The 144,179-nt window shown below is 44.2% G+C and overlaps 1 protein-coding gene across 2 annotated transcripts; it reads right to left on the bottom strand.

The window, feature by feature from the left end:
• Positions 1 to 74,625: 74,625 nt before the first annotated feature.
• On the bottom strand, positions 74,626 to 143,923 carry FNDC1 (fibronectin type III domain containing 1). 2 transcript variants are annotated; one of them, XM_065632029.1, is made up of 20 exons: positions 143,723 to 143,923; positions 117,579 to 117,788; positions 115,729 to 115,827; positions 113,793 to 113,907; positions 112,407 to 112,594; positions 111,648 to 111,755; positions 108,151 to 108,339; positions 105,074 to 107,443; positions 103,164 to 103,285; positions 101,259 to 101,370; positions 99,940 to 100,320; positions 95,192 to 95,260; positions 93,126 to 93,287; positions 90,882 to 91,112; positions 89,352 to 89,460; positions 83,534 to 83,613; positions 81,580 to 81,609; positions 78,755 to 78,916; positions 77,805 to 77,927; positions 74,626 to 76,338 (listed from the first exon to the last, which is right to left on the bottom strand). In XM_065632029.1, exons 1-20 carry the CDS (start codon positions 143,808 to 143,810, stop codon positions 76,223 to 76,225), a joined length of 5,064 nt encoding a protein of 1,687 aa, XP_065488101.1. In that variant the 5' UTR covers positions 143,811 to 143,923; the 3' UTR covers positions 74,626 to 76,222. The 2 variants fall into 2 exon arrangements, with proteins under 2 accessions (XP_065488101.1, XP_065488102.1); XM_065632030.1 differs by having other exon boundaries at positions 95,192 to 95,257.
• Positions 143,924 to 144,179: the final 256 nt, after the last annotated feature.

The following is a 144,179-nucleotide window of genomic DNA, read 5'->3' as shown; positions in this document are numbered from 1 at the left end:
GAGCACAGCCACTCGGGGCCTGGAGCCTTCACTAAGAGCGTGTGAAATAGTCTTCAGCTGGATCAAATGGAAAGGTGGAGCTGACCCCAGGCTTGGCATGATGCATGTACAGAGATAAGCTTTTCCCCTCTTTGCCGGGAACCAATTTATAGCAGTGAAGTGCTCTGATTATCTGGCAAGTCGATCCCGTTGTAAAAACACATCAGGCATTGCTTTCAGCACCAGCAGAAGATGCTTGACAGCGTTGTTTCTGCACACAGATAGAGTCAGAGGCAACTTCTCTAAGAGAGTTTCTCTGTTCAGCCCATTTTGAAAGCCAGGAAAACAAGTGGTAAAGGAATAAGATCCCACGCACAATCTCCATCTGCCCAAGGACAAAAATGAGGTGAAGGAGCTGTGTGTCACTCCCCAGCATGCTCATGTGCCACTGCAGGGCTGTCATATGCAGGGCAGGAGACAGACTTGGTCGAGAAGACTGCTTCCTCCCCTGAGGTCATGGGGAATGGGGAAATCTGCACCTCACCGAGGTGTCTACATTCACGTGTGCGATGAAGCTGTAGCCTCCAGACTTCCTGTAATTTGGGGAATCTCAAACCTCTGTCACAGAAATAAACACGAGCATTTCTTAGCTCTATTGCCAACTTGAAAGGTCATTTTTTCAGTCTGTTCTAGGACCAGTGAATTTCAGGAGAATCACAGCAGCTACCTCATGTTAAACAGCATATGATCTGTAGGCAGACCTGAATTCTGGGATTTATGCTTTCTCTACTGGAGTGAAAGATGTCTCCCTAGTCCTGCTTCAAAGATCCAGAGAGCAGAACGTACTTTTCATGAGCTTTATTATGATAAAAATCTGTTCACCATGAAAAGAAAGGTCCCACACATTATCTGTGCTTTGCAGCACACGTTGCGATTCCAAGTAGCAGGAGCTTTCATCTGGAATGAAATTAGGCAACTGTGTAATTCTTTTCATGCACCACATGTGCTGTCTTTCATTTTGAGGATTTCATTGTGCCTTGCAAATGTCAGTTGCTTAAGGCACACAGCTCAAGTAGGTAAAATTTATCGTTTTTCATTATATTTATTACCGAGATCATTTGAGTGGAATCCAGGTGTTCTGGGATAGAAACCCGTCCTCCTCGTCAGGCAGCACTCCCTGGCCCTCGGGGAGAGAAAATTCTCTTCAAAGTGATTCCCAGGAATTCATTTCCTCAGCCTCTGATCAGGTTTTCTAGCCCTTCTTGATTCTGAGTTGCAGTCCTTTACATTTATGCAACTAGGCATACACCTGAGTTCTGGGCGCATGGATGCCCAAATTGACAATCCTGACAAGACCTCCTCTGAAACTGCCGTGAGACCCATTTCTTATGAGGGGGCACTGCCTGTTTACAGAGAGGTCCTAGATTTAGCAAGGAATGGAGATCTGCAGCAGTCACAGGAGTCTTCCTGGCCAGCATCACTCTCTTTGGGGGACAGTGCCCCAGCGCTCCTGGATTTGCCTCCTAGGTGCATGGTCTGTGGCTGGGCAGTGCCCCTCTCCTCCATGGAGAGCATTCATGGGCAATGTCAGCAATTTTCCAATCACAGCTGCCCTGCCAGGGTGAAGTCCTAAGCTGGCCAGAGTACAGCCAGGTTAAAAATGAACCTGTGCCCTTACGAACTCCTTGTAGGGTATGCATGGTCTGGTAGGTTCCTGTAAGTGACAAGTAAGCATGGTTGTTCTACTGCACATGCCGCTTATGAGGCAGCCTGCCTATCTGTAGAGGTACTACACGAGTTTTTACTTGCTCGCAGACTCCACACTAACTGGAACATTTTTCAGTCCCTCTTTTAGACCATGGTGAATGTGAACTGATAAAGGACAATTTGAATGCTTGAGAGTGAATACTGCATAGGTATTTGACTTTTCAAAATTTTTAGGCTACTTTGATTTTATTCTCCTATTTTAATCTCTTATTTTTTCCCACTCATGTGGGTGAGAGTTGATAAAAAACTCCCAAGCCTTTAAAAGTGACCGTATTGCGTTGATTTTACTCTGGTAGATTTTATAATTCTTTTACAGAGTAACCAACTTCTTTAAAACCAAAAGTTTCCACATAACTAGTTGTAGTGACCCTTTAAGAGAATATTGAGTAATCCTGATAAGAAACCTGTGCAGCCCATGTTCCAAGAAGTGCCATTGCAGTGTCACAGTTTATGAATCTGTTAGTATTACTGACAGCAACATGCATCCTATAACACTTGCCACGCTAAATATGAAGCATCAGAGGCCATGCTATATGTATGGTCATGCTTTACTATCTGGTTAAGTTTCCGTGTAGTATCTGGAAAAATACAGTTTTCTATTATTTGACCTCTGTTATGTTGAATAGAGACGGGATAGCATCAGTGTTTTGAGCAGTGTCTTAGCAAGAGACCAAGGATTTGGGAACAATTAAAAGAAAATCTATATTGAATGGATGTATCTAAATATATTTTCCTGAGTTTTAGGTTTTTAACTGATTTCCAGGTCTTCTGTCTTTAATAAATGCCCTAATTTTGTTGCAATTCCCCCTATGAGATCATCTACATTTGAACCAAAATACTGAAATGTCTTTTAAGCAAGATGACTATTTTGAGATAGATTTACAGAGCACATTGACAGAGGCATGTTCTTAACTTGGGTTTTGGCACTATAGCATGTTCATGGAGAGGATAGAGTATTTTCCAGTATTGGCAAAAGTTTCTGTGGAGTAGCAAAGAGCCAGGACCAGAGCATATCCTCCCAAGGGGCAGCTTCAGACAGAGCTTTTGGGCTTGCCTGGCTCCACATTTTTGTGCTGCGGGGTGACTTGGGGTCCCTGCTTCCCAAAATAAGGTGTCTGTAAGTGGAATATTTTGGCTGTGGAGCGGTAAAGAAAGATTCTGCCTGATGACAGCCCCCCAGAGAAAAAAAAGAGAGATAAGCAACTTGTCCAAGACAGGCTTAGGAAATCTCCAAGTGGTTCACAACTAGCTGACGTTTATGAAATAAAAAGAGAGAGGGAGTAGCTGCAGTGTAAGACTTGAGCTTGTACAGTCAGTGTGGCTGAAGGCATAAAGATAAGAATGGGGCTACCACTGTAGTATCTGCATCAGTATAAATTGTACCTCTTATATTCAGTAGATAGGACTAAATACACCCTTATGAGGGGTTTTACCTCTTTAGTTTACTATTATGCTTAAAAATATGCTGCTTTTTTTCTGTAGGAAAGGATTCTGCCTCAGTTGATAGAGAAGTGACATGAGTAGCCTCATGGACTCGCAGCTTTGCTTGGGCATGCTGATCCTATCCACTCTCTTCTGGACCTGGCCACCTTCCCTGTGCAGCCCAGCTCCAGCCTGCTGGGACGTCAAATGCCTCACCTTCCTGGTGTGAAGTTAGATGCACCACAGGCTGCTCCAGCTTGTGGATAGCCATGTGGAAATAATCAACTGCTACAAGCAGCCTTCGGTGCAGCAAGAGCTGCTGTTCAACACACACGTTAAAGCAAACCAGCTTTCCTTGTGAGAAAAGCTGGAGGCTCAACCCTTATCAGGATAGGCTTAAGATGAGTGCTGCAAAGGACAGAATTATTCAGAGGTGATGGGAAATAGTGCTGTGACACCTTTTTATCTCTGGCACAGTCGGCGAGAGACTAAAGCAGCTGCTAGGGCTAATCAGGGGAGCTGGCAGATCTCTGCTCACACATTTCCCATCTCCCTCATCAGTAGGCATGCTTGGAGCTGCAGCTGCTGGAGCACACCTGGTTATGCCAACCAGTGATGAGCAATCTGCAGCCATCCCTTAGCACAGATTTTCTGTTTTCAATCCAGCACAGAGCCCTTGGTCTACTGTAGTGCCAGGATCTCACAAAGACTTTACCTGGCCTGCATCTCTCTTAACAGAGGGTAAACTGATTGCTGGACAGCCAGCCACTGGTTGAGCTAAAACACCAATGGGAGCTGGTGCACCATACAAGAGGGATGAGCCCCACACTCTGTGTTTGGAAAGGACAGAAGCAAATCTTAAAAACTGCTTTAAAAAGGTATTTCACTGATAGGTGCTGAATTCCTGACTCATTCCCACAGTGCCTTAAATCAGTAATGAATTCCTATGGGCAGAATGTGTTATACACAGGTCATCGCAGCTTCACTGAGTTTCAAAGCCCTGTGTTAGCCCATATATGGGCTGAAAAGAAAGATTTTTTGTGTGTTGCTTTCTGTTGACCTGGAAAAGTGAAATTTAGGGCACTGTGTACCAACATATGTTTGCCGATATTTGTCACTCAGAAAGCAACAGATTTCAGTCAGTTTTTGTCCATCACTTAGATACCTCTCACCCCTCAGTTATACTAGGAACAGTATAACCCATGTGGCAGTACAGGATGGAGAAAGGAGAGGGAGAAGGTGTCCTTAGGCACTACAGTGTTGGAGGCATGAACTGGTCAGTGAGTGGGAAGCCACAAGCAGGACTTCAAGGTCCTGAAGAGACACAGGCAGGGAAGAGGCACAATAGTGAACCTGCCTCCGTCCCCTCTGGAAGGAGACGAGCTTGGATAAAGATTGCCATGCGCAGAGAGGGATTTAAGCAACCTGGGGAGCAGAGTTCCCCATCTGTTGCACCACAGAGCACGAGGCGGGAGGCAGTAAAAAAGTGGAGGAAGTAGAAGAGGCGCCTGTGGAGGCAGCTGTCTTACCCCAAAACGGCTGGAGCTGGCACGTCAGCAGGCATATTCAAGCTCCCCATCTCCCTAAGGGTGAGCTTTGTTCTTGTGCTGTTAAGGGCCTAGTATCGTTTAGCAAGTGAAAAACAGGCCAGGACTGTACAGCTTTATTAACTCTTGTGAAAACATTTACACAGGCCAGTTTTCATTCTTACTTCTTGGAAATGTCTTGGACCAGGCTTCTTAAATTTAGACAGCTTCTCCATTCCCAAAGCATCCTCTGACCTGGAGTATCATCTCTCTTGGTCTCGTGAGATTGCAGGTTAGCTGTGTTTTGCTGCTTAAAGAAAGACAAGTCCTATAGCTCGTTTTTTCCTTTCAGCTCTGTACAGACAGAGCAGCTACAGATGGGTTCAGTCTCATCAGTCCCAGCTGTTGTGCATGATAAAAAGAAGAAGGAAGGGACCAGCAATCAGCCTGCCAGGGAGGAGTTCTACGTAAGTAAATGCTGGTGCTAGAGCCACTGGGAATTGTGGCTTTACCCACTACAATAAGAAAACAGGGTGGTTATCTTTTTTTGTGCAAGAGCAGGAAGGAGAGTGAAGAACATATTTTGTCACATACCTCAAAGATGAGCTTTAAATTGTGATCTTTACAGTATTCCATACATGTACAATCCTGTTGATGTGACAAAGCACAGGATTACTGCAACAACCATAGGGAATGGATGACTGCAACCATCCCTGGGGTTGCATGCTGGGTATTGCAGTATTGTCTTTGTGGAGTAAGATATATTTAAGTGATTACGTGCAAACCTGAGGCATCGAACGTGCTTCTATGATATGACAACATTTTAAGAAGAGCAGAAATTAATTCTAACAGTTTGTTAAAGGCAAGAGCTTTCTAACCCCTTCTTGGGAAAAAAATTGAGAAAAGGAAGCTTGTGTCTCAGAAGTCTGATACAATAGAGTCCAATACATTAAAACAAAGGGGGATGGGTACAGCTGTAATTGGATAAATAGAAGTTTTTGTGAATGAAGAGTTTTCACTGCTATTGCACATTAAAGGGACGTTAACTGTGGCTGGATAACATATTTTAATCAGAAAGGGTCAAATAGGCAACGCAACACTACATTAATTGCAGACAGAGCTGCTGGCACTCTTAGAGATTCAGCTTGTGCATAGAATATGTTTTCAAAGCTTTTAACTTTCATCTGTTTAATCAAGTATCTACTTGCTCCTTTGAAAACCTCTAAAAATGTAGCCAGACATTCCTCACTGTTAGAATAAATTTGACTCATCTGCCCCGGAAAGTTTACTTTGGGGATTCTTGAAATGATTCAAATGAAATTGGGTCTATTTCTTGACTGATCTGTTCAGTACTTAACTAGGAAAAGACATTAGGAAGAACTTTGCAGCATTATGGACAGTGAAGCTTTCGAACAGATTTCCCATGGAGCCCATACAGTTTCCACCACTGCAGGTCTCTAGGAAGAGATTAGGCAAGCACCAGCCAGCAATTACTTAGTTCTCCCTACCCAAGGGTAGGGGAATGGAGTGGACAGCCATTCTGTTCTATTTCTGTGAGAGGAACACATGTTCGGCCAGAAACAAATAGGACAGAGATTTCATGTGTTGTTCTCATCAATGATCTCATTGCTGCAAAGGTCCTGAATAAGCAAGAGGATTATTTAAATGACTGTAAAACATAACTTTAATGTAGCTGAGCTAAGTCAGTAAGTATTCATTAAAAGTTGCTAGAATGTACTTTGTGTGATGGGTTCCTCAGGGATATCTTGCTTGCATGCTTGATCAAGCATCCTAGGTGCTAAATAGGATTTTGAGTGGGTTGAGTTGAAAATCATGATGTATGGTAAGGTTAGAGGAGTATTTGGGCCACATTTTATTAAATGGGCCATATTTTATTGAGTGAGCCTTAAGTTTACATAAGTGGGCAGCTAATCTGAGGGAGCAATTCATGAGGTTTTTCCTTTGCCTCTCTCCTATGTCCTTATGCAAGGGAAAAAAGCTAATGTGATCCAGATGGATTGAGCATGCTAGTCAGATTGTCCCCCTGGATGCTCTTCATCTGCTTGTACTGTTCTGTCAAAAAAAATCAACTGGCATGCCCTATCACATGCAGAAAATAAAGCAAATATATGTAGGCCAGCTATATTTGAGTCTTTTTTTCTGAACCAAAAATATGCATGGTAGGTGACACTTGTAGGTAAATATAATGTTTGAATATTGGCAGTGACATCTAAAAAAAGGAAGTTTTGTGATTCTCTCTGATTTTTAAGAACCTGAAATATTAAACAATGGCACTTTAAAAATTTGTTTACGTGTAGCTCATTTCACCCTTTCTCTCATCATCCCTCCAATCAAAATTGTGCATAAGTCTGAGAAGGCAGCTGCCTAAAGAAATGTTTTTGTGCAAATTTCATATGGCCCCAGACCCCAGATTTTATCTTGTTCTTATTGGAAGCTAAGTACTTTTTCTTATTTCATCACTGGGATATGCTGATCAACGAGAAAGACAGACATTTCTTTTTTTATTAGTATTTATACTCAGAAAAAAAGTATGTCTTTATCTTCAGGCAAGAAACCAGCTTTTGACTTTTCATACTGAAGCCAACCCTATCTTAGCTACTGAACTTTAGTTTAAAGTGTCAATAGAAAAATGTTGTGATCTGTACTGAATGAGCCATTATCTTTTTCACAAGGGCTGGCTTAGATCACTGGACCTTCAAATGATGTAAAACCAGGTACCTCTATAGCTTAGATAGGAGCTATAGCATTTTACATCGGCAAAGGAGGTAGTGCAGTTTATACTATATAAAAAAAGAAAACTTAAACAATTCGTGCTTGTATTTGAACATCTGTCTCACAATGGATGAAACCCTGAGAACTTGAAATTCTCTAACATTATCTGAATGGGTGCGTTTCTCCTCACTCGACACAAAATTGTATTGCTGGGTCTAAGCAGAGAAGCTCCTCTCTCTCCCCAAAGGAGAGGAAGGCTGCCTGTATGGCTCTGATGCGACAAAGACCAGTTTGACCCATACAACCTTTATTTGGAGAAAAGTGTTGTGGAAATGCTGGAGGTTGACTTGAGATTGCATATGTCTGTTTTGCCATTTCTGGCTTGTCATCCATTGAGGACACTGTTAAGAGCAGTTGCTTCAGACTTGTTAGGACCGTCAGTAGACATGCTGAATTGTTGTATGTTTCTATGGGATAGCAGAAGTCTAATCAAAAGCAACAGCAGCTATTATTGATTATAATAGCTTTTTTCTTTTGTGTGGTTAGGCAAAACACCTGCCTATAGAAGATGATTAAGAGGTTAATTTCTCCTTCGTCACTTCGTGACTTAAAGACAAAAAAGCTGAAGGAGACTTTCTGTTCCAGTGAGCCTGCATGTTTTGCTTTTCATTAAAACCAAAGAGGATGTGCCAGAAAAAAGGCTGAGTTGACTTATGGGCAATGTTCTATGATAAGGATTTGCTAGGAGATTGTGACCCCTGGGAGATGGATCACAACAGGTTGTAGGAAAAATAAATTCATGGAGTGCTCCAGGTTGAACACTGGCAGAGGTTGGTCACTGAATATCCTGTCTGAGGGCTGTGGAGACAAAAGAATGCTGCAAAGCAGAGGTGTTTACTCCAGAGAAGTGGCCTGGACAGTACAGCTGAGCACCATCAGTTTGCAGAGCACTGAAGTCTTCAGAGAACTCAGAGTCCCGAGCAGCATCCAGGGCCTCATATGGGTAAGAAGGGGCTGTCAGGTCTTAAACACATGCTAAATTTGAAGCATGTGAACAATCCCATTGACTATGTGGTTAGTGTATGTGGAGGCGCTAACTACGTGGAAACCCACATAGTTGGACTCCCACTCCAGCCCAGCTTGCGGTGTGCTGCCTGCTGAGCAAGCAGATAGGAAGGCAACGGTGCATCACCACCACTGCTACTTGCTGGTTAGTGCCAGATCTGATTATGGCTTGACTGGCATTGATATTGTGCACCAGCTGTGCCTCCCTGTTTGCACACACTGCAGTTTGCAAGAGTGCGCTGCAACAACAAATCGATGCAGTGATTTTGTTTAAAGCAAGCCTGCTGGCAATATGAAGAAGTAGTCTCCCCTCTCCGTCCCATTTGTCTTTCAGATGGAGGGAACCATGCCAGTCAGTATGTTGTAGATTATTCAGATCCTGGCAGGAAAATTCAAAATCAAAAGGCAAGTGAATGGGGGTGGAAGGGAGGGACTTTGAATCATACATACTCTTGATTCTTTTTATTGGGTGCCAAGTGCTCTCGTGATCTGAGTGGAAGCTGTTAGCGCTTGAAAACCTCTCCGCTGGGTCCCCCAGACCTCTCTCTGCACCTGGGAATAGGAAGGGTAGAAGTCCTATCACCTCACTTGAGTATCTAAAATTAGTTTTCTAAGCCCAGATCAGTCAACCTGAGTCTCCTGGGGAGAAAAACCTCCTTCAGGTGCAATTCTTCTTGCCTTAAGACATTTTGCTGGGTTTAGAAGGAGGGTTTGGTGTTCAGAGGCTTGAGTGTTTAGTGTCTCAGATCACTGTACTTTTAAGTGTCTGGGAGAATTCCCTTACTAAATTGTGATAGAAAAATCTAAGTAGATGTACTGGATCAGACCTGAAGTCCACCTACACAGGTGGACTATTATGTGCCCATGTCCAATGGCAGATGGCTGGGAATCACAGAATCACAGAATGTTAGGAATTGGAAGGGACCTCCAAAGATCATCTAGTCCAATCCCCCCGCTGGAGCACAAACACCTAGATGAGGTTACACAGGAAGGCGTCCAGGCGGGTTTTGAATGTCTTCAGAGAAGGAGACTCCACAACCTCCCTGGGCAGCCTGTTCCAGTGTTCCGTCACCCTCACTGAGAAGAAGTTTCTTCTCAAATTTAAGTGGAACCTCTTGTGTTCCAGTTTGAACCCATTACCCCTTGTCCTATCACTGGTTGTCACTGAGAAGAGCCTGGCTCCATCCTCGTGACACTCACTCTTTATATATTTATAAACATTAATGAGGTCACCTCTCAGTCTCCTCTTTTCCAAGCTAAAGAGACCCAGCTCCCTCAGCCTTTCCTCATAAGGGAGATGCTCCACTCCCTTAATCATCTTTGTGGCTCTGCGCTGGACTCTCTCCAGCAGTTCCCTGTCCTTCTTGAACTGAGGGGGCCAGAACTGGACACAATATTCCAGATGTGGTCTCACCAGGGCAGAGTAGAGGGGAAGGAGAACCTCTCTCGACCTTCTAACCACCCCTCTTCTAATACACCCCAGGAGAAGGACACAGAAGCAGGGAGAGTACAGAATACTTTCATCCCATGCTAATTCCTTGCTCAGGAACTTCATCCCACCAAGATCTTCAATTTAATCTTTCTTTGAGAAGTTAAAAATAAGCAGCTGCCAGCCCACATTAGAAACTGCTTGATCTCAACTCTGCTTTCAAGTACCTGTATGTAATATTAATTTAGAGGTTTGTGTGTAGCTTTGCGCACAACCTGAATGCGACTTGCTGGAAACACATGAGTCCGTGGATGTCTGAAAACTGCCTAATTTCATGGAAACACACTGTGTACAGAGATTTTATTGCCTAGGCACGGATATAAACTAGTCAATGAAGATCTAGGATTGTCTAAACTTGTGCCATTTTATGTGCCCTTATATACCCCTTCTGGCCCCCATGTGCCCCTCCAGCAAGGTGTGGGTCTCCTGTAGGTTCTGCACTGTATCTAGCTATATTAAAAAAGGCTTCAATCAGTAATGTTGAATTTACCAGGCTGCTTACAAGGGTCAGCTCCAGCTCTCAGTGCACAGATGCATCCCTGCTCTATAAGGCTAATTTAAAGAAGACTCGAATTTTATCCTACGTGATTCCTGCCTTTTCTTTCCAGTTCAGTTTTCCACTGCCTGTATACCATGAACATTTACCAGCTGTGCACTGCCATCTTCACACTGTGTGACTCCACATGGCTGCTCAAACCATTGTGATTTCTGGTGTAAGCGGATTTTAACTCCTTCTCCTAAACTTTGTGTTAACACTTCCAGTGGAGAGAAGCAGTATCTCTGCTGCTCTCCATTGCTGTGTGAGTCAAGAGCTGGAGTCAGCAGACAAAGGAGACAGCCAGCATGTCACTGCTGTTGATCTCATTCTTCTCTTCCTGGTTGGGCTCAGGAAGATGGACCCACACACAACATTTGCTCAACAGCAGCTCAACAAGGACTGTTTCAACCAGTGTGTAAACTCCCACTAAGAGCCATTGTGAGGGCCTAACTGGACAAACCAGAAATCTTGTGGAGGGGTTACCAGAAGTACTTACAGGTACTTTGAAAGGGGTCACACCAGGGCAATTCCCCAGCTATCCCTGACCTCCTGCACCGTGCCTTGGACCAGGAAAGGAAGTTCAGGTCCTTATTAAAATTTAGAAACTGCACTCTTGTTTCTTATATCTATCTAAAGGACAACTTAGCTGCAAGTTCTGCTGTGACCCATCAGCATCCAAAGGGTTCAGATAAAAGGATGAACATTATCTTCTTGTTATCTCCAAGAGTCAACACAGGACAGTTTAAGGGTTTAGCTTGCCAGACCTCCTCAAGTTTCAATACAGAGCTGGATGTGGTCTTTATTTTTGCCTCATTTTAAAAATATTATTGGAGTTTATCTCTTAATCTGTAACATTTTTTCTTATCTTTTGTCTCCTTTTCTTTCTCATTAAGGTTCTAAAATCTGTTTTATATGTCCAGGTCTAGAATCCATATTTCTTGTTGGATGATGTTTCTTCAGGCTAAGTGAAGAAATGGTGTTAGATTCAAAAGGATTTTTTAAAGGTAGTTTATTCAGTATAGCAGAGCTTGCTTTCTGATGCAGAAGGTGATGTGTCAGGTTTGCGCACAGAACTGCTGGAGCAATGCAAGCTTCCCGTTTGTAAGCTAAGGGTGTTTATGTGCATCATAAATATAGGTGCATTACAAACATACAGACATCTGCTGGGAAAAGCACAACTGCATTGAAAAAGATCACAATATGTTCAGGATTCCCAGTTTTCATATCATCCAAGAAAACTGGAGTCCTCAAAACAAGGAACTCTGTAAAAATCAGTGTCCAAACTTGAGTGTCTGGAAAACAGAAGTTGGTCCATCATGAACAGATCATTCCAACATACTACTTCACTAGCCTCTGTTGAACAAAAACCAACAATCCTTTAATTTCACACAGGCTTATTCGTCTGGAGTTCTTCTTGTTTAAGTCTTTTTGCCAAGAGTTATAGGGAAAAGACAGAAACTGTAACAGAGTCCAAAAAGTTTATCCCAAAACAAAAACAATATTTTCTTTCCCACATTCCACACCACCCCAGAAAATCCAGCTAGCCAACCAACAATGTTTGTAACATTGTTGTTTGAAAATTAAATAAACCATCCTAGTTTTCTATTCTTGGTCTTGCACAAACAAGATCGGGGTGAGAGTTATAGGGAGGGTAGGGTATGGGGTATTTACATGCAAATGGAGAGGGGGGAAAGAAATTTAGGCCGTGTGTCTGGAGACAGTTTTTCACTCTTCCAGTGAGAGATGTGGCCAAGAGCAAAAGCAGCAGGGTGTTCCCATCTGTGAAGGATCTTCTCCAGTGCAATGCTAGAGCAGAGCAGGGTTCTCCATGTGTGGTCTGGACTGCCTTCCCACATCCACCTCTCCTGGCAGGACGTACAGCTGGGGGTTCCCAGGGTCTCTGATGGGGCAGGGGATGGCAGCTGTAAGGGCAGTGTGGCACTTAGCACAGGCTCTACAAGCCTGCCTGGATGCCACCTTCCTGAGGGACCTCTCAGGCTCTGCCCCCCAGCTCACTGACAGCTCTTCAGTGAGCTGGACTAAAGCTATCTATCTGGGAAACCTGCACACTTAGACAGCTGTATTTCGCAGCTGTGCTGGAGCTTCACTTCTGGCACCTACAGACAACTCTCAGTGTCAATGGTGAGGCTAGCCCACTCGCAAATATGCTCGGAGGGAGCTGCGAACCCAGGGAAGCCAGCAGAATGCTGGTATCTTCAGAAAAATTCATATGACAAACCTTGGAGCTCCCCCAAACTGGTAGGTGTGCAAGACAAATCTACAGCTATGGTGCCAACAGAGCCCTACAACACATTTGAACACCAGGGAGAGGCCCCATGGGAGTGTGAAGAAGGGAAGATGAAGGCAGTTCCCAGTGACCAAAGTCAGTCCAAGCAATCTTGGTACTTTTGAAGATGAGGTCTTCAGTGCATTACAAAGTCATGGTAGGAGTCGCCTCACCTAATAGATGAACTTGTAGGTCAGACTGCCTTTACACAGGGAGAAATGGGCACAATTTATCACCTCCCAAAACAGAGATTATTTGCTCTGTGCAAATGTACTGTGGACATCTAAGGCTAGAGGAGACAAAACCTGCTGTAGGAGTCCAGCTTTTCACATCTGTTCCCTGAAACTGTAGCTGGCATTTGCACACATTGATCTTTGTCACACTTGATTCAGTCTGTACATTTTCAATCAGCACAGGCTCCAAGTGGAGGAAATGTGTTACAAAATCCCAGTCCAATGTGCTTTGTTCTTATTCTCAACCACTTCAGATTTTATATGCTATCATTTAAAATTCTAAACATGGAGGAACAGGAAACTGGGTGTCACTTCAAGTACACAACATCACAAGAGCAACAGCAGAAACTTCTTGAAACCTTACGATTGTTTACAACTAGATGCATGTTTCTCTGACATGAAGAGGTTTGTTTATAAACAAGGCATCTCTCTTTACATGCTATCTCTAAAAAACAGATTAGAAAGCTATTTACCAGAGATTTAATTGACTCTATATGGCTAGGAGCTCTCTGTCCCTCTCAGTTAGAAGCATCTCTGAGTTCTTCTCTTTGAGCTGCTCACGAACGAATCTCAAAGAATTGAGTCCCCTTCACAATGCATCTGCCTTTGCTGCATGTCCATTAACCATATGAACATGAATAGTTAGCTACTGGAGTAACCAAGAAATGCAGTTGATGATTAATTAATTATTTTAAAACATATTGTGAAAATAAACAGTAAATATTTGTGGAAGAAGTTTACATTCTTTTTTTTTTTTTTTAGGTATAAATAAATTAATTGTGTTGAAAGAGGCTATTACATCAGCAACTGGCAAGCTGCTCACTTAATCCATCACGTTTCCATAACCACAGAGCTCACAGAGCAAGGATGGACATGGGGCACTCACAGCCTTTCCTCTCTCAGTTGGGACCTCATGTGCAAACATATGCCTGTGGACATAACACTTATGTAAAGAACATTTTGTTAACAGCTCTCTTCTGTCCTGCTTAGCAAAGCCAAGGTCTGTACTGGGGCATAATATGCACGTTCTGCATCACATTCCTTTTCTCCATGGACTTGCATCGGATACTTGAACAAAGGCCAGATCCCACCAATGTCAGTGAAAAAACATCTACTGACCTGAGCTGGGGTCAGAGCTATACATTCTGCAAGGCGTGGCGGTACATAACTTGACTTTTCCCATTCAGTAGACATCTGTGGTGATTGCAGTGACCATAACAACTTTCCAGCTCTTTGCTGTCCTCCCAGCATCACTAAATTTGGTGGTCCAACCATTTTAAGCTGAGTTCCCAAAACAAGAATGATTTCGATTAAGTGCAGCAGAAAAGCCATCTCTTTGAATACCTGGCACACCATGCTGCAACACTATCCACTTTCAGTTCCAGACAGGCTGCTGGTGAGGAAATCAATACGCTAGGCTGGTATAGCAATGATTATAGTACATATATAGGCACTAGGTTCTAGTGTATTTGCATTTGGCATGAAGGTAAGGTCAGATTGAAAAGGGCTTGAAGCCTCAACTTCTCACTTCGTGCTGTGAGAGGGCAGAGGACTGAGTCTAACTCCCCAGGTCTAAAGCCACCTTGACTGTCTGGGTGTCAGCCTGGATCCTGTCACCATGTGACAGCTCAGAGCTGCAAGCTGTCACACCATCATTTCTCTGCTAGGTGGTCCTTACATCTGCCAGAGGAAGTCTCTTTACAGCAGCTGACACCTGGTAATTCCAGTCTTTAACCTTATCTTTGCACATTAATGGCACACGTAGACCAGAATTTGAAATATCCAAACCCTTCGCCAAGGCAGGCACCTCCAGGGCCTCGTTTGCTCGCACTAGTTTATTTAGATCTGTTGTTTCTGGAGCAACAGAGTGCCTTGTTTTTGCCAGACTCACCTGAGATCAATCACACTGCACACCTATCAAAGCATGAGGGCATGCAAATAGCCATGCAGACACAGACAACAGATGCACCCATCCCACTAGCCTGGCCAAAAGCAGAGATTTTTGGAAATTCGGCATAGAAAGCAGCTGGCTGATTTCCTCATTGCAAATCACAAAACAAATAATAGAAGTCTGTACAGAAGTGTACTTAATCTGAGGTACCTTTCCCAACCTTTTGCTAGGGACCTTCAGTGTCCTTAGGATCTTCTTGTCCAGCAAACAAGCCAAGTCAGTGGCACTCCAAAATGTTGCCCTTCGTTCATCTCTCTTTTTCATCAGACATTTCCCTATTTATACCCGGAGTTTTTGTGGCTGCTATTTTATTGAAATGAAACCTCAAAGCATCTCTGAAGACCTCTCTCACTTTTTCTTCCTACTGTCTAGTTTAGCATTAATAGTTTACAGTCAGTCTTCTACATTGCAGCCTTGATTAGCCACTTGTACCTCTGAGAATCACAGAAGCACAGAATAGTTTGGGTTGGAAGGGACCTTCGAAGGTCATCTAGTCCAACACCCCTGCAATGAGCAGGGACATCTTCAACCAGATCAGGTTGCATAGAGGCTCATCCAGCCTGGCCTTGAATGTTTCCAGGAACAGGGTGCAAATAAGCACCCTCCAGCTTGCCTGCATTGAGTTACTTTTACTGTGAAAATAATTCTTTGGAATGTGATTTCATTTTCTTCCTTAGCTTCCTGTCTAGGAAGTTGTTTCAAATAATTTTTTCTCGGCTTTTACTTGTCGCACTTCTTATTGTCTTTATAACATCCTACAAAAGTCATGTATCCAAACATGTTTGTGGCATCACTGTTTTTATAGGCACTGCCTATAACATGTTAACACAGTAGATGACCAAACCAGCATTTGGAGGACTTGGTCAAAAACGTCTTTTCCCTGTTTTGCTTGTGTTACAGCTTCACAGGTCCATTGCAGATTTTAACCCAGGAAGGGCTTGCTCCACTAGTTTTGGTTTGGAAAATTTGGAACAACCATTCCAGTGAGACTTCAAGCCAAAACAGCAGAAATACTGCTCCTGGTTTTCATTCTTCAGAGCTTTCATGTTCACACCCAAAGGCAGTTGCAAGATCAACTGTCTTTGAAGTTGACAACCTTCTTCAGCTTTGGTCTTAAAAATTACATCTCATTGCACAGTTCAAGTACAAAAAATCTATTTCGAGATCAGATCTATGGTACTGGTGGATTCAAATACCACCACTAGTCACTACTTTCTCTGGAAAAAGGAAGCAATACCTCACTTAGGCTCACTTGAAAACTACGAATAGGGATTTTTGTATGCATTGCGCATGGGTTTTTTTTCTCTGGGCAGTTTCCAGCATCCTCAGGCAGACAAAGTACAGCAGTGTAAAAACTGGCAGGAAGGAAACAAATATTTTGCCAAATTAAAAGGGTAATATGTGCATGTAACAACAGAAAAAAGGTTTTGCAGTTTAGTCCCTACCAAATCAACACCATGCTTCATATTTTTCAGCTAAGAAAGTATATACCATTAGGCTTTTGTCTTCCTTCACTGCGTATAATGATCTCGTAGATCATATATGTCTATCTTGTTTCCTACTGAGATTTACACCATCTCATGGATGAACAAAAATGACCTCTCTGAAGTGCTGTTCAGTCCTCACATCTGTTAGCAAAAACTTCCTATGGAATGCATGTTCAAGTGGCATTTGGTTTGGAAGTGCCTGCACAGAAATACTTTCTCCTCACAAAGGACTGAGGGTTGCTGCATTATTAGACCTCTGTATTTGCACAAAAAGTTCATACTTGTTGACTGGTATTTATTTTCTTATCTTTCTAGGTTCTCACCAACAAAGATAAAGGCAATGGATTTACTTAGATTGTGTGTCACTTGTTTTTTAGATAATGGAGTAAAGAGAAACCACATACACACCTACAAGGCACTCTAAAATTGCCTCCTGTTTTGGTTCAGAGTGGTGAGCGCTGTGAAGAAGCGCTCAAGCCATGTTATGAGATCTGGGCCATTGTACATACATTACAGGCTGTAAGGACCTGGTGCTGCAGGGTGTTGTGCACCTTCCACCTACCACTGTTGTCACAGGGTTAAAAACTCCCAGAATTCATCTGGAATATTGTGTCCAGTTCTGGGCCCCTCAGTTCAAGAAGGACAGGGAACTGCTGGAGAGAGTCCAGCGCAGGGCCACAAAGATGATTAAGGGAGTGGAGCATCTCCCTTATGAGGAAAGGCTGAGGGAGCTGGGTCTCTTTAGCTTGGAAAAGAGGAGACTGAGGGGTGACCTCAGCAATGTTTATAAATATATAAAGGGTGAGTGTCACGAGGATGGAGCCAGGCTCTTCTCAGTGACAACCAACAGTAAGACAAGGGGTAATGGGTTCAAGCTGGAACACAAGAGGTTCCACTTAAATTTGAGAAGAAACTTCTTCTCAGTGAGGGTGACGGAACGCTGGAACAGGCTGCCCAGGGAGGTTGTGGATTCTCCTTCTCTGGAGACATTCAAAACCCGCCTGGACACCTTCCTGTGTAACCTCATCTAGGTGTTCCTGCTCTGGCAGGGGGATTGGACTTGGACTAGATGATCTTTCGAGGTCCCTTCCAATCCCTAACATTCTGTGACACTGTGATTCTGTGAATTACTCAGAAATATCAGAAACCTATACACACTGCAAGGGAAGCTTGCCTTCTCGTCAGATGAGCAATGGTGGCAGATCTATCCAGAAATGAGGACTCTGTTCTGAAGGGAGGCACAGGCAGAAGGACTTATTCAAGGCTGCTACCTCCCATGGTGGCTCACCACCATTCTCCACACCTTCTCGCATGCCCTTCCACCAGCCAGGCCACCTGGACTCCCTCTGGCCTTGTGTCACTGCTAGTCCCACACACCACGGCCCCTGCTGTCATGGCTGTCCTCTGCCAGCATGCAGCCATAGCCATGGCCACCAGCTCACAAATGCAGAAAATGACACGAAACTCATGCTCTCCATCTGTCTAGTCACCAGCACCTATGGCTGTGGCACAACAGGAGCCAGAGAACGCAAAGACAGCCTTGCAGCGCCGAAGAGGAGAGGAGACAGGCAAGGTGCAACAACCTCGCACCACTTACGCCGTTATCCCCAATACCCTATTCACATTTGCCAGCAGATGGCACTCATTATGTGTTTGACTCGTCCACAACCCAGGTGCACACTTTCAGAAGCGCAGTGAACGAAGATGGGACATACTCTGTCCCTACAGGTTTCATGGGACATTGCCCTTCACTCGTTTATGTCATGGTAAGGGCTATGATTTCAGCAGCGTCCATATTCCAAGAGAAACCAGAAGGGTGAGGAGATGATGGGCAGAAATGTCCCTTGGTGGCAGGAAGGACATGATGTGGGCTGCAGGGAGGCTGGAACAGCCACTTGCCACCTATGCCACCCCACCTCTGTGCCCTCGGCACCCACCCCAAAACTGAAGTAGTCCTGGGGAAAGGTCCACGGGGTGAGACATGGCCAATGCAGCAGGCCAATGTAGCAGTGAAGGAAGACGCCTCCTCCCAAGCAGGGGTTGTGCCAGCCCAGTGACACTGCTGGCTGCTGGGGTCCCCATGCCCTACCTCCTGCTAAATACCACCCCCAGCTATGCTGCTTCTTAGCTTTTGCAGAAGGAAATTCCATAGTAAAAATTTCCTTCACGAATACCCCACGTGGGATCAACTGACCTCCCAAAACAGGCACTTTAACTCCAATCGTCAGCTTAAAAAGGAGCTGAAGAATGAGGTGGCCAGGAAAGTAGCAGGGTAACCTTGTAGCCTTCGAGGCCCCAAGGAAGGGGAATGTACAAAATGCCAGCATTATAAAACCTAAGTGCAGCCGTCTGGCTTGACCCATCTGCCCACACAGACAGACATGCATCAAAGCATGTCTTTTAGAAAGATATTCAATCTCTCTTTCAAGAAGTAATGAATCTGCACTATAGTTCTCTCCCTGGTTGGAAAAGTAGGGACATAGTTCAATTATGAATTTTTCTGCTTCCCACTTCCAGCCATTGGACCTTGTTGTGTCCCATCAGAAAGGCTAATATACTGTTTTCCCACCACAAGGACCACTGTCCAGCCCCCCCGCAGATTTCTCTGGCTCTCTGCACTATTTCTGCCCCCTCCTCCCAGGGACGCTTTGGACACAAGTCTCATGGCAGGAAGCTGCATCTCAGGTGGTGGCACAACAGTGGAGGGATGCTGTGGGGGTAGCTGTGGCCACATGCAGAGCCCAGGGAGCTGCATCACCATGGATCACCTGGTGTCTATGCCACCACACAGACATGGCAGCGTGCTGTGGCAAGGGCACTTTAATGCCCTTGTCCCAACTGACCCTCCAACGTTGCTGTATGGGAGGGGACTGCCCAGCTCACTTTTGATTGTCTGAGATAGGAAACTTCTCATTCTGTTTTCACGAGAAACATGAGTGGAGGAACACTGATAAGAACATCTGACCCCAAGAAAAAGAAAAATGTAAAACACAAACCGGAAAGTTTCCTGGATCTTCTAAGGGAAATAAGGGAAACTGCACGCACATGAATGTCTTGTGCTTATTCCTCATTTTAATAACTCCATGTAACATGGATGCTCACAACAACATGCACATAGTCTGGCCCAGCACCCCTTGAAAAGCTGCTCTGGGCTGCTTGGCCAGCAGGGAAGGAAGAGGAACATAACTGTGCTTATTCTCTCCTATTTGCAGAGACCCATAAGATACAATCACTCCTTACTGTCTTGCCCTCTCAGCCCCTGACTCTTCTTTCACAAATTAGCAGTTTCCTTTTGACGTCCCTCGGGAGTCCTGGCATGCTGCTCTTACAAAACAAAGTACCAAAGACCTAAACCACCTCAACTTCTTTCCTACAGCAATTGCTTAAGCAGAGGGTACTTTTTGATATATGCAGCAGTTGGTTGGAGAAGTCAAGCATCCATGACAGCAAGCCCTGTATGATGTATGCTAATCCTTGACAATGTTTTTAAGAGCTACAGGAACCCTGGCATTTAGAAAAGTGCTGATTAATTGTAGCTAAATCTGAAGTTTACCTGCTGGTAAACTTAATTGGTGTCGCATGGTAGGTTTATTTTAAAAATCCCTCTAGCTCCTCAGTGCCAACTCAAATCTTTGTTGGTCCCATCTGCTGACTTGACTGTGGTGTCACTGACCCTCATCATGAACAAAAGCACTTTCTCAACCATGACAGTTTTCTTGAGGGTGAGACAGTGAATGCAATAAGACATTCAAAAGCTGATTTGAGCCATGTTACACTCGCACAAAAGTGCTATTTTGTTAAGGTGCTGGAAATTTTTTTCAAGCTTAATGCTATTAAATCCTAAGTGACCACACACATCATAGCCTGACAACTAAAACTCATTTATCAGTAGACTTTCAAGGATCTCTACAATTCCCTGTCTTACTGACAAAACTATTGCTTGCATTGCAGATTGATACATATGTTCAAAGCAGACTATTAAACTTGCATAGTAATGAAAATGCTCTTTGTCCTCATTCCCTCGATATTCAGTAAAAGTCACTGAGAATTTGCTCTCTTCTGGGCCCAAGACTGTCATTTTTTCCCCCAAATGACAACTTTAGAAAGTTAAGGTCATCAAAGAAAAATCTCTCTAGAATGCAAAAGCTTAGACAACCTTAGACAGGATAAACCATCCAGGCAAGTGCTGAGAGATCTACCAGCACTGCAAGGGACGGTCATGTCCTGCTCCCTGCTGTCCTCTGCAGGTCCAAGCCTCCGCCATCCCACACACCGTGGCTCCCTCCAGGCCAACCAGCCCAGGTTTCCTCCAGACACCCTGGGGCCAGGCTGGGCACCAGGGCTGGGGCACCCCCAGACTCTTGGTGGACACCGAGCCGGGAGGTGGGCAGGGTGTTCCCGCTGGCCCAGAGCAGTGGGATGCACCACCACCCACAAGCCTCTGAGTTCTGCCAGAGCTGCCCCTAATCCCACCTTCCCAGGCTTGTAGGATCTTTGCCTTTTCACCGCTACAGTCTTCAGTTTCACAAGTTTCACAATCCTGAGCCAGCAGCTATCTCACACCGTATCTACCGCACTTCAGCTTGGATAGTTGATTTTGCCACTGTTTTGGGTCATAGTTTTATTGGCCCCTGAAGAACATAAAACAAAGCCAAAAAGCCATTTCTGTAAAACCATGTATCCATCCCCTTTGCTCAGGGCAAGATCAACTCCATGTACTCTGGCTTTTCATCAGGGTGGAGATTTCACAGCCCTCCTAGGGAATCTGTTTCAGTGGCTGCTGGCCTTGCTTTGAGAAAACATTTCCTGATATCTAACTAACCTCAAACCTCTTGTCCTTCAGTTTCATCCAGTACTCCCTATCTTACTTAGAGGGGGTACAGAAAAGAGCTCATTATGTTCCTCTGTGCAGTTTTACATATCTGAATACTGCTAGAGTACCTCCTTTTAGTCTTCTGGCAAGGCTCCCGCCTTTCTTCCAACCTTGCCTAATTTTGCATGCCTTGCAACTGTTCGGCCTACACATACCAGTAAAATATCTCATTTTTTCTGCAGCAGTCTGACACTGTTGATTCAGGCAGCCTGATATCATGTGTAATCCCCAAGTCATCTTCTCCATGCCTATGATCTTGCCAGCTTACCCAATCTTGTATTGAACCAGACTGTTTGCATCTATCCAAGCATGGCATTTTACATTGCGCTTTCCAAATCGTTCCCCATTTCCATTAGTTCAGACCTCTGCTCCCACTTGTCAAGATCATTTTGAATTCTCACCCTGTCTTTCAGCATTTTAGAAACTTGGCAGCAGATCCGAATTTAATACGCATGATTTTTCCTTCATCTTTCCAATCATTGAAGAAAACAGTGGGTACTGCTGTGCCCAGGACAGGCCTATTCAGTACTGACTTCCAATGCAATGCTGCACCAGTGACAGCTACTCTTTGTACATCACTTTCCAATCAGTTTTGTACCAGCATGGTTCCTGTTTCCCAAGCTGTCTTGTAAGGGTATCTTGCAAAACAGTGAGAGAAAGCCTTATAAAGTCAGGATGTATTGCATCTCTGCTTCACCTCATTCTCAAGACCTGTTAATCTGTCCTTGAAGGGATGAGGAGTCGTTTGAAACAACTCGTCATTGAGATATCTGTGATAATTTCTCTTCATCTCTTTTTTTACTTTCCAGGAGCCCAAAAATAAACTGTTTGATGACTTCTTTGATATTTTTCTGGTTAACTAAAATTATGTTGGTTAGTTTGTCATTCCCTGTCTCTCTTACCTCTTCCTCTAAAGCAAGGGCATTGTGTTTGCTCTTGATCTCCAGGAATATAGTCTGTCTCTCTCTCTCAGGCTCTGTTAGTTTGTTATGTGTCTGTCTTTTTTCCTGGGTTGCTCCAGGTCGAGTCTGTGGCCTTGGGCACAATATGGCCATTGTCATTGGGATTCTTCTTGCAATTTGGAAGCCTGTCTATGGGGCTAGATTTATTCTCTTTCACCCGGGAGGCTGGAATCCTACTCCCATATATGATCCTGCTTTAATACCTCAAAATATGCACAGAGATGATAGCCAAAGTATAATGATGATTTCTTGATGTCTCTCTGTTTCTTGCTTTCACGTTTTAAAAAAATTATATTAGATATTGCATTTCTGAATTCTATTTCAAGTCACAATACTCCAGTGCTCCTGTCTGCTCTCTCAAGGTGTTTCAAGTATTTCTGTGAGCACCAACGCTACATTGACTTCCCTGCCTCACTCACCCCATATAGGAGATAGAAAACTGCTTTTCTTTTATTTTCTTTACCAGGCCCTCCAAAGTAAGTCCAACAAATAGACCCAAATCTTGCTTTCATTGTGTTCATCCTTCAGAATTTTTTTATCTGAAAAAACAGCTTCCTTGGTGGTCTGAGCATCTGCTGCTGTCTATTCCCATCTGCCACTTTGTTTGCCTATTAATCACACCCACTTCCTTGCTGTGGGGCTCACCAGGCTAACGGCTACCAGCATGTTCCATATAATGTGTGCTGGCAGATAGCAAGAGGGAATGACCATCTTGCAACAGCTAAACTGGCTTTTTACTGAGAGGAAAGATTTCTGGAGATGCTAAGATCAAGCTAAGACTCCAAGCAAGTACATGCAAGCTGACTTCTTTGTTTCCCATTAAACTAATCCCATCTTGTCCCACCCTTGAAGATTTCACGCAAGCTGTTATGCTCAAGAATGGAGGAGCCCAGAAACCCTGGTTTGAGTACCTTCCAGTCCAGGGCGGCCTCGTGTTGATGTCCCTTTATTTGAATCAGTTCCTCTGGTATTTGATTCCATTTTGCACCATCTGTCCATGGAGATGGTTGAGAGAGTTGGTGAATAGGAACTGAAGACAGTCCTAATAAATCATGTTATTTCCATAGAAATACTCAGTGGCTTCAGAGTTGTACAAACAGCTATGAAGGAAGCTTGTGGGTCTGATGCCTAAATAAATAGCCCTCTTAAATACTTCACTCACTCAGTACTTTGGGATGGCTCAGGTTCAGCAATGAGCAGTTTTACAGCCACTTCATAAGGGAGGAGGGAGGGAAATGGTAATTAAACTATCTCCTTCTGGCAGCACAGCCTCTGTCGCTCAAACTAATGAGGAAGTTTGGTGCTAGACGGGAAAGCGCACTGGGAGCACAGGGTTTGCAGCGCTCCTGTGGCATGCACAGGCTGCAGATACATTCAAGAGACAAGCTGTACCTGAGCTGAGTTCAGCCCTGCTTCTCCTCTCCTGCCAAGCCCAAGGAAGAAACAGGTGTTGGGGCTGTGAAGGGGATGAAAGTCTCTAACATACATGCACACACACTTCCAATTGTCTGGGAAAGAGCTCTGTGTAGCTACAGTTTGGGCCTGGCTCTCCAGTCTCACAATTATTTTATATCATTGAGATATTGAGCCTCAGAAATTCATGTTTCTCTCAGAGAGCCACTGACGAGCTGAGACATGTCCATCAGGTTTCCTTGAGCCGATGTTTCACTCATGCTCTTCTAGCCTCTGAGAGCCTGCTTCCAAATCAGCCAGACCACTGGCCAGTTCTGGGTTACAGCAGTGTTTTGGTGGCTAAACAAACTGGTAGATATGGAGATGTTTGATTGGGACACCAATGGAGCCAACCCCCTGCAAGCACAGCCGCTGGAGGTCTCTAGGGGCACAGGGCAATGCAACGCAAACAGCATCTGTCATAGCAATGCTGACCGCACTCCCACGGGAATTTTCCCTTGGACTTCCCTTCATTTGCTAGTTCTGCCTGGAAAGCTTTTGTCTTTTTTCTTCACCCAGAAGTGCTCACTGAGCTCAGGACTGCTCTTCCCACTGACACAAGTCAACAACATTTACCAGCAAAGGCTCATGATATTATTTGCTTTCTGTTTGCGTTACCAGCCAAGCCAGCACTGCTGCAACTCCAGCGAGGGAACTGAACCGCTTTCTGCCACCCATTCCTCTCCTTTTCTCCCACTGCTGTGGCTTGTCCGAGCCTGCTGTGCAGCCAAGTCCCAGTGCCCAGACATTGTAAGTCAGGTTTGCTTAGGAAATCATGGCATTGCAAAAACAATATGCTTAGTGGCCTGGGTTTTTTTTCTTGTCTCCAGTTTTTTTTAGCCTTGAAGACTGTATTTTACTAGCCTGCCTTGTTCTGGATCATTTTCTAATGAAGAGCAAGGCCAGTATTCCCTCATTGTCATGGAACAGTGTCTTGAAGAAATGACATTGAATATTGCACTGAAATAGCGACTGTTCTTTCTGCTTCCTCCACTCTTTTATCCACGGTGGAGTTGAGGCAGACGTATGTGGAAAGTTAGTCACATTCTTCTAGTCATCTGAGACCTTCGATATTTGTCATCATTAGCATACTAGAAAACCTGAACAAAGTTGGCAAGAAGGAAAATCTTTATTCTGAGATCTGCACCCAACAAACCTACCTAATGTACTGCATCTGGCTTTCCTACGAAAAACAAAAGACAAAGACATTTCCAGCATTTCAGTAACAAGTTTATCCAAAAAGCACCAACTAGTTTTTTCTTTATGAGACATCATCAGCTTGTCTGTGACTATTCCAGCATACCCTGTCATTCCAACAGTTTGTACAGCCCAGTCAACACCCCTGTTTCCCAAATGACTCTTGTTTTAATCCTCATAGAGTGGGAATACTGACTTTATTTCTTGGCTCCAGTCACAGGCTCTGTGGTTTTAGAGATATTTGAGTACCAATATTGGCTTTTTCTTTAGCTGTTGATGCTTTCCAAAGACTGTATATACACTTGAACTGCCATTAAATACAATATTTTTCAAATCTGTCTTGCTCATTACACTGTAAGATACAAGCTGAAACTATATTCTCTATGAGAAGGCTGTGTGTCTTCTGGTATTGGGTAATGGAGCATGCTGAAGATATTTCCACATTGCCAAAAACAACTATAAAACTAAGAGACAGTGTGTCGCATTTCCCTTATAGACAGATCCAGCTGTTCTCAAATGCCTGGAAAATCACAAGGGTAAGCAGCCACAATAGTTCGTCAACACTCTCATTTGGCTGCCAGAACCAGCCTATATGAACCTTTGGTAGCTCAGTTTTACAGACAGGGAACTGAGGAGCAGTGGCCTAAACTTTCTTGAGAGTGCATGCTTTACCTCCCACCTCTTGTGTGAAAACAAGGGCAAGGAGGAATGGACACCCATTCATTTTGCTCCAGTCTGGCATTGACTATGGACAGCCCCACCTGGGAAGTGCTTTTGGACTTCCTTGGTGAAGAACGCTCTGTGATGGGCTGAGATTTTGGGTGACCTCTGAGATCCAGAGAGACCTGCAGCGTGTGCTGATGTGATCCTAGGTTCACATTCCAGGGGAAGGACCAGCAGAGTTTACACCACACGCTGTCTTCAAGGCATATCCCAGACTGCAACAGCAGTGATTGGTGTTCTTACCTCTAACCTGCATTTGAGGTTTAACCCATATTACAAATCCCTTTTCTTTTTTAGGGGCAGACCTTTCAAAGGGCTTCTAATTTCACAGATCACCATGAATTTTGGCAGAGTACATGAACTACAGAGCCCTTCTGCCCTCCTGCCCTAAGGCTTTTGTTGTCAGCAATGTGTTTTGGCTTACAGTGGTTTCGCAGCCAACCAGCATCCTGATGTCTTCAGTGGATTATTTCTGTTACATAACTTCAGTGGGACATGAAGCAGCAAGAGAGATTGGAGAAATGTGCCAGGGAAAGCAGGGTCTCCCTGGCTGGGTGATAGCTACTGCCAGCAGAGCAAGCGGTGCAGCCTGCCGAGGAGCCCCAGCCAGGCTCCTGCTAGAGCAAAGCTTCCGTGGAAAGGCATAAAGGTGAAGATGCTCCTTCTTAAACTGAGCACCCACTTTGCAACTGGCTGTGAGTTGCCACGGTTTTTCAGACCTATGTAATATCATTAACATTATTTGGACATACTACAAATTCACACTCTCACTAATTTCCTTCTTTCTTAAATTTTAAGAGAGACCACACCAAGAAGCTACCAACCAGCACAGAAGGTCTAGAAAAGCAGCATGCTTACCACACCCTTGAGAAAAGATGAAGCTGAATAAACTCATGCATAGTTACCAATGCATTAAGAAGAGGCATATGTGTTGGAGCTTTTTAAAAGAAAAACACTACAACTCAGATTAGCTAGTTCTTCATTTAGTTTCAATTAGAGTTGGAAATCAATTCAGACTAAACATTTTAATTGATGAATATAGTCACCTCATGCCAGAAATTGACTACGAACAGACCACGACTTCTCCGAAATACTTACTATTAGCTGCATGTTTTCCACAAATAAACAGCTGTCTGTGGCTGGCTCATGAGTTGTTCACCACAACTATTTGTTCACGTATCTGAGATCCAATATTTGGGCTACACCATTAGTTAGGCAAGGTCATATGGTATTGTGTGTCTTTTCAGTCACATCTTAATGCCTACAGGAGCATCTTCAGCACAATGTTTGTTAAAAAATACTGTATTCCATGATTATTCACCACTGCCTCACAGAAAGTGCTGTCTAAAACAGAAGCTCCCCCTCCACAATCAGTGACTTTAATATTTGCAAACATAATAAAATCACCACAGATTTAGGATTGACCCAAACCTTTGAAGAATTCTTCACACAACTGTGGCTTCAGCCTAATTTGCCATACCTTTAACCCATGTTCATGAAGAATGGAGGTTTCTGTAATCATAGTGTATAGATGTATACCTTTTCATATGTATCCCTAATAATCTTCTAGCCAGTTTTCCTCAGATTTGACAGAGGAGAGATACAGATGATAAGTTCCTATGACACTTCGCATTTCAGGGAAAGAGATGGTTGTACACAAGCTACAGAGCTTATTAGTGCCACCAATGAAGGAAAGACTTCAGCGTAGCCTTTCTCTTATGAGATGACAGAGACCAGAAACTCCAAGGTTCAGCCTCAGCAATTTAAAGCAGATCAGGTCTCTTGGTGCTATTACCCATCAACTCATGAATTATCTTGATTTGCGGCATATAAACTAAGTGGAAACTTCATGGACTTCATTTAGAAGAGGGAAAAATGTTCTATTTCACTTTTTTTTGTTCTTTTTGAGTACACCCCAGTTTTTACATAGTTTTTTCTAGTAAATTTCCTTTTTCAGCCTCATATGTTCCCTCTCATTTACAGACTTTCAGCAATGCGCCTTGAACAACCTTTAACAAAAGTCTATGAAGAACGGAGACTTGTCCTTCTGGTCCTTTCAAGTCCGGCAAGCAGAAGTTGATGGAGCACAGGTATGAACCCGCTGTGTTCTTGCAGTATGGGTGAGACCAAGCTGTATTTCAGAAATCATGCTAAAGGTTTGGAGTAAATAGTTGAGTAATTATCATCTGTTTGACGTCTTTTGTGTGTGTGTGTGTGTGGTGGGAGGTGCAAGTCAGCCTTTATTGTCAGCCTAAATAGACTTGTTTTCAATCATCATGATTGAAATATGTAATTTCATAGTCTGAAGGTAAGAAAGTGTATTATTTTCCTAAATGGGAGAACTGAAACTGAATGCTGGAGAAAAGATGAAGGGGTTTTCAAAAGCCTTGTCTGGCTCTGATTCGTCTTGCATCAAGAGGGAATGCAATTCAGGAAGGAACTCTGTTAGACTCAGTCCAAGTATTTTTGAGAACCTCACCCAGATTTTTACAGTGTTACTTTATATCACTCCAGTTTACCCACAAACATGAAACAACTTTTTGGTAATTACACAAGTCTCAGGACCTCATGACCTGCAAAACAAACTGTTGAACATTCTTCATTGTTAAATATTGCCTTTAAAGATTTTAAAGTTTCATGTTGAAATCTGCTTTCCCAGATTCCCAGTCTTCTTTAAATATTAACATGCTCATGGTGCTAATAAGGCATCTACATATTCAGATAGGACTTCTGGGCAGTTTTCCTGAACTTCCTAGAACTGCCAGTACTACAGGCTTGGATTTCTCTGTGTTTGCAAATCTGTGTTCTGAAAACAAGTGTTTCATTTGGTTTACATGGGACAAAATTATGCCATTCTAACCCATTAAATCTAACAGGACAGTAAATGATATAAATAAGAGAAAAACTCTGCCTAGAATCCACTTATTCAGCAAACTGCTTCAGGAAGAAGGTAGTTTATATGTTTAAAATATTGTTATCAGAGCTGTATAGAGGCAGCACCTTCTAGGAATATTCTATTGCATTTATGCAGGAAAATGTGTATTCCAATGTCAGCATTTGAGGGAAAAGGTATTGGAACACTTCCAGGGCAATTGCTTTAAAAATCTCTGAGTATAAATTTGACCTCCAGCTTCTTCAAGACTAAGCAGTTTTGAATGATCATTAGTAAAATTGTTGTTTAAACCATTAGCAATTTTATTTCGGAAATTCTCATTTTAGCGTTCCTCTCAGAAAGACACTGGGTCAGTTCTGTTTACATTAGAGGATGCGTAAATCCAGAGCAACTCTTGGAGAACCCTGCAGAGACATGTCCCCAGAAGCCTGCAGTAGCACAACTTGACACTTCACCTAGAGACATCTTTTTTGTTTTGTTTAGTTTTTTTTTCCAGGTCCCCTTCCCATTCTCTCCACACCCATGAGGGCAGTTGTCTCTGAGTCATTTTGAGAAGTCTGGATTTCAGTTATTAAAAATGTCTGTTCTTTGTCCTCTGAGAGCTTTGCCAAGGTGCTGGCACCCTGAAAGCCAGACATTTAACTCCACACTGCTGTTCAGGTTCAGCAAACTGCAAGTGTCAGAGAGTATTTTCCACCTCTAAGCCTATGGGAGTCCAAACCACTCATGGCAGGGAGCCCACTGAGTTTAAGAAGAGCAAAAAAGCAGGGAAATTGTGAGAACCAAGACAGCTTTTTGTCGCATGGCATGAAAAAGGGGTTACAGATTGCTCATAGCTTTTGTTGACTTGAGTGGGAGAGCAGTCCCCTCCCTTCTGGGATGTCCCCAAGGCATCTTGCCAAGGAACATCTGCAAACCTGGTAGTTACTGTTTCTGCTCTCCTTGGTCCAAGAGAAGCGGGCAGGCAGGACCTGGGCAGCAACACACGCTCTCACAGCCCTTTCCATGTATTCAGTAGCTCCTGCCCTGCCAGCTCCTCCAGGCACCCTGGTGGGATGAGAAGGAAAGTCCTGGAGGGACAGCCAGCCTGCCTGGGCTGAGCAGGGGCCACGAGTGTGTCGAGTCTTCCCTACAGATCAGGACGTACAGTGCAATGGCTTTTGTGGTGAGTCAGGTAAGTGTGCTGTACGTGGGTGAGCACACGTCTTCTGTGGCACCAGAAATTGTGTTTACTGAGAGACACTGCCCAAACCAGCATCCTTCTGGACACAAGTCCCTGGTTTGGAAGGACACTTGCAGCAAGCCTGGGATGTCACACAAGAATGTGTTATGATGATCTCTGATCTCTGCGTCAGCTGTGGCTTTCTGTTGAAGTGATGAAACTGTCAGGCTTCGGGTTTTATTATTTTCTGGTGCTGGATACCACCACATGCATCTTTCCATTCCCTCCTGCTCTTTTGGCAGGTGCTTTGCTAACATCTGTTGTCTTAGCCCCAGAGGGCCCAGACCCCTTCATCAAAAGAGAGCAGCGGGAAGCAGACAGTCATATGCTCTTTTAATGGCTCAGACATCAGCATGATGTCCATGGCACCATGGTTGTTAACAAAACAATTAATAAGGATTGAAAGAGAATGAGGGGATAAAAAACATCAGCATGGTCTTAACAAGAACTGACTGCCTCAGACCAATCTAGTTTCTTCCTCTGAAGGGATAATTCACCTGGAGAATAATGGGAAAGAAGGCAAGATGATCTTGACTTGAGGTTTTTTACCCTTTCCATCCTGATTTTTATTTGTGAAACAAATCTTTGTGGAACCATTGTGCACAACCAGTTGTATCAACATGTGCAAGGAGCAGTTGGCTGTATGTCATGCTGTCCAGCCCAGCAGATATGTCCAGCAAAGAAATCCAGCAATCTGCTCCATAACTTTTTCTATTAACAATTTGGACCTAGGCACAGACAGAACTCCTGTAAAATTTATTGGAAAGACAGGTAAGAGCAGGCATTAAATCTAAAATTATTTAAATAAAACTGGGAGATGATACCAAAATTGCATTATTGGTGTTTTATTTTTTTTGTGCATGGTTATTTGACCTTTCTCTGTAACATTCCTGTCTGACTGACTGTTTTCGTCTTTATAGCTGTGCCTTTCACTTCTGCCTTATAGCACTTTTCATTTCTCTTTTTACCAGTTTCCCTATATAGCTTCAAGTGGAGGACAAGAAGAAATCTGTCAAATTTGTGGCAAAGAATGTTTTGGATCAATACGAGGGAAGATTGTGACTGTTGGGATGAGTGACGGAGAGGTTGTGGGCCCTTGTCTACTGGAAGCTCTGAAAAGCAGATGTGATGAACATCTGTCAGGTCTGGTCTCCCAGCACCGAACCAGCCCCACGTTCCTACAGTTAACTTCAAGAGAACAGCTGTGGATCCCGCAGCTGCACTGAGGACATGTGTCTCTTGAAGACCCAGAGCTATCGACTATTTTATAAAACATACAGCTGTGTTTTATCAACAAGGACATTTCCCATCTCTCCCTGCTCAGAGGCAAACAAGTCATGTTGCCTCTGTGCTTTGGTCAAAAGAAAAACTTCTGCCACTCAAGACTGATTGTATTCACTTAGAAACTCCTCAAAGGCCTGTCCATACGTGTACCTTTGCTCTAGGTACCTCTGGTTGCCATTTCAAGGGCAATGAAGAAAAGTGCACATTTTTCATACCCCATTGATCTTCTCACACAGGACAGCTATAGAGCTGGAGCTAATCAGCTCAACCAGCATTTTCCCTGGCTGAACTCGTCATGCCAAAGCTTGTGCTGGGCTTCCAAGCAGTGGAAGAAAACTGAAAGTGGCTGCCCCAAGAAGGAGGGGCAGGTCTGGAGCCACAAGGTCTTATCATGCCTGTCACAGGAGAGAAAAAAAAGCACAGAGAAAGCAAGGAAAGTGACAATACCCACAGCTGTCACCTTCCCATACGTCCTGTCCCATCCCTACAGAGGTGGCAGATCCAGCACAGAAAAAAATGCATGGTGAGTCCTTGGCCATTTTGCTGAAATCAGATATCTGTTTCCCTCCATAACTGAGCCTAGAGCAAGCCCAGAGTTGTACTTGTCCTACTTTGCTGTGCTGGTGAATTATTTCAATTACACCTTGACAAAATCCTCCTGGCACATTTGCATGAGCAGAGCCCAACTGCAGGTCACAGCATCAAGTGGATGCCCAGCCCACACCAACTGTGGGAGCTGGGAACTAAATCACCAAAACCAGGTGCTGCAAATAGCACGATTCCCTCTTCATGTGATGTGGTGCCCAGCTGAGTAGCTTTCAAATGCTGTGGGATGCTCTGGAGGAACAGTATTTCTGCACTGGGCTGTCAGCCTGTGTCCCACTGCAGGGTGAGGTAGTCTCAAATGGGAAACCCTGGGAACAGCATATTTTTGTAAACCTGTGTCCAGGGGGGAGGGGGTGGCAAGAGCTCTGCCATGCAGGAGAGACATCATGGCTTTATCCTCACTGTAAAAATGAAGAATTCCTTTGCTTCCTGACATGGTTCCTACTCTGCCTGTCCAAGTGCCTGTGATGGCTATTTCAGAAGACATCAGTACAGATCATTCCCATTTTACCATTCTTAATGGCAAACCATTCCCATGCTGCTGGGAGCCACAGGGTACAAAACCCCATAGAACTGAGTCATTACAGCAACACAGATAAGGCTGTGAAGATCATGTTCAAGTATCTAGTTAGGTTTATAGTGCAAGGAAACAGTCTTTAGAAGTATAAATCCCTGTATTCCTACAATTAACAAAAGCTTCGTTTATGTCCTAGACTTTTATTGGTCTGGCACTCCTGTAGTATTAATCCTTCCCTGGTTTTCTACATGAGCAAAATTCTCAAGAGGCTTTTTAAAAATGAGAGCAAACTGACTGAAGGAAAGCACATGAGGCCAATCTCACTTGTTAAAAATAAGTTTCCTCTAGAACATGGAGAGTCTCAAATACTCCTATGCAATCCATTTTAGTATCTGAAGATGCTTGTTCGTTCATTTGGATGTAAGCTTTTCAATTTAATAAAAACCTTGGCAGCACCCTAAAATGATCTAATTCATTGGCATTTCTTTCCTGGTCTGCCAGCATGAAATTTAATGAGGCCGTGCCTGCGGGTAACTGGATGTCTAAAGGGACTTGTCAGCAGGTGACAAAAGATCATCATATCTGGATCTCAGCTCATCACTGAAGTTAGAGTTACGGGAGGACCATTCAGTAGCTGTCACTGGCTGGAGGAGCACCAAAGACGTTGAAGGGATGGTTTGCGGGAGATTGCATGGGATTTGGCCATCCGCCGTTCACTGTAAGCTAAGCTACCAGGGGAGATGCTAATTACTGTTTACGCAGCCTCTTGGCAAAGTTGGCAGCGCCTGATGGAGGCAGGGTGAGGCTGGTCTCAGTCGGTCACTGAGCTGCATGCGTCCCCTCCCTTTGAGACCACAGTGGTGCCTCTGCTCCTGCCTGGCCAAGAGCCACCAATGGAGATGGTGGTTGATGTGCTCTGCTTGCCACCCACTGCTTTAGGCTTTGGAGCCCCACAGGCTTGTCTCCCTCAGTCTCTGAGATTTTTGCAAGCTGAGACCAACAGGGACACTTGGAGGGAAAGCTGTACTCTGTATGCCCTTAGACAGGGGAGGGAATTCCACAGCTTTCTTCTGAAACAACTGTCATTAGCCCCTTCCTTTCACTCTATGGTCCTTGACATATGGGCTCCAGGGGCATATTACGAAAGGGAAGGCATTTCCCAAATCCAGCACATCTTTACACTCCACCCCAGCTGCATGCTTCCCCTCCATTATTCTTCTGGTATCAGCAAATGGAAAGGTTTAGAGATGACTGTGGCTGAACCTGACACATGAGGCAGCTTATTTTAGCGGGCCGCTATAATTCTGTGGTTCAACACTGGCAGCCAGACAGGGAGACAAAAAATGCAGGGTATTACTTCCAAATGAATTCCCCAAAGTGCATTCAATTAGAGAGGTTGTTTTTTGACCTTTTGCAGGCTTCATTATAGCCCCTATCACTTTTCCAGAAAAAACAATTTTGAAAACAGATGGGAGTAAATGAAAAATTTATGCCTGCAATGCCACGCAGCCCAAAATGAGCAGTCTTGAATGATCACTGCTGAGTACCCGTGTGCAATTAAAAGGATGCTTATGAAGCCTTCATACTGTGAAGCACAAATACTTGCTTATAACCTACAGGGAACTGCCTCATAAGAGAAAAAACAATGCACTCTATGAACTCGGCTGGTATGGAGCTTTGCATGTAGACTATAAAGTGACTTAGGAAGGGGAGTTTATGGAGGCTGGTATTAAACACTATGTGATGATGCAAAGCAGGAAAAATATAGGAAAGAATTATTCCTTAGAAACAGCTTTATAAAATACATAGGAAATCTCTAAGAAAAAGTAGACCACAGGTTTTAGAAAGACCCAAAAATTTATTTCAGGGACCTAAAATCTGAGAAGTGCTGGACGAATAAAACAGTGGCCAGGTCAGTAGTGCAGGCTGGTACTCAGAAGAGGTGCCATTACTTACAAAAAACATAAATGCTCCTTAATAGGCATGTGACCTTGTGTTATTTTTTAGCCCATGTCTGACTACGCCTAAATCCCTTTTGGATTTAGCCTCGAGGCCCTTCTGACATCCGGAAGAGCTGTTTTCCAGCTCGTAGAGCTGGAATGTCTTCTTGGAAGCACCCTGCATCCCACCTGCGTGGTGCTGTGGGCTGGGCCTGTTACACACTCATGGCTGAGCAATGCTCTCCTGAGTGTATGTCACGACAAGCTGCTGTCAATGGAAGTGAGCTGCAGCCCATCTCTACTTCCTCACTTTGAGATGAACCTAAACCCAGCAGTTTAGACAGGGAATAAATTCAGGTCAGGTTCCTTTAACCCATTTTATCTCTATTCCTATCATGGACATCTCTATTGTTATCATACAGTCTACTTAATATATTGTTTGTCTAATAAGCTGTGGCAGAAAGAATTAAAGTGATTTGAACCAGCTCTGCTGACAAAACTTTCTCTAAGCTACTTGAAATGTGAGAGAGTGAAAACAGTCACAGTCTGTTGCATTTCAGGTAACTACAGAAGAGCTTTTGGATGTCAGAGCAGGACCAAAATGCTGTTTTACTCCTTGTGGGAATCAGGGTAATCATACTGATACAAAACCAAGTGAATACTGTGCATTGAGGTCTTACTGAGCAAGCTCAGAAGTTCAGCTCTCCATCGCATAGATCATTTTTGTGCTAGTACTTGATTGTCCACCTATCCTTACACAAAATAATTTGACCTTTGCCCAGAAAGGGAGCATGCATCCATGTAGCAGCTTTGTGTACAGAGAGGAGATGCTGCTGATGCTTTTGTCATTAAGGCCACTTGCTGTAGTCCCTCTGCTATTTTGTGTTAGCACACAGACAAGAGGGACCTGAGTCTTCAGCATTCCAGCATACTCCTGATACATGGGTGTTTTCTTTTCAAACCACGATCTCTGAAGTTATTCTTGTTCCTCTCTCTTTCTGAAATACTTGCAAATGGTCATATCCCCACCCCACATAGGAGAGTGACCACCTCTTGTCCACAACACGAGTGGTGACTCTGCTTCACTGCGGGCGACAGGGGTCTGTACGGCAGTGCCACAGGCTGGGAGCACCCTGGCAGGGATCATCCTGCCTGGACGCCCTGCCTGTTACATGTCAAGTTACCATCTGAGCCAGCCCTGCCAGGAACCTCACTCAGAACAATTAATTTGTGGCTGACTACTGCACTGGGAGTATCTAACAGAGGCTCGAGAATAAACTCTGCATTTTGCTTGTACAGTCTCTGAGTTTGTGAAGAGTGCACATGTTTAACTGCCTGGAGAACATATGAATTGATTTCCTTGTATCCAGATGCTTGCTTTAGTTCTCTGCAAATATTCTTTTGGAGTCGTTAGTGACCATATGATGGAAGACTCAGCTAGCAATGTGACTAAACTGAGCTTCATCTGGAATGAGATTAAAAGTGGTTATTTTATTATGCCAGTTGCAGTCTATTTCAGCTGGATGAGATGTGTTTACTGGTTCTTCTGATGGCCAACATTAGATCACACAGTCCCATAATTCTTGACATTTTCAGCTGTGTGTATTTCCAAATGTCTATTCTAAATATAAATAAATAAATAAGCCCAACACCATGCCTTCCTATGGAAAAAGGCACTTCTTAACACTTGGATTTTTAAAGATCTTCACTTTATTTAATGTGTGAGCATTTGAAAATCATTCCCTGACCTACGACTTTCTCTGTGTAGTTTTACAAATAGTTCTTAAGCAAATTCTAACTGTAACATTTTTAGGAAGGATAATAGAATAGGGTTTAGAGTTGATCCTAGTACCTTCTTCTACTGCTCATATGTGGTCAGTCACACTGAATGGATACGCATTCAGCTGTGCATAAAAACAATCACTTCTTCCAGAAGGGCAATGACAGGGAAAAGGGAAGGAGGAATATTTGCACGTGCTTGTGTCATGCTGACACTTGCAAAAGGATGCTTCTTAAGCTTACGATAATTTCCTACTGCTTCTTAATATCACCCTGTAGTCTATCTTTTAAAAGGGAACAAACAACAATAACAAACATAAAGTTCTAATTGACAACATCAGTGAAATCCGTTCCTCTGGAGATGCCGCAGGTATGTGCTCCCTTTCCCAGCTCAGAGTGCTCGGAGACTTTCTGCCTCGCTTATCTGTCTGTGTGTTGCTGACAAGAGACTGCTCAGGTGCCCAGTATGCTCCTGTCAGTCCCATGCTGCTGGTTCGCAGAAGAATTGATCAAGAGAGAGTCTGCTGAAGTCAGCGAGGTCCTCCCTTGCCAGGGGGAGAGGTACAGCCATGACGTGCTCTGTGTTGTACCCCAAACTAAATCCCTGAGACCTTCCTCAACAAATGTGTCTCTGGTCCCATGGGTTTACCCCAAGGAGAAAAATCTGAAGGTAGGTAGAGCAGCCCTAGGAGGGGACCCTTGGTATCCTCAATGGATCCATCTCGAGGCTTGGCACTGCTCTTCAAATTTTTTTCCAGCATATTCCTCATTAGGCCTCTGTGTGTCAGAAACCATCCAGCAGACTGGAAATTTTAAGAGAGGCATTAAAAGATGTACACAAGACTTTGGAGGGTACCAGGCCAGTATTAAAATTTGCACTACTAAGTGATTTCCCATGCTATCCCCATCACTCTTCAGAGTTGCAGTTTAAGAACGGTCACCAGCCACTGCAGAGCAAGAAAAGGAAGCTGCTTGTTGTCAGCTGAAATTAACAATGGAAAGTGGGAGATGATGGATGGAGTTTCCAGAAGAAATGTGAATTGCCTCTGGTGAGACCCAATCCTCCTTGGCTGCAGGGGGGGTCCCACCAAGGTAGGCGATGTACCCTGATCCGCAGCTGAAGCTAATTGCAGCGGTGTTTACTTCTGCAGGTTTTAGAAACTCCAGCCCAGTCTCTTCTCTTTGAGGAAAGCACGTGTGGCCAGCAGAGATCCAAGGTTATTTAAAGAAACTCTACATAATGAGGAGGAAAACATTTATTCTGTGCATCTAGCCATCCATCTTCTTCTGTTTACATTAGCCAAGACTTTGGGGAAATACCTAAAAATGGAGATTTGTAACTGCATTAAGTCCAACAGTGTATCAGTGAGCTGCATAAAGTTATTAACACTTCATACCAGTGTTTGTCCTCCTTTGCATGCTTCTTTCACATGACCCAGAAGTTTGGGACAATTGCTGCAATTCAGTTTTTCAAAGAGCTGAGAGCTTACATGGCAATGATGCTATACTTTTTATTAAATCTCTGAAACTGGCGCATTGCTTGCTGTTGATTCGTTTAGTAACTCTTGTCTTGAACTGAAACAGACGGAATTAGCACAAATATGGTGTTGTTAAGGTTCAGCACTTGGCGAATAAAGGTACTTTGTTGCTAGGAGAGCAATTTCTAACAGCAGACTTTTAAAACAGAAATTACTGTTTCACTCTTCGCATGTTGTGATCCAATGTCATGTGTTTCTAGAAATCCACTTCTCTCCTCAGAGAAAAAATTCCACTCCTGGAGTCCAAACTTTCCTGTCTGCTTGGGAGCTACGAAAATACAGCATACTGAAAAAAGTGATGCTCATCCAGAAACCAGCCATTCCTCAATCTTAAGAGCTGGATTTTGACAGACTCCACGCTGAAACACCTCTGCAAAAACAAGCATCCTTTGTTAGTGAGGAAGCCAAGCCCTGTGTCTCTGATCTATGGGTGTCTTGCTGGGATAACTGTTGGACCATGACTGAATGTGGCCAACAAAATGTACTTGTGAGAAGAACTGGAAGAAGTCATATTACTCCACTCTGGGGTATTTGGAAAATGACCATGAAAAATGCACAGATCAAATCTGATGATGCTCTCCAGAGCTGAGCACAATGAAGTTGCTGACAGGGCAAGATGGAGGCAGGGAAGTGCTTGCTATGCACCAGCTCTGTTGAGAAGAAATCAGGTTAAACAGACATACCCAAACACGAGATTTATCTTGGAAACAGAGGATCTGACTCCCACAAAACCCACGTGGTAATGCCCAAGGAGCAGAGCAAGCCTGGGGAGCCGAGGTGTTTGCTGGCTGTGGCAGGTGGAGGCGCAGAGCATCAGGCTGCACTGGGTTTCAGCATCAGCTCACTGGGGCTGGCTTTGGTCCCTTGAGCACCCCTGCCCAGGAGCACCTCAGCAGCTGGCAAATGGAAACGGGAGTCAACCTTCTGCTGCCTCTCAAAGTACGTCTCCCACCTCTGTTTTCTGGCAGTGTTAACAAGGTAGCTAACAAGTTAACAAATGAAAACGCTTGCAGGGGCTGACAAAACCAGGGCCCAGGGGTTTGCTCCAGCCCTGCCTAGTATGGGGCGGCTCCAGCCTGACTGCCTTGTACCGCCCGTCTTCTGAATGATGCTGCCTGTAACATGCCTTGCCAAGGGAGAAAGCTCATAAACCTCTTCCCACCCCCCTCTTTCTCCTCAACTCCCAGTTCATCTCCATTCTTTGAAGTCCCAGGAACTTGAACAGCATTAGCTCTGCACCTGGGAGCTCAGCTGGCTCCTTTTATCTCAAAGCCCCCACGGATACACTTGTTCAGAAAGTGCGTGAGCTGTAATGCAAAGAGCTTGCTGGGGGCTTGGAATCCACAGGGATGTTTCCATTACACTGTTACAATCCAAAAGGCACAGAATGAAAAAGCAAAATTAGCACCCTGCACCCGCCCGGTAGATGCAGTGGAGGTCTCTGCACGCCTGTGGTGAGCAGTAACCTTTCAAGGCATTTGCAATCCTTATTTAAGAGTTCAGTATGCCTGAGCAAACCAGCCAGCAACAGGTCTCAGTACTGAGATGGTCAGGACCTGATTTAACAAAGAAACCTGCAGCGTCCCTTAAAATGTCGTAATGCCCAGAAAAATGTAACACCAATCCCATGGGAAAGGAGCAGAAACCAGCACCTCCCAGACTAAAACAAGCAAGAAGACCAGTAGCCCACCGGCACACCGTGAAAGCTGCAGGTGTTTGCAGCCTCTGGTGGCAGAGCAGACCCCCCTGCTCAGCTCTGCCCACCACCCCATGCCTCGGCACTACCCCATCTGCTTCCCTGATGGCTTTTGATGCAAAGCAGCCACAAACTTGGGACAGATCTGTTTTGTTTTGCCACCCCAGAGCAGTGTAAAGCACAGCTTGAAGGTTGGCCCTGCATGCAAAATTACCTTTTCTGCTCTGATAAGCTGCTTCAAACAGAATCAAACTTTGTGTTTCTTGTGAGGAGTTCTCATTTATCAAATTCATCTCAAGGCAAGCAAACTCCAAGAGGGAATGTGCTTGACATATGAACACATCGATATGCACAGGCAGTCATATATGCTCTGATACGTCATAGCTTCTCTCTGAGACTGTAATAAATTTCGACTCTAATTAACTTAAACAATTAAAGTTTTATTGCCAAATAGAAGCAGGCTGCAATAAGCAAAGACAGTGCTGGGCCGCCCTTCCTTAACAGTGGCGCGCAACGCGTGGCGGGTTCTTTCAGTTTTTATATCCTTGGGTCGTCCCTCCTGCGCATGTGTCTTCTGTTGCTAGGTGGTCGTGGTTGTGACTTTGCAATAACCTTGACACGCCTCTCCAGCCGAACAACCCACCACCCTTGGTTTTAAAAACCCGCTTTTCATACTGCTCATTAAGTACAAACAAATAACAAAACATTTCAACAGAGGGACTTTAATGAACAAATTCCTTGTATTTTATCACAAGACTGTATCCAAAATGTTGCAAGGTTTGTAAAAGAAATTTGGCTCCATTTTGTTGAGACATCTTTCTTTGCTGTCATGAAGCTGCACAGTTTAAGACTCTGAGGCAGCAGAATACTGAATCACCTCCCTAACTCAAAGTACCTGTGTAGTACTATACTAAGCCTCGGTAGGTGGCTTCACCGAGCTGGAACTGTTTTCTGCACCCAGAAAGGCTCCTGGCATTCCTTGGGCTGCTGCTTGCTTAGCAGAATGAGTCTTCTCTGATATGGAGCTGTGCCTGTGTAATTCAGTCAGATTTCAAAATGAAGGCAGTTTGAAAATGCACTCAGGCTGACATCTCCCATTTGACTGGCCCAGCCCTGCGGGCAGAGCCACAGGCCATGGTATGACCAGCGCCCTGCCACCACTGCACGCCCTGGGCTGGGACTGTGCTGGGAGGAGAGGGGACCAAGCAGGGAAGGAGATGGCATCTGGCACCACCTGGGAAAGGGATTAGGGGAGAGCATTACGGGGAGGCAGGGGAAGGGAGAGCCATGAGGATCTCTACGGGAGGATAAGGAGGTGCCTGGAGCCAGAAAGAAGTAGACGAGAGTTGCAGCTGAGATGTTGTGGGAGAAGAGAGGATGTCTGAGAAAGGGAAGTCAATTTGGCAGGCAATATAAAGACCCTTTCTTTTTCTATCCAATTACTGTCTGCTTTTACAGTCCAAAATTAAATCCTGTAGTCCAAGGCAATTACAGCCTTCATCAAAGCCATGGGAGAATGACCTGTCAGTCTGAGGAGCTGTCAAGCCCTTTCATCTAAGAAAAGAGCGGGAGGCTCAGGCTGCTGCAAGCCCCACTGCAGGCAGCCTCAGCAAACAGACAAGGATTTTCTCTGGCGACAGGCTGGAGATGTGTATTGGCAAGGCAAAGCCAGGAGGATTTGTGCCCAACGCGGGTGGCAGCTTGAGCCTGACAAGCTGCCATGCTGGTAGGTTTGGGAACTGCTGCTGCCCCTGGCTTCTTGGGAGAGGGGTTTGCCGTACTTCCCTAGGGTTGCACGGCGAGTTCATGTCAGATAGCCTCCACCTGAATAACTGGTTCTCACCCTCATGGAAACTGTCCTCCAAGTGACTTCCTCCAGTCACACCAGGTGGACAGTGTTGCTGTCTGGGCAATGCAGAGCAATACCTTTTAGATGCATTTCAGCCTACAAGAAGAGCTTTATGTACCTTGGGGTGAGGTGGGGGGGGGGGGGCGGAGAGGGGAAGGCAGGACTGATCACATACCCTATGCCAAGAATAACTGAGATGTGCAAATAGATGGCTCTACACATGGGCACAAACACTTTCTGGTTCAGCCAGTCTCACATCAGCCAGAAGTCAGTCCTATGGCCGCACCTGCCAGACAAGATGTTCAACAGCATGTAGTCAACACAATATCTCTAATCACCCGGGGTGCAAAGAACTTGCAACCAAACTGCAAGTCACCAGTTTTATCTCCTCTTCCCAGCATTTGGCCTGTGTATTCTTCTTCTCTGGAACACAGAATGGGATTTGAAGACTATTTAATGCTTAAAAAATCTGTGCAGCTACGTTCTACTTAACAGAGAAGTTTTACATGGAAAATGTGTTGTTTTTTCCATTTTGTCAACTTCTCACAGCTCTGCCTGCCAGTTGTAGCTCCTTGCTTTCAAGCTACTGATGAGCCTCAGCATCTGTTCTTCTGGGCATCCAGGCCATTTGCAGATTCTTTAAAAGTAAAAGCCATGAAAACCTGCTTTTGTAAAATGACTGGTTGTCTTCCAGGTTGAGTCAATCTGTGGAATGGACCCTCGATGTGTTGCTGACATGATGTTGCAAGAAGACTAGGTTGAGGGCTTGTCCATCCTCTCTAAGGCTACCACAGTCTCTTCTATGCTAACCCAAGCAGCAGAGTTCCCCCAGATGCTGAGAAGGGAGTGGAGAAGTCAGTCCTTCTAGTGAATGGCAAGTTGGAAAAATAGTTTTTAATACTGCTGACAGCCTAGCTGCTCTTTAAACCTGCATTACAACAAAGTCTCCTGACATGGAAAACAAATCAAACATTTAACAAGGCAAAACTGCAAGTGAAATCTCTGGATAAAACCCCGATAGCATGTTCCAGCTAGTAATGCTAGAACCTTACATTTTATGTCTGGAAAAAAAAGTATTCAACAGATGTCAGGGAACTAAGCCAAAGTTTTGTGACAAAGATTGTCACTCTTTCGTTATCCAGCCAAGTTTTGCCCATGGACCATTTAAATGGTATTGCTTTCAGTCCTTCATGACTCTCACACAGGAAAGAGCACACCTTACCCATCACTATTCATGCCCAGGTAGGCAGGAGAGCCAACACTAGAGAGATTATCTATTGCTAAGCTTCTCCAAATGAAGGCTCAGCATTTCTTCTGGACAGAGGGAGGAGCTGAAGGTTTTCCCAAGCAATACACAGAGCTCTACACTTTCATGACTACTGATGTGTTGTGAGGCATGCCATTTTTTCATCCTAATGACGAGTAGGGGAAAGGCACAATATGATGCCTAAATGTGACTGTGAAGAAATTTTCAGTGACTTCAAAGCAGTTTTCATTTCATTGTTTGCTGTGGAATGTTGCCTGTTCGTCCTGGGCCACGGTCACTTCAGAGACACAAGGAACTGGAAACTAATATGTCAGCAATGGGGACATAACCCTAAGGTGTATTGCCCCCCCGCTTCCCATTCCTGCAGAGATCCCCCTTGAGAAAGCCAAGGGAGGAGAGATGGCAGAACACCTGTCTGTGTAACCACCACCTTGTCACTGCTGGCACAGCAACAGTGAGCACATGGCACAAACCAGTCAAGTCCTTCCTCAATTAAGTGAATGTGCATCAAAATGGGAAGTGAATAGGGATGAATCAAAGCACTTCTCAGTGTATCTATCCCTTGGCCTGGATATAAGTCCATTAATCAAGCCCTTTTTTATTATTCTTTTTTCCCCTTTTCATCAAGTTATTCTTCCTCAGACATTTTGTGTCTCTCCATTTTTCCCCTTTAAATCACACTAGTTACAACAGCACTAAGATAAAGGTGTTTACAGACTAGAACTGGGCTGCTATCTCAAATTCTTCTCCACTGCAGACAATTGCATGACTTCACCCACTGGCCATACAGCAGAAGGCGAAAGGGCTTCCAGCCAGTGATGTCAGGCAGTGTGCAGCCAGCAGCAGCTCCCGCTTCACTTTTGGCACCCAGAGAGCTCAAATGCAGCAAGGGACACAGACAGAGCATGCCTCTGGCAAGAAGAAAACCGTGGGGATCAAGCTTGGGATGTGCTTGTGCATGTCTCCACACTCCGGTTCATCCAGCTGGGGCCACTCTGGGCAGGTTCAGGTGCATGCGGCAAATTTTCACTATACATGGGTAGCCACAGCCTGTCATGTGTGCATACACATAATGGGTGTCATACCTTGTCCCAGAGCACTTTAATGTGGAGCAAAGTCTTGCTCCTGGACACTGCAGGGCAGTTCTGCCAACTATTTTTCACCTCTGAAGTGAATAAAAGGAAACAAGACCCCTTCTAAACAGACTGATGTGGCCAGCAGCTCAGTGAGCATCAGTGACACAGATATCTTTCCCCCAGGTTTCAAAGTTAGACATGGCAGACAGGCAGCTCCAGTTGCTTTACAGACAGTTTCCTTATGACTCGGGAGAGGGATAATTCCCAGGTCTGTTTTAAATGTTCTGCCGTTGCACAGACTAAGAACACTGACAGTAGCTTTCATCTTGCCTTCTGCTTTCCTGAGGCACGTGGACACAGCAGGATGCTGTGTTTGATGGCACGCAGCGTGTGGGGTCTGCCAGCCCTCCCAGCACAAGAGTCTCAGCTTGTAGAGGGACAGAACGGAACACAATTAAATGAGGCATTATGAAAGAGATTTTTCCTGCTCTGTTGTTTCCCCACAGGAAAGCCATTGTAAACGGGGAATAAAGAAAAACTGAAACTTAACACAAAGAGGTGAAGAAACACATCTAAGGGAAACAGGTGCCTGGAGTCAAAGAGCCTTTCACAGAACTGTGTGACTTTTCGTAGATCTTCCACCCACCAATGTGCAGAATCATCAGCTCCACCCACGGGGGCAGCTAAAAGTGTTTACAAGCCATTTTGGTATTATGGAACACAGAGGTCTCATGCAGAAGAGGTCAGATCCCAGCATGAAAATCCTTGATAGCACACTGTGATCAAAGTGAGTATCTATATGAAAATGTGCATAATTCCAAATTGTTGTACGTCAACAAATTTTAGGGACCCTGCTGATAATGTCTTTCCAGTTCTTCTGTAACAAAATGTAATTTGTAATTCGAAAGAGCACTGTAATTTCCAACCCGATCTCTTCCAGGTTTTCTTTTCATATCCGAAGCATAAAGTGAGAAGGATTTAAATCTCTTTTGTTTTGTGTACTTAACTTTCTCATTTTTTCTTTAGAGACCCAAACTACTTTAGAGCTCTTAACTGCTTTGCAGAGCTTCTTGCATCATTATAACAAGTGGGATCCATAACTTGGTGAACTAAATGATGCTGCTTCTAATGTGAATGCCACAATGAGAGTTGATGACCGTTATTCAAAAGTGCTTCAGTAAGTGACCTAGTGATATCAGCTTCATAGGAAGAAACTTGAAGTTGCTGCTGACAGATGTTTCTCATGGCAGAAAGCATTTTTGATGGGTATGACCATAGTGTAAGTTTGAGTGAGACCTTTCCTTGCTCTTGCATTTAAAAGTAAAGGACAGATACAAGAAATATACTGCACAAACCCAGCAGCTTGTGCCTAATATTCTAGGAGTAGCTGCTTGACTTGTCAGTGGCCTTGATTGCTAACCAGACTGGGAAGAGTTTAAGCCACAGAAGTTTGGAGAAAAGAACCAAAACATTCCAATCTGTACCATAGGCCTGATCCACACTCTTAAGGTGCTCCATTTAGACTAAATCGGGCCAAGACTGTAGATCCCTTATCAGTTTTTAACGTTGTTTTAAACCTGGCTTGTGTCAGTTTGATTCCAGTAAAATTCCTAGCAGACATGTAAGAAAATATCCATGCAAAACACTGTGCGGATTTAAGTAAACTTGACTAATATCATTGGCCTGTCTTAGAACAGGATTTTTGTAGTCAATTGACAGCTCTTCCAGCCAAACATCTATTATAAAGTATGGACATGAACCTAGTGAGAAGGCACCATACTTTATCAAAGGTGACTCTTCTCCCAAGATTCATCAAAATTTAACAAAATCCCAGCTTGCCATTTTTTGCTCTATTTTCTGTATTACTTCCATGGCACTGGCATGTATTTTACAGCTATGTAAGAACCTGCTTTGCATCCTGTAATTACAGCACATCCCAGGAACTGCAGACTTCAATGTAAGGTCCCCAAGGACCTTTGCACAGAAAGGACTGATGTCTGCACATTGGCCTGTGCTGTGGGGAAAAGGCCAATGGGACTCAAGTGAATTATGTTTGCCCCACAGCCTATGGGGAAGGGAGGGATATCTCAGCTGGCTTTACCGCAGCTGAGCCAGGCATCTGCAAAGCAATCGATGGGGAACTTGGTGCTGCAATGGCTATACTCTTTCTGGTATTCAGGTCATCTTGTTCAAAGCAAGATTATGTATCTCTGCACCACACTATGGTCCTTGTAGATGTTCCCCTGGAAATCTAATCTCCTGATTTAGGAGAACAAAACTGGAAGCCAGGTTCCAAGTTTTTTTTAGATTTACATCCTGGCTATATTTAGTTCTGCATTAGCTTTGCAATAACTCAGCTGAATATTTAATTATAACCCACTATCCCCCCAAGGAAAAGAAACCAAACCAGAACCTGAAACTATCTTTCGAAATTTCTATCCCATTTAAGGGTTTGGCAGGGCTAGGTCTTGCTTCTGAAATGTAACAGTCTCCCAGTGGGGGATAGCTCACTTGTTACTACCTTCTCCTCTACGACTGTGGAAGGTATATAAGGATCCGGAAAGTCCAATCAATATCAATAACTTCTTGTTGCTTTTTCCAGCATTAATTTCCTGTTCTCCTTTCATGCGAAAAGCTACCTGGACAAAGCACAATGCATGATTGGCCTGGTGTGCCTTTCCACATTATTGTAAAATATAATCAGACCAGAAGCTATTCAGGGAGGATTAATATCAACTGAAAAGAAAGGTTTACCATGGAGACCATCCAACAGAAATTTCCTTTTTCTTACCACAATTTTATATGGGATTAAAATCACATTCATCAGCACTTTTGTAAATGTGTTTCACTGACATTGCAACTCATGTTTTCTCTTACTATTTTAAATAGCTTGATCAATTACCAAGCACAATAAGTTCGCATAATTCCATCTGTGTTACAAGAAGGAAGGTGTTTTACCGTGGTTTGGAAATTTCTGTTTACCACAGTCATCTGTTTGACACAGCTCTCCCAAATTTTGGAGCCACAGTGGTTCATTTTCTTCTTCCCTGGCAGACCCCCAGACCACCATAACTGAGGTTCCTTTGCTCATTGCCCCATTGGTGCATGTGAGGACTAACACTGCTTGTACAGATTTGTGAAAAATCAAGGTTTGGAAAGGAACAACAGAAGGGTCTAAGGCTGCAGCACAGTTTGTGCCCTGCGCAGCCCTCCTGCACCAGGTAGCTGGCACACAAGGAGGCTTCCCTGCCTGATTCCTCCCAGGCAGTGCTGTTCTCTGCAGACTATCCCTTCAGCACGGGCACTAGTGTGTTGCTCATGGTGAAAAAGAATGACAGAACCGATCCTGTAATGGGTGCAAAGCTCAACACATATCTGCCTTGCGAGGTCTGGAGCACAGCAGCTAACTTTGAATTCTGACTGGTGGTCGAATGCTATAAAATGGAGTGAACAACAAATGGATTCCCACTGTGTAACACTAATCCTCTTGCACCTTGACTCTGTCTCTCACACATCTGTCCAGCACCCCTGAGCTCTCCTGGGCAGGGGCAGTTGCACTTGCACCCTGGTCTCTAATACCCTGTACATGGTCTAGCCAGTCTAGCCTGCCAGTTTTTTACACTGGCTCCCAAATTCATGTACAGCTGGTCACCACAGAGCTGCTCCATACTTGACAGAAAACAACTCTTAAAAAAGAGGTTTTACTTTATCCAAGTCACAAGCCACACAGAGCTCAGCATGCTCTGCCTTCTCCCAGGTAAAAAGTGGTGCCAAAGGGTGAATTGTACTACTGGAGTTCAGGATCTCCTTCACTTACTCTGATCCTTTGTTGCATGGACAATTACCATACCAGAGACATTGCTTTAAGGATATGTTGTGTGAGGACAGATGATCATATTAAGTGAGGCATCAGAGTAGTCTTGATTGTCTTCTGGAAACTCTGCAAGAGACTCTTGTTTTATTTCTGGGTAGGCTGCCCAAAGTTGGATGGTATGAACACCCTCCACTGGTCCCTTGCCCAAGAAACACTCAGTTCCCCTCCTGCGATATTCCTGTGTAATTCCTCTCCCAGGTACTGTTGGCTGCAGCTAAGGCCTGGCTCAAATCTGTCTTTAAGCTGTGACTTTAAGTCCTGACCCAGCATTCATGGCCTTACTATATACAGTCCCAGCGTGTTCTTTCTAGGCATTAAGTTCCCATAAGAGCTAAATCCTGGCATGAAAAGACTTTGCAATGTGGAAAAGAGAGCATGGGCTGACCTAGTAAAATAAAGCACCTGTCCTAATGAATAACAGCTTAAACTGCCTTCCAGAGTAACTTTGAGAGCTTATTCTCCATGTACTGGACTGAATGTGCAGAAATCCACATCAGCTGCCTCTACACCAACTCCCACTGCCACATCCACTGCAATTCCTGTTCCTAGTTTTGTGCCAACAGGTAATGCAGTTGCTGTATCCTCTCTTCCAGACCTCAGGAAACGCTTGTCCTTGAGGTTTGGGTAAAATAGCAAGGAAAAGAAAATGTAATGGTAACTGGGATGTGACCACCCAATCTATATGTGATTTATTGTTTTCTGGTTTTATATATTCAAATATGACCTCAAGCTGTTGACCCGTAGTTGTAAACCAGAAGAATGGGAAAATGCTCAGGGATGTTACAAAAGCTGTCCAAAAGTACTGAAGAAGGTTGTCATGATTAGGTGTGGTCATAAACAGCCCAGAACTGAGCAGAACCCCTCTCTACTAACTATAATCACCTTCTCAAGGAGAAGCAGATTTGGCTTTCACTTCTTTTCAGCTACTTCTGGACATACTTTTCCCCTCTCTGGCCTCACAGCCCTTTGTTACTTTGGTCAGTTTTCCAAACATTTCTTGTATGAAAATAAGTCTTATTTTTGATCTATAGATATGAATCTTGAGAGGCATGGAGCAAACAAACAGCCTGATAATAGACCAGAAACAAAGACATGTATGAGTTCAGACAGCATGAGAGCAGCCAAAGAGAGATGCAAACCAGGCCCGGCTCCTGGTCCGGCCTAGGGAACCACGCTGGGTGCAGTACTTGGCATCCAAAGTGCTGTGTAGCTTCAAACCAGGATACTGGACAGCAGGCTGCAAGCTGAGGTCAGGCAAGCTGATTTGAAACCACCATGTGTTGTTATGGCCCTGTGCCCCCTGCGGACATCCTGCTATCCAGCAAAAACAGGTTCTCCATAAAATCAAATGGGAAAGAGTTAAAAGGAGATGTATGATCCTTTGTGTTCTTCCCATTCCCGTTGCTGGCCTGGCTTAATCTAAATCTGGTCAAAATAAGGCAGCCTTCAGACCACTCTCATCTACCTGTGTTTGCCAGCAACCCTTCAGGCTATTCTGCAAGCTTGTGTCGAGGCACAGGGACACCATAGGTTTGTGCTGTCTGCCCCTCACCATGCCTCACAGCACTTACAAGTTTGTAGCTGTAGCTTTGGATCTGGAGTGATGCAGGAATAAGCCCTGTGTGGCTTTAGAACAGCTACTGTTCCTCTGTTCTCCTGCACCTCTGAAAGTCGGAGGCAAACCCCGACTTTCCTCCTCAGGTCCTCATGTTTTGTGTCCCCTTTCTGCCCTGTAAAGGTGGGGAACAAGGTAGAGAGCAGCACAGAATGATGTCCTGGCTGTAAATGGGACTGGAGATGACTATCTGATTCCCAGCACAGCAGGGGCAGGATTTATCTTCCCCCTTTGGAGGCAGGCCCAGATCAGAGGGATTGTCCCTTCCACCGGGGCAGCCAACAAGGCTTTGTATGAGTGATGGAGGCACCTTACTGGTACAGGTTCATCTCTGTCCCAGTCACCAGATCCTCACCCTCAGGATATCTCCTTGAGGTGACACAGTAGAGGTGGCCATGGGACACATAGACCTTTAGGCCTTGTCACTGCTGGGGAGCAGAAAATGGGGGTGATAGTGCTTAGATAAACTAACCATGGGCGTGTTTAAGTCTCCATGTCCCAGTCTATCTGTCCCTTGTCCTTCCCTGAGTCTGCTGCATACTGTCCAGTTGTTTGGAGGGACGCAGGGGAAGCTGGATGCACTCTGAACAGGCAAAATTCTTCACCTAAAGGTTTCATATTCATTGATTCCCTGTTTCGCAGAGTGCAGGAGCAGGAACACCACAAGGACCTGAATCTCCTACTGCTAACAGGGAGACCCAGCCATGTGTCTTGTGGCCACCAAAGCCCTGGCGTCTCTGGGTTACAAGGCACATTCAATTTCTCTGTGCCTGGCATGTGCAGCCAAAATTACCCAAAATGCGGGTTTGCCATGCCCTGGCTGAGGAAAGCTCCTGCTGCACTCCTGTGGGCTCACCAGTCTTCCCCAGGGGCTGCTCAGAGCCAGGAGCAGTCCAAGTGTCCTCCCAGCCTGGGCAGGACTGGGCTCCCCCGTGCTGTGGGTAGGCAGCTCCATGCTGGGGTCTCACTGAGGTCCATGGGGTAGGCTGAGGAAGTTGTGGCAGGGGTCTCACCAAGGTCCATGGGGCAGGCTGGGCAGGATGTGCATCCCCTGCACCACCAGGAATGTGTTAGTGCAGCCATCACTGGGGCCAGGCTGCTTCGTGCTTGGCATCTGACTGAAATCCCAAAGCTCCGTGCTTCAGATATGCTCAGGATTTGGTTTTCTGATTCCTTTCTTTTTAATCCAAATACCACAGGGTTAGTGAAGTATTGACTTACTGAGCACACTGCTGTAAAAACAACCTGACATTGCCGAGTCTCTGCAGGGCTGTTGTCAAAATGTTTGACATGATGCTGTGAAACATCCCTGCCAGCCCAGCCCAGGGGTCTGCTCACGTCCAGCTGGGCTCTTCCCCGAGCCTTGCCACATGCTGTGCCCCACTTGGCAGCCTGACGAGGACCCTGGGAGGGCACAATCCTGCCTGCTGCCCTCCCCAGCCACAGGCAGAACCTCAGGCTTTGCCTCTGCCCTGCCTCTCGCCAGCAGCCACCATGCAGGGCCTCTGTTGCCCCCTCCTTTTGGGACCTGCAGGGCAAGGGTGTCACATCCACATTCAGGACTTAAAAGGAGCCTATGAGAAAGATGAGGACAGACTTTTTAGAAGGGCATGGTACGACAGGACAAGGGGTAGTGGTTTTAAATTAGGAGAGGGAAGATTCAGACAAGATATAAGGAAGACATTTTTTTGCAATGAGGGTGGTGAAACATGGGAACAGGTTGCCCAGAGAGATGGTAGATGCCCCATCCCTGGAAACATTCAAGGCCAGGATGGACGGGGCTTGAAGCAACCTGGTCTAGTTGAAGATGTCCCTGCTCATTGCAGGGAGATTGGACTAGATGACCTTTGAAGGTCCCTTCCGACACAAACTTTTCTATGATTCTATGACATCCTCCACTCTAGCCTCACACAGCCCATGCTCATTCCTCATCCAGCTCAAAATCTGATGATGTTTCTGTTATTACGTGGTGCACATCATTATGTTGCCTATTAGCAGCTTACTGTCTCTGCAATCACAGTTAAGGTGTGGCTGCCCGGTGCTGCAGCAGGTGCTCTGCACAGCCTGCCTGCCTCCTTCCCATGCAGGAACAGATCCAAAAGCCTCTGTAGAGTCAACATGGATGTCAGGGATTTTTTTTTTAAATTTTCTTTGACTCTTCCTGGTGTATCTTTTGCATTTTTTACTGACTATATGTTGTGTTCCCCTCCAGCCACACCGCATTCCCCTGCCTCACCATTAACAGGCAACTCTGCTGTCTCTCTCTTGATGTTTATGCTCGATGTTACACATCTCTGATAGACTACCAGTCTCTACAGTTCTGTGACAAACAAAAGGCAGGAGCACCAGGGGCAATGTTTCCTAGAGAGAATGAAGATGTTTGCTCTGTAGAATAGGTAATAGTGAAAAATAATTCAGTTATCAACCAACTTGCAGACAAAATGAAGGATGTAAGTTCATATGGCTGAAACCACCTTCAGCACAGTTCGGTCGATTTACCACAGGTGAAGAAAATCAGTCCCCATAACTAACCGACTTGTGCCCCCAAGGTGGATCTGGATTTCAGACTCCCCATACATACAGTGCACAGAACATAGAGGTTTGAGTACCCCAGGAATGGATCCCAAACTGCCAGTAAGTCAAGCAAGGCATTCTCCAAGGGCAGTATTTTCAATGTTCACTTTCCAGGTGTAGACAGCTGCCTGCTACTGAGCACTGTAATAAGTATTGGAGTTTTTCTATGTGTAGGTTCTCCTGCTTTGAAAGACTGAAGTGGCACTGAAAGACATACTAAGTAAGATTAAAAGCAAGAAGAGACAAACTACTGAGTAAACAAAGAGTATAAAGGTCTAGAGGAATACACAGAGGAAATAGGAACTCAGGGCCAGTCACAAGATCAGAGAAAAAAACCCCAGATACTTGTGCAAAGAAAGATAAGCATAATAAAGTGTCAGATCAAAAAGTAAAAGAGAAAGAATATTTTGAAGAGCTATAAAACACACAGAATATCCCTTGATATATCTTAAGTCTATACATTTAACAACAATAAGTGATTATTAGGAGCAGTGTATCCATGGTAGGGAAAGAGAGAAAGCACAGCAATTCTTTCCATGCAAAAATGTGCTGGCCTTTTCCCTGTAGAGCTGCTTTCTAAGCATCTGAAGTAGTCTATTTGGGAGAGTTGCTTCTGAGTGGCCACGTCAAGAGAATATTAAAGGGCACGATATTATTTTCATTTACCAGCAGCAGCAGCAAGCATATGCCTGGCTTCACTTCTGCTGCTCAGATAGAGGGATGGGAGCCAGGTTTACCCTCCATCTCTGTGCATCAGACTATATGGCTAGGGCAGACCAGGTGCACTGGGCATCTGAAGGAGCAAGGTGGCCAGCTCTCCTCCCTTTCTTCCAGTGAGATGATACTCAAGCTGAGTCAAGCTTCAGGACAACTTCAGTGTGAGATAAATTTATGAGAGCAGGCTTTGAATGTATGCTGTGCTTCTGGCTTCCCATCACATTCTCCTAGATGTTGAAATATTTATGAGGAAAACAGCCTTATGAGATAATGAGCTACAAAACTGCTGATTACCATGAGGACTCATCCCCCTTTGGCTGACTTGAGTTTCTCCTATTAACTTGCAGAGATAGGCTTAGTCCTTCTGGCATGGAAATGTCTGCAGTCCAAGATTTCACTTGTTTGATGAAATAGGAACAAACACCTATGAGCCAGCAGCTCTTGATGAGACTCATTATGTCATTGCTTTCTGTTTTGGTTCAGAAGTGTGGGGTATTGCGGTAGAGACAAGGTGGCCACTCCTTAAATGTTTAGGCTCACTTTCCAAGTCACAAAACTTTCCACACTTAACGTGCCATGCTCTGATTTTTTTCTTTTGGTGGCAGGAAAATATTCCTTTGATTGATAGCAGAACTCAGGCTCCATCAAAGATCAAGCCATAAATTCCCTGTGGCAGCCAAAACCACTGAGTAAGGCAGCCGGACTTGGAAGGATTTAGCAGGCGAGGTTCTGGGAATTCAGATTTGGGATGCCTGGAAGGTGCTGAGAATGTGATGCAACTCAGCTGAGGGCTTTCAGGCTGTCATGAATTGTCCTCCAGAGGAGGCAAGTTGGAGAGTCATTGTTTCTGATAGACAGGTGGGTAAAACTTATGAAATTGTTTGTTTTAAAGATCAGTTTGAGATGCAGTCCTACAGCTAAGGAATCCTGCCATAGGATCAGTTCAGGAAGTCTTTAATATCACTAAAATCCATTAGGTGGCTATTTTTCCCCAAGAATCAAGGACCTTTCTAAGCAGCTCCACATGGTCCTGCAGGTTGCCAGACCATCCCTCTCCAATTTTCTTTCAAATTAGACAGAGGCAGAGAGCAAAGAAGCCCCCGTCTCAGCACTGAGTGAATATCTGAATCATTCCCGAAAGGGACAGGAGGCAACACACGTCTTTTAAGAAGGGTCGATGTGGTCAGAAGCAAACTGGAATGAAACAGGACTGTTGAGGACCATAAGAATCTCCAGCTGTCTCTGCTGACACACAGCTGCTGGAAGGAAGACGAGTACATATGGCTTTAGGTCAAAATCTCACTCACACATACCTTCTGCATGGAGTGGGAAATTGCTTGGGTAGCGACTGTGGGTCCTTTTGGGACTGGCCTCTGCCCAAGCAGCCAGCACCAGCCTGGCCACCAGAGCCATGCCATGGGCAAAGCCCCCACTGCTCCATGCTTCTGTCCATCCCCACGCCTCACCGAGGAGCTGCTGCTGCACAAAGCTCTCACACCCATGCAGTGTCCTGGTGCAAAAAGTTTGGGAATAGTTGGAATATTTGTATGCTCCAGTATCCCAAGTATTCGCTTTCTAACATTTCAAATGGCATTTCCTTTTGAAAGGTTTGGTAAGTTATTTAAGAAGAAAAAACATTTGGAAACATTTTTTAAAGGTCAAAATCAAAATAAACATTTGGAAAATAGAGAATCTGTTCACCGAGTCTGAAATGTTCATTTCCTTTGGATTAGCTGTGCATAATTATTTTTTTCCAGGGCTTCAACATCTCTTCTGGTCAGAAAAGAATGTCAGATTCTGACAGTCCTTGTGGGGCTGGAGGAGCCTCTCCCACTCGGCCCTTCTGTGCATGCATCATTCATATGAGAAATGGGCCCTTGGACCGTAAACCAACTGAGCAATTTGCTTCCAAAAGGAAACCACCACCAGAGTAGAAAAAGATGTTGAGAACAAAAGTTATTGTTTAATGTGATAAAGAAAATCAGTGTTGAAAACAGCTTCCACTGTATCCCATTTCCTGCGGCTTTGTCATTTGAAAACAAAGATCCCACTCTCTCTCCTCCACAGGCTTGACCTAAAGCTTATCTTTCTCCCAGTTATGTGTCACTTGGATTCTACGAATTTTACACTCCCTGCAGTTTCTCTGACTTTGCTTGTCAGGTCCACAGGCTGGGGATACATTGGTTACACACTTTCCAAAGCACAGTGGGCTACTGCTCCCTGATGCAGGCACTATACCAGTACAGATAATAAATAAAGAGGAATGTGCCAAGCCATACAAGAATTCTAACTTTGAAGTTTTCTCCTTCTGTTTTTCTCATTGCAGTTCTAATGTAGTTATTTAGAAGTCAATATATTTCACTGTTGCTGCTTACTAAATATTATTAGATCAGTGGAGATGTAGAGCTGCTGAACATGCTTAAAGCAAGGAGGAGAAATTGTTTGCCAAACAGATGTAGAACATTATTACTAATTTCTTGTTTTTCATCATTCCTCTCCCAGTCAAGAAAAATTCAAATAACTGAAGTCTGAAACTGGTAACAAACCTTACAGCAGCTGGATTCTGAAATAAAAGAGAAACCCTGTGTCTGCAGTCATCCTGCAATTTGTCCTTTGGCCTTAATGTGTTTGTTGTCCTTGGCATTATTTTTAAAACATCTCTATCTCAAAAGTTATCCTCTGACAAGTGGGGATTTCTAAGGTATTGGCGCTGCCCTCTCTCTGACCCTATGAAGGCAACAGCCTGAGAAGTCTGGGACATCTCTGGGTTTCACTCACAGGGCTGTCAGTGAGGACAGGCTGACTTACCCTGCATTTGTTCTCACCGTGCACCTGATATCCTCAATGCAATGAAGCCATGACAAATGCTTTGCTAACACTATAGTGCAGCTTTCTTGTCACTGCTCCGTGTGCACTAGTGCTGCCGCCAGGCAGAACTTTGGCTTCTCAGACCCCTTGTTCTTCTACTAATATTACGAGACTTTCTGAGACTGTGCCATGTAGTAGGGTATCAGTGCTGCACCAAATGCCCGGCCTCCCACCCCAGAGGCAGGTATCCTGTGTCCTCCACTCAGGCAGTTCAAAGGGCCCTACAGGCTATTAGCTTTGCTCAGAATGCATCAACTCTTCTAAAATAATAAACATGAGAGTCTTTCTGCATGGTCAGCCTCTGGCATCCCAAGATGTTCACTTTGAATCTCCAGGATCTGATCCCCAAGCATGAGAGCTACAACCGTACTTGATTCTAAGATGATGCTAAGATTAAAAACGGTCAGAAGGGAAGCCAGCTGTGAGCTGTGCAGTGATGTTGCAGCAGCTGCTAAGAGGACCCATGCCCAGGTTAGCTTGCAATTCCTGAGGCTTCAACCTGGGCCTTTCCCCAGCTCTGGAAAGGGGCTGAGGGCAAGGTGTCCTAGAAGACCTGCATTCTCCGTGTAGTCTGCAATGCTCCGGGCCTGGATCATAACCAGACATAGAAAGAGTTTGACCCTGGGTCTCCTCAAAAGGCACTCATCTCATCCAGTCTGAGCAGTCTGCTACACTGCTGCCTAAAAGTATTTTGCACAACATAACCTCTCTGCATAGGGCAATAGAAAGCAACAGAAAACCTCAGAATAAGAGTCATCTGACCAGTTTAAACACCTGCACAGGGATTTATCTTTAGATATGGGTACCTAAATGTGTGTCCCCCCATGTAAGTGCCTGTGGTAACATTTAAAGCCTTGAATAAAGAGCTGCCCCACAGAGCCAGCAGATCCTACAGAGCTGTGCAGTTCACCTTCATTCCCTTGCCTAAACATAGGTGCCTAATGGTAGGCACCCTGTGGGGCTGGCAGGTACAATACAAGACCTATGGATGACCCACAGCCTTCCAGGGTCATGTCTAAGGACCACACAAGATTGCACCTCAGGAAGAGTCCCATGTTTAGGCAACTGAGTCCTATCTGTAGAGAGTATGTAGGCATCAACACTCAGGTGTTTGCCTAGAGCTAGATCACTCCTCCGCTTCAGGGTGAGCTGAGTCTTTCCATAAAAGTGCCTGTTTCTCTTCTTTGTAAGGGAAATCTGCCCAACTGGGCAGGTGTCAGCAGCTATGCTGAAGACGGTGGAGGCCTCCCCATCTAAGGGCTGTGCCATGACCACCACCACACCAAGCAAATATTGAGGGGCTTTTCACGTTTGCATTAAAAAATGCTTTGGAAGTATCAAATTCTTTTCAATGAAAGAGGGAGAAAGCGGGGGTGGGGAGAAAGGAGCAAAATAGTTTTATTTGTTTTAAAATAAATATCAGGTTGATGGATTTCTTCAACACCGACTGGCATACATTTCTTGCCCATTTCAGTATTGCAGGCAACTGAAAGCTTTGTGGTAGCACACTGATCCCTTGCAGTGTTGCTAAAGGCAAGCAGCACTCTGGGATGAATTCTTGTCTAGCCAAAGATGACGGAAGATCTCCTGTGAACTTTGGTATGGGCAAGATTTTACCTCTAATTCTTCATAGAATCAGAGAGTCATAGAATATTTTGGGTTGGAAGTGACCTTCAAAGGTCATCTAGTCCAACCCCCCTGCAATGAGCAGGGACATCTTCAACTGAATCAGGTTGCTCAGATCCCCATCCAGCCCAGCCTTGAATGTCTCCAGGAATGGGGCATCTAGCACCTCTCTGGGTAACCTGTGCCAGTGTTTCACCACCCCCATTGTAAAAAATTTCTTCCTTATATCTTGTCTGAATCTCCTCTCTTTTAGTTTAAAACCATTACCCCTTATCTCAACAGGCTGTACTAAAAAGTCTGCCCTCATCTTTTTTATAGGCCCCTTTAAGTACAGAAATGATGCAATAAGGTCTTCCCAGAGCTTTCTCTTCTCCGGGCTGAACAACCCCAGCTTTCTCAGCCTGTTGTTATAGGAGAGGTGTTCCATACTTCTGATCATTTTTGTGGCTTCCTCTGGACCCTGTCCCCCAGGTGCATATCTTTCCTGTACTGAGGGCTCCAGAGCTGGATGGAGGGTGGGGTCTCACCAGAGCAGAATAGAGGGGCAGAATCACCTCCTTTTTATGGTCGAAGTATTTCCACGGGCTTTATTCTTCCCCAGCATAGGATCCGCAGCTGGAATAGATCAGGCCACCACAGGGAAAATTCAGAGAAGTAGCTCTGAGATCTCAAAGTGTGGCAAAAATATTATCCAATGTCGCACACTTGCACAGGGATTCTACAAGGGAGTTTGAAAGCAGTAGAGCAATGAAGAGCCAAAGGAGTCCGTCAGGAGTGGAAGTGGTTTGGGAGGAGGTTAGAAGAAGGCAAGGTGAAGACTTTTCTTCAAACTGCGTGAAAGTACAGCTTGAAACTGGGTGAAAGTTCGGGGTTGTGCTGCCTTTATCCAAACCAGATTTCCTAGCTTCGATCTCTATGTGCAAGATTATTTTTTAGTTCTTAATTCCTAGCTTTCCTGTTGCTGTATGCAATCACTCGGAGGAATGTTTTGCTGTTTTCAAAACTCTATGCTTCATAACCAAGGTGGATTTTGGGGGAGGCCACAGCTTCATCTGCACCAACGAGTAATGCAGCACAGTTGGAGCAGATCCTTGGAGTGGGTCAGTACTTGGGACCCACCTCACCTCCTTGGGGTTTTCTTCAGCCCAGGTCCATCCCGTAGTGGGTGCCCATAAGGAGGTGGCACACACTACAAGCACTCCCAGGGACCACTCTCACACTGGTTTTGCCTTGCAGGAGCCCAGTGTGAGTCGCCCAGGACCACTTTGCCATAGAAATCCTTGCAGCTTGTGCATGGGGAAAGCAGATACTCACTCCAAAAGCCAATGTGGCACCAGGTGTGAAATGAGCCTGCAAGGCCAGAGGTGGCTGCTATCAAGACATTAACTACAGGCAGCTCCAACTATTTTTCCCATAAGCCACAGCAAACCATATTGATCTAACCCATCCAGGGCACCTGGGGGATACAGAAATTATTGTTTAGGAAGCAGTTAATGAGGAATTAAACACTAAGCTGGCATTATTAAGAAAGAGAGAGGGAGAAGGCTCCTTTCCAGTCACCTCTCCCTAACTGGTGCTAACAAGCTGGGCTAAAAAGCATCAGCTCAGCTTGTGCTCAGGTGCTGACAGCTACTTGTTGGGATGTAACACTTTCCAGGCTGCTTGCAGTTCATCCAGTCTGTAAAAACATAAATCACTTAGTCTCTGGACTGCTCTTGAAGAGAGTCACTAGTTTAGTCTCATTTTAATTGTCATTTATATGACTATTCCTGCATGAAGAATCATAGAATCATAGAATCATTTCAGTTGGAAGAGACACTCAGGATCATCGAGTCCAACCATAACCTAACTCTAGCACTAAACCATGTCCCTAACAGCCTCGTCTAAATGCCATTTAAACACCTCTAGGGATGGTGACTCCACCAGTTCCCTGGGCAGCCTGTTCCAATGCCTGACACCAAAGAGGGGAAGCACTGAAACCCTCTCCTTTCCATGACTGTTGGCCCACCTCTAGCCCTACAAGGGTGACAGATGCAGTTGGCACGATGCAACACTGAGCTGCTCTGCAAGAGCACAGTGCTGCCCAGATGCAGCAAGGTCAGCTCTAAAGGGCAAATTTGTCCTCCTTGAGGGCAATTCTTGCAGTGCTTGGTGTTCTTCTTGCCCTGTGACTTCTGAAATCAAGGTAGCAGAAGTGCACTAGAGGTATTCTACTTCTTGAGCCTAGCTTTTGCGATCTCAGAGGAAACATTGTGAAAGCAAAATGCAGAGAACTCTAAATTTGCTGTTTAAAAAATGTTTAATTGATACGACTGTCTTTGGGGCGAGAAGTACAGTGTTACATTTGGTGATTTTGTGTGGCTTGTCACAATTAAACAGCACAGTCTAAGGCTAAGGGCTAGCTAAACTCTCTTTCCAACCTTTCTTCTAAATTGTCAGTGTCTCCCATGTGCTTGTTGCCTCCTTATTCAGGAATGGATTCTCATCCCTGACAAAAGCTCAAAATATTCATCTTGAATGACCCAAAGCATTTTCCTGGATCCATGAAGACATAACTCCTGGACTTAAGTGGGAAATTTCTTGAATGCGAACCAGATATTTCATGATCTGATCCTGCAAATGCCCATGAGTCAATAAATCTATGGAAGTTGCTCATGGACATGAGTGTTTGCAGAACTGGGTCCCCAAAAAGGATCTTTTTAGCAATGATCAGCAAAATCCTTGATGATTAGGGGTCCACTGCAAAGACTTGGATACTTATTATATTTATGTAAACCTTCTGGATTGGCCACACTTGGCTGCAAATTCAAGGAGTAAGACAGTGGAAAGAATTGTAGCACTTCTACTATTAGTCAGACCCCAAGAGCAGATGAGCATCATGGAGAAGAAGAAAACACTGGAAATGAAATTAACTGCTGAAATGGCAATAAAAGCTTGTTGCAGATGGAAATAATACGATACATTAACAGAAAGGGGTTGCCTTTCCAGCTCCACTCCATACAACCCTTCAGCGGATTTGTAACTCGAATCTTGTTTTCTGAAATGCAACACGTCACCACTCCAGGCCCCTGATCACAGTAATGCTGCTGTCACTGTCCTGCTGGCTGTTGGCGTCTGTCCTTCCAGGCCTACAGGATGCTGTGGGCATCCGATCTCCAGGGGTTGCAGGTGTTTCACAGGCAGCACCGTGACTGTAAGTGCAAAGTATGTAAAGAAGGAATCGCAGATCTAAACAGGCAACTCAGCTTGATGAAGGAATACAAACATCTTTCTTTGGCTCTCACTGGCTTCATAAAGCCAGCATCTCACCGTATCCCTGAATTTCCATGTGTTTCGCATTTTGCAATAGCAGATACAGCTCCAGTACAACCAGGGACTCTGTACAGTCCTGCATCTGGGAGCCCAACAAGGCAGTGCTTTCAACGAAATCTAGAGGGGTGGTAGAGGTCCCTTAAGCCCCAGCAACCTCGTGGCTGGTGTTGTATGTATTTGTCATATGGGTGTAGGAAAATGGATGAGCAGTTAAAAATTTAGGCTGAGAGCATTTTGGACTTTGGGCTGGTACTAGGTGGGAAGAGATGCCTTCCCAGCAAGGTCTTAGTGTATGGCTTGGAGTTGGATTTAGCTGCGTGGATCAGATAAATAGCAGTTTCCTCTGCCTTCATCCCCTGAGGTTTTAGTAGTTAGTTAATTGGTTTTTGTGGGGCAGTGTGTTTTAGTTATTTTTTAAATTGGTTTCTGCATCCTTCTGTTGCTCTTCTCAGCTCATGAGGGGAGACAAAACTCAAGTACTGAGGCTGAAAGCTACTTAGTCTGGTCCAAATTATGTGCTCAGGTCCACCAGCGTAAAATTAGTGACTAATTTAAGTGTGAGCAAGATCTGGACTGTTCTCTCTGCCCTTTGTGTCCAAAGGCAGCAGAGAAGGCCAGCAGCTCCCTGGGCTGCGTGAGCAGCAGCACAGCCAGCAAATAGAGGAAAGTGACAGCTCCTTCTACTCAGCACTTGATAAACCACATCCGGAATTCTGTGTCCATTTTTAGATGCTCCAATATTAGGAAGACATCAATAAACTGGAGAAATTTCAGTGGAAGGCCACGAGTATGGTCAGGGCTGAAGCATTTGCCTTGTGAGGAGGGGCTGAGGGAGATGGACCTTCTCAGCCTGGAGAAGAGAAGGTTTCAGTGAGACCTGACAGCAGCCTCTGGTACACACAGGGAGGGCATCCTCCATGGAGGATGGAGGCAGGTTCTTCATAGTGGTGCACAGCAGAAAGATGAGAGAAAAGTTGAAATAAAAGAGGTTCAGTTTGGATATAAGGAGAAGTTTTTTTCACTCTGAGTGTGGTCTGGGAGGTGAAAAGATTTCCCATAGATGCTGTGCAGACCAAAGCAGCTTGAGGACAGAGTGCATTCTGTCAATGGAATGACAGACAGACAGGCAAATTGCCAAAGGCTTGGACACAGGTGGAGTCCTTCACTACACAGTGAAGTACAGTGCCAGTACACTGAGGTGATGCCGATCTCAGGTACAGCAGCTAAACCTTTATTAACACTGCCTTTGTTATTGCTATTTTTGTGGGGACCCATTCTGAATTAGTCTGGATAATTAATTAATTATTATGAAAAGCCAGCTGCTTCCACTGTTCCTCTGATGAGCTTGGTGAATAAGCAAACACTGTCCAGCTCTGTGTCTACAACAGTTTCATGTCTATGCAAGTTCACTTAAGCTTCAGCGGAAGGGGAAAGGAAAGTACCATGAGCCATTTTCATCTGATCATGTGCCTATACTTGACATACGGCACATACATACATCAGTGGTTTTGTTGCTCCTTTTGTAGATATTTCTTATGTGGTGCATGCATGATACATGCCTTCTCTCCCTATGTGGACAAAGTCTTCTGACATAGACCTGAGTGCAGAATAACACAAGCTTTTGGCCAGCAAATAGTTACAGAATAAACAAGATGTTGCTTTCTGTGAACAAAAGGTGTTTTTTCCCTATGAAGCTAATATAATTACATATCAGAAAATGCTTTATAGACTAAGCTTGTAAGATCAACTTGGTCCAGATGATGTTGGGAAGCAGGGATAATATCGGTCACTGAGGGGAACAATGACAGCAGAGTCTTCTGGTTTGATGCAACTGGGAAGGAGGGCACAGGTGACCAGTTGGCTGGGGAACAACTACCACCTATGATGTTATTTTTATGGTCCCCAGCCATCTAACTTCCCTCCATACTCGTGTTATTACATTATTGGATACCATTAAGGGACCTGACCTGCCAAAGTGCTTGAGTCTCTTTGGCTCTCACGAAAGAAGGTGTTTGTCACTCCTGCTCTGAAGGAAACATCACATTTCAAATGTATATCTGTGTTCTGATAGCTCAGAACTTCCCTGTCAGAAGATGATGCCCTCAGATAATGCCTTTTGTAACCAGTGGGTTCCACATGAGACTTAACAGAGGTGGGGGAGCTGGAGCTCTGCTAGTGGTCGCTGCACTCCACGAAGCTCTAAAGTGCTTGTTGTAGTACCTCAAAGTGCCAAAAGGGGTATTTAGTGTGGGTCTGTGTTTCAGGAACTACTTACTTCAGAAACCTTACCTATGGCATCCAGGAGTTGAGGAAGACCTGAATGTGAAACAGGATGTCTCAATCGCAATATGAAGTGATTTGGCTTGAAAAGCATGGGGTCAGAGCTGCCCTGTACCAGTCTATACTGTACTGGCAGTACAGAGGAGTCGCAAATTCATCCTGGCCAACCACGGTCTGGATGTAACATGTAGGTAGGTACCTGCCTCAGAAATGTTCTGGCTCTGTTAGGTCTTCAAGCTTTCCACTCTTGGCCTTTTCTTCTACTTCATATGTTGGAGAAGGCTCTTTAGGACGTGGGTGAGGGAGCAGTGCTCTGGCAGTGGCGTTAGCAGGAGCTGTATATTTTGGAATGCCTTCTCAGCACAGACCAAACAGTGAAACCACTGAAACCCCAAATCAAGCTGATGACTTTTCATTTCTTGAGGGATTTCTGTCCCTGTCCCCAGCCTCTTGGAAATCGCCAGGCTTAGGAATACAACATTTTTTTCAGTTTAAGATTTCCAGGGACTTTTGCAGTGTTCTTTAGAAAAAAATTGTTCTGACACTTCAGTGCTTTGAAAGCTTGATTGGAGGGGGGTGGGGGAAAGAGCAAATATTGGCATATGAATAATGTGTGGATTACAATAAGGGTAAATATAAACTGGGTTAAGTATTTTTTCTTATCTCCAGCTCATTGTCCTCTTTCCAGCTTAGCAGAACTTTTAGCCAGCTCGGATGTTTCCTTTGAGACCCATAAAAGCTCTACAGCCCAGAGCAAGCCCCATAAAGTAAGTAATACCTCCCAGTGTGAGGTTCTGCCTTCCTCCCACTCAGCAATTAACTCTTCTCCCTCCCACTTACATGCAAGTCAGCTTCCCACACGCTGAATGCCAAGTTTTCTGTTACTCTTCTTTCACACCAACCTCAAGAGAAAGAGAAGAGACTTTTAACCATCCTGTCCTTGGGCTCTGCTGGGTCATTCTCATCTCCAGGTCTCTCCTGGGACAGCTCCAGTCTGCTGTGAACCTGTCTCAATTTTCTTGGCCATGAAAGGACACTCAAATCTGCTTACTTTCAACCATTTCTCACATGGGAATGTGTCTTAACCATACTTATATGCCCGTGTCTCTCTTACTGCCATCTATGCTACCGACTTGGAAAGAAACCAACACTTTGGCTCCTGAAAGCAAAGCTCTGTCGAAGGTCTTGGCATTTGGCAGTTCTTTTACCTTGCTGCAGGAGCACAGAGAGGTTGCAGTAAAACAGAGCCCCATGGTCTCAGGTAACTCCCACGTTCCCCTGTGACACAGCCCCAGCACCCTCTTTCTCTGTTAATAGCAGACCTGAAAAAGGTCACTTTGAACACCCATATTCGCCTTCTTAATTTGTTTTGTGCCCCTTTTATTTTCTGGAGGATGAGAAATCACTTCTACTCTCCATTTCTTTCTCCTGCAACTCTAGATTAAAATTACTTACTGTCTGAGATAGTTTGCTCAGAAACTCTGGAAGTACAGTGTGGTTTGTTTTAAAGACCATTTGCAAGAGCAAAATATCAAATGTTGGTAACTGTGCCAACATTTATTATATGGAGTTCCCCCTGTAGCTAGTTTATAGACAGCATTCATCATATGACATTGTAAAAAGCATGTGACTTATTGACTGACTGTTCTCAGAAACAGCAAAGTCTGTTCTATAGCTGGCTTCCAGCCTCTCTGCAGCTGTCTAGCTCCTGCTAGTTTCACGGGGACAAGCTGGATAAGCAAATACACGTGTCTGAATGTGGCCTATTTAGGATCTATATAAAAAGCTGAAAGATCTGGAAGACAAGTCGAAGCAAACAAGACACATTCAGATGTGGATACACCATTCTTTGAGATGCTTTCTGGAGTTCAGTAGCATGTTAAGCTGTCCATGTCAACACAGCTAACAACTGGAACATCCGCACAGCAAGGGAGACAAATGTAAATCTGGCATGGCTCTGTTGGCTTCTCTGTGGTTATTCCAGATATTAAAATCCCCATTTCCTACCTAAGTGGAAGAATTTCAATTCATCTGGAGTGTGACTGTCTCTGTCAAACCATGTCTGCATGTTCTGGCATGTTTTATTTCCCACTAGATCTACTCAGATCTTGGAGGACAACCACTTCCCAGTTCAACATCATAAAACACAAACCAACACAGCAGTAGCTAAATAAACATTTCTCATAAAATAGGGAAACACAGTGATGATATTCATGTAAAGAAAGCCTCATTTGCTGTGCGACTAGAACACAGACTCCTCGAATCAGTCAGGAATGGGGGAAATGGCAAACAGGCCCTTACATGGCACTGTTCACTCTTTCTAAAATACTAAGTTTTCTATAGTTACTTCTGACTCTAAAAGTAATGAGCCTCATAGGTGAGGCACAACAGAGACATCTTTACTGACACACCACACGGGTATATTGTCACAGCTGTTCTGCCCTCCTGACAGCACACGGAGGCAGGAACTGAAATGTGAGTCCAAACACAAGCGTTTCGTTCATTGCATCTGTAAACAGTTAGTTGTCCAATTCTATATACCACTTAAAATTCAAGATCACTAAATGTTCTTCTCCTGAGGCTGACAACTGATGTGAAACCATAACTTGTCCCCAACCCAGCAGTGAGGCAACCAACTACTGCTAATTAATGCCATTTTAAAAATAGGAAACCTCAGGTTTCAGAAGGCAGATTTTGCATTTTCAAGAAGTAAAAGGTTTTCTACTGCAATCTGGGGAAGTAGGTGGGGATTAATCAGCTGGTCTGGAGCCTCCAGCTCCAGCCTGTTTCCTTGCAGCTGTTAGCAGCTGGCTAACCCACATCCTGGGTATCCAAATGACAGAGGAACCTGCAATTCTGGATGTTAGTTGAGGTCCTGCAAGAAAAGTGTGTATCCTGTACCATAGTGGCTTTTCACGAAGTTTTTCAGGCTTAGTGACAATGACAGAAAAAAAAGGTGATGGAAAAGACACAAGATTGAAAACAAGGCCCCATATTGAGGAACTTTGCCTGTAACTGGGGTTCCTAAACAATGCACAAGTCTCCCAGGAGCAGCGGAACTTGGAGAAACCTGTGGTCAAATTTTGAATCACACTGAGAGATCCCCAAGATATCCAAGTCCAGCCCTGTGAAGCATTAGGCATCAGTGGGGATTCTAAAAGGTCTTTTTTATGCTTCTGCAAATGCATAAAGCAACATTAAGACAAGGATAATATTTATCAGGAGATTCTCTTATACAGGAAAACCCTCAGACATGGCTCCTTTGACACTCTTGCAATCTCCTTTCTTATTGTTCCTTGGCCAGGTGAGATCCAGGAGAACCAAAGCAGCTTTCATTTGGTGTACTGCTATTGAGTGAAATTCCAGATGTTAAACGTAAGAAGACCTCAAGTTTAGTTGCATGCTGAAGACATATATTATCATCATAAAGGGATGAAAAGAGGAGACCTGGCAAGGTCGGCAAAATCCATAGGACAACTGGCTATCATGCTGATTCTTACCTCTTTTTTTGTTTGGAAAACAAATGTGTTGTGTTCGATGTGGCTGACGGCAACTGATAGCTATAGAAAAATTAATGCATACTGTGCAGAATCACACTCTTCTTCACAATAATGGAGTCAGCAAATAAAGCCTTGAATGGGGAAAGGCAAATTAGGCAATATCTTTCTTGTTTTACACAACAGCTATAAAAATCCCAATATTTTATATGCTGCAGAGATTAACCCAAATTACAACACTTTTAGCCCCCAAATTATACGTTACATCATTATTTCAATAAAATGTTTTTCATGAGAGGAAGCCCTCCTTTGGAGCTGCAGCCCAAACACAGAATGTTTGTACAAATGAAAATTTGGATGACAATAATGGAAAACTGCAATTATGCACCAGGATGATAGAAACATCCCTCAGTGTGGAGAAATTAGACACCTGTCTTCAGCAGCTTGCTTTTGCAAGATCAAAGATCCCTTGTCATGGTTTAACCTCATTGTGCAACAGAGCACCATGCAGCTGCTCACTCCCTCCCAGCAGGACGGGGGTGAGGATTGGAAGGGTAGAAGTGAGAAAACTCGTGCGTTGAGATAAAGACAGTTTAATAGGTAAAACAAAAGCTGTGCATGCAAGCAAAGCAAAACAAGGGATTCATTCACTACTTCCCATGGTCAGACAGGTGTTCAGCCATCTCCAGGACAGCTGGGCTCCGTTGGGTGTAACAGGGACTTAGGAAGACAAACGCCATCAGTCCAAACGTCCCCACCCCCTTCCTCCTTCTTCCCCCAGCTTTATATGCTGAGCATGATGTCATACAGTGTGGAATATCCCTTTGGTCCCAGCTTCCTGTGCATCCCCAGCCTACTCGCTGCTGGGGTGGCGTGAGGAGCAGAAAAGGCCTTGACACTGTGTAAGTGCTGCTCAGCAATAATGAAAACATCCTTGTATTATCAATACTGTTTCAGCACAAATCCAAAACATAGCCTCATAATAGCTACTATGGAGAAAATTAACTCTATCCCAGCCCAAACCAGCACATCCCTGAAGGGAACAGGCTTGCATTGGCAAACCATGGTTCCGCCCTCCCTTTTTGCAAAGGAAGCCGAAGTCTGCCAATCTCAGAAGTCTGAAGGATCACAAGAAGTGCATTACATTTTGATCACTCAGTTGAACTAATTCCAAGCTGTTCGAGGTCACTGGTAGTAGCAAGGGACATTGTGTAACCTCTTGATAGTGCCACAGCAGGTGGGCTAGTGAAAGATTTCCAAATGTTTTCAGAATTTTCCAAGTTCTTGCAACTTGCACACAGGTTTCACATGCACTAAGTCACTGTCCCACTGTTGGCACTTGGCAAATCTTTCCCTTGTATGAGGAGGATTTTTTTCCTGCCATTGCTGAGAGTCTTGCACAGTCTGCAGAAGTGTATTGTGGTGAGTCTGCAGCATGACAGCGACCCCGCACCCTCACTCTGTCCAGTGATGCAAACTCAGTCTTGGGCAAAATGCATAAGCATCATAACCCTTCTAATATGTCCATAATCTACTTGTTAGAAACATTAGCATATCACTAAGAGTCACTAAGAATTTGCTATACAGTACCACATGTTGAGTAGCCACTATATACTTCAGTGCCATACATTTTTCTCCTCAGATGCAATTCAAACCATCCTTATAAACCTTTTTGTCTCTATATCTTATATGATGGTTCTTTGAAGTAATCCTGTTTTTGGCACAGGTTAATCAAATGTGATGTGATATATCTATTGATGCATACAATACTATAATATACTCCAGATAAACACAAGAATTCAATAGCTGTATGAATAAATGGTATTTCAGTTACTCTGACCAACATGTTTTTTCCTGTTTCTGAACTTGGACTGTTAAAGAAAAACAGTTCAAACAGATTTCTCAGCATACATGATTCGAGAAGAATTTTTTAAAAGAAAATTTCAAAAGGAAGAAACCAAAGCAGTTTTTTGTTTGGAACAAAAAAAAATCTTAAAGCATATTTCTAGCAGGAGAGTTGAAAATCCAGAAAAATAGTATAACCTTAAAATGTAAAACGAGAGCTGCGACAGCAGTAAAGGCAACTGGGAAATGGCTGGTCAGTTACAAGAAGCTCCAACCTTACCTAAACCATTTCTGTGCAAAAAGCAAGTGGGAAAGCTAAGAATCAGCAGCTTTCCCAGCAGAGGAAGATTCACCTTCACCTTGAAAGCCATGCCATGTTTGTCAGAAAGATCAGTTTTGAGCCTTTGCAGACAGGGCTAGCAGATTGCCTGGCAGGAGACCTGGTGGGCTGCAGCATGGCCGTGGATGCTCTGTGTAGGAGCCCAGGCCAATGCAGGACTGCAGACAAGCTTGTCAGTGTACAGTTTTGGAAGGTAAACATTCAGAGCAGGAAAGTACCAAAAAAAGAACTGCAGAGATAATAATAATAGCCCATAGTGTTACTTGAAATTAATGACAAGTCCTCATTCTGGTTAGTTACTTCTCTGTTTTGTTTAGCTTACGCTGCCTAAAGCCACTGTTGACAATATTCATTTTGTAGGGTCTTGTTTTTTCTCACATCAGGGAGAGGAAATGGTGACATATGCATAGCTTGGAAACATTTTCTCTTGTTTGTTCACTGATGATTAGCAGCATAAGCTAACTGATCTCAGCTGACTTGTATTTACATACTCTGTTGCTTGGGTAGAGAACACAACAACACATAGTGTACCTGCTCTTTGCAGCCCGAGGACTTCTCCCATCTGGATGCTGGTGCCTTTAGGCAGCTCTGCCTGTAGGGGTGACCACGTCACATGGGTTTCAGCTCTCACCCTGTGCTTTCCTGGGGGCTGGGACTCCCAGCATCTGCCCAAGGAGGTCTGGTGGGATGAGGAGTGCAGCTCTGCAGATGGCCTCTGCCTTTCTCAGGGCTGTCCCAACCAAAGAGCAGGGCAGCCAAGACTGTCTGAGAACGCATCTGGAGCAGCCCCTTCCCTTTTCTCCACAGCTCATCTATGAATACCAGGCTGCCAAGGCTGTACAAAGTGATCCTCACCACTCGGTGTGATGGCGTGTGTAGCCTGGGGGAAGGAGGTGACTCAGTAGTGCCCGAGTCCAGCCCATGAGCTTGCCACAAGCAAGAGACATGATGCCAGCACTCCTGCTCAGTATGGACACCCATGGGGAGCATAAGAAGGGCTCATGCATGAGAAGTTTGGCAGCCTGGAACAGGCAGGACTGGGGCCAGCATGAAGACAGAGATGCCAGGTGAGGTGGAGGAGTGGAGAAATTGATCTCAAGTCCTCTCCTGTTTTTATTGCCTACATTTTACTCCCTCACAATGCTGCTGACCATAGAGAAGGGAGAAATGCTGCTACTGGGTGTTTTTGGAGAGTTGTGGCATTAATGTGCAGGAGCAAAATATGTGGGCAAGGCAGGTTAAACATCTGCTACAAGACACTGAGTGGGACAAGACGGATCATGCTGACAGATGCCAGGAGTGAAGACCAACCTCTGTGTGCTCCATTGTGCAACATTTTTGGACATACCTTAGACTATACTTACAGGACACAGTCAGTGCTTCACTCAGCTCCAAGAAAGAATATTGAATTACAGAACAGAGAAGGTCAATGAAAGTAAAAAATGGAGGTTAATGATGGAGAATCAGCAAAAGCTTATGGGGATTTTTTTTGCAGCTTAAATAAACACAGTCCATATTTTTAATGGATGAAGAGGATCTGCAGCTCACAGAACAAATATCCCCAGAAGGATGAAGTGTGGAAAGAAATTAGATGGGCAGAAATGCTATTGTAATTACATTCAAGAAGAGTTTGAAAGCATCCTGGGAAATAGTCTGCAATGCTTTTACTCCTACTGTAAGATAAACTGGTTCTTCCTGCCCACAGTACTCCAGGGACAAACACAATTCTTGTAATTTTGGGAAAAGTACCTCCTGAAAATGCACAATAGGAGCACGTGGTGTATTTGCACTTTGTATGTTTCTACTTACAAGTTTCCAAAACTTTAGAAATAACACACTGCAAGTTTTGCCTTGTGAGGGATGGACTCTTTCTTAGAGATCCTCTCTAAGACCTGAGAATGGACTTTGCTGCTCCTGAACCAAAACTGTGCTCTCATTAAAACTATTTTCTCGCTATGTGTGTGCAATGCTGAATGAACATCACATGCACTCCTGCCACTCATCCCCTGCTGTCAGGGCCTGCTGCAAGGCCTGGCCAAATAGCATCTCCTGCCATCTAGAGGCTTTTTGCATAAGCATGAGGGTATTGCCAACGTTCACGTGTGACCCGATCTCCAGATGCACCTGTGAGCTTGCACAAGTCGCATTTGAAAAGCATGCGGAGGAACAACTTGCAGCAAAAACCAAAGTCAGAAATTCTTCATGGGAGCCTCGGAGACTACTCTCCTTCCCTCGCTTTCTCTCACAGCCTCTTAAATAGTCATGCTTTCATCTGGGAGTCAGCTTGCAACATCCATTTCAAAAAAAAAAAAAAAAAAGCAGCATTTTTTTTAAGGTGTTTGTTTCCAAAAACGTGATCCTTTCCTTTTATTCGGCACTGGTGAGGCAACACCTGGAGTACTCTGTGTTCAGTTCTGAATTGTCTGGCATAAGAGAGACATGGACATACAGGAGAAAGTCCAATGAAGGGCCACAAAGATGACGAAGGGACTGGAGCATCTCTGATCTAAGGAAAGGCTGAGAGACCTAGGACTTTTCAGCCTGGAGAAGACCCAGGGGGATCTTATCCATGTGCATAAATCTCTGATGAAGGGAGTAAAGAAGATGGAGCCAGGTTCTTCCCAGTGGTGTCCAGTGACAGAACAGAAATCTATGGGCACAAACTGAAATACAGGAAATCCCATTTAAACAACAAGAATTTTTTTTTTTTTTATTATGCGATGGTGGTTAAACATTACCACAGGTTGCTAAGAGAGACTGTGGAGTTTTCTTCCTCAGAGATATTTAAAATGTGAGAGGACATGGTCCTGAGTAACCTGCTGTAGCTGACTCTGCTTTCAGTAGAGGGGATTGGACTAGACAATCCTCCGAGGTCTCTTCCTGCCTCAGCCATTCTGTGAGCCTATGATCATTTTTGCCGAACAAATAAACCCACTGTCAAAATTTACTGGAGTTTGCACTTTGCTTCTGTGAAATTTCGGTTCTGGTTTTGTCTGGCTGCATGACATAGTGGTTCATATTGTTCATAGACTTGTACACTACTTCAGGTTGGAAGGAACCTTTGGAAGTCAGGTCCAGCCTACCACTCAAAGCAAGGACAACATCAAAGCTAGATCAGGGTACTCATGGCCCTCTCCAGGCCAGTTATGAGCATCCTCAGGGCTGGAGTTTCCCCCATCTCTCTGGGCTGCTGTACCTGTGCTTGATCCCCTCCATGACAAAAATATTTTCCTAATAGTTAACTGGAATTCCCCATGTTGCATTTTGTGTCCATTGGCCTTCATCCTTTCACTGTGTGTCTCTCGGAAAAGTGTGGCTCCACTTCCTTTACAACCCCATTAGGCTGTTGAAGATACCAACTCAATCAATCCCCACTAGCCAAGCTTTTCGTCCCCAGGGCACAACTAAAGCCAGAGCTTGTCCTCTCCTTGTACCTCCTGAGCACCAGCACCCTAAACACTGTGGTCACCCACTTCTTGATCCACTCCAGTTCGCCCAGTGCTGGGGGCCCAATGGTACTGTACTCCACAGGCAGGCTCACCTGCGCTGAGCGGAGGAGAAGTACAACATGGAGCCTGCTGGCTGTGTCCTTGCTAATGCAGCTTGGTCTGTGGCTGACCATTGCCACAAGGGCCTGCTGCTGGTGCTTCCTCAGCACCTGTCAGGTGGAGGTTTCCCCAGCTCTTCTTCTGCTGGTCAAGCTGTTTGGAGCTGAGTGACACGACTGGCACTGAGGAGTTATGGCAACTGTTAGCACCCCAGGGCCTGGCCCCCAGGTTGTTGCCTTTGGCACGTAACTTCCCAATGTTGACACCACAATTATGGCACTCGGCTATGATGCTGATGTTATTCTGCTCCGAGTGCTCATCCCCACCAGGGCCGTACTTTTCACTGACTGTAGTGGTGCAACTGGCTCAGCGATGTGGCACAAGTCTGGTGGGAGTGCTCCCTGCTTTATGGGACACAGAAGCATGATGAGAAAGGAATTGGCAGTACAAGGCATGGCTTTATTTTAAAATGTTACTAGCTAAGGGCCCTCCAGCAGACTGGCAGCTCTCCAGGGGTGGAATTTTTTAGACATCCAGGATGCCAGCCTCCCCTCAGGAAGCAGAGCTGGGCTGCAGCATTGACCTCATTCCCCTCTGCACTTACCTCATTCTCTTCTGCCAGAGGAAGGCAGCTCATCATATGAATAATATCTATCTGCCTGGTGAGAAAAAAGGACATGGGTTTGGAGGACAGAAAACTGTATAGTTTCTTGCAGGGAGAAACCACAAGGGGTGATTCACATTGTTCAGTGGGTTGGGTTACCTCCTGTGAAGGCCTTCAATTATCTTTCCAAGTAACGCCCAATGCTTCCTTCATCACCAAAGAGCTCTTCTGTTTGCATCCTGGGTCCACATGCTGGGCTTTGGCTGCCCTTGAGAGCCCTTGGCATTTCTCGCATGCTGGCAATTGTTCCTGATGCCTTTGAGGCAGAAATCCCAATTCTCAAAAAATCTGGGACAGTGATCAGAGATTAGCATCTAGAACTGACCACGGCCAGACAATGCTTTGAGCAATTTTTTCGCCTGTCTCTTCCTCCCCACCCCTTCCCCTGTTGTGTTTTTCTCCCTTTCTTTTCCAGCTCTATACAATTCCCCACTGGGCAGGGCCCTGGTGTTCCTCTGCCACGGAGACACTTGGACCAGAGGCTATGCAGGCACAAGCTGTGTGGATTTTCTTCCTGTGAGTATCCTCCCTCTTCTCCATCCCCGTTCCCTCAAGGATCACTCCGACAAGAAGACAGGGTTCGTGCAACACCCCTCACAGCCTCTGAAGGGACATGCTGTTCTCTAAGCTGGTGCCAAGGGCTTGGAGACCAGATGCAGATGTGTCTTTGCCAGCAAGGAGGGCATGGGAGGAGAGCTGATGGAGAGAAAGACCTGTCCCTCTGCCATTAGCACCATGCAGAGGTATATGATGATGTTGCCTGTCACACAGTGCAGTCACGAAGATGTACAGCTGTTTCAATGGGTATGGGGTTTAGCTCCAAGCAGGCATGCTGCTTCTCCGATGGTGTCACAGCAGGACCACCACTGTCGTGGGGACAGTGGGAAGTGGGGAAGGAGAGGGTGGGCAAGTGGTCAGGGCACTGCCAGGGCCTTTGAGAGAGGATCTGGACAAGAAGTGGCTTTCCTGACCCATGTGTCTTCAGTTGCCTCTTTAATCCCACCACCTCTTAAATAAACAAAGAGCAGCATGCAAAAATAATATCATCCCTTTGAGAAACTACCTACTATCATGATAATGTGTTACCCTGTGCATGGGGCAAAGGATGCAAATATGTTGATCAGATCACCTCATACAGCATAGAGAACTTATCCAGATGCCAAAGTCAAGGGAACAGACTGCATACCACTGCATTTCATGTGTTTCCCTGCTGTGTCCTAATGCTGACTCTGCCCTGGCTGGTTTAGCCTCAGATAATATTTACACTGGAGAGGAACAATGCATAGTGCCCTCCACCCCTGTCCCCAGCACCCCTCAGTTCCTCTCCAGATGAGGCTGCAGAAAAAAATATGGTCTCAGCTCCTCACCCATGAGGCATTCCTGAATGGGACTGTCCCACCCCAAGGGTCTTTCCAGCAGGGAATGAAGGATGAATGAATCAAAACCCACCTGTGGTCTTTGCAGGTGAAAATGCAGAATGCATTGGCTGTGGAGAGGGAACATCCAGCTTTAAACACTAGGCCAAACCATGACTGGTGAAACTCTGCCCTGCTCTTTAGAGTCAGTGGCACAAGTCTCAGTTGCTTGTGCTGAAGACCGGGCTCTGGGCCAAGTCATGACTTTGATTCAATAAAAGAAAAAAAATACATTTTATTATTGCATGCCTCCACTAGAATCATAAAATGTCACTGAATAATTTAGGTTGGAATGGATCTGTGGAGTGCTCACATTCATTCTGTTGTCCACCAGGACCCCCAAGTCCGCTTCTGCAAAGCTGCTTTTGAGACAGTCACCCTAGGCTGTATTACTGCAAGGAGCTATTCCATCCCACGTGTGGGACTTCTTGCTTTGCTGAACTGCACAAGGATCCTGACAGCTCATTTCTCCAGCCTGTCAAAGTACCTCTGGTTGACAGCTCTGCCCTCCAGCACATCGACCACTCCCCAGCCCCAGTTTAGTATTAGCCACAGGCTTGCTGACAGTGCACTCCATCTGTACACTCCATCCATGCACTACATCCTGTTACCCAGGTTATTAGACATTATTGGCCCCAGCACTGGCCCTTAGGGATGGCACTTGCAACCAGCTGTCATTTGGACTTTCCACTATTTTTGATCACAACACTTTAAGGTGGATATAAAAATAGCTGAGACACGAGACTCAAAGTCCAACTATCCAAGCCATATTTCATTATTCTGCCTACAAGCACACTGTGGGAGACCATACCAAGTGCCTTACAAAAGCCAAAGTCAATGACGTCCACTTTTCTCCCTTTCTGCCCAAAGCCAGTCATCTCAACAAAGAATATGATCAGGCTGGTGAGGTCTCATCTGCCCTTTGTAACTCCACACTAGCTGCCAACCACCTTCGTACAGGAACAACACATTCATCTGCTTCCAGTCCCTTAGAAAAAGTTGACGCCTACTCCTTTCCCAAAGAAGACTTTTTGAAAGCTAACAATTTGTCACTTTGTCAGATTACTTGACACAGATGACCAGAAAGGATGAAATAGAAATGGAACCAGGTATCATAGGTTTATTAGAGAAAAAAGTTATACCTTGGGACCATATATTTGGCACTGTCCTGAAGCAAAAGTATGTGAGAACAATGAAAATGTTAAAACCCAAATCACCATGAAAAATAAAATGCTCTTTTAATCACTTTAGTTCCTTTTTTTTGTCCCCATACAATTTACAATAACTGCAGGAAGCAACTGAAAAGGTGTTAGACCTACACTACACGAGCAAAGGCTGTTGAGATGTTACCATGACATGGTAAGTCCATGAAAGGTACTGAGTGAACCATTAATGCTAGATTACCCAGAAAGACTACTAAAATCCTACGTTATTGCAAGCTTCCAAATGCCTGCTAGAAAAATCATCATTATACATTTCATCCACGTCAGCCTTTGCTTTCTGATCTGGATGGAAGAGATTTCAGTAGTATTTTAAATGAACTGTATCTCAGTTTGTCCCCAGGGCGGATCAAAATCAAAGGAGTTTCCTGCTACTTGATTCTTGTATTTGTGGCTTGGGCTTCCTTTTGGAGGGCAAGCAAGTTAAAAGCAGTTTCTAATTTGCAAGTTACTCATCCCATGCCCCTACACAGTGAAGTGAAAGATACCGACAAGGAATAAATAACACACCAAATAAGATAAGAATGGATTGAAGACAAGTTGCACTAAAAGTTTCAAATAATAAAGGACAGAAAGTTTAACTCATGCTGATAAAATGCTGAATATGTGTTTTTGCTGGACTACACAGTGCCACTCTAACATGGATAGAGGGGTAGATCCCCATTGAAAATCCAGTCCAAAGGCTGCCAAAGAAGTGGGACACAGGTCTTTGATCAATAATTCAAATGTTAGATCAACAGTACTCAGAATGCAGCTCTTTCCTTGGTTAATATATTGTGCATAGCAATATCTCAAAGAATTAACAGCACCTTTTACATTAAAATTCCAAACACATTTATCTAGCAAACAAGAAAAACTCAGCATCTTTAAGCAGTACTTCTGCAGATGTACAGTACTGTATTTATATAGATACAGATATAGATATCTCAAAGTGAATTTACACTGTGACCTGGTGATTAGTCCAGCAGCGGGCAAACTCACAGGGTAAGTCTTCAGGAGAATATATTGCCTTTGGTGGGCAGCCGGTTATGTGTCATGATTGCATAGGGGAGCCCCGGCGGGCAGCAAAGGACAGTTTAGCATTCCGTTAAGCAAGCACAGCATGCTTAGGTCGTTCCTGCAAGATATAAAAAACTTCCAAATTTTCATGGCTAATACAGTTCTAGTTTTCACAGGTTGCGCACATCGCAACCACCTCTCCGTGCCTTAAAGACCCAAAGGAGGAAGGTAGGACACCAAACTTATATCCTGTCCCTGCTTCCAAGCAGAAATCAAGCAGCACCATAGATTTAGGCTGGTGAAGTGGGGACCATGTTTGGAAACAGGGGTTTCTTGAGCAGCTGGTCTTCACTGGTTTGCCTCATTCATCTTTTTTTTTTTTTTTTTTTTTTGACTCTTTTCTGAATCAGTTGCTCACAGTCCTCTGGTAGAAATCATTTGAAAAGCATAGTCTGCCTAGGACAGGGAAGCAGACTGTTACCATTTCCCTGGGATGGGCACGCCACACTCATACCAGCCCACATAGTAGTAGGGTGTTGTGTATCCAATGCGTCCAAACGATACAGGCTCCTGGCGGTACTGGCGGTAATACCCTGTCAGGAGAAAAACGCTCGTTTGCATTTCAAAACAAAGACATCGTAATTTAACAAAAGTAACAGATGCAGCAAGAGTCGATCCTACAGTCCAAATGAAAATTAGAAGCTGTTTGGTAGGGAGTTTGACAAAAGGGTATTTGCTAGCCCTGGTACTTGCTTTAGATATTTCTTGAATGATTTAACTCTGGTCCTTTATATTTCTTGTAGGTAGATTAATAGATGTTACTGTCCAAATTCTCTTGAACTATTGTGTAATGCTGTGCTCTGCCAAAGCGCTTCTGCATTTCATTTCAAAAGGTGGCTATATTTCCACTGTGTTTATGAAGTTTGCCAGTCTGTTAAAAAATACGAAGGACTCTGGGGCAAAAAATACCATCAAATCGTATTATCTCACAGGGCTCAAGAGACTATCAACAAACAAACACGAGCTTTTCACAAAACAAAGAGGTATCGTTTCATGCAGTAAATATGGAGTTAAGCCCTTTCTCCTCTTTTTTCTTCATCTGCAGAAAGAATGTGACTGCTTAAAGCATTAGGAGAGATGCAGCATTCTTCTCTGCATAGCTCGTGCACTGGAACATCTGAAACACTCATGTCTTGTGCCAATAATATAATTTTGTGTGCACTTTGTCTCCTAGACCTAGTAACACGCATCTGGATTAATCATCCTTCTTTTGAACTAAGAAATGCAGTACTTCCTAGTGAGAGATAAATATCAGTGATTATTTCAGTATCTTCCTGGTAACGCAAATATGAAAAGAATATCAACAAATAACTTAATGTGGAAACCACTAAAGTCAACTTAATATTTTAAATCAATTGACTTATTGAAAAGATTGACTGACTTTCATGACTGAGTTCATTTTGTGAAGCAAGCCATCACCACCTTGGCCATGTGAGCTGAGCAGTTTACTCAAAGGTACTCCTTCAAGGTGAGAATTTTCACGCAGAGGGAGAAATCTACCAGGGCAGAAAAAAAGTCTTGCAGTCCAACCATAAGTCACTAGACGTATTCCTATATGTTTTATATTGAATGAACTGGTCAAAAATCATTTGCAAAAGCTGTCTTTGCAGAACACATCTGGTCTTTGCTGGCATGTGGAAGAGTTTGCACATCTATTCAATGAGGCATATTTTATAATTGGGAGAATGGTTCCTAGACCTATACACTTTTTTTCTGGTTTTGCATTCTGTTCCTGTAAATTATTTGCATTACATGCACCTCTCTTTCTTTGTGTCTCTCTCTCTGTCAACACCCACAAGTCCTTCTGGGACTTTCATAACCTGTTCAGCTAGGCCTGAGTACAAGACCATCTCATCACCTGCTGCACCAGCGGGACTTCTCAGAGAGCTGCCAGCAGCCACAGACAAAGAGCCCTGCTCTGTGTCCTGCACCCTGCCCCTTAAACCTCCGGATGGGGTGACAGGAACCTGGCCAGCACCCCACTCCCAGGCTGCTGTACCTCGGATGGTGGGCAGGGCTTCAACGTATGTTTGAGGTCCTGTTCTTCCATCCAGGTGTGAATCCACAAACTGGCAGTGGTCCTCGCCCCTTCCCCAGCTGTCCCCGATGCTGTAGAAGGTGTCTGAAGGGTGATAGAGACAGATGATTTGACTCAGCATTATTTTTGTTTGGGATGCTCTTCACCACCAGGAAAATAGATGTGGGAGAAAGAAGATGTACTGCAGTGACAAACACAGTATTACCAATGAACAAACAGTGGCTGAAAAGAAGGGAGAATGCTATCTTCACAGTAAGGAGAAATTACGGAAAAGAGAAATTGGTTATAGCCCAGTAAAGAATAGTCCTCGTTTTGCAAGTCCATGAACACTGCACCACAGATAACAGGTGGAGGGAATTTCAACCCAACCAGTCATTTCAGTAAGTCATATGAAAGTAAAAAACACTCCATTTGTCAATACTGTCAGTTTGACTGCAGTCTCAAATGAAAACTAAAAACTGTGGAATTCTATTTCTAGCAGATGAGGTGGGTCATGCCACCCTGATTATTTCTTATTTCTGTGCATTCAAAGACTGCCTTTAAACTATACCAATGCATTGCAATAAAAGCAACACATCAGCATAATCCAAAAAGCCATTGAGATAATCTCAGTACCCCAGATCAACAATATGGAAAGTTTTCTCCATTATGTCTCAGCAAACACACCTGTGTAAGAGCTCCTGTTAATCCTTAGGAGTACAGCTCACCCAGTCACTGTCACACCAGCCTTTCCTCCACTGTTCCCCCTGTCAGTCAATCTCCCCTGGGGTTCTCTGGGGTACATTCCTCTGTCCTTCGAGAGAAGGACTCCCAGACAGCCATCACACAAGTCTTTCACAGACAAGGCGAAGAAAGCGAGCAGGGAGAGGTGACAAGTAATCATATATCAGGAAATTAATCTCGGTGCCTACCTTTCAGGTCATCGCTGAGGTAAATCTTGTACCGTAAGGAGTTGCAAAGAACCACTCCTACAAACTTGCGGTACCAAGTTCGTTTCACGTACTGCTTGCCGCTGCAGTCTGAATAGGTTGGGTCATATTTAAAAGTGAAGGGGATCCAGATAGGCTCACCACCTTGGAGAAAAAAAAAAATCAACATTAAGGATAGACTTTAGCATTTCAGTCTGAGTTTTGTTGAAGTTAATATCTGATAATATGTTTTACAAGAGAAGCTGCAGCAGATTAATGCATGACTTTTCGATATCCAGAAATACTACTTCAAGAACAAATATTATTTAAAAAAAATAATAACTGTTAAAATTATTTTAAAAAAATATTTCATGTACTGAACCACAGTTTTAACTAAACAAAACCTCATCTAGGTGTTCCTGCTCTGGCAGGGGGATTGGACTATTCCTCCCTTACGAGGAAAGGCTGAGGGAGCTGGGTCTCTTTAGCTTGGAGAAGAGGAGACTGAGGGGTGACCTCATCAATGTTTATAAATATGTAAAGGGTGGGTGTCACGAGGATGGAGCCAGGCTCTTCTCAGTGACAACCAACAGTAAGACAAGGGGTAATGGGTTCAAGCTGGAACACAAGAGGTTCCACTTAAATTTGAGAAGAAACTTCTTCTCAGTGAGGGTGACGGAACACTGGAACAGGCTACCCAGGCAGGTTGTGGATTCTCCTTCTCTGGAGACATTCAAAACCCGCCTGGACGCCTTCCTGTGTAACCTCACCTAGGTGTTCCTGCCCTGGCAGGGGGATTGGACTAGATGATCTTTCGAGGTCCCTTCCAATCCCTAACATTCTGTGATTCTGTGAAATAGTCTCACTGTTTTTAGTAAGACATCTTCTCTACCTAGTGATACTCAGTTTATTTTCTAAATAGAGCCTGATCTTAGGTCTGACCGTGACACTGCCTAAATACAGTCACTTGCAGTTTAACACTAAGTATAAACCTTAATGCTTTTGCTAAAAAAACAGATGTTAAAAATTCTGCTGTAAGTGCCTGTGATGCAAATTAAAGCCTATTCTTGATGTTTGGTTAAAATGATCAAATCACAAATGTACTTTTCTGTTTTGTTTTCCCACATTACATTAAAACAGATGAGGTTCCAATAACAGACAAGTGAGACTTTTCCTGGGGAACTCTGTCCAAAGCATTGCTGCAGAGGAACCTGCTTAACTGTATTGCAAAAGACTAAATATTCCTACGGGCTTGCCTAAATGTTTGCTTTATACTAACCAAGACAATATAATTTCTTTTGAAATTGCTGTTATAGTAATGTATATATAATTACAGAAAATGTTTCCAATCTGGTAATTAGTATTTTTGTCTCTAGCTACAGCACAAAGCCCTGGTTTTACTGTGCTGTTTTGAGGTGGTTTACAAATGAGGTTGAACGACTTTTTTTCGCTACTCATTCTTCCTCCGTCTCACTAGGTACATGGGCCAAATGCTGTAAACACTTGCATGTCAGAAGCAATCACTGATCAGCAATCCTCAGAACTCCACTGGCTTGGACACAAACATAACTGGACTGACTTTGTGCAATTAGTCACATGGTCAAAGGATTGCAGGATTTTGGCCAAAGTTTTCTCTTTAGAATAAAGCAATAAACTACCTATTTCTTGAACACAGTCTTATTGATGTGAATAGCCTGCTTTTGTCCATCACTTTAGCCCACTTCCAGAAATCCTGAAGGATGAACTTAATGTGTCCTGTAAGAGCTGCGCTGGATGTTCAGAAACTTAATTTCTACAGCTCTGCCACCTCTTTTTGGTCTACCTTATCTCTACCACTGCAGCTACACAAAAATATTTTGTCTTTGTCCAGCTGATGCAGAAAGCACAAGTGAAAAAGCCATCACGTTCCAAAACCTCCTTTCCCTGAACAGACCCACAAAATAACTGACAGCAAAAAGCCTGCAGGTGACCGGGGACATGGGAAGGCCACTGCTCTCAGAGGCCTCCCACACTGACTGCCAGAGACACAGAGCGCTCGTGCTCTCCAGTATCTGTGCATCATCGGAGACATCTGAGAGGACATGGGAAAAACAGACCAGCAAGCGTAAAGAAACATAGAAGGCAGGGAGACACTGGGCATTGTTTTCATGAACGATGTTGTCAAAAAGCCCCAAAACCAGCCATTTGAACCGCTTAGGGAAGCTGACAGAGCGTAATAAGTATGAGGTCTTTTTTTCCTGCATCTCTTCCAAGAGCACGTGCTGCCTGGGGTTGACCTACCAATGTGCGTGTCAGCAAGGCTGGACCCAGCACCAGGAAATCAGCTCTTCTGATGAGGGGCTTATTGCGAATTTGGAAATGCAAAGCAAGCTCAACAGCTTCGTGGCGTATCATTCAGGTCAGTAACAAATTCTCGAATTTTTTAGTATTTTTAAGTGCATGGTGGTCAGTATAGATGAGCATAACAACTAGAGATAGGAAAACCTGATCCTGCTGTTCAAGCTATGCTCAGGCAACTGAAGGACACAGATACAGCAGCAATATAGTTTAGTGCTTATTACTAAGCAATTATAGCTGTTGTACCATGCAAAGGTTAGGGCAAAATCAAGTGCTTATTGTAACATATCTTGACAAGATTTCTTTTCAAAGACCAGAATAAGGGGTCCTAAGACAGAAAATGTTTTGTGAATTAGCACGATGAATTACTACCTGATCCTGCTTAAAACTGTAACTCAAACTATGTGTTAATGTGCTTCTGTCACCTATATTGTAAATGTTTTGTGCAGGGTTTATGTACTTCATGAAAGAAACAGCAGAATAAGACTTACCAGGTGGTCTGACAATGAGGAGGGGATTGTCTAGAAGAATGAAACAAATAAAAAAATTAATATTTTGTTCCAAACCTTGTTTTACAATATGAAACATACAGTGTAATTCAAGAGAATGTCACTTGCAGAGTAACTGCCTTTAGCTACATTATAAATACGGGATTTACACTGGTCCTCAGAGCAGGAGGACAGTTTCACTGTAGGCTTCTGAATATATGGTGTAATATATAACCCACAGGCCTAACTTCCAAATAGAAATGTTACCTACCTCTTGTATGCAAACCTTGGTCTCAGACATCCATCATGCTTAGTACAGTTGTTTAGTGGTATTCATAAAAATGTGAAATTTATCATTTTAACTTTTTTGTCATACTGACAGAATTTTTGCAGGAATGCCCTGGGCAGTACAGGGAGCACTGTCCACTACCTCAGGAGCTTCTGTTTGCTTGAAATACTTTCCTTTTTAAATAAAGAAGAATGGAATAGGTGTGGAGTAAAGATAACAAAACAACATAATCTAATGCATTAGCTTGTCTGTATTTGTTATATTGCAGTTACTGTCATCTCTTAACTAGCCCTTATTGTGCACTAAATACCTGAAGAAAAAGCACAATGCTTGTCTACCCATGGGGAAGAAAAAATTCCAAGGAGGTTTTACAGCTTGATGAAAGAGAACAATGGTTTTCTGATCTCTTCAGTGGGTTACCAGGGGTAAGATTGGACATTTTCAATAAGCAACTTGATCCTATGACAGCATTCTTTATTGAATATTCTCATCAGCTCAAATGTTTCAATAGCACTAGAAGAGCACTGTGAATGAACAATTTCTGTCTCTCCTGACCTACTGCATCACTGTAACTATACTGTCTGGCTTTAGATTTAGAAACTGCTTTTGTATGTGTGCCAGCTGGAAAGCCACCTTTGACCACATGACAAACGGAAGATCAGTGCTGCAAATAAAACTTTAAATTTGGTGGATTTAACCTGTTAAAAGAAGCTCACAAGGTACCCAATTTTGGATAGGAAAGCCAGGCATTCAGGCTCATATACTGGCAGCCAGCTAATCAGCAAAACCCTGTAAGATACAGCATGCCCTATTTGTCCAACCTTAAACCTTATGCTTGGATTTATACTTGAGCTTCTCACTCCTTTAAAAAAATCTGAATAAATTATGCAGGACAATTGACTTATCTTGCATCTTTGTCTCCTTTCTGTGAAGATTTATTTCCATGGTTCTTGGTGGAGCTTCTAAAGCAAGCACTACAGGTTGAGGTCAAATGAGCAAAAGCAGACACTGTGTAAATGCCATATTGTCAAAAGGGCAAAATTTCCAAGAGACAACAGACCTTTCACTCAAGTAAAGACTGAATAATTTGCCTTTCATTATTCAGAAGAGCCATTGACCTCTGGCTCAATGGAAGAAGAAGAAATGGGTAAAAATAGCTCATTTAAGGTACTATTTTTAGAAGGGGGTGTTGCTGTTGAACACACTATTAGCCCTGTGAAAGACCAGTATGCCGTGCCAAAAAAAGAACACAAAACTTTGCCTGTCTGATGGAACAATTATTTCCCATCTTTCTTCCAGAGACAACCACTTCCAGCCATTCAGCTGTTCACAATGAGGAAGCTAATTTGCTAGATGTTTGGTCAATCTATCAAAGACATTAAACTTCCCATTGCTTCTGTATTGTTGAACATTAGTAGTCTTTTGCACTTTAAATTCAACTTCCTGTTCCCCTGAAGCTCACTTTAATGTCACATATCTTCATAGTAGCATTAGTGCATATTATTTTCCTAGCTTTACTGAAAACAAATAATTAACCTGGAAAAAAAAATCTCAAAAGCAGCAAGTTCAGGATAATCACCAATATTACTGTAATGGTTTCAGTCATTGCCCTGTCACACCTGTTATCAGGAATTCAGTTTTGAGATGAAAATAAAAAGCAAGGCATACCAGATTCTGTCACAAATGTGACTGAAGAGCTAACAGGCCCATAACCAAAGGGATTCTTTGCTTGGACTTTAAAATAATACCTGTAAAAAAAGAGACGGAAAATAAGATTAAAACATTGATTCCATTGCAATAGCTAGATTACAAATAATACTAAAACAGAGTGAGAATCAAATCAGCAGAATTCCACTAAGTTCAGGTGTCCTTTGTATTAAATTGAGTTGAATACTCAGTCAAAGTACAAGCTGGCTGTTACATACAAATTTCTCCTTTTTGCAATTGCTCACATGCAATTTTTTTATCATTTATTTTTATCACTCGCCTTCCAAAAAACATGCACAATTACATCCACTTTATACGAAACAACCAATAGCAATGCACTAAAAGAAAAAGTTGCATGGGAGTTAAATTCTGATCTCAGGAACAGTTTTAAACCAGATTATCTTCTCCAAAAGCAGTGGTGTGAACTGCAAACTAAAACTAGATCAGATTTATAAGAGATCAGAAGCTAAGCTTTTGACCTTTCTTTAAAAACTGTAGCAGAATTAAGACCACAATACTTGAGTAACATGAGAAAGTTTCACGTTGCCTTATTGATTCTCCAAAGTATTTAAATCACATGCTTAACTTAAAGCACATGACTCACCACTAGAACTCTGTTCTTTGCTTAATAGCAGAAAATTATTCTTGCTCTTAGAAAAGAATATGTATAAGCACATTTTTATTTCATTTCCAAATACAATGATTTTTAGTTGATGCCTATCCTGATATTTTTTCCCCAGAATGATGTTTTCTTCTTTCCCTTTTTCCTTTGTATCCAGGCCAGCAGAAACCCATTAGAATGGAAGATTAGCATTAAAAGTTTCAGCACAGTATTTTAAAAGTGCTTGAGTTTATGTTTTCCTTTCAAGGCTGCTTGCTCGATTTCATTCTTGTAAAGAAATTAATTAAAAAATGACCATGCCTCTGTAATATCCACATAGCATTTGGATCTGGATTTAGCCTCTCATCCAAAAGCAGACATCTCCAAAAGTTCTATACATGAGCCACATAACAGGGCGAGCGCTTACTTGCAGGGACAGGTGGCACTGAGCACAGGATTACCTCTCACTGCAATGTCCCATCCAAGTGGCAAGCTTGATGCTTCCCGTGAAAAAAAGGGGTTTTGTGAGGTTTTAGCATGTCTGGAGAGAGAGGAGAGGTGAAGTAAAAGGCCTCCTGTGTGCTCCTCTGCTTCTGGCCACCCGAGCAGAGCACAGCAGCCTGAGCACTACTTTAATCCCCTGAGCTGCCAATGCTCTCACAGGACACCTGCATCCAACCACACCTCCTTCACCCACTCATGCCTTCTTCATTCAGATTCGGACAGGGCTGGGGGTGCAAGGCTGACATCAGTGACAGGACATATGGCAGCGATTCCTCACTCTGGCTCCCAAAATGCCCCCAACACAGCACCAAGGGCACTGGCTTCACCCAGCACTTGCTATAACTACTTCATGAGAGCAGAAGAAAAATGTTTTCCAGCATACGTCTTTTCCACAAGGCTTCAAAGCACAGTGAAAACTTGTGTACAGATGCCTGACTTCCCGCTGCTTCCAAACAGTTGTAATTAGATACCACCTTTGCAACACAGTGGCACCTTCTGAGCAACCCTATGCTAGCTTCAAAACATTCCCATGAGAACCATTAAGTGCCATGATCCACATCTGAAATATGAGAGAGCAGCCCAAGAACCTCATGCTCAAAATGCATCTATTTAAAAGAGGAAAAGCATGCTGTTTTGTATCTTCTGTAATGCAGGAACTGATTACTTATGCAATCAGAGCAACTGTGCATTCAAGTGTCCTGTTACATACATAAAAGCCTTTCTGGGACACGATTGTTCAAGATGCCTGCCTGACGGTCTGGAAAAAAACAGCAATGAAGTTATGTGTGCATTTCCCTTTGCTAAATTGGAAAATTAGTTCCTAAGCCTTTATATACACAAGAAGTCTTTACTAGTGCCAGAAAGAGAGCCAGGTCTCATGACTTGCTGACCCATGGTTTAAACATAGACGATGCTATGATTCCTGTATTAAGAACGTCAATAAAATAATGCAGTCAGGATATATTTCTTTCTCAGACATGACAAATAAAAAAGAAATTGCCAAAGCCCTCCTAGGTCCAGGCATCTGACATTTTCATTAGTCAGAATCCTTCAGATGATGAATTTGCCAGGAAATCTCAAATCAGTATAACTCAACTGTTCTTCAGCACATAAATACACGAACAAAATTTGTAATATATAAGTTGATTGTGCTTTGATTACACTTTACTTAGGCAGAATTGCAACAGGCACAGAAGAATCATAACTGCAAGAGATGCGATACTGTTCGCTGTTCATTTTCAATACCAACAAGAAAAAAGCTTTTCCTCCTAATAATAAACCTCCTTAGAGATTTTATATACCACTTCTACTGACATGTCAAAAAAGGGGCATAACAAACTGTAATGGGGCAATGAATATGTAATAGTTTTATTCATTTAGACTATACAACTAATTGTATCACCATACCTGCCACTTTGAGCAAAACCATTTTATGACTTAATTCAAGCTGTCTCCCTTCTGTTTGAATTAAACAGCTGGCACTCACAGCCACAAAGTGAGATAATCACTCGGCATGCTAACTAAGGAAACAGCTGTTTTTAAAAAAAATTCGTTACCCTCAAAATCCTTTTCCCAGCCTCTCTAAAGGTGTGTCTGCATGGACCCCCCATCCCCGCACCCCAACCAGCGGCAGGCTGAGCTGGCAGCACCGTCTGTGTGTGCTGCAGGTGGCAGGGTGGGAGCCACAGCACAGTGACCGTGTGCCAGACATGGGGACGGTGGCACAGCCGCTGCTGGAGCTCCATTGATGCCGGGTGAGCACGAGGGTGGATGCACGGAGGGTACATGCAGATGTCTGGGAGGGAGAGCCACCCACACCCCAGAAAGGGGATGGGACGAGCTGACGTGATGGCTCTGCAACCCCTGTCCAGCAGGATCGGTGGATGAGGACAGATTGAGAGAGTTGGGGTTGTTCAGCCTGCAGAAGAGAAGGCTCCAGGGAGACCTTATAGCAGCCTTCCAGTGCCTAAAGGGGACCTGAAAGAAATTTGGAGAGGGACTTTTTATAAGGGCATGCAGTGATACAACAAAGCATAACGGCTTTAAACTGAAAGAGGGTAGATTTAGATTAGATATAAGGAAGAAATTCTTCACCATGAGAGTGGTGAGACTCTGGAACAGGCTGTCCAGAGAAGTTGTGGATGTCCCGTCCTTGGCAGTGTTCCAGGCCAGGCTGGATGAGGCTTTGAGCAACCTGGTCTGTGGAAGGTGTCCCTGCCCAGGGCAGGGGGGTTGGACCTAGATGATCTCTAAGGTTCCTTCCAACCCAAACCATTCTATGATTCTATGAGGAAGAAAAGAGGCTGGGAGTGGGTGGGAGAGGACAAGTAGGTTTCCTCCCACTAGCACATGGAGAGGGCAGCAGGGGTTGAAACCCTCCTCCTGCAACTGCACCACCCCTCCAGAAAAAAAACCACAACACGTAAATCAGCTGCCTGCAGGTTTACAGGCTAGTACAAAGTGTCTCCCTGCAACAAAAATGGCCTAGCACTACATCCACCATGAATATTTACAACAAACATTATAATATTACACTAGAGAAGAGCTGGAAGAGGAGCTTCCTGCACAGCTGGTGTGAGGCAGGCATGTGCCACACAGGTCTACCGCTTGCAGAGGACAAGGGTTGCATTGACATCTTACCTCTTTTGTGATGTCTGGTGATAGACAGCAGCCAGCTGTGGCTGATGCTGCTTGTTGGAGGGACTTTGGCTTTGCTTTAATGGAGACACAAAAAGGAAACAGACATTTTTGGTGCATCTGGCTCCCAGAGCCAGAAGATCCAGGCTCTGTCTGTAATTGTGAGCCCTGAGTAATGTTTGAGAGCCTCCTATGAAATGCTCTGTACACACTGGAATTGGTAGCAGGCACTCTGCGATCAAAATGCCCCTGGAGGGAACAAAAGCCAAGTGGACAGGGAAGAAGATCCGAAGAGACATGAAGATAACAGTGGTAAAGGATGGTGTTTTAAACCATGAGACTATCTAGCCACTCCTACCAGGCACTGCCACAACTTTCCTGCAGAAAGGCAAGCCGAAGAAAGAGATTGAAATGTTTCTGACGGGGATTGTAATGTTTGTGGCTGCAGAAGACTGGATTTAGTGGTTCAGGGGATGCTGTTCAGCCTTTTGCACCAGTCTTCTGTGACAGCTGAGAATTAAGGTTGGGGAAGGGACATTGTCAAGACTGACGGCTTTAAGATTTAGTAAGGTTTAAAGTAATTTTAGCATTTACATTCACACGTCACAAGGAAGTAGCTCCTGTGGCCACTGAGGCTGGCCAGAGTTTTGTTAATGGAAAAACTTCCACTTCTCAAAAGGAGGTTAGACCAGGCCTTGGAAGAAAACTTATGATGCGGGTTAAAAACAGACTTCCATTTTCCTAAACACCAGGCAGATGTTTTCCAGGAGATGCTGACAGCGTCAAATCTTCTCTAGGGCTGACTTCTGCCAAAATGCCAACCCTTCTCTGATGTGCTGTGCATGCTGCGAGATTGCATCACCAATAACCCCTCATGGGACACCCAGCAGCCAATAGCATCTGCATACAGGAAATCCGACTTAATCAATGCAAACACAAAACTTTTGGACTAACTTCATGCCACGCTTTCTTGGTTAGGCATGCGGTCTTTTCCCAGTGGTTAGGGAGTTATTTTTAAGACAACAAATATGCAATCAATTCAGCCTGTGGATTTGGAGATTGTAAATGAGATTGGACAACACGCACAATTTCTCTGCTGTAAAGAAGCCTTCTTCCCCATCATAGACCCCACATGAAGACTTCATTGCCTCTACTAAGTGAGGCATGCTAGTCCCAGCCCACAATCCTAGTGCATCTCCCATGTTCTGAAATACAGGAGCAACATGTGCCCCCAGTGTCTAAGAGACTGTAGTCATCAGCACGCGAAGAGCAATCGCCTAGTTCAAGGCAGCACCAAAAGTATTTCAGACTCAGAATTTGAGAGAAAAGTATGAGAGATGCTGAGCATCTGTCAATTTTAATGTAGCATCTACAATTTTAATGTAGTCCCTTTGTGGCTGTTTATTTCCCACCCAATTGTCATGAGTTATTACAATATCACACAAAGCACACATTCTTATTTTGCCATTTCAGTGAAACTTTTTTCAAGATAAAGACCTAAAGCTCCTGCCAGACTGATTTCTGATCGACTTCCACAGCTTCATTACATACCACCAAGCCCTCTCTTCCAGCACAACTCACATGATCAGACAGCAAAACCAGACCAGAGAGCAGCACCTCTCCTCACCAGCTCTTAGGTACCAAATCTTGGCCATGCCAGTATGTGGGAATGTACACACCGCATAACATCAAGAGTATGCTTAAGCAGACTCTTCCCCCAAAAATTTGATTTAGTTATGCATAAGAGTAGAACATTTTTTTTTTTTTTTTTTAAAATAAGATTTTCTCTGTTACTGATACGTGTTTATATATACACAAATATATATGCATGTACACAGTCATCTGCTCCAGGGTTAATACAGTAAACATGTCATGTTAGTAGCTGTGCAGTTTATAAAACAATTTGCTGTCAAACAGAATCAGTAAAATCTAGATCAGACATAAACATTTATACTAAGGCCAAGAAAAACAATTAACTATTCTCAAAATTTGTTTTACTTCTCAAACACAACTGAAAATAATGGATCAAATCTTTACCGTGTGTTGGGCTTCAGGTTCTCAATGGGCAAATGAGTAGTTCCTGCAGTCCTGGTTGACCACTTATTTTTTAAAAAGTCATCATAGGATGCACTGTAAACCAGATAGCCTGTAAAGAGGAAACACAAATAATTGTGAGGATTACAAATGAATTTTAAATAAATGATATCCCTCCCAAGTCTTAGGTGTTGTCGTACATTTTATGGGCTAAAGACAGTGGAAGCATCTATGAATATGGAAGTGATTTGACGTCTAACTCTCCTGGGAAAATCCTAGGCTAAAGTAATTTCCTGTTATTAGCCCATAATGATGGAGAGTTACCCTGTTGCAAATACTGATTTAAAACACAGTGAAGGCAGAAAGATGACAGAATCAACCCATTCATTGTTTTAAGTGGTACACTAACTGTGCATAAACTAATATTATTAGAAATATCATGTTTTTTAAAAAAATGTTGCGCAAACTGCACTCAGCACGGTACTGGATCAGTAGCCTTGAAGAATGAAACACTGTGGGACAGACATCACATGGCCTGTTCAAGTGCCACCTTCTGCCTTCCCAAGCATCATCGCAACCATTAGTCAGCTCCACGAGCTCCCACCCCTCTGCCATCTCTGTCAGTCACATATCTGCGCGAGGCTGCTGAAAAACTGCACATTAGCACCAAAGAAGTGGCCTTTTCCAATGCTTACTTCAGATCTTTGAGTCCATTGATAAAAAGGGGTTGATTGATTTCTAAAATACTTTGGTTATTTATTTACTCTAGTGTTTTTTAGCAACATTTGAGATTCATTCTTGAAGTCAGTTGGGCTTCTCTGTGGCTTTCAATAGGTCTGAAGACGTTAAAGGAGATCTAATTTAATACATTTGTTCAACATATTCCCCAGCCCTGAAGCTCATTTGTTGGACAGATATTTGAGCAAAATTTCAGTAAAACAAGGTAAGCATATCCTGGGCCACAGACTCTACTGGAGATAAACAACTCTGATATGTTTTTTTCCTAAAAAAAAAAAAAAGTGGACTAGAAGACCACCAAGCCAGAAGCCCCTCTACAAGCAGACTGCTCCTGTACCTGTATGCTCACAGTGGGGCAGGACCCAGAGCTACTCCAGCCACACAGTCACCTTAGCTTGGAGTGGACTGAAGCCAAGTGTGAAAGATGCTCCAAGGCAGGCTTGGAAGGTGACTGTGGTGGAGCTGAGGGCACTACCTGGGAGCAGAAGTGCTCAGCTGAGCAAAGTGCTATCACAGGTAGCATCCAGGTGAGAAGCAGTACCTTCAGAACCCCTAGCAGGAAAGCAGTGCCAAAATTTTTGAAATATCTGGACCAGCATGGGCTCGTTGGTCTGGCACTGAGGGATGACAAAGGGACCTTTCTTGCTCCTCAGAAAGTAGCTCGCTTCCGTTAGAGAGTTGCAGAGGAGCGAGAACTTCATGAACTGTTGGCTCAGTTTAAGGTAAAAATGGTCATTTAATAAAACCTCTCCCTTCCCCATTTCCCTCTCGGGAGAGCAACGCTCAGGAGAGTACCTGTTACCATGTCTCCTCGAGCAGGTTTAGCCCAGTCCACGATGACAAAAGAGTGACAGCCTTCGACTGCCACGACGGTGATGTTGTGAGGGGCTCTCAGAGGATGCAGCTCTTTCTCTCTGAGGTCATTAGGGATGATTTCATCGAGACTCTCCACTTGGAAGTGCTCCAGGGCCTCTGTCAAGGAGCAGGGGGCTGCTGGATCTTTATTGAGATAGGTGACATAGGGAGCTGGAAGAGACAGGGTGATGTTCAGTTAGCAGTTTGTAGGTACCACAGAGTAGCACACAGGCTGTCAATTTCCTGAAAAGAAGAGAATGAAGTTTTGTGATGCATCTGAAAATTCCTTCCCTTGCAGCCCAGAGATAGTTCACTGCTGACAAAAAACCCATGACTTGCACTCCATTTGATTAATGAGCAGGAAGAATGGGATGCCAATATTCAGGTCTACCCGACACTCACAACTGTACCAAATTATGCAAAGAAAGAAGGATCATCTTTGCTATGAAAGGCAGAAGAGAGCAATGTGACTGCAAGACCCTCTGCACGCTACCTCCAGCTGCTCTGGAGGTAGGGTAGAAACGTCACCTAAACCCTCTGCCTTTCCACACATGGGACCAGATCCCTGTCAGGGCCTTAGACCATCTAAGACTTTACCAGGTCTTAGTGGTTGTTTCTTACACAACTGAAGCTAGAGTGAAACAACAGAGAGAACAAGAAAAGTAATTCTAAGGTGAAGTCTGACCAGGTTAAATGAAGGGATTATTGCTGTGGTTCTCTGGGTACTAAAGGACCAGGAGTCATGAGTCCCTGCCTTCCAGGAATGTGCTCCCAACCTGTAACTTCTGTTTTTAAAAGCTTTATTCTGACTGGAATCGCACTTCAGCTCAGGAAAAGATTAAACTACCTTTTTATTGACTTAAAAGTCACTGTAGCATTCAAAGTAAGGACTATAAAACATGCTTTGGAAATGTTTATTCAGTTGCAATAATACAATTAATTGAAACGGTAATATTATTTCCCTAGCGCCTTGAAATGTTCACAAACCAACATTTTTTGGTTTATCTTATTGGATTTCATGTCCTAAAGGGATTTTTTCCAGATCTTGCAATGAAGTTAATTTTAGCCTCTCCAGCTAAATGAATCAAGAAGCACTGTCAGTGCAAGAGCCGAATAGAAACATCATGAAATCGTTTGGACAGGGAAAATGAAGATGCGCTGGAAAAAGTCTTGGCATATACAAAACCAAATCTTTTTCTCCAGCAGCAGAGCTCTACTCTAAGCCATGTGAAGCCTGTGGATTTTGGAAGGGAAGTCAAGACATGAGTCGAAGCTGACTCTCCACCCCTCAAATTCCTGTGTGAAATGCCAGGTGAGCCAGCAGCTGATCTGACCTCAGTTCAAATGCCAGAGGTTTGTAAAGGGCTGTGGGGAGGTTGCCAGTCTGGGGTAGAAGCTGGAATGCAGTGCCCTACCACCTCCAAATCCCTCCAGTCTGGTTCCCAGCTGCTTCTCTGAGAAAGAAGCACAGCAGCTCTGAAGTCAGATCTGCAACACCTACCTACACACTTGAATGGCTCGGCCACACAGGAGCCAGCCTCCTGGCTCATGTCAATGTACTGGGGATTCCTTCACCAAGTTCCTTCTACACAGCAAAAATACAAATAGCAAAGTGAAATGTATGTCTATTGGTTTTACTTTTTGGAAAGTTCATATCCAAAACACCATTCATTCCTTGACTTTGAAGCACACCTTTCACATAGATGTTTGTGCAAAGTGGGTGAAATCACTGGGGTTGTATTCATTCATGCAAAAGAATTAGGTCCCCCAGAGGAAGACTCACACCTACATGCAGATTTGCACTGATTAAACTACTGGTGTCAACCTAAAATGATGCAGTTGAGCTGAACTGAGCACCAGAGTAGACACTCTTGCTCTCTTACTGACTTCAGCTAAACTGAACACAATGCAAAATACAAAGCAGAGCACTTAGACTGAAAGAGTACAATGAGGTTTGCACTGCTTCAACAGAATTGGTGTGGGTCCACACACAAACATGCAAGTATCAAAGTTATGAACAAAGTATTGCTGTTTGGTTTTCCCAGGTGGCAGTCCTTACAGGGACCACACACTAGTCTGTGGGATGTATCGGTGCAATGGTCCCAGATTAAGGGCTGACCTTGCTAGAACAAGAATTCTTTGCAGCACAAGTAATAAGCTACATAAAACAAAGGACATCCTTACCAGTGAACCGTTTCTTTCCAGCAATATCGTATTCTGACACAGGGCCAGTGCCAACAACGCTCATCTCTGGATAGAGAACTTCAAATTCTGTCCCTGTAGAAGCAGTGGTGGTGGTGACAGTGGTGGTGGTTGGTGGCAAAGTGCTCTCAAAAAACTCGTAGTCTTCAGAGGAAACAGAAGACAAAAATGTTAGCTTGCTTCGTGTTATTTTGGCTCAACTATGAGAAGGGAAACATTTCTGTCAGCAGCCACAGTCCCAAAGGAGTGCCACGCACCCTGTCGCGCACTCCTTCAGGGCCTCTAAGTCAGCGCCAGTCACACCTCAGCTTTGCAACAGTCCTTGCCTTAGGATACTTGTGTTGTTGATTTAGATCTTGCTCACACAGGTAAAAAGGGTGACAATAAACAAATGTATTCATACAGCAATATCTTGAATGCACTCTGTCTGCCACCTCCCCTTACAATCCTCAAAGAAAGACAACACAGTAAATGAATCCCTGGCCACAGCGCTCAGATGCCAAAGGAAGGAGATAACAAATTGAAAAAATGGCCTTTTAAGAAAACTCTGTGTTATTGTGCTAAAATGCTAGAGCTGGTTCGTACTGCTCTTAAACCTTCCTGCAACTTAGGTGCGTGGAGTCTTGTACTTGCCATTCGTGGTCCCATTAAGGCCATGAGGGAAGGCAAACTTGCACATGTGAATCTCCTGATATTCAGTCCTCCCTGATATTTGGTCCCATTAAATTCAGTGCTCTTTGAAAAGCTACTGCGCTACCAGACTGACACACAAAATGATGTGAAAGAAGCCCGTGACATCCCTACCGTGTCCTTTTACAGGCTGTGGGACTCTGCTCATGACTTTGAGTGTTTTCTGCTTAAACTGCTAAAACATTTGTTTTCTGCAGGTGACCTGCCCCTAAGGGGAGGCCTGGCAAAAGACCTGCGCACTGAGGACATTCCGCTTTCATGGGGATGTAAGAAAGATGGGATGCAGGACTTGTGCAGTTTTTAGTTCATCCCCTCCTCCCCACATTCTTAGTTGGCCTCTGTATGAAGCGGTCAGAATATAAAGCAAAAAAGTCTATGATACCTTCCTCTCAGTTGCTGCACTCTATTTTTAAATGCCTTTTTTGTTGTTGGTGGTGGTTTGCCTTAAGATCCCAGCACTACATCCACAAAGAAAAAAAAGTTTATTATTCCAGAATCATAAATTCTACAAAAAAGCTAACATTAGAACACTCTGAGTTTAACAGAGGTCTGTATTTATCTGCTTTAATATGTGGTGGGAATCTGAGGATTAGAAGCAGCAGAACATCAGAAGTTGGTGATGGTAGAAAGTGAATGCTAGTTCCAGGAACCGATAATCTGCATTCCCTGTGCAAACAATGCTGGGACTTGAGGCTTCCTCTTCAGCTAAGTTCTTTGTGTCCTGAATCATAATTTCAGGATGGCATGAACATAACTGTAAAAATCTTTCCCTCTTCTCCTTTTATGTGATTTCAAATATCTTTAATTGAAATTCCACATAAATTCAGCAGATTATTTTATATGTAAGTGATCTCATTCAGCATGAGCATGTTTGAGTCTAAATGCAAAGTACACATCAAGAAAAAGATGAAATAATATATTCACAGTGCTGTGGAGTACGAAAAGCTCACTAAGGTATTTCAAGTTTCCAGGGCTCAGACAATATTTTGATTTTCTATTTTAGAAGAGTTCATTGACTTCAACTGGGCTGGAGTTAGAAGTTGTACCAGGGAAAGTAAGTCTAAGATTGAAGCAGTGACTGTATGACCCAGCTCTAAGCATAATTTATTTCCACAATACATTCATGTTAGACAGCAGGACTGATAGAAAGGGACCTTCCTGTCCAGAAACAGTTGCCTTTGCACCCTTGAACTTCACATGTGATGTGGGACTCCGGAAAGATTTTCCAGCTCACCATTGCTTGCTTAAGCTCCCATTCACCAGCTTGCCCCCTCGAGCCCAATTCTAAAGAAAAAAGAGGGAAAAAAAACCAACCCCAAACACGCCACTTGCAAAATACTTTTACAGTTAAACAGTACCATCATCATATATCACATAGGCCTCTGTCGTCACTGTCACATCTGAATCCAGTCCTGAGAACGTATCTACTGAGGGAGAAAGAAAAAAATGCTGTAAGAATTCAATAGTCTCATCCCCACTCTCGAGTAAAATACTTCTGGGATAAAATTTAAAATAAAAATCTTCAGCCAGTTGATTTGTAAAGAAATAAAACAACTGCTTCAGATAACAGTCACAGTCCATTCTGCATGTTTAGAATAACAGCTGAATAGCTAAGTGCAGTAGTCAGGAGCTTTGCTGAGGGAAAATGGGTTCAGGGTTGCTACTCAAAACTGAGAGTAATGTACCTTCCAGGAGCTCTGCCCTGGCCCTGGGAGCTCTGGAGCAAAGGCAGCTGCCAGCAACCAGGTAATGCTCAGGTCAGGGTTTAACAACATTTAACGTCTCAGGAGCCGCAAATGTGAGAAATTTATATGCGAAAAAACAACCAAGCAATTCAAATAAACTGAAAACTTCTACTCAAATATTTTTGTAGAGAAATAAAAATCAAACAACCCACAGAGCATGACATTTACACACTGTGTCTCTGCTAGCAAATAATGCAGCCTAAAAATGAATGGACTTGGAGAATGAAGTAACTGGTGCAGGATCTCCCAGAGTTTTACTTTACACTAGCTCCAGTCTGGTCCTGTGGACTGAATGCCCATCAGAGTTTGGGGCACATACATGCCATCCTGCAGCACTGTTTCTGCTTTAGCTTTATCCAACAGGAATTCAGTTTGTGCACAGTGCGATTGATTCACAATACAAATGAAAGCATGGCAAGAGGAGATGCTTACAAGGTGCACATCAAAAACACTCTCCCGACCCACCCCAAAACCCAATGCAAATGCACCCACAGACTTCCCAGATGCCTGCTCCTATGTATTATCTCAATATCTCTGCAGTCATGTATCCGGCACCAGATACAACCAGGTGCAACCACCGAGTACCTCATCTTGTGAATCCTAGAGGCTTCCCCACACATTCTGAGAGATGCATTTCTCCACAAGTTGTTCAGGGAAGCCAAAGAGGACACAAAGCTCAGATTAGCCATGAAAAGCAATGCAAACAAAGCAAAAGCATCGTACTTGCACTGCAAGTACAATTAAAAGTCTTTGATGAAATGCTGGGCCTGGGGAAAGGCCAGTGTGTGACCAATGACAAGAGAAAGACAGCTTTGACCTCGGGATACTACACAGAAACTGATAGTGTTCCTGTAACACTTGATATGGAAACAACAACGTTATTTTTACTAAATCAGTAAAACAATGCAAAACTTCAACAGCCAATGTCAAATAGTCCACCAATACAATCTGAATTATACATTTTAATTTTGCAGGGTTTTTAAGTTTAGAATCAATGTTTATTGTACAAGACTGACTTTTTCTACTACCACAAGTATCTTTTAAATACATAATAGTGATTTTAATGCCAAAATAAATTTAGGAAATTGGTTAATTCTTGTCAGACTTTCGCATAGCAAAATCTGACATTTTCTCATGGTAGATTTCTGCAGCTGCTCTACAGAAGATCTTCCACTTGGAAGCCACTTGACTTCTCTGAAGGTAGTCAGTGACAAAGTAGATCCTTTGTTGAATTCTGCAGATTTTCTCACCACAGTTGGTCAGTATCAACCAACATTTACAATGTATGCACTTATCTTTGACTACATTCAAGTAAACAAGAGGCTCAGATATACAAAATTTAAGTCCTTCAGAGGTAGATTTCAACTTCACACCTACTAGCTAGTCAGCCTTTTGCCTATGTACAATCCAGCATAAACAAATTTTATTTTCAATTTTTGTGCTTGTTCAGTCTCTTCTGCTTTATTTTCTGTGCTTCTTTAGCAATAGCTGTGTCATGGAGATGATGGAGGTACTTTCCAAAAGTATATTTATAATTTGCTTTATAGTTTTCTCCACATACACCTGCTGAAGTTCTCCAGAATGCTCCATCGCCCTTCACTGCAGCTCTTCCATGAACTCTGCCAGTATCAGATGAGGCCAAACCTTGCTATGACCACTTGCTGTAGTCTTTTGGCATCTGTAAGGACAGCGGACTGTGCAACCATCACTTAATTTTATCACACGTTCCTTGTGAGTTCATAAAAGAAGTTTAGCTGATTTCACTGACAAATCATGCTTGTGTGGCCAAAGTCCTTCTTGAAAGCTAAAGACTGCTGAATCTAGTGAAATGTTGACAATAAATTCTGCTGGGTCAAGCAAAAATCCTTCCAGAGAGTAAGAGAATTTGCCAAAGCTTAAGTAGAACATTTGGCAGTGGGTTTTGGCACTCGCAGCCCCACGCTGTTTGGGAGTAAAGCACTTAGCAACAAAACATCAGGCTTTGGCAGAATAAGTATTTCATTTAATGATCTGGAGTATTTTCCAGACTCACATTAAAGGGAAAGACAACATAAAAATATGATTTGGAAATGGTTAAGGGAAAACTGCATTAAATGCTTTTGATAGTTCAGGTAGTAGTTGTTTCTCCCTCTTGAAATTGACACTGCACTTGTTGAACAAAAGCAGCCATCATTAGATAAATGCCACAAAGATACCTTCTTTTCAACCAAGTTTCTCTGTGGAACTAGCAGGTTGAGGCAGGTCACCAGGATTTTTAAAAAAAAAAAAAAAAGCATCAAGAAAATCCTCATAATTACTCTTCAGAGAACTTTCATAATTGCCAGGTAGGGACTAATTAATATTGCTTAAGCTATATAGCAGGTAAGAAGTAGAAATCCAGCACCATCTTGTCCTTTCAGTCTGTCACTGTGATGCATTTGCAGACATCCTGTCGAAATGCCAGACAGTTCAGGAATGACTTAAGGGCCATTCTCACTGAACACGCAGCCACTGTAGAAAACCAGTTTTCATTCATGCCTCTAACAAAGTTCAAGGATTCAGCAAGCCCATCCAGTAGAAGGCAAAAAACCCAAGCAGAATGTTTTTAAATGTTAATAAAATCACATGAAAATTCCCAAGCCCATAACTCTGCTAAAAATAATACCGCAAAGCTTTTTGTTGTTCAGCTTCTGGAGCCTATGCTCAGATTAAGTCCAGATATATTTCATTAACTCTTATTGCTCTTATAACATGTATTCTCAGAAGAGGTCATTCAGGTATCAAATAGCACAGGCCAAAGAGAGGAAACATTATAGGATATAAGCAATATTTAAGGTAAGCAAAAGGAGCTAGTCGGAGTGGAAGAGACTCTTAACTCTACCAAAAAATCATGGTCCCCTTTAGGCAGCTTTGAAATTACCAGGGTGACTATATATACCAATATTGTAACACTTTTGTGAATATAATTAAGAACACTGAGAGCACCAAAGGGAAAACCAAAAAATCTTCAAAGAAATATTTAGCAATGATGGTCATTTTTATATACAAATGTTTGTGTGTGTACACATCCATGCATATGTACATATGCAATCACACTTCTATAAGTACACACTGTCAAACACGAGGCTAATTGTTAGATAAATATTAACACTATAAATCATTGTAATTCCATCCGTACAAGACACTAACATCTCTGACTCATTGCTTAGCCAGGGTAGCTGGAAAGGGAATTTTCAGTCTTCTGCTTCTGAGATCCTTTCCAAGGATGCCATCCTTAGACTCACTGTGAGTTGCTGAAGCCACAACTTTGCATATTTCTGCACTCTTCAAAGCAATAGTTCAGCTTCCTAGGCCATGGTTACATGACCTACTTGTAAATCTACTTTTGCTTCAGAGATACAGGTATATGGGGGAAAGGTAATGGGGTTTAATTACCCATTAAAATGGGCTGCTGCAGTTGGCAGATGTCTGACTGACAACCTGTTGTTTAGGCTATGGCCGTGCTCCTACTGCCTACTTGTAGAATGAGCAGGGATTACCTACAAATTGAAAGGGTAAGGACTATCATGGTGCTCTCTGATCTGGTTTTACAAAATAAGCAGCTAACTGGTTTGCAATGCAACATTCAGGTGATGAAAGGGTAAAACATGGTACAAACACGCTCAGTACCCAAAGACTCCAGTGCATTTATATTTGTTTACTTTGGATTTCAGTTTGGCACCACATCCTAAGCTTGTATAGCTGCAACAGGGAAATAATGACATGCACCGACACTGCAGATGAGAAACAAATTGGTGTACAACTCTCTGCCTTATCTGTGCCTAGCCAGGGTTGTCTTTTCCCAGTTTCATCTGTGCTCTACTACATTCCTGCTGGACAATCTCTATCTCCAAGGGCTGGCGAGAGAACAAGAATCTCATTTTGCAAGAGCTGTTTCCACCATGGCTCAAAAGAGAGATTTTTCAGAATTTATTGTGAGAAATGAACACACAATAGGCAAAATATATAGTTCCTTCAGGTCCTTCCCTGGCCTGAACTGGAGTGAGGACTTCCTTACACATGAGTGCTTTGACCATGAAACTGCTGCCTGTACTTGTGCTGATGTGTACGAATATATGTGACAAGACTGGATCCAACGCAAGGTATAAATTTTGCTGAAATCAACATATTTCCACAAAAAACTACAGTGCCAGAGAAGGCTGACGTTTTCTAATGAAAAAACATTTAATGCCCAAGCCCTTCCTCAGCTGCTCTAATCTCAGCTCACACCTTAACACATGGACCAAAATCTCGACGCAGATTCTTTTCTGCTTTACATTTGTGTAACTGCGCAGTACAAGCAGCACAACCAAAGAAGTTCAAGCAGCACAAAAGGAAGTTACCTTCTGCATTGCACTCTGGCTGGCCATCGAACCCCAACAGCAAGTTGCCCTCATCATCATACTGTGCATAGGTGCCTGGAGGACAGGTTGGGAGCGGTTTCTCAGTGGGTGGTTCAGTGGTGGTTGGCTCAGGAGTGGTGGTAGTAGTTGTAGCAACAGTTGTTGTAGTGGTCGTAGTAGTTGTCGTGGTAGTTGTTGGGGGTATTGTTGTAGTAGTAGTTGAGGGAGTGGTTGTTTTCTTAATCATTTCAAGACCAATCAGAGGTTTCCCTCCAAGGCTTATTATCGGTTTATCTTGAGCACTCGCTACAGGCTTACTAAATCTGCCATGTCCAAACAAAGGTATTCCATCAGGACTCACCATTGGGGCACCCTTTTCATCTAGGAGGGAAGAAAGAAAACAAAAAAAATCTCACAATGAATCTATTTCAGGCTTATAGCATGGTATTTATCAACAGTAGATACCACAAGAGCACTGAGAGTGTGACTACAGCTTCCTGTAACTAAGCTGACAGAGAAGGTGGTTGTTATCTAGGAAAGAGCCATGGCTAAGGAGTCTGGAAAATGGTTCTGAAGAACCTCAGATACTTCCCACTTCTTGGGAAGACTGCAGGGAGGTTTCACTTCAGAATCACAATGTGCAAATGGTGTCTGTATTTAATCTAAGTCAGTCTCGTAACTGCTGATGAAAGGTATAATGAACCCATATTCTACTCCCTAATGTCAAATGTGCAAGGAAAAACTGGGATGAGCTGGTGAGATGCTGTCACTGCAGATAAACTTTTGTGCCAAATTCTGGGTACTGCAAATATTCATGGTAACCAGGTTAACAGCAAGCACTCAGTTTGTATTCAAGAGATCTATACAGCTGGACTGATATGCAAACAGCAGTGTCTTCACAGATCACACACAGGTTTTTTTACTATTTATGATCAGTTTCAGAAGGAAAAATAAAATAATCACATACATATGGCTGGTACAGTGCTAGCGGTGGACAATAATTACTTCTGTGTATACAAAGATATAAACAAGCACCAATCCTTATTCTGGCTCAGTTCTGCAGTCCTTTCTAAGGCTGATACAAGCGAGATGGACTTGGGCGATTCCTGCTGCCTCTAACTCCAGAGCCCCACAGGATGCCCCAAAGCCTGCCCAGGTCCTGCAATGTGCTGACTGCCTGATGGAGACCTGATGTACAAGCAACTCCAAATGGCTTGCGTGGGACTTAGGGATACCTGAAGCATTCAACAGCTCAAAGACTTGTACTATGTGCAGAAGAAGTTTAGATTTTTTTCTGTAAGAAGGAAGCTGTCACTTACCAACAATTGTACGTCCATCCCCTCCTAATTTCACTCGGAGAGGGTTGCCTTGGGAATCTTGGAGGTATTTTCCTTCCACATTTAACACTAGCCCTCGGTCAAGATCTACAATCTAAAAGCAATAGATGGACTCAAGTTTAGCTAACATGAGAGGAGCTGAAATGAAATTTCACAGCAACAGAAATCCTGAGGAAATTCAGATGTAAACTGTGATGTTCAGGAACACCTACAATGCCCACGGACATTTAAAAGTGAGTCACCAATTGTGTAATAATCACTGAAAAATTACTCCTGAAGAAAGCAAATCCCCAGGACCTGGGGTCCAGAGTCGCAGAACAACCATATTCATATTTCCTACTGTAGCTTTCACATGCAAAGGAGCAACTCCCCTGATTTTCTTGGGCTGTGCAACTCCTAAGGTGGATCCCTGCAATACTGATTTGAGTATGACCCTGAGCACTTTTAAAGATGGGGTTTAAAAGTATGTCTACTACTTAAAAAAATTTTTAAAAAAGGAAAAAATAAACTATTTCATTTAGATTGAAACAGCAGTGAAAACAAAGTAGCTAAGATTTAAATTGGGGTAGGAGACTGAAGAAAAGCCTCTGTCTCATAAAACAAATCTGTTTGAGCGCTTGGATTGAATTCAAGAGGTAACTGCAGTTAAAGTGCAGTATTTGTTGCTATTTCAACGCCAAATAGCTGAATTGTATGCTGTTTTAACCTGAGGTAACAGACACAGAGCCACAGAACACAAAAAAGCAAAAGCTGTTAAGTGTTGGGAGGATACTGGGAAGAAGACGTGAGCAGCAGTTCCAGGCTGACGAGACAGACTTACATTTGGTACTGGGGAAAAGGCTGCAGCAGGAGGGACAGTAGATCATGAGATCAGTCTCTGAAGGCCTCCAGGCCTCAGATATTGACATATATTCTTTTGCTTTGCAAGGTATCCAGCCTGCTTTCAGCAATGCCCTCCTCTCGTTGGGTAGAGAGAGACGCCCCATGGCCTCCCAAGGACCTTTCTAGCCCACCTTCTGGAGTCTATTTGAAGGACTTTGGGCATGCTTTTCAAAATGTCTCCCTTGAATGTGACATACCTGATGCACCTTTTTATGTTCCTCTAGCGTAAATAGCAAGATTGAAGTGGCCATAAAATAAATGTCTTTATGTGTCATGCAGCAAGTGAGCAGCTCTACTGATGCAAGGGAGGTTGGTCACAGCCTCGTCCTGCACAGTGTTTAGGCAAACGCACAGGAAACACCAGTTTCTTCCCTGCGTTGATTGGTTGTAAACTCATTGGACAGGATTTTAAAATACAAGGTCTGGGCTTGTAGGCACCTAGTGGGGTTTTCCTATCAACAGCGTCTGAGCTCTTCTGAAGATACCACTGGAAACATGTCTGTATGAACAGCAAAATGCTTAAAGATACCTATGTATGTTCATTTAAAGCATCGTGACACTTACATAGTAACCTTACATTTTTATACTCTTGCTCACGAGCTTCTCCCTGGATCATGAGTCTGGGGGAAGCATTGATGAACATGCCTTTGACAGCAGCTGTCCCAGGCAGTCCCCACACACTGCCCAGCAGACAAGCCCCGAGTCACTGGGGAGATGAAGTCCCACTGACTCTGAGGAAAAAAAGTTTCATTAAATCTGTGGGAGTAATACTATACTTGAAAATTCTAGCCATCAGTCTTTATATCAGACATTTTAAATGCTCAAATAATGAAATGAAGAATTTGTCATGAGATTTCAATGGAACAGTGGAAACTAGATCACTAGGTATAACCTCACTTTACAGCTTCACTGACTGAGAGAACTGTTCTCCTCTCTTAATGAAAATGTAAGTATAATACAATAAAAGGCCAAAGCATCTTGAATTCAGAGAGAAGGTCACCCTACCCACTTTGTTCCTTGAGGGCCATTGATCACTCTTTGTCCACTTAGTTTTCCGTTATTACCAGGTAGTACTTTTCCATTTCCATTTCCATTTTTCGTTGTAAGATTAGGTCTGCCATTGTAACCTGAAACAGAAAACACCCTATCCTGAAGGAAGCTGTGCATATTACAAACCACATTTCAAAATGCAAAGAAATGCATTTTCTGACTGATCTGGAGAGCAGAAAGAGCCTTCACCACACTCGGCAAGCCAGGCATTTAATTTCTGCTTGGAACAACTGCTGTGACAGTGTCAGATCCCTGCAGCTGACACAGGCATCTGAAATAGTTTCTTCTGAAGAGGTTAAACACTCATGGTTTGTTTCTATCATGTTTATTTGGTTTCTTTATTCCCTCTTGTTTTTTTAGTAAAGCAGGGCAACATTTCTAAACAGCACTTCAGCCATTAAAATGTTTGTGATCTTCATAAACATTTGAGGAGTGGGGTGAGGGAAGAAACCGTTATTAAACAGAACCACTTGTTCAGTCCTATCCTTATACAAAGCTGTAGTGATGAACTGAAAGGAGAAGGGATGGGAATTACCTCCTCTTTTTTTTTTTTTTTAAAAAACCTGTAAAAGGAGGGACTCTCCTCCTCTAGCTGAAGCAACACTGCTACACAGAGACACACTCAGCTCAGAAGTGGAGAAGCAGTGGCACTGAGCTGCAGGTCCCGCAGCTCAAAAAAGGCAGCAACTTCCACATCCTAGCTCAGAGACTTGCCTCCAGAAAAATATATATAAACTCTATACACATACATTAACTGGAAAAAAAAAATATATATATATACAAACTGGACACTCCTGGGCTATTAACTCCCCACCTTCATGGCTAGCAGTGAGTTGGTATACATCCTCCATAGAGAAATCTGTCATTCTTTCATGCAGTATATCTCATCCTCCATGGTATTATTTGAGGTCCAGTCCCATCTTAAAGCTCTGCCAGTTGGCGGACCTCTACACAACACTGTGTCTGACTAAAGCACAGCAAATACAATGGTGCAGCTACATGGTCCTCACTGTATAACAGTAAGGTCACATTGAGAAAAACATTGTTATCTATTCACTAAAACACTCAGGTCACTCAATACTATTTTGGATGTCTATGCATTAGAGGGAGAAAAAAACATTTCTACCTAGCAAAGTTGCTGAGACAGTCTGGGATTCTCCATACGTGACATAGGCAATCAACAGGTGACACACTGTGACCCTCTGTTCCACTACTCAGAATCAGGAGATATTCTGCCAGAAAGCAAACCTCTGACATTTGGGGTAAATCAAATCCATAAAGGTATTAGAGGGCCTGACTGTGATGTGAGCAGTCCTCAACAGGAATGTGCAACTCTGAGCTGTCACTTCAAAAAAAGAGGAAAGTGGCTTAAAAATTAATTAAAGAAAACATAGAATGCCAGGACAGCATGAGGAAACACCTTACTGCCTAGGTGTGGGCAAGGTAGCACTATATAACCTACAAAAGCCTTTTAGTAATCCATGTGGTGAAGAGCGATATGTCCAAGAGGCTGTCTTATTCTGAGCACAAATGTGTTTTCAGTGAGCATTCAGTGAGCATTCAGTGAAGTCATTGCTCAATAAGGAACATAGCCCTTTTTCCAATTTAGTACCTAACTCTTGTCATCTCCTCTGTGGACCACGGGATCCTGTGCAGAGCAGACCACAGGACCAAAGGTCTGGGACACCACATTGCACTGATTAGCCAATGTCCTCAAGAACTGGGCTCCCTGAGAACCACCAAAATAAAAAGTAATACATTGTACTAAGTAACTAAACCTGCATTCTGATGGAGGACTTTGCATCTAACTGATGATCTTCAGAAAAACACAATTCAGTGAGATTACTACAACAAAGACAAGATACCTTGTCTATAAGGAGGTCTAACAAATTGCCGTTGAGAAGGGCTCCGTAGCCTGGAGTTCAGTAGTCGCTGGCGAGGGGACAAAGTGGAAGAAGAAACTGTTGGAGAAACAGTGTGTGTGGTCGTATATACAGAAGAACGTGGCCAAACAAAGCTTGGTTTAGATGGAGTATGCTTGTTAGAGGACTGAGTAATCCGTGATGTTATGGCAGAGCTTCCTGGCGATTCGGGAGAAAATATTTTTAATGTTGGAGTTTTCTCCTTCTCTTCCTCTTCAGAGCTTACTTTGTGAGGTAGAAGAGTGTCCATAGATTTTCTTTTATTGCTTGTACTGTCATCGTATGTGTTTTTGTTACCTCTGGAAACGGAAGGGGACCATTTTGCTGCCAAAGTTGTGGGTTTGTCTTCAACTTCTTTCTGATCATATTCATCGTAATAATCGTCCTCTTCATTAGAAACTGACTGATGAGATTTAGATGAAGAAGAGGAAGGAACTTTTCGAGGAACTTCAGCTTTGGACATTTTTGAGGGCAATAGGCCATATTTCTTCTCCGTTTGGGACACTGTTCTTGTAGCAACCATTGAGTGAGTAGATAATGAAGGACGAGCTTGTCTCGAAGAAGTGGATGACAACCTTGGATTATACTGATTGTCTTTTGCTGTATCACTGGCAGAACTGGAGTCTGGCCGAGTAAGTTTTGGCTTGTAGGAAGGTACCTGAGAATCTGGCTGCTGTTGCTTTGATAGAGATGAGCTTGAGCTTCCCTGAGAGAAAGATGCAGGTAATCCTCTAGAAGAGGACACACCTTTAGGAAACACAGAGTGGCTGCTTGCTCTGTCAGTGCCTTTTGTTATACCCTCATCATCATCATCTTCCTGCAATTCTTCATTACTCTGGGATGAGATGTGAGATGGGAGGCGCCGGCCCCTTGAATGCAGTAAGGAAGGACTGCTTTGAGCCATCTGCAGAGGCTCTGAGCGGGAGGTCTTCTCCAATGGAAGATTAGAGGGCAATGTCTTTTTAGGCAAAGATACACTTGGTTTTGATCGAGCAAGGGTTTCTTTTACCTCTTGACTGTCCTGCTCTTCAGGCTTATGTTTGGAAAGAGAAGATTGCAAAAGCGAATGCTTTTCTGGAGCAGCCATTCGACTTTGTTGTTCTGATGAGTCAAAGTGAGCTGATTTTTCACCATGTGTCCTTCTGAGGTGAGAGTCAGAACTGATCTGAGAATTTTGGCTCTTGGAATAGATTCCTGAAGAAGACTGCCTGGAGGAGGGTAGAGAAGGAAATAAGGGGTTTGTGTCTTGTGAGTCTTCCCTATAATTCTTATCAGCATCCTTTCTGTCGGATTTGGCACTGGTGGAGAAGCGAGAGTGAGGTGAAGCATGACCAGAAACAGCAGACCTTGATGAGACAGCAGCTGCAGCTAATTTCGAATCCTTCCACGTGCGAGAACTGGAGCCTGAGGGCAGCCTTGTTTCTTGTGACCTAGAACTGGGCTGTTCTGCTCCGTCCTCTGCTTCCTCACCGTCAAACTCATCATGGCTATCATGAGCATGGGAATCTGCTGATTTGGAAAGGGGTTGATGTGAATGACCTAGAGAACCAGACCTACTGGCATGGCTTGGGACAACCTCATGAGAGATAGCAGACTGCCGGCTTGATGGTAAAGCCAGGCGACTAGGCTCTGAAGTTTTAGAAGATGCTTTCAACAGCATGGGGTCTGGCTTCTCTTCCACATTACCTGCAAGATCATTATTTTTGGCAGGCAGAGAATGGGAAGAGGTTTTAGAAGGCACGTTAGTGTTGCTTTGCCTCAGATGCTTTGTTTCATTATCTGTGTATTTAGGAATAGACAAGGCAGAAGAGTGTTGTGATGATGATGGTAACAATGCTGGTGGCTCATGTTTCTCTGTGCTCATCTGTCGTGACACCTCTGATGTGTGGGTTCGAACAGGGGTCCTCCCTGAGGCAGGGACAGGGTGGACTGGCCGACTAGGGGACAAGGGTCTAACAATCCTCCTCTGATCCTGGGCTTTTGGTGGCATTGTTGGAGCTTCTTGGGAGGAATCATGATCATCTGTCACTTCAGTGGACTGGAGATCAGTTTGCAATTCACCTGTCTTTCTAGAGGGTAACTGAGATTTACTTAGAACCCCTCCTCGAGACAATATTTTATTCTTATATTCAGAAAGAAGATTCTTTTTATCACTAACATTAGGTGAATGAACAGATGACTGCTTAGAGGAAAGCGATGGCTGGACTTTTGAAGAAACAGAGGAAGCCTGAGAAGGAGATGAGCCAGGTTTTTTAGCCTTTGAATTATCTTGAATATTTGTTTGTTGCTGAGCAACTGAATCCTCATGAGCAGCTGGGGAGAGAAAAAAAATTGTTTATTCATAACAACAGAAGAAGCACAAAAAATGACTAAAAGAAGAAACCGGCCAGGTAGCAAGAAACAAGACAACTTATGACAATGTGAGACAATAATTATTTCTACATTAACTTGCCTACATGGAATTATTGTGACTTGGGTAAAACTTAGAGCAATTAAAATCAAACATCTAAGAACAGGGACTGCAACATCATGTCAGTGGAATCAAATCTTCAACAGAGCTTAGTCATGTTGATGGCAGGGTGCTGCATTATTCCATCTAAGGCTGTTGCCCACATTCTTAGTTAACTCAGCAAATCTTCTGTCCCCACAACAGCATCCCTTTGGCAAGAAGGAAATGCAAGGAGTAGTACCTGAGTAAGCCAGTTTAAATGACTTTCACAAGTGGGAGTTGTCAGGAATAGTGCAACCAAAGTCCCAAAGCATTGTATTCTTTGGCCTTTGGACAACAAGAGCACATTGTGTTTTCATGCAGGAAATAGAGTATGGTAGGCATTTATTTAAAATGTTAAAATGTCTATAAAATGTCTTTTTACATGCTGCAGTAAGAGTATTAATGAAGTAAAATCCTATGAGATAGATGGAGTGCAGAGGAAGCTAAGAAAAGCTGGTAAGAATGAACATAACTGGGACCAAGGCAAGAATGGGCAGACTATGCAACTGGTGCATGGATTGATGCTCACCTGCTGGGATGGCAACACTGAAGGCTTTAGACTGAGGACCTGGTCCCCTCCTGTTTGCTGCACGAATTTTGAAAATATAGCGCTCCCCGGCCTGCAGACCATCTATTATGGCTGATGTTGTAGCTCCAGAGTAGGTGATGGACTTTGCTCCAAACGGCTTGAGAGCCGGGGCGTATGAAAGAATGTATTCTGAAATGATTTGGCAGACGGTTGGAAGGAGGAAACTGAAAACAGTCCCGTTTCCAGCAGACAGACTGTATGGGTAGGATGAATTAGAACGTGCATTACTAAAATTAATACACCAGCAATGCACGCCGAGTCGACAGCTGGAGTATAAAGACATGAGAGAGATATATATACACGTGTATGTAGCTAAATTCAACATTTGTTCATCTTAATAGACAAAACCAAATCACATCAATGACCTAAAGACTGAGACAGAATATATTAGCTATACCTTCATAAAAACACATTAACAACAATGCCCACCAGATTGAAGAGTCACCAACAGGAGCCAGATGACCCAGAGGTGTGGAGGACATGAGAAAGTTACAGCACCAACTACTGAATGGTTTGGTGTGCTGCACCAGGAGACCTTTTTTTGTTTCTGGACACAGACTAATAAAGGGAAAAAATGAGTCCTCTGAAAAAGTTAACTGCCCTGAATCAGAAATAACAGAAGAAATCTACACAGAGAAAATTCACTGGAGTCAGGAAACACGTACAAATATTGCCAGGAAAATACATACTGTCCTACTGCTTATGGAAATGTAGTCTGAAAGATTGTGCAAATATTAGGCAGTGCAGATTGTTAAAATCAGAATACTCATGACCACAAGCAGATTTTAGACTTCCCAAGAAAAAGATAAATTTTGAACTAACTGATTAGCTACCAACATATTTGCAACCAGCATCACATAATCTTGAGAATATTCTTCCAAAACATAACTTGCTCACAATGGCAGACAGCACACAAATGTGCTGCTGGCTGTAGCTATGTCCAGGGCAAATAAGAATGTTAAAAAATTTTCTTTCTCAAAAAAATTATTTGGAAGAACAAAATGGTGGTTTTTCATAATTATCATTCAAGACGTCAGTAATAAAATCCAGTGACATTATTCATTAATATTACTTTCTTATCCTACATTTCCAACAAAGCCTTGACATAGCTACAATTGCACTTCACTTTGAGACCCTAGTCATGCAAAAGCAGCTCTGCCAGTTCACTGTGGTGAAACTCTACCATCTCCAAAAGCCGTATACTCATTCCTCAGCCATGCTGGAGCCCAAGGGACATCCCCATGAAAACACCAAAGCTTTACTTACTTTAATCTTGGAAACAATATTACTGCAGTCAAATATAAGTGTTTCCAGCTGAGTCTTTGCTTGGAGGGGTTTTAACTGTAATCTACAGGCCAGTAGGTAAAATTCATGCCTGGATGACTGAGGTTCTCATTCAGAAATGACACTTCTACCAGGAAATAACAGCACTGCATATTACCAAATGGTAGCAACAGCACGCCTGTCCAACAAAATCAAAATCAAAACCTGACACACCATGCTTAACTGTAGCCACTGCAGAAGGAGCAAACCAAGGTCTTCTGGCCACTTAAGAAACTCACTCTGCTCTTCCCTTTCAGTTCAGGATTACTGTGGTACCCGTGTTCTGTCTTAGCTTTCTGTATTGGGAGAAATTTCACCCCTATAGGAGTAATTGTAGGCATGAAGAGGAGTCTTCCCATCACACTCTCAGGGAGTGCAGGGAAGATCCCAGACATGTGCAAGTTTCCTTTTCAGTCCTCTGTAAGAGGCTGGGGTATTGGACCAAAACAGGGTTTTGACAATAAATTCCAAGCACTGCCAGTTTTCTCTCTCCACACAAAGAAACACAATAATACTTGAAGAGTCACAGTGCCATGATGGGAAAACTTTAAAACATAATCACACTTTTAAAAACAGGAACTTCTTTTTTTTTTTTTTTTCTGAAAACAAGGCCATATTCATTGTGTTAAGAAATAAGCCATGCATAGGTCATCAAAATTTAAAAAAATCATCAATGTTTTATATACAAGTGCATTTAATGCTCAATTGAAAAAAACCAATGTATTAGAAGGCACAGTAAGCTTTGGATTGTTTTTCATTTGTTTTAAAATACACAGGAGTTGTTTTAGTTGAAGAGGCACTGCTGTAACTTCTGGTAACACTCAAATGGCTACTGGAGGATATTTTCTCCCATTACTTTAATATGTGGTATAAATATAGAAAAGGATGGGGTAGAAAAACAAAAGGACCAAAAGACAAAAAATCCTGATTATTACGTGCTATCAAAACAACTACGAAGTGCTAATTCGGTTGTTTCATTTAGCCAGTAGAAATATAATTTTTTGTCATGCATTTCGTTTAAAAATAAGACCTCTCCCATAACACTTCATAGCCAAGAAAAACAATTATATATTGGACACGTATAAGAGTTCAGCCCTTGAACACCAGGTATCTTTAAAGTTATTGCCTTGGATGAACCATCTAAAGATCAGCAGACAAAAAAGGACAAAGGGCTACAGACAGCTCAAAACTAGCAGCAGATTTGAAATTTCAGATAATGTCCCTGTATGACCCTACTTTAAGAAATAATAATTATTGGACCCAATTGCAGCTCCATCAAAGCAATTGGCAAGACTCCTACTGACTTCAAAGAGGAAGGAATTCCACTGCAGCCCTGAAGAGCACAAAAAGCAGGTCTTGTACGCAGACACGGTACACTTCCCTCCGGGCCAAAGGTTTTTTAAATCCTGAGATGCTGCAGTGCTGATCAGGCACCTCCAGAAACTTGTGTAACTTCTGTAACTCGAGAACACAATCCAGTCAACCACTGGAGAACGGGAGTGGCCAAAAAATCAGCCTGTTCATTTTCAGAGGGAAAAGGGAAAAAAAAAATCCCAGAAAGTTGTGTTGCTTTGTTTTGTTTTTTTAATCCTATGCAAGTAAATATCCACTGAAAAATTAGATTTATAACTGTGTACAATAACACTATAGCACACAAGGCTTACGTGTGATATCGGTTGACATCACTATTTGCACTTCCTTCTTAAGCTGAGGCTTTCCTTCTGCAGTAAGCTAGAAATAAAACACAACATAAACCCACTCACTTTTCTGGCAACTACCCCAGTTTTCCTTCTTCACCTAAGTGTTACAAATCCTTTGGGAAACTTCCTTCTTCAGCTCCATTTCGACCTGGTTATTAATGGAAGAAGAGGTCAGAGTGCACGTGTGACACCCCGGGAAGCTCTGTGACATCCCAGGCACACGGTGATGACGGCTTCCCAGTGGCAGTGCGAAGACATTGGGCTGGAAACAAGAAAATCTTGCACAGGTATGAGCCATTAATAGGTGAAAAAATCCTGGCACTGTCATTAGTTCCAGCTTGCTGCAGAGTAGCAGTCTGGCTTTGAGAAGAACAGCTCCCTGATGGGGGCTAAAAAACTACAGTGAAGACTTACCTTTGACTTTTCCTTCACTCTCTGGGAGGGCATCCCAGGATGCTGCTACAGAGGTTGGTTTCCCCTTTAGTGGCCAAACATCCAAATTTTCGGGTGCGCTGGAAGGAGCTGTGAAATAGCCATATGCAGAAACAAGTAAGAAAAGCTGACTTACACAGCATACAACTTTTGCTCCTTCTCCTCATAGCAGAAATTCCTGTAAAGCCATTTCAAAGATAAATGTGAAGCACACACATGGCTCATGTCCCTGTGTGCCTGTATTACATCTCTGTATGAGACTTCTGTCATGAAATTTTATTCCATACTTTCAGGAACATGCTGTCTGCACGAGACTGCTACCGTCACTCAGCTCAAATGACATGGTAATTCAGTTGTTATGGACCACTTCCCTCTACCAAAGGGGCTCCATAGCTTCTCCGTAGTGGAGGCAGGATTTAAATTCGCTGCCCACAGAAGACAGCAGTCAGGCCGCTCCTCCCGAAGGAAGAGGCACATCCAGCTGCAGGGGTCCAAGCTGCTGACCTGTCCCCCAGAAATACCCAAACCATCTCGCCCTGTTCCCACCAAACAAGAGCAGCCCTGGTGTGCTGGCCAGGGCACTGCTGCAGGGACACAGGCAGCAGGACTGAGGCTCTTCCCATGTCCCTGACCCTCTTTTGCCACAGGGAAACACTTATTCTGGCTTTCCCTCAAGTCAGCCCTATCTCACAGCTTAAACCCTAAGACCTGTGTCACCCCAAGGAGCTTTTGAATACATACCCGCCTCTGGGGTCCGTTGGTAAACGGACACACTCCATTTGCCTTCCTTTTCTCCTTCCAAGATTTGGACAGCAAACTCATACATGGTGTCAGGCAGCAGATTCTCCACCAGCGCCCGCCGGTTGGACACCTGCTTGTAATCCCACCTTGCTGATTCCCCCTTTTCCCGATAGCGAACACTGTATTGTCTGGGATTAGAAACACACAAAAATAAAAAATCACCTGTTGAAACCTAGAATTAACAGAATCAGAGAGAGATGGGGCCGCTTTCTGCTTGGCAAGCCTGCTGGGGCTTACCAGGGGAAACTACCAAAACACAAACAACAAAGTACCACCACCACCATAAGCCAGCATCTTTTAAGCATCTGCCTTCCTTTAATGGACTCTGACTGCCTTTGCTCCAAGGGACGGACTGATCTTTCCAGCCTCTAACTCAAAACACCTTCTCCCTGAGGGGAAACCACAGGGATTTCCCAACTAAGCCATGGATCCTGGGGGGCTCTACACCACCATCCCACCACCCTACGTCTGTGAGCGCGGCTGGATGGCTGAGAGCCCCTCACTCCCAGAGCAGCGCTGGCAGCTCGGTTCCCACGTGTCTGCCCAGATAACCGCTTCCACAATGAAACCAAGAACATCTGAAATTATCACTTCTCCTGCTGTGCCCCTTGGCATGATTCAGTCCCACGTTGCACAGCCCTTCAATCTTCCCAAACTGAGCAACACAATCCATCACTTCCAAACCTTTGGCAATTTCCAGCCCATTTCTCTGTTTATTTTGGTCTCCAACTGCTGTGACACGCTGCTGCGAGCCGAGCTCTCTCCCCCTCACAGGAGACGCCGACCTGCTCAGTAGACGGCAGGGACACATATGGGTGTCTTTCCCATTGCAGGGAGATGCTTCCTTCACTTGCACTTTGGTCATCTTGAAGCTGTAGTCTATTCTGACAACTCTCTGCCTCTCTGCGGTCCATGCCCCATTCCCAGCCCTTCTTTCCCCACGCATGCATGGGGATTTGCCAACCGTGGTGATACACCAGCATCTGAATAGTAAAAATACCCCTGGTTGGTACTGACAACATTCAGAAGAGACCTAAACCCCTGTAGCACAGTACTTACACAGACTTCTAAATACTAGAGACCAGGGTGTAGAGAGGCCAGGAGGGTACATCACCCCACACCCATATGTCAGGTTTGTAACAGCTTCTCTGAAGCATCGCCTATCAGCTGCTGCCATAGCTAGGGACATGCAAATTCCTACACCCTAAGCTAAATTATTCTCCAAACCAACTGTAAGTAAATAAACAAATACAAAAGCAATCCACAGTGCACTGGTAGCAGTTAGCCTTCAGTATGCATTCAGAAAGAAAACACAGGGCTAACTACCTATTTGCTGCAACCTTCTGTTTTTCATACAGTGGGTCTGTCCAAGCAACGAGCACAGACTGAGAGGACATAACTCGAACAGTTATGTCTTGTGCCACCTCCATCTCTTCCTCCTCTGAAATGGCAAAACAAAATAACATATCAATAACAATATTGGAGTTCTCATAAAAAAAAGTTACTGTCTTCAACTGATGTCATAATACACACACAGCACAGATGAATAACAAATACAGCGGTAGTGTAAAAACAGGTACACTGGTTACTGATAGTACCCTATGGAAACACCATTTCTTCTGTTAGTTGTCTGCTTACAAGACCAGAGTACAAATATGTTCTACAGTCCTTCAATATTCTATCAGTCCCCAAACTGTTAGTTACAGTGAATGCCTTATTAACATACAGACATTCATCATCTCTGGCAAACTCACTACCAGAATTGCCTGGAGGGCAGAAATTTTGCGTTATGAAAAATCTTGATATTTTAAAATTTTGTTTCATTTTGAAGGCAAATAAAACCAGGGACTGTCAAAAATTCTTCACAAGATAGAATTCTTGCATATTTTACATTTTTGAGTGCTTCAAACACATTATTTGAATTCAGTTTTCCCATTTTTATGGTATATAAGGTACTATTTTAAGGAAAAAAATAAAATAATTGAAGCAGGCTGTTCTGACATATCAGAATATATTTTCCAAATAATTAACAAAACTTTGAAATTAAGTGGAACTAATTTGATTTTTTGAGGTTTTTAATTTTTATGAGGCTCATTTTTCTATCTTTCCATCAATTTTTCAAATATAGCCTACGTACCACCCATGAAAGATTTATTTCTCTTCCTATTAGTGCCAGAGCATCCATTCCCAAGTCTCCCAGAGGCACAGAATGCATTAAGTGCAACTTTCCAGCCCAAGTTTCACAGAAGAGTAACACTGGAAAAAATATGGATGTCTCAGGGAAGGAAAAAGGCCAGCAAACTCCAGAGTATGATTTCATTCTCTAGGGATCTTACTGATATACGACTGAAGTCCAGGAAAAGATCGCCCTTCTCTGCAGGGGTTCGCATGTTACCACGAAAACCAGCCCTGCCTGCACAGAAGGCAGGCGGCAGGGAAGCACATTTCACTGGAAGACCAATCAGATGTTTAAAGCAGAAGGTTCTCAGACAATTCCAAGTTTTCCAAGCCAAACAGCTACCACTCAAAAGTGGCTGAGGGGACCCATCTACTACTCTCAAGTGGCTTAGGGGAGCTATTCACAAAGTTTTGCAATGCGAGCCTTTGAAGAGAGAAAGTGAGCATGAGAAGTGGATGGCATGACCTTCCCAGAGAAGGTGTGAGGTGGGATTTCAATACACCATGGTTCCTAGTTCTGACCAAGGTGTTATCCATCACCATCAAAATATCTGAAACACTCTGCCACCCCCATGGCATCTCATCACAATGTGAGGGGGTGAGAAAGCTGGCATGGAGATGACTTGGAATCTCACTCATCCTTTTTAACCTTGGCAGCAGTATGTTATGCTTTCTTTCCAAAAGAAAGTGAAAACTCTCGGTGGCCAGTCTTAGTCTTCTGAAAATCAACCCTTCAGAAAAAGGGGTGGAGATCTGACAAGAAGGTATACTGTTGTGGAGGTCCTGGCTTCGATTTGACCAACTCTTCTCATGTGGCTACTGTAGTGCATAACATCTACCAATAGCTACAGAGAAAGAGACTAAAAAACAAAACAAAAAAACCCAACAACAGAAACCCAGCCAACTATGCTGCAGAGTTGTATTACTTCATTCATCCTGCTTGAATTAGAGAAGCAATCAGAGATATCCACCAAGCTTTTCAACACACAGAGAAAAACTTAGCAGCTCCAGCACCAAAAGGCTTACAGTCTAAAAATCGCAACTCTATCTCCATGAATTGACAGCAGATGTGAAAGAAACATACCTGTTACTTTCCTCTTAGTTAAAGATGACCTATAGACAGGTTGGCTCCGTCCTTGGGAGTTCCTTGATGGCAGTGAAACCACATGAACTGATTCAGAGGCTGTACATGAAGGGACAAAAAAGAGGCTTCCCTGTAACCTTTCTTCATTGCAAAAAAAGGCATGTCTTTTCAGGCAGAACTCTGGTTTATTCATTACTGAGATACAAAAGGAGAAACTTCCTTGAAAGGTAGTTTATTAAGATACATGGCATTTATGTCAGAGGTTTCGATATACATGCAGTTTAGAACAGTAAAGTTGGTATTTTAGAAGTAGGAAAGCAAATTATTAACATGAAAAAACCCACATTAAAAGAGTCCTATATTCAGCTTTGAGTTACTCTCTAGACAATTTCGCTATTTAAAAAACATTTGCTCTCCTTCTTTAAAAAAACATCGTTTCAAAGCGATGAAAAGAAGTAGATGCTCCAAACCATGTTAGCCAGCATTTCTCATCAAGGTTAAGCACAGTACTGAACTCCCACTAAGTCCAAGACAAAATTTCCATCAACTTCTGTGCTGCCTGGGCAGGCTCTCAGCCTGCAGAGCAGCAGCACGTGCTGGGCATCAGGCGAACGGAGGAGCATCCTCCACACGCACGTGTCTCAGCCCTGCCGCCTCGGCACAGGCGCCAGAGCAGCCCCTCCACGAGCGGTGTGCAGAAAGATGAAAAAAGGGAAGAGACACTAGAGAAGGGATGACAAGTTAAGAGATTCTTGTTACAAAAAGGTGGGAAAACTTATAAAGGAGACTAGGAAGTTCTCTCTCTTTGGATAAACAGAGATAAAGATGTGCTATTAATACGAAACCCACAAAGTAGAGGGCGTAATAGACATTTACACTGCAAAGCCAGGAATTCTGGCAGTCATGTGTGATTTTGGAACCATCACCCACTTTGTAACCCAAGATCAGACCATCTGTGGGACGGGCTTCTGCCTTAGAGGAAAGATTTTGAGAGAAAGAAGCCTAACCTCGAGCAAACACACCCAAACAACAAGGAGCAGCCCAAGCTTGCAGGAAGAGGGCCAAGGTACAGCTTGTGAGTGCAGACCCAGTGCCTGCTGGGGCTAGAGGAGCTCAGGCAGCAGGGCAGAGACAGATCAGCCACAACACAGGCAAGTGACACAAGTATCCCGAAAGGAAAGCCTCAGCCCCTAGGGAAATAAAACTGTTGCAAACCTCATTGATACCATTTGATGGGAAATCCTTTAAATAAAGGGCATGGGATCTAAGGCACAAGTGCAAACCATCACAGCATGGCAGGGCAGGGAGCACAGAAGAGGCCAACCTGACTGTCTCAGGAGCCCTTAGTGACCAGGACCTCATGAAGAAACTGGACAGAACATGGACACACAAGTGTAACAGTCTAGTATGGAGCCCATGAAAGGCTTAATGGTAAACATGGATACATTTCATTAAGGTAATAATTTTTTCTCCACTGGCCTGAAATAACGTGGAGGCACAAAGTCTAAGAAGAGGACAAGAAACAACAGGCTTAAGAGTGCCCCACCACATGCAAGGAGAATCTGAGCTGTGCCTCTTCTCCCCTGCCCTTCCCTGCACTATTAATATGAGTAATTCGCACATGGTGTTTCTTGAACACAGCATGAAGTTCTGCTACACTTTCTACCCTGGTCGTCATATTTTTCTGTCAAGAACATGTTACACAATACAATTGCAGTGAGCATTTTCATTTATAGGAAGAAGTCATTTTGATGGCTACAATAACACATGATCTGTGATTCCCTGGCAGACGCAGGGGACAACAGAAGTGTGCCGGCTCAGCTAGATGGGACCAGGGAAATGCGACCCACCTAGTTTTCTCGCCTCCTGGTTTTGTCGCTCCTGCAGCAGCGGAGCGTAGCTCATCCTTCGGCTGCTCTCTCCATACCCACGGGGGTAACCTTGGGATCTGCTGCGTGGACCCCTGAAGCCTGCTCCATAAGGTGGCCTCCACCGAAAAGATACCTTGCCATCTGGAGACTGGGCGTGCACTCTCAGAGGTCTGTTTGGCATGTCCTTCTCTTCAAAAAATAAGCAAACACACAAAACCCATCATAGTTATTATGAAGTATGTGATGTATAACAGTCCACATACGTCTGTTGAAAGTACATCTATTAAATTACATCTGAATAAAGGGTACAATTTTACAGTTTTTAAGTTTTGCTATAAAACCCAACTGCAGTAACAACAAGTTTTCCAAGTGGGATGTACTATACTCAATAGTGTCTTTTCCCAGGCTCTTCAGACAGACTGGTGCAAGACACTGAAAGTGAAAACATATCGTAATACAAGGACTCCTGCCAGAAGCTGGGGATGACTTGTAGCTTTCCTGTTTAATCTTCTCCTTTTTTTGTTGTTGTTTTTAAATCCCCTTTGCCTTGTTCGGGCACACCAGTACATTATTTTTTTGGCAAGTGCTAAAGGTCAGTGTCAAATGAAGCACAGAACTGTTTCACTATTTTTAAACTTTCTTTTAGAAAATAATCCACATTAAAAGCAGGTTCTCCTAAACCCATCACTAATGGTTCTGCTCTCTGACAGCCTCATATTTAACAGGTCTGTTCTGCACGGGCTTCAACTTTTGACTTCCCAAACTCCCATTATAAGATCCCTTGAGCATCCAGCACTGTAACAGGTACCGTATGTGAGTCATTTATTTTTACATTTGCTGGAAAGTTAGCAGCGTTCTTTTAAGAAGTGACACTGATGCAAGGATTGCTCAAGCAATCAGTTTTCATGGCATTCTCCATTGTATATGACCTGCACCATGCTACTGCGCTGGCTGCAAGCAGAGTAGCCAGAAACAGCAAGAAGGGTGCTGGCAGTGCCAGCCAGGACTGAGATCTCCCACACCTGCAGTGATTTTTTGCCTCTTATGTTTTATATTTCACACTCCAAGTAGGACTCTCTTCAGCTCTTCTAGCAATGCCATTCCACCAAGAGCAAGGCTGCATGAACTTGCCAGCACAGAGGTTACACACTGTATTCAAACCCACTCACTCCCTGGCTAAGCCGGTTATTGCAACCACAGCAATGTCAAGAGAACAAGAGGCTGGGACAGAAGCAGCTGCCAGCCACAGAGACCTGGACAGACAATGAAAGACAAGGCACCAAAGTACACCCTGTCAGAGCAATAGTGAGACCCTCTTTCCAGCTCCAGTTCAGGAGTTCATATTTATTCCTGACAGCACTTAAACATGTTATTTTAAGTAACATCCCTGCATGTCCCTAATGTACACTGAAAGCAGGTCCTTTTCCAATATTGCTGCCTAGTGACAGCTTCTATAACCAAGTTGTTGACCAGGTCTTTATCCACTGACTAGGTTGCATCTTCTTATGCCCTTCCAATAAATGTTCTTCTATTAAATTACCCTTTGGAAGGGACCATAATGACCCTCAAAGCTGTTTGCAGAGCTCCTCTTAAATCCCTGTGAGAAATGCAAGGCTTCAGTGCTGATGAGGCATATAACATATGCAGAGACCAGCACACCCTCAGTAAACCCTGCTTTTCTACTGAAACACTGGGCAACAGCTCAGCATGGTTACCTTGCCTTTTTATTTTGCCTACACAGAGACATATCACCAGTTTAAACACACGGACTTCAACAGTTTCTCTCTTCCAGCTGCTCCTCACCATCCCAGCAAAATGAAACAGCTATAAAACCAGATTAATCAGCCAATTAAGCTGGTTTTACAGATGCTTTGTGTTGCCAAAGAAGAGTACACTAGTTGGATCACAGCAGTGGATCTGGTCCTAAGCGTTTAACAAACAATAAAATGCTTTCTGCTATACGATAAATATGGTTGCTTTCATGAGACTCCCTGACCACTTTTCAAGGAACATTCTCAGTCATGCACTCTATTAAAAAAAAACACCTGCTCTCACACACTTTCTTTTTCTTGCTCTCCTGAGCAGTTGCTCAGCACGGATTTCCAAAGCCCATTCATCAGTCACTGATCACGTAGGCACACAGCCTTCATTCACAGCACCACCATGGAGAACTGAAAGAGGGCAAAATTCAAGTTGGAAGAGATTGCTGGAAGTCTCTTGTCCAACCTCCTGCTCAGACTATCTCCAACACTGCACAATCATAGAATCATAGAATCATTTAGGTTGGAAAAGACCCACAAGATCATTGACTCCAACCATTAACCTAATGCTGTCATTAAACCATGTCCCTAAGAACTTCATCTACATGTCTTTTAAACACCTCCAGGGTTGGTGACTCAACCACTTCCCTGGGCAGCCTGTTCCAATGCCTGACAACCCTTTCAGTGAAGAAATTTTTCCTAATATCCAATCTAAACCTCTCCTGGTGCAATTTGAGGCCATTTCTTCTTGTCCTATTGCCTGTTATTTGGGAGAAGAGACCAACACCCTCCATGCTACAACCTCCTTTCAGGTAGTTGTACAGAGCGATGAGGTCTTCCCTCAGCCTCCTTTTCTCCAGGCTAAACAGCCCCAGCTCCCTCAGTTGTTCCTTACAAGATTTGTGCTCCAGACCCTTCACCAGCTTCGTTGAACTCTTTCAGAATAGTCTAAACTTGGGCACGTTGCCTGAATCACCAGTGGAAGATGGCTCTAACAGGTCCCGAGACAAGATTTTGGATCAGAATGAAAGCTGCACAGTTGACAGCTATTACAGTGCCTGTGGTTTCTTCTACCAGAGACAGTAGATATAACCTTTATAAAAACGTACAGGACTGCAGCTGTCTGTTCTCCATTTAACACCTACTCTGGCACACCAGGAACTCAACTGGATTTCAACAAACTCTGAATGACGTCTCAAATCAGTAGCAATGAAAAAGCTAAGTCTTCGGATGCATTCACTCCCAATGCCTTTTTTTCTAATAAATTTTGGGAACAGCTACCAAGTGTTTGATTGAACTGAAGGCTGATTCTTCCCCACCTCCCCACTATTTGCTCCTGTTAATATCACTAAGTTTTTCACTTTTGGTTCCAAAACTGACTTAACAGTTTTCTAGACCTCCACTCTGGCCAAATTAAATCAACCAGTAAAGATCTTCAGACTTTATCTAAAGAGCTACCTGAAATTAAAATAAAATCAAATCATTTTCTATGTTCTGGAAAATGAGAAAGAGTCACTCTCTTGTGCTCTTTTCAGTGTAGACATCCAACATTAACTACAGCTGCAGGAATTTGTATACTGTATCTTGGCCCCCAAAATGCAGGGCTGATTAAAGCCTCGGTATTGACTTTTTGCAGTTGAAAAGTCCACTGGTGTTGCCAAAGTTTCTGTGCGTGTCAAGACTGTGAGAGAACATTTTACAAATGATGTAAGCCCAGAGCATGAGGTCTAATCTGAGGGCAAAACATCCTCTAAACAACCACACAAGGAGGCAGCTTGCACTTGCCAAGTCACACAAATTCTTCACAGGGCCTCATCAATTACCTAGCAGAGGAAAACACAAAATAGCTCCAAAAGAAAAGGGAAGTACTGACCCCTAGTAATCAATCTATAACTGTGGGGGGAAATATCCCAAGCAACTCAAACCCATTCAAACATAAGTGCAAAAAAGTAGTTGAAATATGAGGTCACAAAAAATCAAGCACTTCAATTTACCACCACAAGCCTAGGTACAAAATGTTTACATTTTCCTTCCCTAGTCAGCAAGAACTTTTCTGCATTTTCCTTCTATGTGCCATTACTTCAGGACTGGAAAACTGGACCTATAAAATGTGGTCTGCTGCAGAGAGGACACATATTTGGCACGGTCATATAGTCTATAAACATCTCCCAAGCTCTCTTTTCACTTCAGGCAGAAATTTGGGAGGCTAAGCACAGTGACCCATGGGCAAAGTAACAGCTACAATAGAAAAGCTGTATCTGCTTAGAGACAATGAACTCATCAGAAAGTGATCAACTGCCTTCATTAGAAAAGGCCAAAAATGCCAGCTGGCAAATGAAATCCTGTCATGGACAACTTGACCAAGAAACTTCACAGTCTAAACTGCAACAGCAGACTGGTGAGATTTTTTTGCTTATTTCATATTGTTGGGTTGGTTTGTTTTATATTATTTTTATTTTAAAAATTAAGTTCTAGTCATCAAATGAGACTGACTGACTCTGTACCTTGGATTTGAGACTACTGCTGCTTTACCAGACAAAACAGTATGGGAGATTCAACAAAATGTGCCAAACTGCTCAGTTCATTCTCCCTCGTCAAAGAGCAGATCCTTGTCTTAAGAAGTCCTTAACTGCTCCCTAAGCACAACCAATTGTACTCTGAGATAATAACCTTGCACCACTGCCAATCTGCAAGAGCAATCCAGTTTCGGAGCTGAACAACTCAGTTTCTGAACAACCTGCAGCTGCCCTCCCCAAACCCATCACTAGGGCTAGAAAAGTACCTCAGCCAGCTATGGTTCCCAGATATCTGAGCTATTTCTTTGGGATATAACACTCCTGCATATCGTGCACTCTCATAAGTGTCTGAGCCCTACCACCATGAAGATATCATTTGTACTTGTAGCAAAAAAAGATAGTGAATAAGCAAATAGAAAAAAAGAAGCATTACATTTTGATTTTTCAGCTGCCAACTCTGAAATTAATTCCATTTGTGACGTAAGACCCTTTGTAAAACATCCACACTCCTAAAACCTATTGCGCTGGCCTCTCCTAAGTGCAACTGCTTGAGTGGTGACGCTCAGGTTCATGGCACACGTGGCAAACACATCCTAGGGCACTTCTACAATTGCCTTTGTTTGGCAGCTTCTGAAACAAGACAGGTATCTGCCCCGGGTGCAGAAAAAACAAGGGATGCCTGCCCTGCAGGAGACACCAAGGAAGCCGGGGAGAAAGCCCCACGCTCAGGTGGATGTGTTCATGCACCAAGGGCTGTATCATGGACAGCCCTTTGCCAGGAAAAAGGGTTTATTGTTTTCAGAAATACTTTGCAACTTGATCACCCATCCCTTCTTCATGCCTGCAATGGGAGTTGTTTTCCGCATGGTGCTCAGCCATCTTGCAGCAGGTAAATCACTTTGTGTCTTGGCTTTAAGGATTGGGACAATTTTGATACATCCTTTTATTTTTTTCTCCAGATTTGAAACAGAGTATATTAGAAAAAGAAGAAAGCAGAGCTTTACTAGCAGTCAGGCATTTAAAGCTCTGTAGTCCATCGTGCTACTCAAGGCTTTCAATCCAGTTGTTAATTCATGAACAGGAAAAGAGAAATGACATTTTACCATTACTGACAGGCACAAGGGAAAGAGAACATTCTACCTTTCTCATTCAGCAATCCACACAGCAGTGGCTGCTTTGCTCCTTGCCTTCACATATTCCCACTGCTACCTACCTCCATAGAGCTATCCCAAAGCCACATCAGCAGAAACATAAAGAAGAAAGAGGATGGACAAAATATCACAGGAAGATACTTGTTTTCCACTCAAAAATTAATGCACCGTGTCACTTTGGCAAAGTATTACTGGATTTTTTTTCAAGTTGATGGTTTGATCCAAGCTCTGTTGAGAAAATGGGAATAATTCCACCAGCTTCAATGACGGCTGGATTGGGGCCATCCTGAGAAGATTTCACTCTGCAAAGATATTTCCTGGAGTTGGTGAGCCAGCTCAAGCAGTGCTGATGTGGCCCTCTGAACCGAGATCTGCTGACTGCTCTGACTCCAGAAGACTCTGGGCTCGATGATTTACTTCAGAGCAACCGTGGCACAGAGCACAGTACTAGGTCTAGCAGGGCTCTTTGCAGCATTGCAGCAGTTAACACCTGCAAAAGCGCGTATACGATCAGAGAAAGCAGGACTGAAATGGGAGAACAAATCTACCGGGTTGGTAAGTCCCCTAGCATTTTATAATACAGTCAACCTTGTCCCTCTGTGGGCTGATCAACTTTTTTAATGCCACTAATTTATACACTCAGCATCAGATCTCCTGGCATTGCGCCAATCAGTTAAAGCAGTGGAGACAAGTGGCACATAAATCCTTTGTTTCTTGCAGGAAAAAAAAAAAAGCTCAGCACATTTCCACATACTCCTGCTTGGCACAGAAAGCAGGGACTGGAACGGTTTAGTTCCTGCAAAGCACAATGGAAAGTGTGCCATAATTCACCGGGCTCCAGCCAGGAGTTTTGGGCAGAGGACCAGTATCCAACGGTAATGTCTGATTTAAGCAAAGCCATTATTATACCTCTGTAGAGGAGTTACCTGGCATCCAAAGGACATACATTAAATTGACAGCATCAACAGAAGTTTCCAGTGCTCCCTTTGAAGAGTCCTCTGAATGCAAAGTACAGTAGGATGAGGGCATTTTCCAAACTCAGCAACGTATTTCTACATGTTTAATGCCTTTATTTTGATTTAAGAACAACCGACAGTGAGTTCTTGAAGGCTTCACATTCTCCTGCTGACATCCACGCACAGGTTTTCTTCTGTATCAGTGCCCTTTGAAGGGAGCCCACCGAGCTTGGGCTACCCTTCCCTCTCACATCCACTGCCTTTGGACACCTCCTGTCTGGGCTTCTCCAGTGACCAAACCATCATGGTGCTAACAAAGCCCAGCAACCCCAAAGAAGCTGTGAGAGCACACCACAGCCGTGGCCATGGTCTGCAAGCATCCATCTGGGATGTTGTCCAACACCTGTCTTTTAACTGAGTTGGAGGAAAGGTGGTAATAGAGGGATATCACCTTTGGGGTTCCTTGCGGGGACAGAACAGGCAAAATCAGCCAGCAAGGGTGCGGGGATGCCCTGACTGTGACTGGCCTCACCACAGGACTAAGCTGGGAGGGTTAAGAAGCACTTCTGATGTTGGGGCCAGAGGGCAAAGGGGCCACAACAACTTTATTTCAAAATACTTTCCATTGTAGATCCCCTTCTCACACCCCAGTCCAGGTCATTGCCTCCATTTATCCCATGCATGACAGAGCAATCATGTTCAAAGTCAAAACTAGTCTGTGTCCTGCTCTGCAGGCTTCATGTCTCCATTGTCAAACACATGCACTAAAATGAGACATTTTTCTCATGGCTCTACATCAGTAAGCTTGGAGGACAAGGCAGAAGACTGGCAAGTGGTACAGCTCTGTGGGATGCCAGGACATCTGTAGGGACCACAGCTTCATCCTTGTCTTTCCTGACAAATCCAAAACAATAGATGTACAAACTTTTACTATGATAGTATCTAACAGCAAAAAATATTCCAAATACTATTGCAGACTATGAAAAAGAGCCCGGTAGCTGGTCCATAAATCATAATAACAATTTAACATTTACCCTTGACTGACTTTTTACTTAACTAACCAACCACATGAACAGGTTTCCAGGAGCTCCGCTGCAGGAGCACTGCAGGCTGTTTCCTCTAATGCAGGTGGAGGAGTTGACACTTCCAGTTCCTCTGGGACAGACTGCAGCCTTGGGGATAAGACTACAACTTTAACTTGAAGTTTCCTGAATTTCTATTGTTTAAGGCTTTTTAACACTAACATTTATGAAAAATAAGATGTAAATATAATAATAAAGACATTCTAGTAACATGCATATGCCTGCAGGCTTAACATTTCCCTATGGTTACATATACATGCATATAAAACACAGATATATGACTCACAGGTGAAATTTAGAACAGACAACACACATTGGAAATATCAGAAAAAGACACAACAAAGAAGTAAACATAAAATGGAGAATATCATGCAAAGCAGTAGTATTCTGGACAAGGATCTGGTGGTTGTAGTTGCTCATGGATTAACCAAAATAACAATGTGATGTTGTCCAAAAAAAAACCCAATATAATTCCACCTGGATCGGTTGGAGTTTATTCTACACTGCTGTGCAGTGAAAACACACTGCTGCAAGAACTGTGTCCCATAGCCAGTCACTGTGTTTTAAGAAAGATACAAGCCCACTGAAGAAAGTCAAGAGGAGACTTACAAACACAGTAAGAGATCTAGAAAACATGATCTCAGAGCTAGAAGAAAGGAGAAACATCACAGTACCCAGGGACTGAAGACTATGGGCTGTATCTGCAAAAGTAATGCCAAATGGATGCTGGAGTTCCCACAAGGAACACTGGCAAAATCTTTGCAGAGGGCACTTCCTACTGAATCCAAGTATTTCCTGAGGAGTTACCAGCTGTCTTCTACTCTCCACAACACACACTCTTCCTTAGGTCTTCTAGGTAACGCAGTGTATTCAGGAAATTACAAAAATATCTTTCCTTTTCATATTATCTACTGACAGTAAGTTTGACAGATGCCCTATTTGTTGTATAAAATCCTAAGTCTTCTCACGGGTTCTAAAAATACAGTTTTCCACTTAAAGAGTTGGTTCTCTCCTTTGTGTTGTACAGGAGTAGCTAAATACAAATTATTTCATTATCCTCTTTATGGTATCTGCTATTGCTGACACTAAGCCTCTTCCTTTCTTTCCTTGGCAAGTTTTTGGGACATTTGCCCTTTTTCCCCAGAAATTTTTTGCTTAAAGATTAGTATTTTCTGGGCTTACTGAAGGTGGTCTGTATATCAAGCTGAACATGATTGTCTCACGATTAACTATTAATACAAGCACCTCTGTGAGCTAGCAGAACAAAGCTGGATCCCAAGGGAGAAGCACAGAAGGTGCCAGATTGCTCTTCTATATTATGACCTACAGAGACCTGGAACTGACTTACATGTGGTGAAAGAGAAGTCACTCCTTTCCATTGATTTATTGGGTTTTAATTGTCCATTTTTCTGTCCTTCCTGAAGACTGTGCCCTTGGTATCTTGCTCCCAATCACAATGTTGCTCACCTACCTATACTAGTGTATTATACAGCCAAAAACTTTAAACTGCAAGAAGAAATCAGTGCCCATGTTGTTCATCAGGAGGAACAGGCACTACAAAGAACACCAGCTTCAAAACAATGACAGGCACAGTCACTGCAACCACACACGAGGCAGAGACAACACGTATCTGGTTTGCACACTCCTTGGCAGGACATTCTCCTCTTGCCGGTTGCCATGAGGACAGAGGGAAAGAGGCGCCCTCTAAACCTGCTGCCTTGCAGGTCTGTCTCATTGGCTTGAACTGTCATCCCGGGACTGCTTTATTTGACATAATTATGTTACTACAGCATGTATTTTTCACTTCCGATCATCACATGGAGACTGACATTCATCTCACAAGCACATAAAAATATTCCCCACCACATGCATTTGAGTTCTTTGACTCAAGAGTTCATCCAAAGCTCTTTGGTGCACTCTCAGCTGAAACCTTGGTAGCACCTTCTGTCTCTAGCTTATTTGGAAACCTACTCCCACTCTGGAGGAAGAGGCATCAAGTCATTGCTCCTTCAGGTCCACCAAGACAACAAAAAACCCAACCCGACAGTCCCAAAGAACTGAGCTGGAGGGTCGGGAGCTCTCCTGGCCACACAGCTCCAGCCCCCGGGGCTCCCCACTGCCACCCACACAATGTGCACGGCCCGGGCTCCAAAACACATGGTTTACATCAGGCCACCGTTTCAGTTCCTGGAGAACTCCAGCCCACTGTTCAACTCAGCAGCCACTTCTGGGAGAATGAAACATGAAACCCATTCCAGCACCAGGCCTCCTGAAAACTTCCAAGCATAAGGCAGTGAGATGGATATGGATGGATATAGCATATACTGTAAAATCAAGTATGGTCCATAGAGCTGTAACCCTTATACAATAAAACCTTCAATTGCTACGAGAAAATGGAGCAAAATTTAGTGAAGAATGTACTTCGTATGTAATAAAAACTTTAATGGTTCTCCACTCACTAATAAACAAAAAATGGAAAAAGACAGACATTTGGCAGATCCATTTCAGAAGTGTTTTTAAAACTGGCTACTTCAAAAGCAGCATTGGAAAGTGGCTTTTTAACCTGCCACTTGAATTATCCCTTTTTCTAGATACATCTCATTGGTGTTATTCTTCTTTTCTTGCTAGGACTTCTCTTTCTAATTTTCCTTTGTGTTCTCTTCACTGTATCTTTCAAGGTCCTGATATTAGCTTGCTTATATTTGAAGTATTTGAAGTTCTTCATCTGGCAAAAACAATTTTATTTTGGTGTATTGTTCTCTTTGACATGTCTCAACCACATCAGCCAGACGTACTGCTGAAACGACCGACAACAAAAGGATTCTTCTTCTCGTGCGGGACAGAGCCCGAACTCTGACTCCGGCTGCTCCTCCAGATTCCAGCGAACAGTCAACGGGATGAGAGCACAGCTGGATTAGATTGCACCATCAGCAGAATTAGGCCTACAGCATTTAAGCTTTTGATAAAAAATCAATGTCAAATCTATAATATTTGAGTGAGTTTCAAATGCATATGCAGGTATCCTTTCAATCCTTGTTTACTGACTTTAAGTCTAACCATTTCTGGGCTTAAAAATGGAAAGGGGTAGGGAGAGACTGGACCTCTGTGGTACTCCTGGTTTGACCCGAAGCTCCCTGGCCTCAGTGGGAACCTGTCCTTTATCATGCCTGTCACTGGAAATTTGGTTTGCAATAAGGAGGACTGACTGATTTAACAGAAAAACAAGTTTATAGCAAAGCTAACCTGTTGCTTTTACACCATCCATACGACAAAGAGGAATAGCATGAGCTGTCAATGGGCCTGATAAAGCCATTGATCCCAGCTGATTCCTCCACACACATCCCTTCAATCCATTATCCTCATGAAGGAGGGAATATTAGTGCTTCTCCCCTGAGAGGCACCCAAGGTTTCTCAATGCTGACATTGCATCTCTGCACAGGACTCCTGGCTGTCTCAGCTGGCAGCTCCTGTGATGCTCAGACCTTTCCTAGTGGGCACGAAACTCGTATTCCTTGCCTTTGGTGGATATTCAACTGCAGAAATAGCACAAATATCGACTTACAACATCTTAAGCCTCATTTCTGAGATAAATCAGAGCCTAAGGGTACTTCAAGTGGTGAAGTCTGAATTTCATCTGACTGCAGTCACAAACACGACAAAAGCACAGGATAAAGTTAACTGAGCTTATTTTCCTCTAGATAATCCTTGTGTAAGCTGTTCTCTAGCCCGAGTCAGAAGTTTAGTGATGGGAAGGAAGCTTGCCTGAGAAAATCAGAATGTGAACAGGGCAACTCATGCTGTGACAAGACATTGTCTGGAACAAAATGAACCCCTTCAAAGCTTGTGTTTTTCCACTCTGTGTTCATGACTGTAGTCTCCACATTATTTTCACCTCCAATTTGCTCTTGTTTTCTTTATTTACTCAAAAGTGAGGTAACTTCTGTGTTTCTGCCAGTCTAAAATGAAGCATACAGTACCTCAAAACCATGTTGGAAAAGTAAAGAGCAAACCTAACATTGCCACAAAGCTACCCGACTTACAATTATGGTTAGTCACCTCTTTAAAATCAGGGCCACCTGACTCATACTGCTTTTTAATGCATATTTTACTGTCAAATCAGGCATTGAAAACACACCTTCCATTAAAGAGAAGAGTTGGACACCACAGAAATCTGTCACGCAGTGCTGAATACTTGGAAGCCACATGTCTGCTGGGACATCCCTGACTTCCACCTGCATGTGTGCACCATCCTTGCACACTTCTCACAGCTGCCTCTACAAACCCCAGGTCCTTTAACTGCGTTGGCCCCGGATGCACAGTTTAATCAATGTTAAAGCAGCCTGATGGTATCACAAGAGGTCACACTTCCCTTAGTGGAGAGAAAGTGGCTTTAAACCCACTTCACATTGCTCTCTCTGATTGCAGAAGAAGGAGGTAGGAGAAGAAACCACCCCTGAGAGATTCCTGAGGCAGAAGGATCTCTCTAAGAGACTCCACAGCTCCTCAGGGCAGACCCAAGGCCACACACGTGTGACTGTATCTGCCTCCACGGGCAGGATCCATCTGTCCCGGGTGCCCAGGGAAAACCCACGGGTTTCAACAGGCCCTTCCACTGCAAGCTCTTGGGCTCCCTTTTGCTCTCCGCTGCCCTAGCCTGCTGCTCGTCCCCCAAACAGTGCAAAGACTGTCAGGGGTATGGGAGTGACCCTTGGAGCCCAGGCAGGATTTTGGCTGCACAATCTGTGACGAGCAGCAACACCCTCATTCTCTTGCAACATGACAATTTTGTCCATGACAACAGCAGAAGGCAGGAAGATAACACAGAGCTGGCACTAGGATGGATATTATCCCTCTTGTAAAACATACTGACTCCCACACTGAGAGCTGCCACTTCTGAGCCATAATCTCTACATGTGTTTCTAAGAGAAAGAATTGACCCCTGGTAAAAATGCACATGGGAAAACCCACCATGGCAGTAGGAAGAAATGACATCAAGTGCTAGCACTGCTCTGCTTATCTGAAATTTCTGATGGTTTCATGAAAACACGGAATAAGAGAAAAAATTTGCTCAGACTGACTTAATCTCAGTGGCTTTCTCTGCAACTGAGGGAAAGCTTTCTTTAGAGATTTCCACACGAGTGAACATAAGCAGAGCCTTCTTTAAGTTGAAGATGAAACTGGTACTTCTGCATCCAGAGCTGATGCCTACACAGGTATGGATAGATGGGAAGGGTGACAAGCCCATGGATATCCTTCTCTCCAGCACTGACACCAGCACAAAGCTTGCATGATGCCGCTCTGCCCAGTCTGGACACAGGGCCTGGTTCTGGGAGTCACTGTACTGCAGCCTGCCCACATTTATCCTCTCCCCCTGTATGGATGGCGTGCAGGTGAGCCAGCCTATTCCCCTCTAGGTGGGCCTCAAAGGATGCCACAGGCAAGGCAGTAAAAAAGAGAGAGCATTGTTTCCAGGCTGTCATGCATCCCCTCCATCACTGTTCCCCTACCTGTGCCCCAGCGGCCTGAGCTGGCTTTGAAGTGGGTTGGCAGGGGACGCAAGTCAGAGCCAAAGCATGTGCCCCTGTGAGCCAGCCTCTGCCCTGCTCCCTCCAGGTATGGCCATAGAGCTCCAGGGAGGAAAACACACCTACTAAAATTGCACTGCTCATTAGGAGGCTAACTAAACCGTGGCAGCACCCTTACGCTGTGCACCTGGATTGCTTCTTATGAACCTAAATCTTCACTCCATTGCTCTGCTTTTACGTTAGTGCAACCTTGTTAAAATCAGTGGCACGTTACAAAGTTAGTCAAGTGAAGAATGAAGCCCTGTATCTTTCAAAGGCTAAAGGAAACATAGTGTGTAATTACCCTGATGGGAGATATGGACTGGACTTACAGAGAGTCACAGCAGGCAGCACAGTCCTCTATCTGTACTGGCTTGCACTCCAACCTCATCAAGCAGTGGTTATCCACATACATAAAGCACAAAACCTTATATGCTTAGTTCATATTATTCACTTAATATGCTTAGTTTCATTTAATGAAATACTCCTAGTCAAACACCTAATTTCCTTCCAAACCTTATTCAACTTTTGGCTGCTGAGATGTTTTACGGCAGATCCTCAAAGCAGGAGACAAATGCTAACCTTCTCTGTACTGGTTTGGGGTGCTGGGTTGTGGGGAGAAACTGACAACTCTCAGCCACCTTCACCTTCATGTCCCCACTCTACAGAGCCTCTGAAAAACTCATTCATCTTGGGCACTTTAACACCTTCCAAATGGATTACATCAGTCATTTGTGGAAACAATGACAAGTGTTAACCAAGACACAACTAGCCATAAACTCATGGCTTCAACTGTTCGTTAGGTACCTAAACTGGGATTATCACTCACACACACATGCACAGAAACAAACACACACACACACACACACACACACACACACAAAAAGAGTCAGTGAGATATTTCTGAAGTAAATATTAGTTTTGGATCCAAAGCATTGGCTATGTGGATGGTGTGGTTCTGCTTTTGGTTCATTCCTTTATGCATATCACAGACTTCATCAAATCATCCTCCTTAAGGGATCTGAATTACTTGCATAGAGGGGGTTGGTTTACACCTCTCAAAAACCACCTCAATATATCTAAACCTGCTCCCTTACCCTGTAAAGTAGTGCAGACTTTTTAATCTACCGGAGATTCACATGTTTATGTAAAGTCTTTCCATTCCATCTCTAGTTGAAGTACACGTTCAACTTTCCACTAGAAACTGCCAAAAATGCCTCAGACTCGCAAAGTCAGAGAGTAGGAATTCAAGCTTCACTGTGCATTGAGGGATAAAAAGTTAAAACTCTCAATTTTTATCTGACATTGCAAACTTTTCATTAATTAGAAGAGTCTGAGATTCCCAAGGTACAGGTTTGCTAAGAACAAAACACCGGCTCAACATCAGTCTCTGCTCTTTCATTAGTAGCTCTCAGAAATTTTCTTCACAAGGACTGGAAAAAGTACATCCTAAAATAACAGTCTTTGCTTCTTCTTCCTCATGAAAAGTACAAATAAAAACCACTAAAACATTATTTACCTATGTGTAATATAAAACTGTTCACAATTCATGTCTTGAAATAACACCAGCCCTGACTCTTCTAAATAATTTTATTCCACATAATTTATTGTAAAGATCTTTCAAAAAGTATTACATAGCTTTGTACCCTGGAAAGGGAAGCTGGTGGCACACACTCCAAGTCTCCCAAAGTGCAAAACTCATAGATACTAAATGAAACGCATGCCAAGGAAATGACTAGAATAGTACTATAGCTATTCTTAGGAGCTCTGCACTAGGTTGGGCTCAGATAAGTAATGGATAGGTACAGATTGACTTTACTAATAAATGACCTCCTTATTTCATTTCATTTCCAGAAAGAAAGACTTCTGCAGTCATATTCGAAGCAATGTACTAATGCAAAGCCCTGGGCTGTGCTACACATTATAACTAGTCCTATCACAGCTGAGCAGACACGACTGAAGCAAACAGCAGCAGCCACTTGCAGTTATCACATCAGTTTACATGTCGTGGTCTGTCAACTATTACCTGGGGTGGTCAGCAAAGATTTTACCCAATTAACACTCTTGAAAAGCAGTTGAACATACTGAAGAGATGCACTCACAGCCCTGCAGGTTTGTAAATGAGAATCCATGCCGTCTTCCTTGGTTTAGACTAGCCATATCTAGAACTGAAAATACAAACACCTACAAAGCAATTGATAGTTTAACCTCCAACATTTAGGTGCAAAACTTCTGGCTTTTCCCCATGCAGCCCATGACCAGTGGGATATACAGCAAGAGAAACATCTGGGGAAGAAAATCAACCTTACAACTCAACCAAGCTTTGCAAGAAATCAGGAGAGCAAGTCTCAGGAAGGACCACAGTAGACTTCTAGAGTCTTTAGCAGGCCATAGCTAGCAGCATGCTGGAGCCATACCTTACCAATGTGCATGGATTGCCATTTTGTGTTATTAATGTATCCTTGTTTGAATACCCAAAGTGGGAGATTTGGAAGGGGTGGAGTGAAAGGGTGTACTGATAGACTACACTCTCTGACTGCTTCGCATCCTCTGACACTGATGGCACTGGTGCAGTCCAGAGGCAATGAAGTTTTCAAATACCAAAACACCCATCTGCCTTTGCCCACTTTGCTTGTGAGCTCTGAACATCCCGTGACCAACACTGCCCAGTCCCTAAAACGAGCTTCTGCAGAAAACCAACACTTCTATGACAGTAACATCTTCAGCCATCACAGGGCTTTGACTAGACCTGCATGGCATGAAAAGAGATGTTGCTCAACAGACTTATGGGCAGCCTGGATCTGGATGTTCTGCACGGCCAATGCTGGTGAAGCAGCCCTGCAGTGACAAGAGAGACAAAGCCTTAGCTCGGATCCCTAAAACCAGACCTGGCCACTACTAGAAAGGCAAAGAAATTTGCACTTTCTTAAGTAGCTTAAGCAACTTGCTACCATCTTCTGGATTGGCCATCTGCTTACCGTTCAGAAGCACAAACATTTTGTTAAAGCAGCAAAGCTTCCTGAAACACAGCAATTTCCTTCCATACAAAGGGGCCTCAAATTAGTCAAAAGTTCCTGCAGACATTTCAAAGTTTCCCTCTTTGCCTTTTCAGTTTTCACAGGGACTGCTTGTAACCATAACAGGGTTTTTTGAAAATATATAGATATTTATACAGCACAAGCAGCTTAAAATATATACTTGAAAGAGGCCTCTCCTGCTTCAAAAGCCAAACAGTTCTTTTGTCATTGCCAAAAGTCTTACAAACCCAATGGCTGATTTTATGGAGGCTCTTATGTTTGGATTCATAGGGTCTGTTTCTGCCATCCTTATTGCAATTATTAGCAGCTTGTTCTGCAAGGTTCTGGTCTCAAGAAAAAGCTTGCATCTCCCCAAGAAAAGCGGCAGGTAGAATGGTGAGAACATGATAAAAATAATCCTCCCCCTTTTCAGACATACTGCTTTCTTTCAGAAGCATCCATACGAACTCATCAGCTACTCTGATGCTTACCCACACCAGACCCTCAGGTCCACCAGTTAACTGGGCTCTCGCTATAGCTTTCTCCAGTAGGCTGGCATCCTTCCTCTCTCTGCTGGTGCTAGAAAACAAAACTTGTTTCCTCTTGTATCTCCTTCTCCCCTCCACTGACACACACGCGGCTGGTTGCTTCCCTCCGCTCCCCACGGGGAGTGTGGAAGCCGTCCTCTCCCAAACGTGCTGCCACCACACTGCTATGAGGACACAGCTGTGCTCACACCACCCTCCTGAATAGCTGCCACTGCCCTGTGCTAGCACGACGTGGGACAGCTGGCCTGTTGCCACCGCGAGGGAAGACTTAAGCCAATACAAAGCCATTTCTCTTTTAACTTTACTAACGTGGTGGCCTGGAATCTATTTCCACTCCTCTAAGGTTTTGGACTCAGTCCCATTCCCATGTGAAATCAGTAGGTCCAGGTTTCCAGCCCACACTGCACAGTGTGGTACCAAACACCAGCAGGACCCCGTGATGTCTTATACGACTCATCATCCCTCCATGAGAGTAATTTTAAAAGCTGTTTATGCAGAGGAAAGCGAGTGTGTTTGCAGAGGTGTCTGGTCCCCAGCAATCAGCACATCCGTGGGCATGGCTCATCCTGGCTGGGGACCGATCTGCTGAGAGGGCAGCTGAGGAGCACTTGTAGTCTGAGACATCTCGTGGCAATAAAGAGGTATTACCTTGCACTCAGCAACTGAAACCCAGCAGCTCTGACCCTGACTGGGAAGGGCTTTCACAAAGACGCACACGGTCCTTTGACACCAATTTAAGTAGCCACTGCTGGTCTGGGAGAATCAACTTGACTTATGATAGCCAGAAAGAGAGAAGAACAGGAACTCAGTGCTCTGGTACAGCAATCGCCGCATTGCAAACAAAAAAGTACATTAATATACACATCTAGCAAGAAAATTTGGCTTGCTAATATTGCTGTTTAAGGTTTAGACTTTATAGGTTTTCAATATTGTATCTGTGCTGTCACAGAAGAGTTTATTTTTCTGTTTTATTTCACTTTCTGTTGGGTTTGTTTCTTTGGGAAGAGAGCAATTTCTTCTGTGTCTGCAATCACCAGACATTTCAAGTTGTGGATGCCATCAGGACCTTCTTGGTGGGTCATCATGGTAGGAGAAGATATTCAGGTCTTCACAGCCACACTCTCCGAGGTTCTGCATGCATACACCTTTGGACCTGAGACTCAGGAGAAGGGCTCCAGCATCACAGAAGCTGCTCTAAGAGCCTACAACATAGCAATTATCTAGATTGATAGTAAATCATTTCACTCACAAAGCTAAGGACACAGGAGTCAACAAAAAGCAGGAATTTCTAAACACTCCCAAGGAGACTGTGAAGTTTGCTGACTGGAAAAAATGGAAAGCTGGGATACTCTGCATTTTCAGGCTCTCCAAGCCTGTGCTCATAGCCTCTTTCACCAGAGAAATGTGACCTGATCACTAAGCTGAATTTATCCCTAAGCACCTATCTGTGGTACAGCTGGATTAACATCCCAGACTGGAGAGGCAGACACCAAGCCACATCAGTTTGCAGGCTTGATCCAGCAAAATAATATTCCTGTACCTCTTTCAGCTACGTCCAGCAGCTTCAGGGAGTACAACCGCACAGGGCAGATAAGCATGCATGTAAGCATATCACAAATCACACCATCATACACAATAGACAAGAGAGGGTCTACAGCAGGGACAATATCAAAACCTATGTCCTGAGTCACAGAGGGGAACCCGAGCCCCTTCACCCTTCTCCTTCTCAGGGGACAGTCAGCTCACTGACTGACAAGGACAGCACAAAACCAGCAGTCTCCTACAGAGATTTGATGAAACCCTGCAGAGATATTACTGAGCATCTCACAAAATATTTCAGTTATAACTTCTTTTTTGGGAAGTTTCAAGCACAAGAGAACAGCAGCTTAGGTTGAGCAGTTCTCCGGTACTGCAGCATTCAACTCATTTTTAAAGCAGGGCCAATGGAGCCCATGAAAGGTGAGATGTCACTTTGAAAGTTTTTCTTGGGCCTATAAATGAAACCAGGTCTTGTGATCCTCAGCCCACCACCCCAGTAATAAGACCTCGGACACTTACCAAATACATATGTTAAAAATACATATATCCTGAAATCAGGCTGAAGCCTCAGTCCAGATGATAGAGATGGAGTCTTTCCACCACTGCCATTCACTCTTACATTGTTTATAATACATTTACTTTGGGAGACCGGAAGCATCAAACCGACAGCACAGGGAGGAGAGAAGACGATGCGAAGCTCAGCTGACACAGCCAGCGAGGCTACGAACACACCACCCAGAGCACCCACTCCGGCAAAGTGCAGCAAGCCTTCTGCAAAGTCCCCGCACCACTGTCAGCTTGAGGCTGCTACAGCCTCTCCATCTCTGAGCTGCCAGGCTTTCTGCAAAGCATCCGACAATACAGACCATGCAATTATGTCATCAAACTCGGCGTGGCTTCAGATGATGAAAGGGAAAGACATTCAGACTATGTGAAAGTGCAGCTCAACTGCTCATGCAGGGCCGGATTCTGATGCCATTAGGTATTTCAGCAGGGCTGTCACATGAAGCAAGACACTACCCAGCAGGAATAACAACATCTAAATTCAGCCCTCCAGCTATCTGGCCACAGCCTGCATGCTGCGGTGCTCTCGGAGCTGGCCCAAGGACCTCAGCAGCACAGGCAAAACTAAACGCTGGCTTCCCAAGGCTGAAAATACGAGTCTCGGATACTTCTCAGGCTGCGGGAGGAGTAACAGGGGTGGGCACGTCGTGCTGCACCCACACTGCCCTCCCTTGGCAGTGGCAGCAGCCAAGCACTCTGCGAGGGCTGGCCAGGAGGGTGGCAGGGCCCAGGCTGGGCATCATGATCCGACAGCCACAGCAGTATGGTGTGCCAGTCACATCTGCCGCTTTCTGTTGTGCGAGTTTTAAGGCAAACTCAGTAGTTTTTGCCGGTTACCAGCTAAACCCCTTCCCTCTGCATACACCCTTCCAAAGATGCCACTCTGAGAGGAGGGGTAAAGTACTTCATTAAAGAATACAACAAAAATTTATGTTGACTATTCAATTTCTCTTATTTTTTGTCTTCTTTTTAGAGACAGGGAAAAACTAACATTCCAGCTCCAGCAGTTCTGCACTTTTTTCCCCAGAAAAGTTACAGCCAAAATATTGCAGCCAACTATACAGTAAACATGACGACAAATAACCATATGAAGAGTTGCCTTTTACTTTACAGCTGATGTATATATTAAGAATGACTGACTCCTCCAGTGGAAAAAATAGTCAGTTTAATGCCAGAATAATACAACAGTCAGAAAGATTTGCTGGAACTGGGACTGTTGCAAGATGCCCAAGAGGACTTGATGACTGAGAAATAGTGAAATAGCTGTGCTGGAACAATGAAATATGAACACACTTCACAGTCCTCAAAGAGTAATTTGCTCTGTTTAATGAAGAGCTGATTTGATGATCAAGTTATTCACTGAAGAGGGGTGATTTAAAATGTACGCTTCTCCAGACCACTTTCTAATCCTTACATAGTTAAATGTGGATGCACCTTTCAGGTTTTCTTCCAGGGTCAGGAGAAGCTTGGACTGACTTCCTTTCAACAGGATTTCAGTATTTCACCTGATGTAACTAACAATATTCTCTTTGTTTAGGAAAAGCTCTCTATTTAGAGCACACAATTTCTACATTACTTGGATCTTTATTCCACCTTTCCTTGCTTCCCCACTCCTTGGGGCTATTTGCTTTAAATATAGACCAATTCAGCCAAATGCAAGCACCTACACTGAAATGGAGCCACACACACAGACTGATTTCAGAGGCATTGAAGCACGGTCAGCTCCTACTGCAGCATCGGGGCACGCAGGCATCCCAACCTGGCACGGGGAAAGAGCCTCCATGTCCCATGGCGCAGATGTAATTTATGAAGAGCTAACGGTGGGCCAGGAGTTACAAGTTCGATGAGAGTGATGTACGGTGAATGCTGCTTGGGAGACTTACAACCTACACAGATTTTAACCATCCTGTAAATGCTGGGAATGGTAGAAAACACACTGAAGCTTAACCATACATTTGCAGAAACTCTGAGGGGCAGAGTAACATCCCAGAGAGCAGTCCCGGGGAACAGGCAAGGAGGAATCAGCATCTGCAGAGCTACATAGGTCAGAAACCCAGAAGCTGCGTGCCTTAGGAGGGCAGGACACTGGATCAGGGGTCTGGAGAGAGGCAGGTACCAGGATGTCCACCAGAAGGAAGGAAGAGGAGGGAGCTCAGCAGCACGCACAGGTCTTGCTAGAGTCTGGAGACACATGAGCTGCCAGGACAACCTCCCATCTCCCCAGGCAAGATGAGACCACACAATGAAGGAGCCTCTGTGTAAACACTGTTTGATGTTGCTCTTGTTAACTCTGCTACCAGTATAGTAGTTAAGCATTCAACCGTGTGGTCCACGGTAGAAAAAGTTCATTTTCATTACAAACTTGTCTAAACTTTAAAGAGAAACCAGGGAAACCTGACACTTTCCAGGTGCTTTTAGGTCCCCAAAGGAAATTAATCCAACTAAGGAGGTGCTGCAGGCAAATGCCGCTGATGCCTGCAAGTAAAAATGCAAGAGCTGAGATCAGAGTGATCAGGAGTCCCTCTAGCCAGGTACAGAGTCAAGTGCAAAATCCTCTCACTGGTTTAAACGAAGCAGGCAGTGGAGGTGCAGACTAAACCATACCATTCCTCTACATCCTGAGACATCCAGGGTGTGGAGGAAAGCTTAGAAACGTGTGTCCCGAGACTCAGAGAACAGACAGCAAAGCAAACGCCCTCAGCAGTTCTTGTTTTTTAAATCTTGTGCTTTTTAAGCCACTGTCTTGATCTTGGCAGTGCTTATTTTGGCACTGCAGTTTGTGAACATTCAACTCAGACTGTAGGTTTTGCAGCCAACAGCACAGCAGAATAAGCAGCAGTATAGCAAACACATATAAGAAAATGTAAACATGATTTCAAAGGCTTTATACTGGGTCACACATAGCAAAGGATCTTCTAGATGACCTCCCATTTCTTCAAAAGACCCATCACCCCTCTATTGCCCTGAAAATGTAAGCTACACCACTCCTCCAAGGCTATGCTGTCAGTGCAAACATAGCCAAAATGCAATTTCTCAGCCCACATAGAAACAAAATACTTGGGCTCCTCACAAGCCAGAGTGAAAGTATCTCCCCAGCTTCAAGATCTTCTGCTCCCCTCCGGATTTCACTGCCTCGCAACCTGGTGGTTCATTCCTCTCTGCCATGCTGGGCAGGGGCATGGGCTGCAGAGGTGATCTCTCATCTTGAGGAATAATGAAAACAGTCATAGTTCCAAGCAAACAAAATTTCAGCTGCAATCAAAGGAATAAAAGCAATCTGGTATTGCAACACACTGGTTAAATCACTGCTTTAGGGGGCTGTAAAACAGAAAAGACAAGTGGCAATTTGGAGGGGGAGAAAAGCACAACAGGGAGTGCAGGTACCTGCCTGAGGGGCCAGTGCAGTGTCTGCAGGGCTGGGAGCACCCGCTCCATGCTGCACAAGAGCATGGTATGTCTTTGGGGAGAAAACAGCAGTGTGGGGCTTCCCGAGAGGAAGGCACATCCGTGTCTGTGCCATTCCCCCTGGAGAAGGGACCACTTAACCTGCTGAGTGTGCTAGTGGTCTGCGGGAGGAACAGCGAAACATCCATGCTCCCTCCTCCCCCTGAGCATACGCACCACAAGAGATAAACATTCCCATGATACACACATGCACCCAGTTATGAACGGTTTGCTTGGGCAGGTGAGGAATACTAATTTTTTAAGACAGGTAACTCGAGTTAAGCAACGTAAGCAGATCCTGACATTTCAAAACTAGAGAATTTAAAAAAAAAAAAAAAAAAAAAGGTGCTGGTTTGTCTTCAAGTTTTTGAATACTTGGGATCACAAACCTTACCAAACATAGGCTCACTCTAGAGGTCTTTGGTCAGAAAAAGGTTCCAGTCTCAGCTACACCTGAGCTGCAGCAGTGTAGATTTAAGAGACCCAATGCCTGCCAGCACTTCCCAATGCCACCTTAGCCATACTCTTAAGCACTTCCCCAGCGATGGAGAGAGCTGGGTGACACAGTGACACAGCTGCCAGCTGGAGAAACCACGGGTCCTAGAAGAGCACCAGAAATTGAGCCTGGTGAAAATACTCCTTTGCTTCAGTGATCTGAAGATAATGGACCACCTGCAGACAGCTACAGGCAATTTGAAGCAGACGTGAAGTCCAGCCTCAGTTATCTTGAGACTCAGAAGGCACATTTACCATTTCAGTGTCCTACATGAGAAATGTCAATGCCACTTGAGCACTGAATGTGTCTGAGGAAGGAGCTACATTTTTTGGGCATATGAATGCTCACTCAATGCACTGGATCATACAGACAAGATTCTGTTCCCTCTGCAGGCAGAGAGAAAGCATACCAGCTCTTTATTTTGCTCCATGATCTACTCAGCCTCCCTCTGTTTTCCTTCTGTATAGCTCAGCTTCTGAAAGCATCTTCTTAATGGCATGTCCGGCCAACCTCAGTCCATGTGCTGTCTGAAGAGCTGGAAATACAGACTTGCACAGCACAAGAGCTTTCATACCTCTGACACACCCAGAGGCTGGTACAGAGCTATACAGTTAAGACCATTACAGCATTGTCCTAAATAAATGAGAAGATACATTCCTCAGAGCTAAATGAAGTGGAAAATTCCCTTGGAGATCCTTCTGCTTTCTCTGTTTATGTCACACAGTCTAGAGAAGGAGGGAAAATGAGAGTTAGTGCTGCTGTCAGCAAGGCTATTGTACTGAGCTCAGCCTCCTAATGCTCCTCTCAAATTTGTCCCACCAGCCACAGGTGGTGCTTGAATATTATTCATATAAAAGCAACTGAGGAGGGTTTCTACAGAAAGACTGCTTTCTGCTGTCAGTATGTGCTCTACATCCTTCCACACATGGGATCTGGCAGCAAGCTACGAAAATCTGTCTTGGCAAAATACAAATGGGATCTGCCCCTAAACTGGCTCCAGTGCAACACCCTTCTCTTAGACTTCCTCAGCCTGAGAGACTGAGCATAGCAATCCTGGGCACAGTCCCCATGCTGTTTTTCCATTTTGATAAACAGTAGCAAAGTCAACGACAGCACCAGCCCAATGCCAGACCCTCACTGGGGGAAAATCTTTTCTTTCTTTCCACAAACAAAAAAATGAAGGGCTCTTTCACTTCCTTTGTCAGAGCCCTGCTGCTGAGCCAAGGCAGCTGCCCTGTCTCCCAGACACAGAACTCGGGCAAAGGCTCGAAGTGCAGAGTGAGTTTGGGACAGGTCACCTAGACAGGGTGCATGCTGGAAAGGCGAGGAAAGGAGAATGGGAAGGAACCATTTCAAACACAAGTAGAAGATGAGAAAGCAGGGACAAGGGCAGCAAAGGTGCTCAGCAACAGGTTTTAATCCCTGAGAAAGGACTCCAGCACTCACTAGCCCTCCTGCCTGAGACTGCACTTCTTCAGGGCACAGTCTGGGGTTAGTGGCTTATAAACCACTCCGTAGGCTGGAGAAGGAAAGTGGTGCCCACTCAGTGTGGCCAGCACACCTCCAGGGACAAGGAGCACACATGCAGCCCGCACACGAGTCCTGTACAGCCCCTCTGGGGGTTAACAGCGCAGTGTTCCCACTCAAACAGGTTTTGGTGCACTCCAGAAGTCTGCAGCCGGGAAGCATGCAGCGCTCTGCACAGTGCTGTGCCAAGACATTTGGGTTTGTTCAGAAATTGGCTTGGTTTTACAGCACATTGGTGTGGGGCTGTGAACGAAGAAAGACTGTACTGAAAGTTTTGAATGTAACTTCCATAAAGTTTCAGACTCCCCTAGAGTCACTTTAGACATCACACAGAGAAGCAAAAGCCTGCCTGTGTTCAACAGCTAACACTTTTCCTCAAAGGCTACGACATTTCCCATGATATCGCCTGTGATATCAGTACACAAACTCCCCTGTCCCTTTCCCTCTCACATGCCAGCAGGCAGCCTCAGGGACAGCAGATCCAGTTGCCCCTCCATTCCCCACCACCACAAAGCAGCACCTCTGCAAACCCACTTCCAGGAGAGCGATCCCTGGTTTAACCTGGATGAGCACAGCACATCACAGAAAGACACAGCAGTGGATACCTGGGCACTTGCCAGCAAAGTTTACCTGGTCTCAGCCTCCTGCAAATGCACTCTGCTGCTAGTCTGCAACCGTGCACCCTGCAAGCCACACACTTTCAGCAGCCCACAAAGGGAGGGCTGTGCAGGGTCTTCAAACCAGGCTTGAAGATATTTCCCTTGTTCCAGGTTAAGGAGATCTTTCCAGTTTGTGCAGCTGCACACTAAAATGCACCAAGAGTCATGGGTGACATTAGGTCCTGCCCAGCCCTGAGCTGCTGAGATGCTGAACTGGGCTGAAGATGGGGCAGCCACCTCACTAAGAGCTAGGGAGCAGGTGTCCCCATACCACCCTGGCCACTGTAACCCCAGCAGTTAAAATCTGGTGCTGGTCCCTCTATACCTGCCCCTAGCCGTGCTCTGGTGCAAAGACCTTGTGGGCACAAACCGAGACAGGGACTCAGCATTGCCTGTGATGCAAACAATGCTGTCCACGCAGGAAAGGACGGGGAAGATCAACCACCCCACACGACCTCCAGAGCAGATTAAACCAGAGGCTGAGAAGCCGAGGAATCCTGACAGCAGCTCCAGCCTCGCCCAGGCTGATCCAGGGTCCGACTCAGAGGACCCCGAGAACGGGAATGAAGAGAGATCTCGCCTGACTTCAAAAGCGATGCTCAGCGCGGGGGCTGCCTCCTGTCAGCCCCGTCAGACGAGCGAGCGGAGCTCTTCAGCCGACCCCAAACGGGACGGAGGAACCGGCGCTCGGTGCCGGCGGGAATAAGGCACAGGCGGGCTAAAGGCAAGAAGGAAGCAGCCCTTCGCTGCCCCCGGCTCACGTTTGGCCGGGAGCGTCCTTGCGGGCTGCAGCCCCCGCGCTGCCCCAAGCGCAGCCGAGCCGCAGCGGGCTGACCCGAGAAGGTCTCGGTGTCCGGGAGCCGCGGGGGTCCCCAGACCCTCGGTGCTGGGTTCGGCCCAGCTCTACAGATACACACAGCCCCCAGCTTGGGTCTCCCACCTCAGCCTGCGGCAGGGAAGCCCTGAAGCGGCCGGTCTGCCCGCTCCGGCACCGGCGGGAAGACCGGCGCAAACACGGGCTGCAGCAGGTGGCTCTGCGGGAGGCGGCCCGGCTCGGCAAGGCGGGGTGTCCCCCCGCGATGCCGCCGCGGCTCCCCCAAGTACCCTGTCGCCCGTCACCGCGGCTCCTCGAAGCAGCCCCTCGCCCCGCGGCACAACTCCCCGCCACGCACCCACCCCACGGAGGCGAGCCGGGCACGCCGGGTGCAGGGGCCGGCAGCCGCACGCGTGGGCCAGCAGGCGCTCACCCACACGGGCGCAGAGCGGGGCACCTCCGGGGGCGCCCGGCGCGGCTGCCTACCTGGGGCGGCGGCGGGCAGCAGGGCGGCGAGGAGCAGCAGGGCGGCCCAGGGCCGAGGCGGGGCGCGGGGGGCGGCGAGCCCCGCCATGGGGCTGGGGGTCGCGGGGTGCGGGCGGCGGGAGCGGCGGGGCGCGGAACTGCCGCCCGCCCGGCGTCCGTCTCCGCGGGGCTGCCCCGCTGCTTCCAGCGCGCCCCGCCGTCTCCTCCTCCCGGGCTGCCGGGAGACTGCAGCGGGGCGGCCCCGCGGAGGCGGGCGCCGGCCCTCCGCCCCCCGCGGCACCCCGCCGCCCCGGCCCCGGCCCGCCCGGCACCCGCCGCCCGCCCCGGCCCAGCCCGCGGCCCGGCACACCCGCCCCGGCCCGCCCCGCCCCGGCCGTCGGTCCCAGCATCATCCGCTGCCCTTGCGTGCGCTCACCTGGCTCCTCCAGAGAACTTCTCCTCGGGGAGATCCCGAGCT

Source organism: Caloenas nicobarica, chromosome 3 (genome assembly GCF_036013445.1).
Source record: "Caloenas nicobarica isolate bCalNic1 chromosome 3, bCalNic1.hap1, whole genome shotgun sequence".
Lineage (NCBI taxonomy): Eukaryota > Metazoa > Chordata > Aves > Columbiformes > Columbidae > Caloenas > Caloenas nicobarica.
Note: the sequence above shows the minus strand (reverse complement) of the source record. Positions and strands in the feature narration are given on the sequence as shown.

Coding starts and splice junctions, on each gene's coding strand:
- FNDC1 (XM_065632029.1), bottom strand. CDS start 143,810: ATGGCGGGGCTCGCCGCCCCCCGCGCCCCGCCTCGGCCCTGGGCCGCC. Junction 111,756..112,406: donor CCAACGGACCCCAGAGGCGG/GTATGTATTCAA, acceptor GCTATTTCACAG/CTCCTTCCAGCGCACCCGAA. Junction 91,113..93,125: donor TGGAAAGAAACGGTTCACTG/GTAAGGATGTCC, acceptor TGTCTCTTCCAG/CTCCCTATGTCACCTATCTC.